The sequence below is a fragment of the Corella eumyota genome, chromosome 1 (assembly GCF_963082875.1).
Source record: "Corella eumyota chromosome 1, kaCorEumy4.1, whole genome shotgun sequence".
Lineage (NCBI taxonomy): Eukaryota > Metazoa > Chordata > Ascidiacea > Phlebobranchia > Corellidae > Corella > Corella eumyota.
Genome location: NC_137490.1, coordinates 1,593,934 through 1,736,444, shown reverse-complemented (window position 1 = coordinate 1,736,444; position 142,511 = coordinate 1,593,934). Strand labels below are relative to the sequence as shown.

General features: G+C 27.1%; 15 protein-coding genes across 26 annotated transcripts; 12 read left to right on the top strand and 3 right to left on the bottom strand.

Moving 5' to 3' along the window:
* Window positions 1–4,979: 4,979 nt before the first annotated feature.
* Window positions 4,980–10,681, bottom strand: LOC145763337 (syndecan-2-B-like). Of its 2 annotated transcripts, XM_082574765.1 has the most exons (7): window positions 10,471–10,681; window positions 9,997–10,150; window positions 9,342–9,449; window positions 8,783–8,811; window positions 8,357–8,416; window positions 6,829–6,937; window positions 4,980–5,923 (listed from the first exon to the last, which is right to left on the bottom strand). In XM_082574765.1, the coding sequence occupies exons 1-7, from the start codon at window positions 10,513–10,515 to the stop codon at window positions 5,760–5,762; spliced, it is 669 nt and encodes a 222-aa protein (XP_082430891.1). In that variant the 5' UTR covers window positions 10,516–10,681; the 3' UTR covers window positions 4,980–5,759. The 2 variants fall into 2 exon arrangements, with proteins under 2 accessions (XP_082430891.1, XP_082430892.1); XM_082574766.1 differs by lacking the exon at window positions 9,342–9,449.
* Window positions 10,682–17,464: 6,783 nt separating this feature from the next.
* Window positions 17,465–20,154, top strand: LOC145763517 (uncharacterized). Its single transcript, XM_082574977.1, has 4 exons — window positions 17,465–17,610; window positions 18,337–18,399; window positions 19,028–19,141; window positions 19,802–20,154. Exons 1-4 carry the CDS (start codon window positions 17,488–17,490, stop codon window positions 19,853–19,855), a joined length of 354 nt encoding a protein of 117 aa, XP_082431103.1. The 5' UTR covers window positions 17,465–17,487; the 3' UTR covers window positions 19,856–20,154.
* Window positions 20,155–28,047: 7,893 nt separating this feature from the next.
* Window positions 28,048–33,541, top strand: LOC145746679 (uncharacterized). The gene is made up of 5 exons (XM_082564826.1): window positions 28,048–28,150; window positions 29,070–29,162; window positions 29,332–30,300; window positions 30,479–30,865; window positions 31,160–33,541. Exons 3-5 carry the CDS (start codon window positions 29,332–29,334, stop codon window positions 32,378–32,380), a joined length of 2,577 nt encoding a protein of 858 aa, XP_082420952.1. The 5' UTR covers window positions 28,048–28,150; window positions 29,070–29,162; the 3' UTR covers window positions 32,381–33,541.
* A 2,625-nt stretch (window positions 33,542–36,166) lies between these two features.
* Window positions 36,167–56,282, top strand: LOC145763535 (putative phospholipid-transporting ATPase IA). Of its 7 annotated transcripts, XM_082575000.1 has the most exons (31): window positions 36,167–36,282; window positions 37,259–37,346; window positions 37,564–37,663; window positions 38,150–38,248; window positions 38,596–38,682; window positions 39,495–39,638; window positions 40,025–40,158; window positions 40,472–40,640; window positions 41,109–41,217; window positions 41,480–41,607; window positions 43,250–43,416; window positions 43,733–43,808; window positions 44,154–44,302; window positions 45,236–45,338; window positions 45,742–45,907; window positions 46,327–46,418; window positions 47,113–47,202; window positions 47,623–47,826; window positions 48,358–48,570; window positions 49,142–49,288; window positions 49,818–49,928; window positions 50,277–50,351; window positions 51,065–51,266; window positions 51,966–52,027; window positions 52,322–52,378; window positions 52,875–53,071; window positions 53,571–53,672; window positions 54,045–54,083; window positions 54,354–54,381; window positions 54,812–54,886; window positions 55,560–55,697. In XM_082575000.1, exons 1-30 carry the CDS (start codon window positions 36,243–36,245, stop codon window positions 54,836–54,838), a joined length of 3,405 nt encoding a protein of 1,134 aa, XP_082431126.1. In that variant the 5' UTR covers window positions 36,167–36,242; the 3' UTR covers window positions 54,839–54,886; window positions 55,560–55,697. The 7 variants fall into 7 exon arrangements, with proteins under 7 accessions (XP_082431126.1, XP_082431130.1, XP_082431125.1 ...); XM_082575004.1 differs by lacking the exon at window positions 54,045–54,083; XM_082574999.1 differs by lacking the exon at window positions 54,354–54,381.
* Window positions 56,283–57,277: 995 nt separating this feature from the next.
* LOC145750827 (sialin-like) lies at window positions 57,278–63,196 on the top strand. The gene is made up of 11 exons (XM_082566904.1): window positions 57,278–57,403; window positions 58,118–58,308; window positions 58,492–58,595; window positions 58,870–58,999; window positions 59,222–59,405; window positions 59,677–59,795; window positions 60,091–60,246; window positions 60,563–60,695; window positions 61,485–61,632; window positions 62,291–62,384; window positions 62,654–63,196. The coding sequence occupies exons 1-11, from the start codon at window positions 57,307–57,309 to the stop codon at window positions 62,843–62,845; spliced, it is 1,548 nt and encodes a 515-aa protein (XP_082423030.1). The 5' UTR covers window positions 57,278–57,306; the 3' UTR covers window positions 62,846–63,196.
* Window positions 63,197–63,514: 318 nt separating this feature from the next.
* On the top strand, window positions 63,515–65,551 carry LOC145759792 (transmembrane protein 216-like). Its single transcript, XM_082573644.1, has 5 exons — window positions 63,515–63,577; window positions 63,646–63,749; window positions 64,190–64,283; window positions 64,367–64,568; window positions 64,729–65,551. Exons 1-5 carry the CDS (start codon window positions 63,571–63,573, stop codon window positions 64,742–64,744), a joined length of 423 nt encoding a protein of 140 aa, XP_082429770.1. The 5' UTR covers window positions 63,515–63,570; the 3' UTR covers window positions 64,745–65,551.
* A 2,433-nt stretch (window positions 65,552–67,984) lies between these two features.
* LOC145757523 (uncharacterized) lies at window positions 67,985–70,548 on the top strand. Its single transcript, XM_082572447.1, has 2 exons — window positions 67,985–68,649; window positions 69,001–70,548. Exons 1-2 carry the CDS (start codon window positions 68,027–68,029, stop codon window positions 70,166–70,168), a joined length of 1,791 nt encoding a protein of 596 aa, XP_082428573.1. The 5' UTR covers window positions 67,985–68,026; the 3' UTR covers window positions 70,169–70,548.
* Window positions 70,549–71,216: 668 nt separating this feature from the next.
* LOC145745806 (proteasomal ubiquitin receptor ADRM1-B-like) lies at window positions 71,217–73,844 on the bottom strand. The gene is made up of 9 exons (XM_082563969.1): window positions 73,660–73,844; window positions 73,263–73,392; window positions 73,058–73,155; window positions 72,851–72,985; window positions 72,503–72,711; window positions 72,225–72,316; window positions 72,043–72,104; window positions 71,656–71,857; window positions 71,217–71,382 (listed from the first exon to the last, which is right to left on the bottom strand). Exons 1-9 carry the CDS (start codon window positions 73,735–73,737, stop codon window positions 71,312–71,314), a joined length of 1,077 nt encoding a protein of 358 aa, XP_082420095.1. The 5' UTR covers window positions 73,738–73,844; the 3' UTR covers window positions 71,217–71,311.
* Window positions 73,845–74,246: 402 nt separating this feature from the next.
* LOC145747327 (26S proteasome non-ATPase regulatory subunit 13-like) lies at window positions 74,247–78,220 on the top strand. Its single transcript, XM_082564875.1, has 11 exons — window positions 74,247–74,440; window positions 74,523–74,583; window positions 74,689–74,800; window positions 75,091–75,221; window positions 75,524–75,695; window positions 76,179–76,258; window positions 76,614–76,739; window positions 76,941–77,003; window positions 77,123–77,263; window positions 77,639–77,695; window positions 77,985–78,220. Exons 1-11 carry the CDS (start codon window positions 74,343–74,345, stop codon window positions 78,078–78,080), a joined length of 1,137 nt encoding a protein of 378 aa, XP_082421001.1. The 5' UTR covers window positions 74,247–74,342; the 3' UTR covers window positions 78,081–78,220.
* Window positions 78,221–78,555: 335 nt separating this feature from the next.
* LOC145763950 (carbohydrate sulfotransferase 1-like) lies at window positions 78,556–82,022 on the top strand. The gene is made up of 5 exons (XM_082575505.1): window positions 78,556–78,770; window positions 78,941–79,204; window positions 80,368–80,536; window positions 80,696–80,838; window positions 81,593–82,022. The coding sequence occupies exons 1-5, from the start codon at window positions 78,631–78,633 to the stop codon at window positions 82,005–82,007; spliced, it is 1,131 nt and encodes a 376-aa protein (XP_082431631.1). The 5' UTR covers window positions 78,556–78,630; the 3' UTR covers window positions 82,008–82,022.
* LOC145763951 (solute carrier family 22 member 15-like) lies at window positions 79,354–87,805 on the top strand. The gene is made up of 2 exons (XM_082575506.1): window positions 79,354–79,366; window positions 85,873–87,805. The coding sequence occupies exon 2, from the start codon at window positions 85,875–85,877 to the stop codon at window positions 87,336–87,338; it is 1,464 nt and encodes a 487-aa protein (XP_082431632.1). The 5' UTR covers window positions 79,354–79,366; window positions 85,873–85,874; the 3' UTR covers window positions 87,339–87,805.
* Window positions 82,577–85,542, top strand: LOC145763949 (carbohydrate sulfotransferase 1-like). Its single transcript, XM_082575504.1, has 5 exons — window positions 82,577–82,733; window positions 82,902–83,165; window positions 83,806–83,974; window positions 84,131–84,273; window positions 84,620–85,542. The coding sequence occupies exons 1-5, from the start codon at window positions 82,594–82,596 to the stop codon at window positions 85,038–85,040; spliced, it is 1,137 nt and encodes a 378-aa protein (XP_082431630.1). The 5' UTR covers window positions 82,577–82,593; the 3' UTR covers window positions 85,041–85,542.
* Window positions 87,806–88,359: 554 nt separating the features above from the next.
* LOC145748299 (pre-rRNA 2'-O-ribose RNA methyltransferase FTSJ3-like) lies at window positions 88,360–90,924 on the bottom strand. Its single transcript, XM_082564951.1, has one exon. It carries the CDS (start codon window positions 90,889–90,891, stop codon window positions 88,720–88,722), a length of 2,172 nt encoding a protein of 723 aa, XP_082421077.1. The 5' UTR covers window positions 90,892–90,924; the 3' UTR covers window positions 88,360–88,719.
* Window positions 90,925–91,607: 683 nt separating this feature from the next.
* Window positions 91,608–94,062, top strand: LOC145764068 (octanoyl-[acyl-carrier-protein]:protein N-octanoyltransferase LIPT2, mitochondrial-like). The gene is made up of 6 exons (XM_082575639.1): window positions 91,608–91,715; window positions 92,010–92,112; window positions 92,541–92,627; window positions 92,808–92,934; window positions 93,227–93,297; window positions 93,616–94,062. The coding sequence occupies exons 1-6, from the start codon at window positions 91,665–91,667 to the stop codon at window positions 93,903–93,905; spliced, it is 729 nt and encodes a 242-aa protein (XP_082431765.1). The 5' UTR covers window positions 91,608–91,664; the 3' UTR covers window positions 93,906–94,062.
* A 37-nt stretch (window positions 94,063–94,099) lies between these two features.
* LOC145764066 (EF-hand calcium-binding domain-containing protein 6-like) lies at window positions 94,100–114,850 on the top strand. Of its 5 annotated transcripts, none has more exons than XM_082575637.1 (35): window positions 94,131–94,148; window positions 95,539–95,797; window positions 96,170–96,327; window positions 97,090–97,242; window positions 97,640–97,820; window positions 98,299–98,470; window positions 98,965–99,107; window positions 99,459–99,607; window positions 99,917–100,065; window positions 101,296–101,407; window positions 101,727–101,846; window positions 102,274–102,410; window positions 102,739–102,892; window positions 103,276–103,391; window positions 103,808–103,975; window positions 104,479–104,650; window positions 104,794–104,934; window positions 105,283–105,390; window positions 105,603–105,705; window positions 105,937–106,069; window positions 106,476–106,643; window positions 107,044–107,177; window positions 107,704–107,857; window positions 108,586–108,721; window positions 109,048–109,275; window positions 109,581–109,790; window positions 110,190–110,299; window positions 110,546–110,663; window positions 112,310–112,447; window positions 112,647–112,724; window positions 112,952–113,138; window positions 113,512–113,699; window positions 113,915–114,064; window positions 114,209–114,367; window positions 114,737–114,850. In XM_082575637.1, the coding sequence occupies exons 2-34, from the start codon at window positions 95,686–95,688 to the stop codon at window positions 114,329–114,331; spliced, it is 4,803 nt and encodes a 1,600-aa protein (XP_082431763.1). In that variant the 5' UTR covers window positions 94,131–94,148; window positions 95,539–95,685; the 3' UTR covers window positions 114,332–114,367; window positions 114,737–114,850. The 5 variants fall into 5 exon arrangements, with proteins under 5 accessions (XP_082431764.1, XP_082431763.1, XP_082431762.1 ...); XM_082575636.1 differs by having other exon boundaries at window positions 114,613–114,844; XM_082575635.1 differs by having other exon boundaries at window positions 114,610–114,844.
* The last annotated feature ends 27,661 nt before the right edge of the window (window positions 114,851–142,511 follow it).

Sequence of the window (142,511 nt, the reverse complement as noted above, 5' to 3'; positions counted from 1 at the left end):
CGTGTTTACAAAATATTTTTCGAAAATAATAATATTCATAAAAGTTATGAAACTTTTATTAAAAATTTATGAAATCTCAAAACCTAAAATTTTGTATTTTATTAGACGCGCATTGGCCTACTTACAGTCAAGATAAAACATTTCGCAAAAATTTTCAGTAAAACAAAAGTTTGAGGTAATTTTTATTTTGGGTTTAATTAGGTCACGTGATATTTTTGGCCAATGATATTGCATACAAATTTTTTGAATAAAAATAAAAGATTTTAAATCAAAAAATAATTTTTGTGTTAAAACCGCACAGGTCCAATTACCGTGTTTACAAAATATTTTTCGAAAATATTAATATTTATTAAAGTTATGAAACTTTTATTAAAAATTTATGAAATCTTAAAACCTAAAATTTTGTATTTTATTAGACGCGCATTGGCCTAACTAACATTCAAGATAAAACATTTCGCTAAAATTTTCAGTAAAACAAAAGTTTGAGGTAATTTTTATTTTGGGTTTAATTAGGTCACGTGATATTTTTGGCCAATGATAATGCATACAAATTTTTTTTTTAAATAAAAAATTTTAAATTGAAAAATAATTGTTCTGTTAGAACCGCACAGGTCCAATTACCGTGTTTACAAAATATTTTTCGAAAATATTAATATTTGTAAGTTATCACACTTTTATTAAAATTGTACGAAACCTTAAAATCAAAATTACATATTTTTTTAGACACGCATTGGCCTAACTAACATTCAAAATTTTCGTAAACGAGTATTCTATTACAAGTCACGTGATGTCTGACGTCAGCAAAAATGCAAAATAAAACAAATCAAATTTTTTTAAAGACATACGTACTGGGAATCGAACTAGGATAATGCCTTCAGTAGTTGATCACCCAACACACGAAGCCACGGATGCGGATTTGAAACAATGTTAACGAACATATCATTGCAAATATCGTTACAAGTAAAAAAAATTTAAATCTCTTTATAAAAAATTTTCAAATTAAAATTTTGTTTAAAGTTAGAATGGTATTTTAATTTTTATTAAAACTGCAAAAATTTAACTTTTTTTTCAAAAAATATTTTAAATTTCAAATCAAAATTTTGCTTCAATATCAGAAAGGTATAAGACTAGTGAACATATATTTGAAATATTTTAATAAACAAGTAATATTTAAAAAAGTTATGACAATTTTACTAAAAATTTGGTAAATTCGAAAACCTTAATTTAAACATTTTATTAAAACTGCGTTGCTTAAATTAAAATTCAAGTTCAAGAAGTTTGTAAAAATACTCAATAGAGCAAAAGTAATGAGACTTTTACAACTTGCATGTTGGCCTACTCGGTTTATCTTATCAGTATCCTAACACCTAATTATGTGACGTCATAGCCAGCATGGTTTTGTAAATACTTTTTATTTGTAACCTGCACGTTGGTCGGATTAATTTATCTTATCAGTGCCTAATTACGTAGTTGTGTGACGTCATATGACTTAGAATTTGCACACGCGTTTTTTTAAAGAAATTGGAGATTTTAAATCAAAATTTAGCCAATAGTAAAAGTTAACGTTTATTTAGCATATAATAAATAAAAGGTTAACTTTTAAATAAGTAAAATTTCTGGTAAAATTTTGTCATACAATTTGAAATTTTTATGCAACAACTAAAAACCAAACATAATATATATTTCGTTATCTCTACCTTTATCAAAATACATTATGATATCATAGTCCAGTCAGTCACGTAAACAAACAGCTTTTATCACGTACAGAACACACAATTTAATCTAGTCCTTAGGCAAATTACGAATAATTGACATGAAATTTACTCCTACCCATTTATCATTATCATGTATAAGTATGACTAACATATATAACATATATTGGCTCGGTAAAAAATATTTATTTTATTAAACTTTTTTTTAAAAGTTGGGTATTTTAAAATTATTTATTTATTTTTTTTGTTTAGTTTTTTTTGCGCATTTTTTAAGGAAAAAGATATACAATAAATATTACATTATTGCAACGGAAAAAATGACAAAATTAATTTGTGATCATGTCATAACATATGTAAAATCTTTGTGTAAACATTAATACTTTGGGCATGTTTTAAATCATTAAATTGATTTTGTAATTTTTTCCCGTCGCATTGTTGTAATATTAATTGTATATCGTATTTATTATTTATTTTTATCAATGTGTGAAAAAACAAAATAAAAAAAAACTTGATGATGTAAAACATGCCATAACTAATAATGTTTACACAAATACTTTAAAGTATATTAAAGCATGATCACCGAACCTATTAAAACATGAAATTTATTTTAAAAATAGTCATAAACATTTTCATTATATAAAAATACCCTTTGTGTAAAAATAAATAGCTGGTTAACCTTGAATAAATATTGTACTTAAATAGAAAAAATTTCTAGTTACAGTTTCGGGGGCAAAACAGTAAACCAGTTTCAGGGTTTCCCAGTAGTTCAAAGTGCAATAACCTGTGTAGGTGTTAATGAATTACAAACCAAATATTTCTGTCCGAATCACAGACCATATTGTGACGTCATTTTCCGCTAATAAATAACCTCGTAGGTTTCCTTTTACGGTATAATTACGTAACAATAAGGTTAGGAGAAACGCGCGCAAACTCGAACGATGGAGTCGAACCATAAAGAATATGACATCATAAGGGTAGTAAGTTAATATTGACAGAAAACAAATGATAAAAAATCGAAAAATTTAAGCAGCAGGTTTTAAGTAATCAATAAAAATACTAAAATCTATTTTTAAAAACAAAAAACCAATATTTAATAACCCTCCCAAGCTTACAAAAATCAATATTGTAAATCTCCAATTTTTTACAAGTCCTACTTAACGAGATGACATATTTACGATACGTAATAATGGTTCTCTATGACGTAGAACATTATTTCAATAAAAGTTTGCTTTAAATATAAATTAATATGCGTCAACTTAATTTAATTTTAGCCATTTTCTACATTAAGTTTTAAACCTGTTTATTCTATGGTTTATAAAACCAATATTACATTTCACTGAGTTGTGGAATTTACATAAACGCCAAACCCAATTTTAACATGGATTTAACATTATTATCCCTTTTCTAAAACAAGGATTTATTTCGAGAAATTTTATAGAGTTTGTATATTTGAAAATGTAAAATTAAATTAACTTTTAGATTTAAATTAAAATAAATACCATATTTTTTGGCGGTTTCGCGCATTAATGACAGTAAATAATAAGATATATATTTAATATTACAATAATGCGTCGGAAAAAATGACAAAATCAATTTAATGATTTAAAACATGCCAAAAGTATTAATGTTTACATAAAGATTTTAAGTATATTATAGCATGGTGACCAAACCCATGTTTTAAATTAAGGTTTTATATAAAAAGTTGGTTGAAATAAACGTTTTGAAGAGGAATGGTAATTAATTCTCACCTTAGCTTAACTCGATTTCGAAATGATTCTTGAACGCCGCAGGCGTCTTTTCACACCGCCCTGATAAAAAAACGCGATTCTGACAAATAACGTTTGTGACGTCAGACAAGCCTTTAACGCGAAAACAAACGACGCGTGAAACTGAACCACGAAATTACCAACTGTTATTCACTCCTTTCCGAATACGAAGAAACACTGAAAATGGAGTTAGTCGTGTGGAAAAAAAGAAACTCTGTAGAGCGTGTTAAAGTCGCCGCATTCCGACCAATTTCGAAAAAAACAATTTCAAACTCCCATGTAATGTTGGCTCGTATTTAATGTAAGTTGTGGCCTAGTATTTCAAGCAAATAAGGAAATATTTTCATGTTTACCAATTGAAGAAACAACATTTTAAAATACCTTTAATTTTATTTTTTTTTCGCGCATTGATAAAAGTAAATAATAAATACGATATACGATTAATATTACAACAATGTGACGGGAAAAAATGACCAAAATCAATTTAATGATTTAAAACATGCCAAAAGTATTAATGTTTATACAAGGATTTTATAGTATATTATGGCATGGTCACCCAAACGCAATATACATTATGCTGGCTCTAAAACCATTTCTAATAACCCAAAAAATATTTTTTTGCTATAATTTACCAAATTGTTTATACCAACTTAATAACCGTAACAAATTTTTGAAATGCAAAAAATGCCGGATATTTGAAAAAATCTTAAAAAAGTTGTCAGTAAAAACCCAAGAATTTAAAAATTACAGTTTCATATTTTAACCGAACTGCTTGCCAAGTTTTCACGCCACATATTTTCCCTATCACCTTCACACAAGTGATAAAAATTTACAACTTGACAAATTCTTGATTTTAAATTCGCACCAATTATATCGAAATTTGCTACCCCAATTAAATTTAACAACATGATATATTAACTTAATTTCAGTTCAAATAGTTTAAAATATTTTTATTTTTCGAATATAATATGAATACAATGTTATTTTGTATCTTTTTAACCCAGTAGTTACAAAAGTTTATACCATAAACAAGACAAAGCCAAATTTCAAGTAACTTAATGCCGAAAATTTCGAAGGCTTTGTAATTTAGGACGCTGGAATTAGTTTTATTCTGTCTGGATATCCCGCAGCGTGGTATCAAGCCATTCATTATCGTCTTGGTTAAGTACATCTCAACAAACAGAAACTCAATACTTACACAATAAGCATTTCGTGATTTAGTTAAGTCGAAAAAAACAGATCGTTTTTTTCCCATAGAACAAAACCAAAAATCGACAACTGAGCTAATTAAAAATCAATATAACTCTATGAGACTTCACGTTTAAGTACTATATAAATAGACATGTAAATATTTGTAAACAGAATATAGATTTTATTTAAATGAATTTTTTTATGGAAATACTAATTTTTCTGAAACAAAATTGAACACAATTTTTGATGGGAATTTATAAGCGATTACCCTTCTTTAAAACCTGTCTTTTTCAATTTAAAACTAGGGATAAATTGTTGTAAAAAATGTATTTGTACATAGCATAATATAAGTTCATTAAAATAAGAATAATTTGGATTATTATTGTTTAGCAATTGTATAAGAGAAAGTGCTTACTATCTAACTGATGAAGTAAAAAATTAAACTTTTAAATTGGCAAGTAACTTTTTTGAAACAAGTTTTTGTAACTATTATCTTGTTGTTCAGTAGGCTTTCAATTTCATTTTAAAAGGGGCTTAATTAGGAATGATCGAACAAATTAATGAAAAAAAATAATTACCTTAATAAAAAAAGGTAGGACTTAAAAAGTTCAGTGAAAAAAAAATAAACAAAAAAACAAAAGCTATAAAATACAATGATGCCATTAAGCACCGCTTACAGAAAATATATGAACCGTTTTAAAACAAACTAACCACCTAAAGCTTAAAGATTAAGATCTTTGTTGGCAGTTCTTAGTTTGACCTGTGTTAATTTACAATGAGAGCACTGTAATATAAATAGCTTAAAACAGCCCCGAAAAAATTTTTACAACACAATAATTGGATAAAAAAAGCTTTGTTACATAAGGATAAAATTTGCCACTTGTAGCTCATGTTTTTGAGTGTAAAAAGCGTTTATATCGATGTCTAGGCTCATATGCTATAAAGCAAGGTATATATTTTACAAGCTTAAATATGCAGAACCTTGATGCTGGGGTTTGAGGTGATATAAACTGCTAAAAAGAATCTAATCGAATATTGGATAACTTGTATTTACACTTGGGAGATTTGTGACTGTTCATAATAAATTGTTTTAGGCAAAGTATTCCTGGCCTTGTGTGTATTGGTATCCAGATGATGGTTTCTTCTGTTCGTCAAGAGCGTAACTCCCTTCGTCCTTTTTCCTCATGCGGTATGCAAGTAACATTATCGCGCATATCGCGAATAGTAAACCAACGCAACCTCCAACGATTAAAGCTGAAACAATCAAATTAAAACAATTTTTTTATAAAATAATTTTTAGGCTAAAATATACCTTTTTAAATTAAATAAAACGCAATAAAAGTTAAAGTTAAGTTTAAGAAACTGTAAAAAAAATGTAAAAAGAAAGTTAAACTGCAGTTTTTTAAGAAATTTAAATAGCCTACAATTTATTTAAAAAATAATTTTTATTTAACAAATTATAAACAATTTGTTTATGTTTGTAAATTTTTAAAGCGTTTTAATTTGTTTTTTTACTGAAAGTTGAAGACCCAAACCTAAACCTGGCAAAGCTATGTTGTGAAGTTTGTTATTCTTAATGTTTTGTTCAAACTGGTATTTTAATTAAAAATGTACCAATACAAATTATAAAAAACATACAATGGCATTTAACCTCAATATCCAAATCAAATATAAACAAATCTTATACAAGGTTAACTTTAAATTAGAAACACGCCTTAAAGTTAGCACTCATACTAACCCATACCTAAATCTATTAAGTGACTATAAATATAACAAAGAGAGCTTTAATTTAACCTGATTTAATAAAGGAAGTTACTACACTGATTTTAAAGCCATGGCTATAGCATTACATTTTAAATAAATACAACACAACCTTTCTCAAATAATAAACCAAAGCCAATTCTCAAATGATAAACAAAATCCGAAATAGTTTAAATCTTAATATATGTTCATATATTTATACACCAAAAGAAGGCTTAACGAATTCTATTAATCAATATATTTTACCATGTTTTTAAATACAAACAAAAAAAGACATTTTTTAATAACCATATATAAAAAGCATAATCTACTGAAAGCTTAACCAATTAATTATAGCAACAACACAACCAGCTTTAAATATATAACTTGGCAACAGTTTAAAGAAAAAGCCAACTTACCAGCCATGAAATGAGTGGAAGAAAGGAATGAAGCAGTTCCAACAGGAACAACTTCGTCCGGTTCATTTTCCTGCAAATCTGTCTCTACACTGGGCTCTTCAGTTTCATCCTAAGTAACAAAAGTAAAACTTATTTTTAAAGAAATAAAATATTTTTAATTAGGAGGTAATGATATTTTATGTAACAAAAAAGAATATTTTTTGCTAATATATCAGATTTTAAAAGAAATTTTTTAAATTTAAAATGGGTTATAGGACTTAAGATATACTTAATGGTAGAAAAATTGTAAGACTTGTTAATTGTAAGAACTGTATAACATTTCAGTTAAAGATTATGGCTTTTAAAATTACAACAGAGTTATATTTTGTGGTGTTGGAATTAAAAATTGACAGCATAAGAATAAAGCAACTCAAATTATAACAATGCCACGGTCTTTTTAAAGATAAAATTCTTTGAAATTTTAAAATGACAATAATTATAAATTTTCTGGTACAACTACCAAGCTAAAATTGGCCCAATTAAATATTACGCGAGCAAAGATAATTATAGTTTAACATATTTCTGTAAAATGAAAAGGTTTTAATGAAACCACATGACAATTTTTGTGAATGTCAAATTATCGGTCTTAAAATTTTTCAAGATAGATCAAATAATTATACTCTTAAGATAAGTCAGTTAACATATGACTTTTGACATAAGTTTTTGTGGTGGCTTTAAATAATAAAAATAAAAACAATAAAGTTAAACTTTTATAAAATGACCTATTTTATAAAAATGTGTTAAAATTTTATTTTTTTTTAAATTTAAAAATAAAAAAAAGTAAAAAAGTAACATAAGATACCTATTAATTTAAACACTGTTTATTTTAGAGTGGACAAAGTAAAAAGTAATTGGAAATGAAATATTTAATTAAAAAAACTCATGTCCCAATTAAGCATCTGTTATCACCAATCAAAAAATTAAAAAAGAATTGTAAAGAAAAATAGGTCTGTCAAAATTAAGTTGTTCATATGTAAATATAACTATGACAATTTTATAGAAAAAAATATTTAAGAGCAATTCCTTTTAGTATATCTTTTTACTGTAAGTACAAAGTCCATTGATATTTATTACAACAGCCATTAAGTTGTTTAAAACTTATGATGCAATAAAGCTACCCTTTGTTAAAACAAGTTGGCCTTGAATTAAAATTAAATTAATTTTTTGTTGAAATGATAAGATTTTCTTAAAAACATTTTGATATTAAAGTAAAATAACTACATGTTACAAAATAATGTCCTAACCAATTCAATATTTGATTAGTTGTATTAAAATCTAATATATTGGCCAATATTGCCACTACAGGAAATATTAGGTTGTATTAGGAAATAATTAATAAATTTAGAGTAGCAGGTAAACCTACTAGCATGCTTATACTGACTAATACAATCTTGTTTATTTGCGATAAAATCAATAACTTACTATAAAAGTAAGTTAAATAAAGGGAAAAATAAAGTATAATAATTAACAAAGTAGTAGTAATACTTACGTTATCAAACTTTCCGGGATTTACACCAAAGGGTACAACTACTGGTTTTTTAGTTGGTTCCTAAAATTAAAGTTAAACAATTAAATTCAATTTTAAAGCAAATTTAAAAAATAAATAAATTAATAATTAAATAAGAAACTGTGAAGCAATTTTTACCTAGAATTTTTTTTATATTTAAATTAATCGATATATATATATAGCAATGTTTAATTAAATAAGGGATATTTAAAATTAAAAGTAAATAGGGTTTAGTTTAACGAATAGGTTTTAAACAGGCATAACATTAGTTTCCCACAAACAAAGTAAACAAGGTTTTACCAGTGAATCATTAAACCAAATATTGACAGTTCAATTTAGTTCGACCCAGCTCTTAACAACAAGTTTTAAAACCTACAACATAACTTGAAAACAAGACTTTTCACTTACCATATCTACAGTGTTTTCTGGATCTTCACCTAAAAATAAAATACTTTGTTAAATAAAATTAAGGGTAAAAGCAATTTTTTAAGATAACAACATAAACAAAATGCCGTACAACAATAAAAACGCCTAAATTTTGCCATATTTTCAATTTATTTGCAATTTCTATGGCACAAACTGATCATGCTTTTAATTAAATTAAGTAATAGAAAGCGTGCGTTAAGCAAAGTAAGTGGAAACTTGAAATAGAGAAGATTATCAAGGTTTAAGTTAAGAAGATTAGCTTTTCTTATTTCTAAATTAACAGAAAAAGGATTTAATAATTTATTAAACAAAAACTTAAATCTAAAATACTTTTATAAACTTACTTTATATTAACAAAATTAGGCTAGATGTTAAACTTAATTGCAAAAACGCAAAACACAATAAAAAACACTAGCTATAAAAATTGCAACACAGCAAAATTTATTAATTTTCACTATTTATACTGCTTTGACATTACAACAAAACATTACAAACCATGCCATAAAACCATGCAACACACAAAGAAAGTTAGACAAAGCACCTGTAGTAGGCATTATTGGTTGGACAGTTGTGGTAATTAAAATAGAAGTTTTGTTAATTACAAGGTTTAGTTCGTCATCATATTGGGCGTCATCATTTTTCCAATTACCTTTTGTTAGTAAATTGTTATTAGAGGAGTTATATTGAAAGTGTTTATAGTCCAATTTGTGATGGATTTTGTAAAAACAAAATTATAATTGGGGAGTCAAAGTAGAAACTTATCTAGGTATACAGTTAACAATTAAAACATAATCATGGATTTTTATTAATTTGGAATTAAATTTTTTTTTTATTAAATTTTTAATATTAATTTAAATAATATTTTGAGATAAAAAAACAAGGTAATGAAAATTTTAGTTATGTAATACTAATTAACATAAGAAAGGGTGAAAAGTTAAGTTGTAAGTAAACTACTGTTAGAAACTAAACAATCATTAACAAAAAACAAATGTAAAGTCAAATTTGGTAAATTGGTAAATTCTACAACAAATTAAAAAAAAAAAGTTAAAAATTAAATAACAAATTATGTAAAAGTTACTGAAAACCAAAAAATATGAAACCCAGAAAATTTTATGAAGTCAATATTAATTAAACCAAATAAATGTTTTTTTTATTATTTATATTCGCTAACTAAAAAAACTTCAAAAAAAATTTACCTGATCCTGAACCTCCGTCAACATCACCCTCAGTTGGGGTAAACAGTTCCGAATCATCATCATCTGTTAAAATCTCATCCACCATAGCTCCGGATCCTTCTTCCAGTTCATCCAGTTCTTCTAGTTCTTCCTTGAACTCCTGACAGTTTATACTCTGTTGGCAAAAATAAAAAAATTTTATGAAAAATGTTATACATCATAAATATTACATTTTACACACAAAGGAATAACTTTAACGAAATATTCTGAGACATAAAATAGGCTTAAACCCAATTTTTTTTTGTATGTATGTACATTAAAAAAATGTATTTAACCACTTAACTGCTTTTTAAGCACTATTAAATACTAATACTATAATTATATTTAGTGTAAAAAATATAAAGTTTCCCATTTTTCAAGTAAGAACATTTTATTGTCCGACATCCCAACAATAAAAATGTAAAAATAAAAATCCAACAATAAAAAAATATTTACCTGAACAAAAAAGAGGGCAAGTAACGTTACAATTATTATTTTCATCTTGAAGGTAATTACACAATGTAATTTGAAGTTGTATCGTATTTTTCTTTAATAAATCCACAAATTAAAATATAAATTCCAATACTTATGTATCCAATGATATAGCAGTCACGTTAAAAACAACACAAAAACTCAACAAAATAAAATCAGTTTTTTTTTTCTTGATGTATCTGAAATAAAATAAATTGTAGATTTTTAGAACATTGTCTTAAATCTTTAAACTACTGTCTGGATGTCTTTTAACTAATTTTAATAAATAATTAATAGAAAAAGAGAAAATTATTTTACGTTCTGTCTGATTTGATTCTGACATTAATTAACATTTAGAAAGTGACTTTTTGAAGTTTAACTGTCTTTTTAAAAAGGCTTACACTAACTGAATATTATATAAAATAAATTCCTAAAAACCCATCTTCTTAAATGTTTAAACTTTCAAAAAGTTGTTTCTATAAATACAAAAAAACTTTCTAAAATAGTTTCTGTTTTTATAGAATTTCCAATAACAACTAACATTTTACCTTCACTTAAAAATACCCCGTTGTTATCCACATTCTGTCCCTGGGAATTCCAGTCCCGTAGTTCCTGTAATAAACTAATTTGTTCTGTTTATTCTTTATAAACCAAACAGGAAACTGTCTAGAGCGAAACTTGAAAACAGAAAATCGATTTCTCCGATGTTATACCAGGTCACATGACCTATGACATCATATTTAGTCTAAAAACAGCCGCCTTTGTTTTTTATTTTTTTTAGCTCAATAACGCCAACTGCCGACAGACAGTTGACAGTTAAAAATATTAAAATTAAAAATTGAAGTTTATTTACACCATTTTAAATAACTTTAAGAACGGTTAACAATATATTGCAATACACAAATTAAACAAAAAACGCAAAAATTACAGAAATAAATATAAAAGTTAATAAAAAACACGTAAAAGTGTTTATAAATTTATCCACATTGAGGCAGAAGTATTTGTAATAATAGCTAGATTTAATTCTTGAAATATTTTATGAACTAAAGTCTTGTCACGTGACGTAATTTCAGCAAAACCTGCACATTCTGGCCAGTTACTAATCATCTGGTAAACATCATGAGCAAATACGATCGGGCATTTTGAATCAGTTTTATCTTTGGAAAGTTGTTTTCTAATGACTTCATGAGTACGTAAGAATCCTACGTCATATATTCGAGAAGAGTTTTCGTGAACCATTCTTGCATTTCTTTTGTCCTTAAAGATAAAAAAGTTTTTTAAATTAATGACAAAATGACAACGTCACGAATGAACAGTGCCATAAGGTAAATAGCATCTCAAACTGGTTCGACCCAAGACTTAAACAGTTTAAAACAATATAAACCAGGTGATATTGTTTGTTGACTAACCCTGCTGAGCTTAGCAGGAGAAAAGTAAAGGACAGTTCTCCGTTAAAGTTAACACATTACTTGAAGTCTCAATATCCAACTGCGAAAATCAAGCGTGGGAGAATAGGTTGTTATGTAAATTAGCAGATATGAGCTATTTTTACTCTGCAGAAAGTTGGTTTTGTTGGCGCCTTATACAAAAACACCACAGTTTTTTTTGTATTTATTTATTTTTAATGTGGAATAGACAACTTCACGAACTAAACAAAGAGTAACTTTTGTAACCCCGACCCAGTCTCGAATTGCCTTTGGCAGTTTTGGCTATTAATAATTATAATTGCTTAATGACTAAGCTGCTAAATGGCTTTTGACTCAAAAAAAGTTACCTTAAGACGCTATTAAATAGAAGCAGTGGGAATTTGACCCAGGATCTCATGTAGTTAAACAATCTGTCCAATCAACTACTTTATAAACACTTTTTTACTTACCACGTGTGTGCCAACTAGAAATATAGGCGGGCATTGACTTCTATTACGATTTCGTTTCTTTGATTTAAAAAGCCGACAACACAAAGAAGGCTTCACATTTTCATCTTCATTATTTTCGTTATTATCCTCCTCGTGAATTCTTAAAAACTGTTTTCTGATATTTTTCACAACATCCAATGTTGAGGAATCAAGTACGTTATAAGTTAAGATTAATCCATCGCAGCAACGGAGGCAGGTTTCATGTCGAACCATTGAACTCACACTTGCTAGAGATGAGTTGCGATGTCGACCGGTAGGCACTTTAAGTCTAAAAATATAAAAGTGTTTACGACGTTTATAGATTGTTGAAAACTTAAATAAGTTACATTGCACGAATCTGTAGTTTATCATATTACCCATGCTATACTACCTAGTACAAAGAACACGTTTTTTAAAGGTAAAATCTAAAAAAATTAAAATTTATGATTCATAACATAATGTAGTAATTTAACGAGTTATCAAATCCTTAATACATCAACTATCTGGTTAAATTTTTAAACCTTTAAAAAATAAGTTACGAACTAGTTTTCAAATTTATGATTAATATCATGCTTTAGCAATTTAACAGAGCCGTTAAATTCTTAATATAACGACCAGCTGGTTAAAAATTTAAATCCAATGCATTAAAAATCAAATTTACCTGTCTTTTTGTTCATTTGGATCAAAATGATATCTGTTTCTATGTTTATTTGAAAAAGAAATTCGATCGAAAAATGTTGGTTTAGTTTGCTCTTTGCATATGTCCGGGTCAAATCTATTTAAAAAAAAAATAACTTAGTATTTAAAATTTAACGTGACAAAAATAATCGTAAAAATTTTAAAATAGAAAAATTATGCTACAATCAGTGTTTACTACGAATTTTTGTGGTAAAGCAATATATAAAAAGTGTCTACCACAAAAATACCATATTAAAAAGTACCTACCCAGCAGTATCGGTAATTTCAAGCGAAAATTGAAGTTGAGCGGTTAATGGAAGATCGTCTTCTTTTCTCTCCATCACGCTTTCTGATACTCTCCTTACCCAACTCTGTGACGTCATTATTCATTATTATATTATCATATAACACATTTGAAGTCCAATAACAATAATTTTGACCGACAGCACAACACTTGTCTTCACTACATGAGGTCCTAGGTTCGATCACAAATGCTCTCATGCCGTAACGCTCTCAAGTAAGGCGCTATAAACAATATAAAATCCTTCTGAACCATAACTTTATCAGCAGCCTAATGATTGGGCAATTATAATTAATAATATCCCAAACTGCCAAAAGCAACTTAAGACTGGGTCGGGGTAGTTAATGTTGCTCTATGTTTAGGCTTTGAAGTCGACCTTTCCACATCAAGAATAATTAAATATAATAAAAAAAAATTGGTAGCCCATTAAAAAAGGCAGTTTAGTATGGCTTAAAGTAATATTATCATTTAAATTATAAAGGGTTTCAACGAACTAACTTGTTTAGCTTGCTGCTTTTTTTCGTTCCACTTCTCCATTAGTTTCTCAATACTTCGAAGTTCGCTTATTTTAACAACCAACTCCTTGCGAAAAACGTCCTCGATTAGCGTAGGCGCTCTATTAAAATCAAAAATGCACTTAAATTCGTATTCGTCAGGTTTTGCTTAAAGTAAAAATGTTTTTTTTTTAATTTTTCCTTTAAATATTTTTTATTTTAATTTTTTGGTAACCACTTTTTGTTCATTATAAAAAACCAGACAGCGTGGCGAGTCACTAAGAAACTATTTAACAAAACATAGTGTGGTGTTCATTAAATTAATCTTTATAATTTATATTCATTTGTGTTTTTCTTCATACACTAAAACGTTGAGTTAAAATTCTTTAATTGTACGTTTCCAATTTTCCAATTAATGACGTCAAACGCATCACAGGTGCTTCAAGTAATAAAGCGCTAATTTCTGAACCAAACACGTTTCTCTCATTTCTCTGTTGTAGAACTTTCAGTAAAGTTGATATTTTTTTTTATTTACCGTTTTAACTAACTACTTATCAAGGTGATAGGTTTTATATTTTTTTGGGGGGAAGGGTGTGCTGTTATGACGTGTTTTGAGCTATCCGTGAACGCCGGGCTCAAGGGCGAATAGTGTGACGTTGGTGCGGCTCGAACCCGAAACCTTTCGGATCATAGTCCGCTGCCATAACCGGTTCATAACACTACCGGACTCTGTTGTAGAACTTGCAGTAAAGTTAATGTTGTTTTCTTTATTTAACGTTTTAACTAACTACTTATCATTTAACGATTCTATTTAAATAAGCATAAGGCAATAAATTTGACAAACAAATTGTGTGTAATTATTGGCATCCCTACTAGGCTTTTGGTTTGATTCCATTGCTTCTATGTTCTAGTGACATTTAGTTGCCTACAGCTGATAACAGAAGTTATACGCCGGCTAGACTTATGAAGGTAATGTACAACCTATATTCTTAAACGACAATTCACCACAAATAGCAAACAATAATTTACCACAAATAGCAACACAAGCCTGGGCCGAGTTATAGCGAGTCACCTTGACTATTAAAGCTATAAAGTAGACTTTTTACAAATGTAATTTTTTACGTATACACTTACGGGCTAACAACTTCATCAGTAACATATTGTAAAGCTAAACTAGTTTTCCCGGCAGATGGCGCACCCATAATAGCGATTCGAAGCGGCCTTGACCCTTTGAACTTATGATGACTTGAGTATTTCATTTTATTTAATAAAAATAAAACCAAAATTTTAAAATATTTATAATTGTTTAATTATTTCTAAAAAAATTATTTTTTTTGTTATATTATATTAATTACTTTATTAAAACTAAATAAAGTGACTCGAACCTTCAGTTTTTATTAAAAAAAAAAACTACAAATAATGGAGTTTTTGTAAAGTACCGTAGGAAAAATATTAAAAAAAACATTTTAATTTATTAATTAATTTTTATGTTACTATTTTAGCACTTATAAATAATGTTTTAATTTAAAATATACCCATTTAAACAGTTAGTTAGTTAACGTTTTTAAACTCTTGCCCTTAAAATATACCTAAAAATAATACCTAAAGTTAAAAATAAAATTATTATTGTTAGGTTAATTCCTGTCTAATACAGATCTTATTTTTAAACTCAGACAACGGTATGAAAAAAATGACTTAAATTTTAATTGTTTTAATAAAAGTTTAAACGGATATGACGTCATATTTTAATTAATAATAAGTTCGGCGTGGTATGAGTAAAATAAAATGTTGTTATCATGCTATGGTGTTTATATCTATTGTATATCACGCAACATTGTTACGTTATTTATAGTACTATTGTTAAGTCACAGTAAATATTGAGTCATTTTTTAAAAATCAATGTTATCATTCAACATTGACTTAAAATGTTTTTTTTTTTACTTTCACAAACATTTTTAAAATTTACTTTTATTAAAAAATATATCCTCAACGATTTTGCATCATTCTATTTTTTGCTTAGTCATTAAATTTAGGTCATTTTAACTTTCTTTATTTAAGTATATTTATTTATATATACCACTAAATGAAAACAATATATATTTTTTTCAATGTATCTCAAAAAATAAAAAGCTACATTTTTTTTGGGGTATATATCTTTATCCTCGATGTGGGAAAGTCGAATGCGCGACTTAAACATAGAGTAACATAAGTAACTCCGGCCCAGTTTCGAGTTGCCTGTGGCAGTTTGGGTTATTATAGACACTATAATTGGGGATTGAACCCACCACCTCATGTGTGGTGTAGCAAGAGTTCCTACCACTACACCACGCTGCCATTAATCAAATTCTTAAAAACTTGCACATTTTAAGAATTTAAAATGTTTTTCTTTTCCAATATATCTATTATTTTTAATTTAAATTTAAAATTCCTATTTCTATATCTGTTGTTTCTGCACAACTTAATTAAGTGTGGTAACTATACTAAAGTAATATAATATATAAGTGATTTCTGTAGAAAAAAAGCACGCGGCATGTTGTTATTACACGTTCCATACTAATTATAACAATTTGTTAAATAAAAATAACATTCAGCAACTTCTTATGAAAATTAAAATTTTCTATGGAAATATTTAAGTTCTAAATGTTAATTTAAATTCGTGAAATCGAAAAATTTTTGCAATATTTAAATTAAAATCGAAAGTTAATATTAGTATCTCGTGACTCTTTAAAATATTCTTATTTTATTAAATCATTGTTTTTAATATTTTAATTAGGTTATTTATAATAATATCTATAGATCAACTTTTTAAACATGGCCTCATTTAATCTTAAATCAGTTCAATTACAACATTCTTTGCAAATATTTTTGGTAAATGTTCGAATTAGGGTTCAAAATATTAAAATTTGTAACATTGTAGTTAATTAAGTTTTAATTTCGGACAACTTTTGTTAAATTATTATTTTTTTATAGTATTTTGGTGTATCGTTATATACAGAAATTTATAATCTAAATTCTTAAATTAATTTTACAATATTGCAATGTTGTCACACTATAAAATATTGTTTATACCTAATACTTTGGCATGTTTTAAATCATAAATTTAATTTTGTCATTCATTCTCTACATTAAAGTAATATTTATTTATAGTTATCCTATTTGCCTTTTTCTAATTTAAAAAAAAATTAAAACTGCAGGTTTTTAAAATTGAATTTTACTCAAATTTAAAAACTAAAAAAAAAATATAATTTTACTAAAAATGTAAAATTATTTAAATCAAGCAATAATAAAAAGCATCTGTTGATTAAGTGCTGGCTCAGCAGGGGTCTATATCGTTTACAGCGCTTCACTCAAAGACGCTACAGCATAAGAGCAGTGCGGATTGAACCCATGACCTCATAGCGTTGAAGCAGTTGTACTTACTCGCTTTTTTTATCTTTTTTACATAAAAAAATGTTTTTAAATTATTTCTGTATTATATTTATATTATATTGTTTTTTTGCCAGTTTAATTGTAAGTTTTTTTTGTATTGTAGATTTAAGAAATTTGACAACTTTGGTTTCGCGCCACTGATTTTAGTTTTGTTTTGATAAAGTTGTATTCATGAAATAAAAAACAAAAATTATCGCACCAGCAAAATGTCAACTTATTTACCAAAATTTGCACCAAAAACCATAAATTCAAACTGGTTTGGAGACAACAAAACAATTGTAGAGGGTGATGCTATGTTGAAAAAAAAGGAAAATCACTGTTTAAAAATGGTACATCAATTTAATCAGTTAAAATAAACGTTGACTTACAGACTTCCTTAAAATTTAAGTAATTTTTTTAATATTTTAATTTTTTGTTATCTTTATTCCTTGATGTGGAAAGCCAACGCCCTAACATAAACATGGCAGCGTGGTGTAATGGTAAGAACACTTGCTACACCACCGTCCTTGAGGTCGTGGGTTCAATCCCCACTGCTGTAGCACCTTGAATAAGATGCCATAAACGGTATGAACTCTTCCTGGGACCTGAACCAGTACTCATTCAGCAGCATGTTTACCGGGCAGTTATAATCTATAATATCCCAAACTGCCACGGGCAACTCGAGACTGGATCGGAATAACTAATGTTACTCTATGTTTAGGTCACATATTGACTTTCCCACATCTAGGGTTAAGATATATACAAAAAAAAACAGATAGAGTACCATTTGTTTACCTGACAGCCTGACCAAGTATTAAGTTGACTTTGGCAGTTTGATAATTATGCTTTTTGGTTTTTGCTGAGGAGAAGTTTGGATTTTACAGCGCTATACTGATATTTTCATAGGTGTTATGACATGGATGCAGTGGGAACTAATCTAACGACCTTAATTATACAAAAGTCAAGTTGCTAATTAAATAATTTTAGCTAATTGGTCATTTTGGCAGGCTTAGCTACTGTTAACATTTCATTCATCATTTCTTAAGCTAAGGATAAATCACAAAATTTAATTTTAGTTTCTTGGTGTTATCGAAAAAGACAAAGATATATTTTATATTGGAAAAGATCAAAAAGAATCGGTAATTTAAGTTTATAACACTCTATTAATATTATTTATTTAACAATCGCATTAATATTTGAATGCTTAAAATAACTTGTACGAAAAAATGTATTTTATTTATTTTTTTTTTTGGTTTTTCGCACATTGATAAAAGTAAATAATAAATACGATATACAATTAATATTACAACAATGCAACGGGAAAAAATGACAAAATCAATTTAATGATTAAATGATTTTATTAAACTAACTTTGTATTGTCAGTCAATGTTTTAAAAATCAAGATTCCAAAACTATATCAATTTGGTATCTATAATGTAATCTATTTGACATTCGTTTAAATGTACATACGATCTATTTAGCCCATTTGATAACTTTTTGATATACATTTGAGTTATTTCATATAATTCGATTCCGTATATTTTATAAGTACCCTTCACTATAATCTTTATCTAACCTTTTTATAGTAAAAACTAATTCTGCTTAATAGTTATACTACAATCACACATTTTAGATATCAGCAATTATTAGAAATAAAATTTAATAATTTATTTAAATTGAATTTAGTTTTAAATTCCTGGTCTAACATTGATTTTACTCTGTTTTTTGAAAGTGAAATACTAGCTAGTTTTTTTTTATTCTTTTTAGTCATCCGTAGATGTGATTAAAACAACTGAAGAGGAGTCACAGGAGAGCGAGGATGATGAAGAAATGAACGAATTTCCGGAAGCGGAGTTTACTGAAGAACAAAATAACGAGGCAGTAAGATTGTTGTTGTTGGCATTGAGAATAAAATTTGTTTAATTAAAATATAATTAAACTAAAAAAAAAAAAATTACTCAAACAAATTTTTAAAAACATTTCATTTATTATATTTAATTTATTTAAATAAACATATTTAAAATTGTAAACATATTTAAATTTAAAATAAACTTGTTCAAGTTAAAGTTGTTAGCATTCAGAATAAAATTTGTTTAATTAAATATGTTAAAAGTAAAAATTTAAACCCTTTTTTACTACCTTCATTTGTTCCTTTTTTTACCTTTTTTTACCCATTTAATTGGTGATAATAACCACATGCATGTCACTATTTAGCTAACATGACTCTTTCAGTGATTTTTTGTTTATAACAATGACCGCATGGTTATGCCAGAGAGTCGTTTAATTTTATAACGTCATCAAAAAAAGATCGGTAGTGTGGCGAACCGGTCTTGGCATCAGATTATGAGCCGAAAGGTTTCTGGTTCAAGCCGCACCAAGGTCACACTATTCGCCTTTGAGCCCGGCGTTTACGGATAGCTCGATCACGTCATAACAGTACACCCTTCCCCAATAAAAAAATTATGAAATCCATCACCTTAGGGAGATATGAAAAAAAAAATTTTAAAACGAATAAAAAATGAATAAATTAATTGTTTTTAGGCTGAGTTTAACACAACAGAAGGAATGGGAACTACATGGAATATGTCAACTTAATATTTATTTTAGATAATGTAGTACACAGCAATTTAAATGTGTTTCTTTTTGTGGAGTTATCGTTTTATATTTGAAATCGGGTTATTGGCTTGAAGAGAAAGCAAAATTTAGCTGATTTTAAAAACTAAAACTTGGTTATTTACTATAGAAAAACACTCTCAACAATTCATTTAAACAAATACGTTCAATTTTGAGTTAAAATTCTTAAATTTAAATACATTTATTTTAGATTTAATTGCCTTTTTTATTTTTTTATTTATGCTTCTATTTAAATTATACAAAAATAAAATATTTTTCTATGCACCCTTTTTTAAAACTTATTTTTATTTGATGCAACGCCAAAAACAATAATCTCAGTAATTGGCCACGATATTATTATTTTGTTTACTGAAAACAAGGTAAGGAGAAAGGTAAAAAGCCCACACAAAATACCCAACGTTTATGTTAATGGCAAGTGGGCATCACGTGAAAAAATAACTATTTTAAGCCGTGACGGTAAAGAAGTAAGGCTAACGTATTTGGATATTTACAAAAGTAGTTTGGCGCAATTTTTTTGTAAAAAATTTTAGGTCACATAAATTTTTATTTAATGCCTTAAAAAAGTTTACACATTATGTTAAAATCAAAAAAAAATTCCCTTTTTAAGAAATTGGCGATATGGTCCTAACTAATATTATTCAATATTCATGGATATATATATTTGGCAATGATTTGATTTACATGTAATTGAAGTTATATTAATGCAATCAATGTTTAAGCTTTAAAATAAATACTTGCTTGCGTATTTTTTTATATAAAGCTGTTAATATCGTATTAGTGAAATCCTTGTCAGTTTTTAAAATATGTTTACAAATGTGACATCTTGCAAACATGCAATCGGAAATATTAAATCTAAGTGATGATACATTTTTAATCAATAAAATAATTTTAAATATAAAGATGGTATTGGATTTAGTGGTATAATGTATAGTGGAAATGGTTTGGGATATTATAAGGCATATTGAAAAGATCAGCGACTAATCTTAAACACGTGATTTAAAAAATAAGCTTATGCTTTAAACCTTACTACTTGAAACCTGTCAAAAAATAATGAATTTTGACTATTTGAAATATATTTGCGTTTTACCAAAACCTAGCATTTAAGAAATTATATATATCTAAATTAGTAGGGTTTTGTGACTATGCCATAATATACTTATACAATTTTTATTTAAAAATGATTATTTCTGGCATTTTTTAAATCATAAATTGATTTTGTCAGTTTTTGTCGCATTAATGTAATATTGATTGTACTTTATTACTTTTATTTATGCGCAAAAAATCTAAAAAACTAAAAAAAATTAAAAAATACATATTTTGTATAAAATTTAGGTTAATTTTAAATTCATATATCTGTTTTAAAAATATTTTATTTTTGTAACTTAAAAATGTTTTTTAATGTATTTAATATCCGTCTAACATAAGTGTTAAAAAACAATTATTTTTTGTAAATCACGTAAATTATTTTTGTGCATAATAATTCTTATCTATATAAGCTTATCTCAAAATTTTAATAATTCACGGTTTTTACAATATAAATATTGCATTTCTGTTTTTATTACTGATTACATTTTAAGTACAGGTCAACTTTTAAGTTAAGCTCTTTTGTATTTGTATTTTTAAAATGACATTTCTAAAATTTGTAAAAGTATTTTTAAAATATATTTTAAATGCTAACTAGACATTTTAGCTAAAAAATTTTGTTACTGATTAAAATACATTTTAGGGGTGTAAAAATAGGTAAAATATAACCAATTTGGATAAAAAAAATAACGTTTTATATGGTATTATATTTATAAGTAATTTAAAATAAAAAAACTTTTGTTATTTTCAATTGTGTTCTGCTTAAAATGTTGGTCATCACTTTGTTATTCATTGACCATGGACATCTTCTATGACGTCATAGTAATAATGAATGTCCAGATTATGACTAAACGGAAAGTTTTCAATTAACGTTGCCTGCAGCAAATTAAACTTTAAAGAGAAAATTTAATATTTTTTAAACAAAAATTATTTTAAATTGAAATTTTAACAACTTTTTTTGACATTTTAATACACAAACTTTGGCGCCGAAGGCAGCACTTAAATATACAAAACTTTATAAAATATAATCTTAATTTACCCAATGTCTTTAACTATTTTTGGTATTTTTAATACACAAATACAAAATGTTATTTAATAGATTAATTTTGGCTTATTTAAATACACTTTTTTTAAATTATTGGAACAAAGTTAAGGCTTTCAATTCAAACAATTTTTTTCTTTAGATTTGACAAAAATCTATAAATTTAAAAAAGAGCAAACAAATATATTATTAGGCATATATTAATTACAAAATAATTAATAAATTTAAACTTAAATAAAAAGACTTTTACAAAACGTTAGGAAAAAATTAAAAAAAATCTAAAACTAAAAAATTTAATTTTATGCAAGTCAGTCAAATAAGTTTACTCAATTTTTGGTATTTTGTGGTAAATTGATAATTTAAAAACCTAGTTTTGAAGTTAAATGGGTTCAGATTCAAAATTTGGTTGGGTTTTGTATTTTGTTATGAAATTTACAAATTATGGTTTTCAAGATTGTAAAGTTAAATCTTCTATCTGTATTCTACATCGCTTATGTGGTAATAATGGGTAAAGTGGTTGAGATTAAATATTTGTTATGGCATTTTAATTTTTTGGTGTTTGGTAATTCTTCTATTTAATTCTACCAAAATTTTTATCCTATTTTCTTAATGTGACAATGCAATTTTGAATTTCATTTAGTTTAAATTTTAACGTCGTTTAAAATTTATAATTTTTGTTTAAATTTAACTTTTTTGTGAGTATATGTTTACACAAAATCCATTTTATTATTTTTTCAAATACATGGTTGACCAAACTTATTTTTTAAAATTTAGAGGGTGTTGTTTTAAAAAATATTATTTCGAGCAGCTACATTTTAAGCCTGTTTACGCAATATCACCTGCCCTTGGGCACCGAACGCGTAAAACACAAAAAATGATCAATATCAGCGATTTGTTGAGCGTAACCCACGATTATGTGTTGAATTTTCGGAGAAGGTCGATTTTATTTAACCTTCTACATCGTCATAGTTTGGACTATCCATCTGATAACGTTCGGTTATTTATTGCTAGGTCTTTCGACCATCTAAACACACTGCGGTCAACTAAAAAGCTTAATTATTTCCGGTTAGTTAAGGGCATAACTTACAAAATTGTAAACATTGCTTTATATTCATGAGCGTATCACTACACTATATCCATTTGTAAAGGAATAAAACACAACCAATGTATTTAAGGGAAGGGCGTTGGTAACAATTGTATTTCTAAATAGTAAAAGTTCTTATATTCAGTACTTTTATGATTAATGATATATTTAATTACCAATTTAACTGCTGTTTATTAATAACCTAGTAACCTTGTGTATTAAATGGCATTTAATTCTTGTATGTAAATGTGCGGTTAGTAGTAGTTTTGGGTCGTGAAATTCATGTTTTTATGCGCAAAGGTTCGCGGTGTATTTGGTAAAAAAATATCTTTCAAAAATCCACACAAGCATTTAAGCATGACCACTTTTTGAAGCCTCGCTGCTTCTGCATGTAAAGGGTAAGAATATATTGAGGTTAACTTTAACCACAAAATAATACGATTCAATATGTTATTTGGTTTGATCAATTTAGCTGAAATTTAGAATTTATTTTTGTACAGTTATAGAAAATTCAAAAAACTATAAATGAAAAAAAATGTTAAAAAATTTGATATTTTTTTTATTAATTTTATTATTTTGGTAACATTTTTAATATAAATATTTAGTATGCTGTTTTATATTTGATTTGTAATGGCAAACCTTTTAAATTTGAGTGTGCAATTAATCGTAAAAGAGCGTTGTAATAAATGAACAACGGAAGGGGCACGTTGTCATGTATTGTCGTCAGCCATCAAAAAAGTAATGCCTAGTTATTTAGGGTTTTATATTGATTTAAGCAAAAATAACAAAACTAGCCAACGCACAATAAACATGCGGTTATATGTCCAATTGAGTTGAGCTCTTAAACAGGCGCTGTTATTACAGAGAAAATGTCTTTCTCTCTTTGCTAAGGCTAGAGAGAGGCTTGCTGGTCAACGTCGAATAAACACCGTCGGCCACCTCATAAAAATACAGGAATGTTCAGCATTTATGCGTTTCCTGAGTTGAGGCCTGCAGCCTACAGCGAATTACGAGTACCACTCGCCCAGTTTTTCAGTGCTTATTCGGGTGTAGCATAAGCGTACAGGCTACTTTAGTTAACTGGTCATTTCAAGTACCTCATTATACAGTTTGGGCGCCTTCATGGCCATGCGTATGAGTGGATATTTCAATCGGACAGGCTACTTGTCAGCTAATTAATGTACTTTTAGCTTTTTTTGTGTTTTATACGAAAGTGTCAGCTCAGTGTATATTGCGTTTTTTGTTTTCGCATTTTTCAGGGCCAAAATCGGAAAAGTGATATTAAGCAAATGTAGTAAACTAATCAAAAAGAAAAACGCTTAAATTTAAAAGAAAACAGTTTCATTTACTTCTTATTCATTATTAACAAATTTTATTCATGTATACATTAATTGTAAGACGCAATTTAAATTGTATTAAAGTTTTTTTTTTGGTATTTTTTATGTGAAAGCTGATTAACTGTTGTGCAGTAAGGTAAGAAAATAATTAACTTTTAAAAACAGCTAATTAAAACATTTATGTGCGTCAACCTTTAAAAATGTTGCAACGGTATTCAGAATTGATATAAGCTGATAAGTTGTGCTTAAACAAATTTCCTAAGCAAATAGAAAATGTGTAATGGCTTTGCTGTAATTGGTAACCGCTAGAGACTTCATAAAAGTAATGGCCGCTTATAACTGGGTCACTTGTGACATTTAAACCGTGTTTTAAATTGAAATTACACTCAGGAATTTACAAGTACAATTTTCGTGTATTAAAGCTTAATTGTACTGTTTTTTAAACCGATTAACGGATCAAAATTTGTTTTTTAAATGAATTTGTAAAATACTAAAAGAAAGATAGGCTGTGAATTATCTAATAAATTTAAGGCTTTTTCGGTGTGATTGTTAAACAACAATATATTATAATACCAAATTGTTTTTGGGTTTGTTATTCACATGTATATTTGTGACGTAACAAGGTGTTGTTGTTTTGGAAGGTTACTCGGAAACCGCAGTTTTTTAGGTACTTTTTCTGTGGTTTTTAATAGACAAAAACAATCTCCAAATCCAATTTATTTTTGGAAATATTGTAGATTGTAATTGCCAGTTTAACTTATATATTTAAGTAGCTTATTTTGGAACAGTTATTTAGAGAAAATGACGCTAAAATTGATAAACTTATAAACGCTTGATTTCTTATCATTTTTTTTTTGAATTTTTTATTTTAAATAAGATGTAATATCAATGGTCAATATATGAATACAGTGTATTATGAAAGGCTTTAACGTTTCGTCGGTTTTCTTTTGAATTTTTATTTTTAAATATGCGTTTGAAACCGTAATAGCCATTCATATAAAACCACAACCACATATTTGAAAATACCCAAAATTTAGACCTGAAATTGTATAGATTATTTTATGTAAGTATATTTTGAAAGCATTTAAAACACATAATATTTACTTATAATATATACGATTTTTTTATTAAAATAAAGAAATATAACCTAAAGTATTTTATACATCTAAATAAATCCTTTAAAACAAAGGAAAAATATATTTTTTTAAAGGATATATTCTATTATATAAAACCCTATTTTTTTATAAAACAACCCTATAAATATTTATGTGATGAGTCAGCAAAATTTGTTTATCTGAATAATCGTCTACCCAACGATATAATTACAGTACACGTTAAAAGACGAAGGTAAATTCATTATTTTAACATAGAAGTTCTGACTATTTGAAGGTGGGATTTTGGGTTAAATTTGCAACTTTTGTATATTTTTTTATACGTCATTGTATGAATGATTCACAATTACTCATCATAATAAATTTGTTATTTACCTTCGCGGTCGAAAAATTAGATTTTTGTTGTTTATTTTTTAAGGGGCACAAAACTTGGGTTAGGTTAAATTTTTTGAAATTTTTGTAGTTTTGTCTTAAATAAAAAAATGTACAAAATCCAGTGGTTTCCTATAACATGTTGAATAGCGATACGGTTGAGCAAATTGTGTTCATTCAAGTTATAATCAGGCCTCATGTCAGTCGTCGATTTTCTTTGAATAAAACCGAACCACGCTAACGCTGCCTCAGGGGCCTTCAAACAAACTCAACGGTCAGTTAATATCAGCACGGTGTATTGAAATATGTGCTCGCGTGACTGCTAGTATTTTGCTATGCCTGGGCGCTTGAAAAAGTATAAACAAACTGACCTGCGAGTTCTCTCTTTGGTGCTCCTTTTTCGCTGCTGCGAAGTGTAACGAAATGAATTGGCGATTTCTAAAGCAACGAACGGGTATCTAAACGGTAATATTACACATACACTTGGCGTTGTTTTTGCGAGCGTTATCGTATATCTTCAAGTTCGTTGATAACTACTACAGCAAGTGCTTTAAACTTGCACCTGTTTATATGAAATAAGTTTTGAGCGGAGATTAGTGTTTGTTTAATAAAACACTTTTTCTCTTTATGTTAAACTTGTATGTATAGTAAGCAAGATTTAGGTATGCAGTATTCATTGTAAGATTTTGGTTCAAGTTGTCCACATACATATATATACTTGACCTAGTTTATTGAAGCTGTTATTAAATGTGTGTAACTTTCCTAGAAGTGGTATTTATTGCAGTTGAAGATAGGTTGTTATTAATTAGGCAGTGTAGCTGAATCGCTAATACATTATCGTATATATATAACATAATACTTTATCTGAAATTAGAATTAGGTAAAGTTTAGAAATTTTAACAAAAAATACAAATTTTTACGTTTTTAAAATTAGTTAACAAGTTTTTTTAAGGTATGTAAAATCTAGGTATAACGTTCTTTCGTTTTGGAATACGATAACTTTAATATTAAGGTTAACAAAATGAATACAAAGCGTAAAAAATGTTTTTATAGATGGTTATATCTAAAAGAAGGCCGTAGAAAAATACAAAACATACGAAATTTATATTTGTTTTTAGACAATATAAAAAACGGTCGACCTACCTTTACAAATTTCTATAGTTTTTAATGTATTTTTATTTATTTTACTTTTCATAAATTTTTATTTGAAACGGTATTTTTAATTAGAATTTATAAATTTTTGACCGCTAGAGTGTCATCTTTAATTAAGGCTACAAAATTTACTGATATTTAAATATAACTACGAAAAAAAATAGATTTTTTGAAGTGTTTCTAATGTTAGAATCGTTTAACTTAATGTACTCGTTTTTAAAATGGTTAAAATGTAATAAAGTTGTAGTTAAGCAGGAGTTTAAATGTGTACTAACATTTCTTCACGGTCAACCAGGTCCAGTCATTGGTTTCCTTTAAATTTTCACCTCCTTTGACTATTTGCAAAGACTGAGTTAACTTTGCTTCAACTTTTTATGTTTAAATTACTGGTGTAAAAATTTTATGAGGGCCACCACTATAGAAATTGGAATTTATAATACTGTTAAATTTTTAAAAGCAGTTTTCGGGTAAATTTTGGTATTGACAAGCATTGGGCATTAATAGGTTAAATTTACTTGCGTTTTTTTGTAAATCAAGTCGTTTTCACTTTTTTAAACGTAGTTATTTCATATTATATATATTTTATCATGTTTTAAATATATTAACTTACAGCATATTACAAGATAATAGCACTGGGAATTAATAATTATCGATTTTTTTCGCCTAAAGTTTTTAAAAATAATAATAATGTGTTAACAATTAATTTGTATACTTAGTAAAGTGTATATTTCGACAATCGACCAGCGAGAAGTATTCGTTAGTGTATTTAGATTGTGATGTCATAATTTGCATTCTGACACGCCTCTTTCGTGTTATGTTGATTGTTTTGAGATAATAGCGATTTGCGAAAAACCCAAGGTTAAAAATAATTGATACCTTCTTCAGGTCAACTTTAAAACAAGCTTGTTTTGCAACTAATTGTCAGTTTTTAATTTAAACTATTTTAATTATAATTCCATTTTTTTTTTCACAGACTTTCGTTTTTGTAAATTTTGATGTAAATTTAATTTAAGATATAGAAACATGGCTGCATTCATTTTTTAAGTTTCGAAAAAAGACGAACCAAAATAAAACGTAAGTAGATTTGTTAATTAAAAACGATTTTTTAATATACTATCTAATTTAGCTTATATCGGTAACGGATATATCTAAAAAAAATATGATAAATTAAGAATTGTCATTTACCTATAAGCTAAACAACTAAGCAATATTCAATTTAGATGTATTTCCGAATTGTAAAAAAAAGATTAATTGTTGTTTACTACCATTATATAAATGTTGTTTATTTTTTAAAAGTCGTTTTCTAATTTAATAAACTAACGTAACATAGCACACTGTATAATATATCACAACTACTTAGTTATGTTTATAAGGTGGAGATTTCTAACCTACATTTTAAACACTTTCTAATAGGATTTAACTTACCAAGTTGTAAATTGTTGTTTTAGAGATATTGTTTATGTGATTTAAACCTTGAACTTAGTACTGAGCGTTATAAACAAACACTAATAACGTTAGAACTCGCTTGTAAATCAAAATAAATTTAGGAAGTAGTTTTCTGTTGTATGTTAATTGGGTTTTAAACTCAAATAATTTTTCATAAATCAACATCTCATGTTTTTCTAAACTTTAAAATTAGATGTCGCTTGTATGTTTTTATAATTAGCTTTTAACAATATAATAAACATTTTTTATAGTTTACTAGATTTGCGTGTTTTAATATAATATCTATAAGTGAAGTTTAAATAAAATAATAAAGAAACTTTTAAATACATATTTTTTTTTTTTATAAACGATTCGCATACAATGTTTTAAATGTTTAAAGCGCTTGTAGGTTTATACTACATATAAAATGACAAATCGTTTCAAATATTAATTTAAAAAATATTAGTTAATATTAAAAGTACATATAAACCAAAATAACGTTTTTTATTAGGGTTTAAATAAAATACCAATATACGAACAATTTATATTTATTTTTTTATTTTCACAGGTGTTGGTGTAAATTACGTTTATCCTCGTTTAAATTTCTACCTCATTTTTCTCCGAATTTTTCGGGAATTAAATTTTTTGTTAACTTGAATGGGTAAGTAAAATACTTGTTTGTTTGATCAATTGTTTATTTATTATTATTTGAATTTAATATAGTTAAAGCAAATAAATTCAATAAATATTTTTAAACATATTAAATAATTTATTAGACACTTTTATTTCTTGTATTTTTAAACAATTAACTTGATTTTTTTAACATTTAGATGGCTGCATTTGGTGAAGAAACAAACTCGAATTTGTGGCTAAATATGCATCAAGAAAATAGCCAAAAACCTGGCGATTTCGCCAAAAATAACTTATTCACAAGTTTGGCTGATCCAAATAATATAAACAATCCATTTTTACGACAACGTTTAGAACTTCTCTGGTCACAGGCGTTGCAGTATCAACAAAATAAAACATTATCATCTACTGAAAATAATGATACGCAAAAGAATCATAATTTTCAGGACGGTAAAGCGCAAGAAGTCATGCAGAAACTTCTTGCTAATCAGGCAAATTCTACCTCTGCTTCTAATCACATACCCTGGCCTAGTTTAGCCACTTTAGCGAGCAATACCCAGCTTAAAAACAACGCATCTACCTATCTTAACACCCAGAGAATATCCGGAATTAACCAGGAGCTAGGCAACCTCTTGCCTCCCCCTCCTTTACTTTCCATATCACCAGAACAACATGCTATCTCTACTGTAAATGCAACTACCTCAAAACCGAACGCGATAGACCTCACTTTGTCAGTTACCTCTCACAACAATAAAGACGCGGAAAAGAACCAACCGTTGGACCTGACAACCTCTAATAAAAGACCAAGCTCTCAAGAACAAATTGATAACATCTCAAAGCCTGTAATGCACAGCACACCGCTAAAACAACCCGAGTCACTCAACAACAATAATTTTCAACCGTTTTCGAACGTTTTCGCGCCATTTCAGCAATCCTTAGCCAACCAATCAGCGCTGTCCAGCCTAACGCCCCAGCAACTGACAGCACTTGCCCCGTTTCTGCAAAACAGCGCAGCAGCAAGTAGGCTTCCATCTAGTATGTACAACCAGAATATGATGCAGCCTTTAAGTCCTGAGTACTTGCAAAAATGGATCCAAATGGCACAAAGCCGGCAACAGTTACAACAGCAAGTTCGCATGCAACAACCACAAAGAAAAAGGCAAAAATTGGTAAGTTTAAAATATATTTCAAAACTAAATTTTAAAGTTTTATTTAAAAAAAGTAAAAATATTTAATGGTTTAATTCTCGAATGCCTTTTTTAGTGTTTTTTTCATAATTTCGGAACATATTAAATTTAATTATGACGTACATAATAATCATAACATTATTTATATTGTTATGAATAGAGCGAGTACAATGGAATCTCGAACGTCAACCACCGAGCCTCTTTTAACTCGATGAACATTCCTCAAAACGATAAATTTCACTTCGTCAACAACAATCAACGTTCTGTGACGTCACAGAACCGTAACAAGCCAAACGTTTCACCGAATTCACAAACAGCATCTCAACAGCAGAATTCGTCGGGAAAAAGATACAAAAGATACGCGAAGCCTCCTTATTCTTACGTCTCTCTGATAACTTTGTCTATTTTATCGTCGCCGGAAAAGAAGTTGCGACTCTCGCAGATTCTGAAGCGGATTTCTGAGATGTTTCCGTTTTTTAATGGTTCGTACCAAGGTTGGAGGGACTCGGTTCGCCATAATCTTTCACAAAACGAATGCTTTGTTAAGGTAAATAAAGTTTTTAATTAATTTTGTGTCTAGATAATGAAAGTAAAAGTATTTTCGTTTTTTTGTTATTAAATTATTTTAATTTTTTGTTGTCCTTGTTTATATAGATTATACATACAATATTTCACTATCTATTTAGCGTGATTGTATTTAATAATACTTAAAGCCCGTTATTTTTTATTTCACTTAGGCATGTGTACTTAAACTTGAAATTAATATTATTTTGAAAGCAGACCTTTTAATTTTACCCAAAATGTTGTTTATTACTCTTTTAACGCCTAAATATTTTACCAGGTTCTTAAAAACCCGTTCAGACCGACAGCGAAGGGAAATTATTGGACAGTCAACATCACAACTATACCACATGAACTTCTACTTCGACAAAACACTTTAGTATCAAGATATGCACAGGATTCAGGTTACAGATACCGTAAAGACCTGACCGAAGTGTTTGACTTAATGAATGGCCAAGTTAAGATTAACATACCCCGTCATTTGTTCAACGGAGTTCGACTTATTGAGGACCCTGCAGCTGTTATGGAGGCTTTACTATTAGAAGAGAAATTAGATGATAACTGTGTTATGACTCAGGGTCCTGATAATATAGGAACTATATCGCTTCATGATATGTTCAATCAAGATGACTTTATAGAGGAAGATATGTTACGTCAGCATCAAAGCGGTAACGTTGGCAACCGATGGAACAAATCGAAATCACGTGCCCAGCAGCAAGCAGCACAAGATAAGTTTGCAACTCCAACCCTTACTACACAACCCAACGTGTTATCGAATCCTTATTATCATCAATACGTGAATAACTTGGCTCCCCAAACCCTAGCTATGCAAATGTTACAACAAACTCAATCTAATCCAATCAACACCAACTCGGAGCTGCAAAATAACTTGATTTCAAGAGCCTTGGCCTTGCAGACATCTGTGGTTAACAGTTTGCCGGTGCTGCAGAATTATTATAGTCAAACTAACGGTATAAAAGTCGAGACTGATAATGAGGTTGAACGTAGTGTTGCCACGACTAATTCTACCTTCTCATTGGCTCAAAAATCGCCACAAGAAGTCGTCGACATAACAACAGAGTTGAAAACAGAAGAGCATTGTGATGAAGGGGATGTAAACGGATCGTGGGAGCAATTGGAGAAGAGGAGCAGAAGAAAGGGGATCCATCCAATAAGGAGACAGCTTAGCGGGGAGGGCTCAAACCAAGTTAAATTAGAGCGGGATACGCCGATCAGCCCACCAACAAGCGCTGTAGATAGTGGTATAGTGGGTTCATTATCGCCCCATTCACCGACTAGGTCGTTCTCATCAAGCGAAGAGCAAGAACTGAGCTCAAATCTCGCTATAGACCAATCATCACCAGTTCGATCTAGATCTTCTGACGTTTCAACAACTGACACAGTCACCTCAGAAGAAATACTTAGCCCCGCTAGTAAATTTGTGATGCCGTTTTCGATCTTCAATAACGCGCTGCCGCTCGAAACAAGCAAGTTAGCGTAAACTTGGTGCGATTTTCTTTGTACTCAGGGATTTAATATCAGGGTGCTTATATAATGTAGTGAGTTATTTTGCCAAACAATTTGATGTTATTTCCCTGTCATTTACTAACACTTATTAATCTTTAATGTTTTGTGAAGTCCACTACTTTGCCAATTTAAAACTGAAATTACACGAACTTTGAACTTGCCAAGAACAATTATTGCCAAACATAGTTTCTTATTTAACTAAGTTCATAAACTTTTATGTTTTGACCAGATATGTATATAGTTGTTATATTGTTGTTGTATATAGCCTGCATTGTATATTAACTAATAGACTAACATCTATGCCTACGTTGTTTTTGTCAGGGATTCTTATTATTTGTAGTATATAGCTGCCAACTGGTCCTATCGACAATCGATCTTCAACTTAAGACCAGCTTCGTCATACCTCAAATGACGTCATTAACGATGACGTCATGTTTGTATCACGTTATTTGTGTACCAAACCAAAAAAAACTTTATTTTTTTGTTGAACTAATAATCTATTGCGTGTTGTACAAAAATTTATTAAATTGTTTTTTTCTTTAATATTATTAACAATATAATGTCCTATATTATTATTATTATTTTTTTTTGTCGTTGTTATGCCAACTTAATTCTATAATCTCTCTATAATGTGTATCTTAACTTTCTAATACAATCTATGTAGTAACATTTTGCCGCAGAAAAAATTTAAAAAATTTGAAAAAAATCATAAATATCTTTTTTTGGGGCAAACTTTTGTTTTTGTTTAAAATATCAATTTTTTATGGAAACTAAAATTATTTTTTTTTATAAAAAATTAAAATATTGAACCTATTTTTTCCAATCTTTGCTTTTTGGGAGGTTAACAGTTAATATTTTGTAATTTTACATTTTTGAGGGGGCTAAAAATTGATTTTTTTCTGTATTTGGTGTCTACACGTTGTTCTGTATCAAAAACCAAATTACCTCAATTTGTTTGATCACATTTTTGTCACAAGCCTCGTTATAACAGATATTTTGTTTAATACCTCATTTATATTACCTACGTTTGCTTGTTTTTCTCATGATAGGCTTTTTTGTTTACCTACGGTTCTGGAAAATTATTTTTCTTTTCTGAATGGCCATTTTTGTGAAATTAAATAATAAAGTAACATTTAAAAAATTTAATTTGTGTTTTTGGATTTGATACAAATAATTTTCGTTACTTGGACACAAATTAAAACTTAGAAAAAATGATAAAGTATATAAGTATATATATTTAACTTTACTTACTTTATAAAAATTGTTTAAATAATTTAATGTGATTGAAAATAAGCGTAAAACTGAAAAAAAGCTTAAAATTCTTATAACTTGTCCATTAAAATACGATTTTAATATATATATACACAAAATTTTACAACATTACTTACAAAATATTACTTACATATTTTCAAAGGTTTATTTTATATGAAAGTGTGAATTTTTTGTTAATTATAACACCTTATATATTAGAAATTAGTTTAAAAGATATATTGCTTTTTAAATACGACTTTGAAATATAGATACGCAAACTTTTTGCAATAATTTTAATTTATTATGTAGTTACCAACTAATAAAACTGTTAGTAAGTTTTTTAACAAAATTAAATTAATTTATGACCTCTATTACTATGTAATATATTTAATCATTTAAATGACAACGAACTCGTATGACACAACAATAATATATTAATTTACTCTATGACGTCATATAAAGTCATTCATGCTTATTTTACGAATGAGTGATGGTGGTCAGTTGGTATTTTTTCTAATTTGTGATTTTAACTAAGGTTAAAAGTCATTAATTTTAGCGAATTAATTCTTTTTTTGATTTTTCCAACTCGCCCGGCGGCCTATTATCACATTTCAATTATTATCTTTTGTTAAAAACAATTTACATAAACTTTATACTATTGTTGTGTACCAATTACATTTTAAAAAGTTAAAATTTAGGGATTTTTGTAAAATAAAATCGTTAAGAAAAACATTTTTTTACAAAAATTGATTTACATATATTTGAACAATTTGTGGTTATCAAGATACAATTTTTAAATAAAAGTATTTTAACAACTATTTTATTAATATTTTTAAATCAACTAAACATTAAAAAAAATAGAAATTATTAAAATCATTAAAAAATGTTAATTTTATTTGTATATAGTAAATTCAAATTCAACGCTTAATGTATTTTCAATGAACAAAAATATTTTTTACAAATTACTAAACTTGTTTTTCTACTAAGTTTACATATATATATAAGTAACATGAGTATTTTGGTTACACATAACTAACTTTCAATAAGGAAATTTTGTTATAGTCTCTATTGTTGTTCGTTATTTAAGCATAAAACAAACATTTTAAGTTTATTGAACCATGGCTTTTGTAAAAATTTATTTTGTAAATAAAAATTTATTTATAAAAAAGTAATTTTAATTTTATTATCGGTAATTTAAATAATGTGGTATTAGTGTGGCTCGAACATTTTCGTATTTTTTTGTAATAGTATGTATAGATTTTGTTATGTGTTTAAGCTATCTGTAAACACTGGGCTCAAGGGCGACTGGTGTGGTTTTGGTGCGACTTGAGCTCTAAGCCTTTTAGATCTGCCATGACCTGTAAGAAAATTATTTTTACAAAAATGTAAGGCTGCTCCATGCTGCAACCTATCGGATAGAATCTGCTTTTGCATGTTACAAACTAAAATTAAAATGTGATTAATAAAATATAACCAGTACAAATTTTAAATATCGTATCATAATTCACAAATTATAAACGTAGAAACTTTTATACCAACTTTTTTAATTATCTAATTTGGATTATGTTAGTTGGTTAATTAACATTATTATTTATTACTTTTATCTTTGTTTAGTATCGGGCAATTATAATTAGTATTATCCAAAAAAGCTAAAACCTATTTAAAGGTAGATCGTATAACAATTTTTACTCTATGTTTAGGTTGAGAAGTTAAATTTCTTACATCGAGGATAAACAAACGACAAAATAACTTACGGCAGAAAATTTAAATAATTTAAAATTAATTTCCGCGAGGTGGGGCTTTTGAGCTCTAAATAAAAATGGGCGAGCGCAATTTTTTGTTTTTAAATCAATAAACTGGTGTTGGGTGTCTAACGTCAACACTTCACCCTTAAATGGTAAAACACGTGGCAATGTTTTGGTATAGGAAAGGTAAACAAAGTTATACCGATATAGTAAGTCAATAAACTTAGTTTTTGTTTATTGGGACTGGTTATTTACAGGCAGGCTGACGTAAAATCTTTCAGACAACAGACAATTTTTTTGTCTTTCGTGTTATTAATTAGTTGGATTGTAATTAAAATGACCAAATGATAATTTCACATTATTTTTAAAAGTCTAAAAATGAATAAACAGGTTCATGTATTTGTTTAATGATTAATTTAAATATATAAGATAATAAAAAATAGCCAAATAGTAGGACTGTAAGATAATCTGATAATAGGCATTCAGTTGTAAAGGCATAATCGAATAATTGTTTGTGGATGGTATAGTAACAGGAAATTAACAACATTTACACTAAATATAACGAAAACTTGTCATGAGATGTGTGATGTCATTTGACTTGGTGATTAATAGTGTTTCGGTTTTCAATTTTTGGAAATGCAGAAAGTATTAGAAATGCGTATAAAATATTTTATAAACAGATAAATGTGAGTTCGTTTAGTTAATAGGTTTACTTTTGTATATAAAACAAATGCTGTTTAATTAATTTGTTTAATTTGTTATCAGGAAAAAATATTAGTTAAACATTAAATAACATTACTGGATTTTATTTAAAAATGTTACTAATCTAAATCTAATTCAATGGATCGTTTAAAGTCTCAATTTAGTGTTTTAACAACAGGTATGTTTAACAATTAATATTAATTAAAAAAATGCTCTATGTAGTATTTTAAATATGCATGTACAATATAATAAATTATTTATATATTCGTGCCTTTTTTTCGAGTTTTCGAAGGTCAATTATAGTTTTAGTTTATTTCAGAAAAATAATGACAGAAATTGAATTAACAGAAATGCCGAGTAGAATAGCTCCTATACCAGGCAAGTTAAAATGTTGTGGTCAGTTTGTGTTGTTTTTTGTATATATGTAAATACAAGTAAATTGTTGTATATATAGTATTTTGTTTAATTTTTTATTAAACAAATTTGATGTTCAAAATTTTTTTTATTTTTTAACGAATATTTACAAAATAAAAACACATTTGATGGTTGTCTATTATTTGTAAACAAAGATACTAGAATAAGGGGAATAGACCATTTATAATTTATACATTTTAAAGTAGAAGAGAGTAATAATAAAAGAGATATTGATTTTATAGTCTTCTTTTAAGGTTCCTTATATTAATAAAGTCAACAAAGAAAATATGATTAAATAAGGAGGCGAAAGGAAGTATTTAGTTTCAGCTAGATTAGAAACTTCCTTGTATTATAAAGTTAATATTCTTATAAGTATAATACCATAAGGTTTTATAAGGGAAGCAGTTTTATTTGCATACCGGCATTGTGCCGAATTTTTAGTACTTACTTATTGTATTTTAATAGCTTTAGTTCAATAAACAGCAAATGTACCATAGTTAAGTTAAAGGTCATAAAACAGATAAGTAAACTAGAACTATAAAGTATCGGTGTAAATAGTAGCAGGTTTATTTTAGTACTGTTTTTCAATAGAAAAAACTTCCCAAAACTTAATATTGTATACTTTTCAATAGATTGTTTGTTAATTTCAATTAGTCAAAACTAGTCACTTTTTTATTGTTTAAGTTTTGGGTTACTTTATAGATGTAATGATTGTATAACAATAATGTATACACTTTTAGCTTCTGATTCCAAACAAGATTTGGGAACTAGAACTATTCAAATTAACAATCCAGACGCTGAACAAAAATTTATTGGGAATTCTATAAGGTTAAATTACATACATATAAATTTTAAACCAAGTTTTGTCTATATATATATATTAATATGGGTATTTTTTAAATTTTTTGTTGTACCATTTAAACCAACTAATTTTGCATTATTTAAGTCCCTTATGGTAGTAAAAAAGCTATAAAATTTAGGACTATTGTGAGATTTGTGTTATATGATTTATGTGGTTTTTAAAATGATTTTGATTTTTTTGCAGCACTGGAAAATATAATTTTTTTTCATTTCTCCCAATTTTCCTGTTCGAACAATTTCGAAAAGCTTTCAATGTATTCTTTCTTTTTATTTGCATTTTACAAGTGAGTACTGAACTGTTTGGTTAAACAACTTTGTTAAAGTAATGTTTATACTGTAAATATGCATTAGACTGAGCATTATACTTTGCTTTAAATAAATATTAGTTTATTTGTAAAAATTTAACATTCAGGTTTTAAACTGCAACACAATATAAAATTTTTGTAGTCATTACAAATTAATTATTGATAAAAACATCCTATATTATATTACCCTGTTATTATTATATTAAAATGAATTATTTATATTCAAACAGGAATTATTTAATATTGGGCAAATTGTAATTTAATTAATGGTATTGTAGCCCTATTATATTATTGTATATTTACCTACACATATTATTAGTTATATATCTTGCTGATTAATTGTAACTTAATTTAAACATGTTGTATTTTATAATGCTTAGGTTTGTTATTTTAGAATACATTTTAATTGCTTTAAATTTTTTATAATTTATTAAACATTTGTCAAATCATCAATTTTTTTGGCAGCAAATTCCTGGTATATCTCCAACAGGGAGATTTACAACAATTGTCCCTTTAGTTTTCATCTTATGTGTAGCTGCTATTAAGGAAATTATTGAAGATTATGTAAGTGATAATCACAATATTGTGTCAAAGGTGTTATTTCTACTTTGTACCTTCTTAATGCCTTTGTCTGAAGTGTGAATGTATCATACATACATACTTAATGAATACACAATATTGTTTTTAAGAGAATAAAAAATACAAATTATTGTTTTTAGTTTTTATGTTATTTAGCATGATACTAAAAAATAACATTCAGATGTGAAATTAAATATCTAGTTTTTTTAATATTAAAAGTAACAAGTGAAATGATGTTGTAATCATTTAAAGCCCTTTTCTTTAAATATTATCTCTAAACTGTTATTTAATATTTTCTTTTACCATTAATCAATGATAATATTTTGTTATAGAAACGGCATAGAGCAGATGACCATGTTAATAACAGAATTGTTCAAGTTTTCAAGGAGGGAAAGTTTGTTAATGTGAAATGGACGCAGGTAATTTTGTAGAATTATTTTTTATTATTAAATATGTATATATATGTAATGTACAGTGTTTTAAAAAAATGGTTACCTTTATTTTACAATCCTAAATTAATATTAACTATATCAACTCACAAATTAAGGCGTTTAAATTTTTTTTTGGTCTGAATGTGTTTTTTAGTGAAAATCTAGATTTTTGATGTAGTAATAAGCAGTTGATAATACCATAAGGCAAAAGGAACTAACCACAAACAAAAAATACCAAAACCACACAATTTTGTGGCAGCAATTTGTATTTTACATGCTTTCAATTAATTTTAATCAGTAAAATATCACAACCCAGAAAATTAGGAATATTTTAACACTATTTTTGGCCAGACTTTCTAGTTGATTGTATATTTTTATACGAAAAAACGTGTTAAGAAGGTTTAAAATTTTGCAGTAAAAACCTATTAATAGCCTGCATTAACTGATAAGACCACTTGTCTTACTTAGAGTTGTTAACATCAGATTTTAGTGGTTTATAGATTTTGTTGATTACAAACCCCTTGCTGATATTGAATTTGTTATCATCTTGTTATCTGTAATCAATATACATTGGGTTGTTGAAGTTTGTTGACGTATTTAACACATGTTTAAAAACGTTATACAAACCACAATATTTTATATCGTTAGTTTTTAGACTTAATATTAGTAAATATGATAAGTTTATAACTTTAAAAAAAAAAATATGTAAAAACCTACTAATTCAAGAGTTGCTATAAAAACCAAGTGGTTTAAGGAACAAATACTTATAACTTATCGCCAACAATTTTAATTTTTCCCAGGTTAATGTTGGAGATATAGTTAAAGTAGTTCGTGGCCACTTCTTTCCAGCTGATTTAGTTTTATTAAGTTCAAGTGAACCTCAAGGTATGTGTTATATTGAGACAGCTAACTTGGACGGGGAAACCAACCTGAAAATAAGAAAGGTAAAAAATAGATTTATCAAGTTTTTATAAATATCCAACTATAAATGTGCTGTTAAAATTTTTAACTTAAAGTAAAGGTGATGTTTCTAAAATCAAACAACCAAATTTTGTGTAGCTTATTTAGTAAGTATTTTATAACAAATACACCTTTGAAAATGCAAAAAATAGAAAAAAATATTTTAAATAATAAAGTAATTATTTATATATATCAACTTAGAAATTAAAAAGTTTAATTCTGTTTTGAATGCTAAAATATTATTGTTTATTAGTAAAAATATATATTTGATTTTATTAAATAAATGTGTAGGAATGAAGAGAAAAAAGTTTAGTTTTTGTAAATTGATTATTTGACCCAGAATTTTAATTTAAAAAACTTTGAATTTCAGGCAATTTCAGCGACAAGTGATTTACAAACAAGTGAAGAGATTTCGATGTTCCACGGATCTCTAGAATGTGAAGGACCAAACCGTCATCTTTATGACTTCACTGGAACTTTGACAATACAGGGAGATTTTGACAGGTTGTTATAACAAAACATTTGTTTAAATATAGAATTTTAATACAGGAAATTTAATTTACTTATTAAGTTAAAACTTTATTTTATTTTAAAGGCTTAAATAATTATTGACTCCATTTATTAATTGCTCTTTTAAATTTTTTAGTTTGTAAACAAAAAACAAATTTTTTTAGTGGGGGATTTAAAAACACTGTTTCCCATAAAAAAATAATAAAAATAATTAATTTAACTTCAAAAATTTTGTTGTATTTTTTTTATTTTAATTTTTATTATAATTATTTTTTTTTATAATTTTTATTGAACTTTTATTTTGCAGACAATTACCACTAGGAGCAGGGCAAATCCTACTAAGAGGAGCCATGTTAAGAAACACACAGTGGATTTATGGGGTAGTTGTATACACTGGTCATGAAAGTAAATTAATGAAGAATGCTAACAGAGCTCCTCTAAAGATGTCTAATGTGGACAGAACCACTAATATGCAGGTATATTTTATCTTGTTTAACATAATATACAACCACATGGATCTTAGGTTTGATTCCCACTTTTTCCATGTCATAAAAACACAGAACCAAATCCTAATAATCTAAGAATGGGGAAGAAATTAGGCAATACATTAAGTAAACAATGTTTGGTATAGAAATGAAATTCTAATTTAGCCTATTTTTTATGTTTTAAACTACTAGTCCATAGTTTGTCCTACTGTCGACATTTTAATTGTTGTAATATTGTCACAACCCTTAACTAATATTTGCCTACAATAATTCACCCCCCCACCACAAATAGCAGTTTTATTTATTTTAATATATACATACATAATTATATGTCGTCCACCAAGCTTTATTATCTGAAGATTTTTGGGGGCTAAATAATACCATAACTAAATAATACCATAACTAAATAATACCATAACTAAATAATACCATAACTAAACCATTTTTTGTTGTTGTTAGATTTGGTTTTTATTTGTGATATTGATCGTAATCTCACTGGCTTCAGCTATTGGAAGTGAATTATGGAAGAAAAAGGATGAATATAGATGGTACTTGAGTGATGGAGATGGTAAGATATTATTTTGTCAAATTTTAGTAATTATTAATTGCCAAAAAATGAAGAAAAAGCAACATACATTATTTTAAAGCATGTAATTTTCTATGTCTATTGAAGCCTGCTTATACTACACTTTTTTGTAATTTTTTATAAGTATTAAAATTTTTAATAATTTTTACAATTTTGGTGGCCAAAATAATTGTTTTAAATGAATTTTTATCTTTATTCAATAAGTTAAACTTAAAAACTGCCTAAAATTGACGATTTTTTTTAGGTCCTGGCCCTCGAGGATTTTTTCTTGAGCTTTTAACTTTTATAATCCTGTACAACAATCTAGTTCCTATATCTTTACTTGTTACATTGGAAGTTGTTAAATTTATTCAAGCCATCTTTATCAATTGTGTAAGTTTTTGACTTTTAAATTTTTTAATTATATTGTTTTAAAATGGTTCATAGCCCACCCTACAAGCTGCATTTTTATCCATTTTTTGTTTGTACTACCGGCAGCGTGGTGTAGTAGTAAGAACATTTGCTACACCACCACGAGGTCGTGGGTTCAATCCCCACTGCTCTCATGCTGTAGCTCCCTTGAGTAAGGCGCTATAAACGCTATAAGCGCTATAAACCAGCACTCAATCAGCAGCATAATTATCGGGCAAATATAATCTATAATATCCCAAACTGCTAAAGTCAATTTGAGACTGGGTCGGGGTAACAGTTGTTACTCTATGTTTAGGTCGTGCATTCAACCTTACCACATCGAGGATAAAGATATGTACAAAAAAAAATCATATGACTATTTACTGGTCAAAATATGGCTGCAATGTAAATAATTATTTGCGCACTGAAAATTGTAGAATTTTGTAAGGCCAATAAATTGGTACTTAAGCACATAATATAGATTAGTTTTTAAGCTTTATTATAGATTTAAAAATGTATTTTCTGAATCCAAAACAACATATTAGTCGAGTTATATAAATTACGCAACTTGAAAACCTTTTTTAGTGTTAACTCTTGAGTAAAAACCCATTTTTCAAATAACTTCTTTCAAAATTTACACAATAAAACATAAAACACACTGTAAATTCCCCATTGTTACGACAATAGTTTAACCATTATCTAAAATATTTGTTCTTGTACCATAAGCTGTAGCATATCATGTTATAAAGAACTCGGTAAGCCAAAGTGTATCATATTGTAAAAATTCTTTAAATTAACATAATTTTGAAGAATAAGTCAAGCAAGGAAAACAACAGTTTCACTTTACTTAAAAGATCGAATCTTATTTTACATATTACATAATATCAAATAGTGATAAATCTTAAAAAAAAAAAAATTTAAAAGTTACATGACACATTTTAATTCTTCAAAATTTTAAAACGAGCAATTTCGCCTTCAGTAATATCAAAATGGTTTACTTGTAGTAAACAACCATCAAAAAATATTAGTTTTCTACTTGAATAAATACCAATCCATGCTTAAACAACTGTAGAAACTACAAAACAATATGGTTATTTATAGGATTGCTGGAAATTTTACGATTTGTTGGTTTTGTGGTTTGGTGCATTTTATGGCTTAGTAAATTTGTATGCATCAACTATTAGTATATAATTTAAAATGTTGCTTTACATTATTATCTTTAGCTTCATTCATACTATTAAATACGCTTGTTTAATTTGTTTTTTACAATATTAAATAATAGTGTTTATAAAAGTTTTGTATTTTTAAATTATATATTTTCAAGCTAGCATTTTTAATGTTACTTTCTTCATGTTAACACAAGGTTGTTAGACAATATTTCAAAAAAAGCATAACAATTTATTCTACAGTACTTGTATAATTATATAACTACAATGCATCTGTTTATTATTTGGTATGATGTAAAAATCAACATAACAGTTCAATTTTTCATAATTTAACATTTTTTTTTTTACAAATGTCTTAAAAATTGGTAATTTCAAATATATTATATGGGTTGTATTAGCTTTGTACACTATATGAGTAACAAAACAACCAAAAGTTAATAAAAGTGATATTTTTACAGGATATATCAATGTATCATCCTGAGACCAATACACCAGCGATGGCACGTACTTCAAATCTTAACGAAGAGTTGGGTCAAGTTAAATATATTTTCTCAGATAAAACTGGAACTTTAACCAGAAATTTAATGGAGTTTAAGAAATGCTCAGTTGCTGGAATTAAATATGGGTAAGCAACTATTTAGTTAATAGCCTGCCCTACAGTTGGAATTTTAATTGTCATAATTTGGTCACAACTTTTAACTTATATTTGCTTGTGATAATTCACATGCGCACCACAAACAGTTTTATTTATTTTATAGGCCTATAAATTAAACATAGTTAACTATAGATAGTAAAAAAACTGTTTTTTGGGGGGTTTTTGTTTTGTTGTTAAAATATTATCTGTTGCCAAAAAAATATTTTTATGTTTAAGTTTCTATTAATTTAAATTAGCTTTTGTAAAAGTGATTAAAAATAATATTTTTCTAAATTAAAATTTTTAGTGAAATTGAGGATGAAAATTGTAGTGAAAATAAATTTTGTGATCAACAATTTATTGATGGAATGAACTCAACAAACGTAAGTTTTAAATTCTCATATTTATCCTTGAATTAAAAAGTTTATGTTTTCAGCCAAACTATTATAAGTTTTTGTAGCCTAGTCTTATGGAATATTGTTAATATGGTTAAATTTTTGAGTAGCATTTATAACATATAAATAAGTTTGTTGTAAGTTTTTGTACAATAGTCTAATTAATCAGTGCCTACCCATTGGGCTGCATTTTAATTGTTGTAATAGAGCATTTTTGCGACTATTCGCCTTTAAGCCCAGCAATTACAGCTAGCTTTAAGTTGTCACAGCTGCAAAACCATTCTTAAAAAATATGGAAAATTTTTTTTTAATTTACAATATAATTAACTTTAGGGGACAAATCACTACATTCGACAATTTGTTACGATGATGTCAGTCTGCCACACGATGGTGCCAGAGCACACCAAAAAGAGGGAAACTCCCCAATTAAATAACAGAGATGAAGATGATATGCAAATTAAGGAATTACCCAGCGAGATTCAGTAAGCTTACAAAATTTTTCCTAAAAATATTTTTAGAATTTTTAAAACTAATTTACTGTTTTTTGTTGGAATTTTAAGTGATTTTTAAGTAGTTTTAAATGAACAATCTAAATAGTATTAATTATCAATATTTTTTAAATTGATTTTACAAAAACTACCTTTTTTATTTTTTTGCTTAATGTTAGGAATATATGTCAAAGGTTTTATTATACACTTCCTAATTCAAAGTCTGTGGTCTCCAATTAAGGAAATATCAAATTTAAGGGAAACTAGACTGACTTGGTTAATGATTTCATTTTATAAAGTGTATACAAAAGCACTATAAAGGGTTTGAACAATATACATACATTTTTTTAGAACTATTTTTCCTTAATTTTGTAGGCAAATATTTCTCAACCAAAATTAAGAGTAGCATTTGTAACTCTAAGTTGACTAAGACAGTTTGTGATATTGTTGATAATAGCTGCTCCATAATTAAATTTCCAATTGACTTTTGCTTAGCTAAAGTTTATACTATTTATAGTGCCTTAATCAAGTGTGATACCACATTAAAAGCAGTAGTGATTAACCTCAAGGCCTGATAAATTCAAGCTAAAGACACCGGGCCTCTGGTTTTTGTCATAGTATATTTGGTATATTTATTAAGAAGTAGAAATGGTATATAGAACCTGATGTTGTTATGCTTCTTAATTACAATTTTACACTGTTTCTGAATCTTTGCAAGTTATACTTAATGTATATCACACCTAATTAATTTGTATTATTTTGTTCTATTATTAATATCCTATAACAACATATAACTGGTAATAGTATGTCAAGATGTATATAGATTAGATAGATAACATTGGTTATTAAACCTAGGACTTCATATGTTTATGTCAAGTGCCTTAACCACTAACATTGTTTGTTAAAACTTTAACTACGTTTATTTAGATACCAATCTTCATCACCTGATGAGAATGCAATAGTTAAAGCTGCTAGTTCACTGGGTTATGTGTTCTGTGAGAGAACTCCTACTAATATTACTATTAATTGTGTAAGTACAAAACTTGGTGGGTTTTATATAAAACAAATTTAATGTAATGTAGTAAATTGGTTATTCATAACATTCTTTTTATTAAGTTTATCAAAAAAAGGTAAATAATTGGAAATTTATTTTTTTATCTTTATTCTCGATGTGGGAAGGTCAACCTTATGACTTAAACATAGAGTAACATCAGTTATCCCAACCCAGTCTTAAGTTGCTTTTGGCAGTTTGGGATATTTTTAATTATAATTGCCCAATATTTAAGCTGCTGATCCAGTACTGGCTCAGCAGAAGTTTATATCATTTACAGTGCACAGCATGAGAGCATTGGGGATCAAACCCAGGACCTCATGTAGTAAGGTGTTACATGCATTTTTTAATTATTTCTCTATTTTATTATTTATTTTTCCAGCTTAATAAATCTGAGAGTTATGAAGTTTTGAATGTATTGGAATTTGATAGCACTCGTAAAAGAATGTCAGTGATCGTACGTTGTCCTAATGGGAAAATATTATTAATGTGTAAAGGGGCAGATAACGTTGTATATGAAAGACTTCATGAAGATTCTAAATTTGTCGGTTAGTCATTTTATTTTTTCAAGTTACTTTTTTTGTAGTTAAACTTTAATTATGTAAAATGTTTGGAAATTCTTACAATACGTTAAAATTTTTTTTTAAATATACCAAACATTGTTGTCTTGAATAATTAAGTTTTCTAAATGCTTAATTATTTAATAGGATAAAGTTTTAAAATTATGTAATTTCTGTTTTCTTCCTACATTGCCTTAATATTCATTTGCACAAGTGTAAATGGATTTAAGGGCCATGCCATAATATACTACAAATCTTTATGTAAATATTACTATTTATAGCATGTTTTAAATTATTAATTTGATTTTGACTTTTTTTCCATAGCATTAATGTATTAATTATTGTATTTTTTTCTGTTACTTTTATAAGTCCAAAATAGCCTTAGTAAAAAAAATTACTAATTTCAGTTGAAACCGAAAGTCATTTAGAAGAGTTTGCTAAGGAAGGATTAAGAACTTTATGTTTTGCACAAACTGAACTTAATGAGAAGGAATATCAGGTAAAATATACGGTATTACATTTAGCATTATATTTAAAACTTTAATTTTTGGGTATCAAAAATTAAAAAGGAAATAGTATTGACCATATTTAGTAAACTTTTTGTACTTTTGCAAATTAAACTCAGTTTTTAAAATGTTAAATTATTTTGGGTAGATTTAATATTTTAGGTTCAATTACGTTTGTCAACATAATATTAAACAAGTTTTACAGATAGTTTTGTGTGTAAATCGCTTCCTACATTAGTATGTCAATATTTAATTTTAAGATTATCTAATCATTTATAAAATTAGGTGCCTTTATGTCTGCTGCATTATTTAATTTTGCAGCATTCATTTTTGCAATGCAATGAATGTATGTATAATACTATGCTTGTTTTTAAAAACATTTTTACCCAAAAAAATTGAATCCATAAATTAATCGTTTAAAAAAGTAGTGGTGAAATTAACATAATATATTCGGGTTATACTTTAGCTAGGCGGTCCAGTATAATTAAAAGCTTACAATATTGAATTTAGAGGTACTAAAAAAAATATAGCTTCTGTATTTAATTTTGCTAGTATAAGTCAATTCTAAAATTTTTATTAAAGTTTGATTCTCTATTTAGCTTTAACAATTAACTTTTATATAACAAACTTAAATTTTTGTTTTTTGTATTATACCGATATACTCTAAACACTATTGTAATATCACAGGATTGGAACACCAAACACTTTTATCCAGCAAGTATTTCATTGGTCAACAGAGACAAACAACTTGCAGATGCTTATGAACTAATTGAAAAGGTTAACAGCGTTTACTTTATATTAGCAAAAAAAAAGGAATTTAAAAAATTTTTTGTTTATTTTTTACAATGAAACTTCAACTTTTATACATCCTAAATTATATTTAGGAATTTTTTTATTAAACTTTCAGTTTACTAGTTTTGCTCAAGTTTACTATTTCTTTAAATATGTTAAATTGATATATTACACTTAACTACAAAATGAATTTACAGAACTTTTATTATAAATATATTTTAAATTAATAATTTATGAAAAAAACTTTCTACATAACATAATCAGTTTCTTTAAATATATTAAATTGATTTTTATAACTTATCTAAAAACTTTGTATAACCTTTAACTCACTCAAATTTTAAAATCATTTTCAATTTTTTAAAATATAAAACCTTTTAAAATTATTATTTAATTTTCTCCCCACAGAATTTATATCTTCTCGGGGCCTCAGCAATCGAGGACAAACTCCAAGATGGAGTCCCGGAGACGATTTCAACTCTTGCAAAAGCTGACATCAAGATCTGGGTGTTAACTGGAGATAAACAGGAAACGGCGATCAACATCGCTTACTCTTGTCATCTTATCACCGAGAATATGTCGCTTATTATTCTTAATCAGGATACTTTAATTGTAAGTTAAATTTAAATATTTCTGGTGTCCTTTTTTATTGTTTTATTTTTTTTATCTATATATATTACCTTAAAGTGATAGGTTTTTTAATTTTTTGGGGTAGAGTTGCAAATTTTGTCTACCAAATTTTATTTTATATATATATCTATATATAATAAAAGTTTGTGTACAATGTATATGAATGTCCAATTTATAGGCTGACATAAAAAAACTGCTGTTTGTGGTCTGTGCGTAAATTATCATGACCAAATAGGTTGGCGATTAGTAAATGTTATGAATTGTTTCTAATTTTATTTACAGACATAACACTTTATTACAAGAAACATTAATATTTATAAAATTTATAACTATAGATCATAAAGACTTATAACCCATAATCATCACTTATAAATTTGAATAACTAAGAACATTGCAGACCATACCTAATATATTTTTGCTTTATTAACATTAGATAAACATTAGACAACAAAAGTAATTTAATCAAATAACCGATATATATATATATATAACTTACAATTCTTATATACTTAGGATACTAAAGACCACATATCAAGAGCAGTAAAGGAGATAGGCCCTGATTTACTTCGTCACGAGAACAACATTGCTCTTATAGTAAATGGATCAACATTAATGCATGCTTTGACAAAGGAGGTTGAAATTATGTTCCTGGACCTTGCACTCTCCTGCAAAGCTGTTGTGTGTTGTAGGGTTTCACCATTACAGAAGGCTGAGATTGTTGAATTGGTGAGTTTGTTTGATTATTATTATTATGTTAACATCTTATAGATTTACATGTATTACTATATTAAATTTTGGACTTACTTTACTGTAAACATAAATCTACTTTATATAAGTTGTAAAAATCACCATATAGACCAAAAACCTCTAATTTTAAATCTTACCTTAAAACCAAGAATTCTAGGGAAAAAATTTTTTTAAACTCTAAATAAAAAATAAAAAATATTAGAATACAGAATAGTTGTATTACCATAGAATTAACATTGTAACACTTTAAATTTTAAGTATAAAACACTTTAGTTACATTGGCAGTGGAGATAATACACATCTATATATAATAATCTTAGTAGATGTTATATATATACATATGCATAAACAATTTATAGGCCTACAAACTATAATAAACTGCCTTTTGTGGTGCACAAGTACATTGTTATCATTGGCAAGAATTAGTTGTTGCGATTATATTAGAAGAATTAAAATACTGACTATGGTGCCGGCTATAGACTAGTGTACACAATAAATATACAAACCCATTTTTTGTAATTTAAAATCTTAAAATTGTTGTTAATATTAGGTGAAAAAACATTGTAATGCAATCACACTAGCTATAGGGGATGGAGCAAATGATGTAAGCATGATCCAAGCTGCTCATGTTGGGGTAGGAATAAGTGGACAAGAGGGACTACAAGCTGCTAACTCATCTGATTACTCTATAGCTCAGGTTAGTGTGATAATATACTTAGGTTAGCCTTATTGTTTGTTCTTGTGGCCAGACATTTAAAACCCCTTAAATTTAAACCCCTTAAATTTAAACCCCTTACATTTAGACTCTTTTAACTAAACCCCTTTATCTAACCCTTACATCTAAACTTCTTCATCTAAACCCCTTACATTTGTACTTCTTACATTTGAACCCCATTATTTAAATCCATTAATTTAATATAACATACAATTTACACAGTTGTAGAAAATAACATTTATATTTGATTAGTTTAACAAAAGCTTTTATAAATTTATCCTGTCAAATTTTACAAAATCCTCCGAAGCTTTTATAGAATATCTGTACTAGATTTGAACCTTTGCTAACTGTTATAAGCCGATTATGGTATTTCATGCACATAATTGCAAAATCCTAAATTAATTTGATTTACCAACATAGCAACCATACTGTGATTTTAAATTTAATTATTTACAATACATTGTTGTTTTTGTTTAAGGTATTGCGGTTAAATTAAATGTTTTTTTTTTAGTTTTGTTTTCTTCAAAAGTTATTGTTAGTCCACGGAGCTTGGAATTATTTCAGATTAGCGAAATGTATTCTCTTTTCATTCTATAAAAATATTTGCTTATATTTAATTGAGGTAAGTGACATTTTATTATTAACTGAAATTTAAACCTAAAATGTTGTGCATTTATCTTATAAGAAAACTATATTAAGTTGGCTTAATAGATAACATCGTATTTATATATATATATATATTTATATGTCTGATTTTTTTACCTTAAAAAAAACTACCCCTTATGGTGTGTGAGTAAATTTTTTGGTAACTGGTCAAAATAAGTAAATATGCAGTCTATAGGTTCAACTTGTAAATATAAAAATAATAAGTTATCTCGTAAAATTAAAAGTATTATGATATTCTTAACCCCTTAAACTGTTTAACTTTTGAATAAATATTACTTTAAATTTAACATTGTTTTTTTTCTAGTTATGGTTTGCTTTCTATAATGGATTTTCGGGCCAAATTTTATTTGATCGGTGGACCATTTCCTTCTACAACTTGGTAAGTTCATAAATTTTCTTATAGTATTAAATATTTAACTTTGTAGTGGTTTATAATGTAAAAAAGGTTGCTTTAATATTTGTAGCTAAAGTTATATAAAACAGAAAGTTTTAAACTGTTTTTAATTTGTTTACTTTTAAAATTTAAGTCTTAATCTTGTTTAAAACTTTTTCCTGCGTTTTGATTTAATTTTGGTTAATTATAAATGCTTGAACAACTTTAAATTGTGAATGTTTTACAACATGTTATTTTGTTAACACCTGTGTAAACATGTTTTAAAATCTTTTACTTTGATGTTGCTAATTCTAAATGTTAGTTTATCAAAATAAACCCCAAATTTTGATTTTTTTTTGTGTATATCTTTATGCTCGATGTGGGAAAGTTGAATGCGCGACTTAAACATAGAGTAACAACTGTTACTCCGACCCAGTCTTGAGTTGCCTTTAGCAGTTTGGGATATTATAGCGCTACAGCATGAGAGCAGTAGGGATTAAATCCACAACTTCATGATGGTGTAGCAGGTGTTCTTACCACTACACCACGCTGCCGGTTTTAAATTTAATCATATGGTTATTATTAGGGTTTTATACATAAGTACAATGAAAATTATTATGGGTTGTTAAAGTACTTTTTAAAAAATATTTAGCAATGTTTAAATTTATATTTTTGATTTTTTGAAAATAACTAAATTTTATTTTATTTTTGATTTTTAGTTTTTTACTTCTCTACCCCCTCTAGCACTTGGTTTATTTGAGCGCACATGTAGTAGTGATAATATGTTAAAATATCCTCAATTATATTCAATCTCACAAAATGCTGTTAAATATAACGCCGCCGTGTTTTGGAAGATGTTTCTCAATGCTACAGTTCATTCCCTAATGTTGTTTTTTATGCCTGCTCTTATGCTGTGGTATGGTAAGTTAAGAATTTTTTAATATTTTATTTTTTTGGTTTTGGAAAGTTTTTTGAAAATCTTTTTTTTTTGGAATCTTTTGGTTTTTTTAAAATCTTTTGGAAAGTTTTTTTAAAAAAAAAATAAAATCTTTTTTTAAAAAAGAAAGTTTTTTTAAAATCTAAAAATAAACATCATTTCAATTGGCTAGTCTTAAGTTAGTTTGAATTTGTATTTTAATTTATTCTTAATATGTTATGGCAAATTATCAGCCTAAACTTAACGTAAAAAATTACCCTAACCCAGTCTTAAGTTACCTTTGTAGTTGAGGTTTTTTTTTTATTTTTGGTTAAAAAAAAATTTTTTAAATTTTACCAACAATAAATATTTATTTGCAATTGCCCAATCTTAGAATATTTTATATTTAAATTTTACTTATTTCTCGGTATATTAAGGTTAAATTTTTTGACTAAGGCTGGGGTAAATAATGTTACCCTTACCCAGTCTTAAGTTCCCTTTGTAGGTTTAGTAATTGATTAGCCTTGTGTAATTATATATTAATAAAGATGCCAAGTTGAATTTTAAATAAGTTATTAAAAATTTGTTAAATATAGGTTAATAAAAATGAACTTTGTATTATTAAACTTAAAAACAAAAGTTTTAAACAACATACCAAAACTATGGAAAATTTCAACTTTTAAAATTATTAAAATTGTTTTTAGATATTGGATTTCAAGATGGGAAGACAGGGGGATATTTATTTCTTGGAAACTTTGTTTATACTGTAAGTTCATAAGGTTGAATTGTACTTTAGTTCTTTATATTTCCTTTTAATAAACTATTGGACTTACATCTATATATATAACGAGCTTGGTGGACAATATGTATGCGCAATCTATAGGCCTATAAAAATTAAAACTGCCAATTGTGGTGCTCAGGTGAATTATCATGGGCAAATATTAGTTTAAAGTTGGGACCATTTTATAACAATCAAAATGTCAAGTGTAGGACAGGCTATCGACTAGCTGTAAATAATTTTTAGTTTGTGATAATTTAATCAATATTAATTTTTTGTTAGTTTGTAGTTGTCACTGTGTGTTTGAAAGCAGCTCTAGAGTCTTCAACTTGGACTAGGGTAAGTTAAATCAATGTTAAATCAATGTTTTGTTATAATATTTTTAGTTTCGATTTTAAAATTTTTCTGGCAGATTTTTTACACAAAAAAATATATTTAATTTTTTTTTGTATATATCTTTATCCTCGATGTGAAAAGTCGAATGCGCAACTTAAACAGAGTAACAACTGTTACTCAAACCCAGTCTTGAGTTGCCTGTGGCAGTTTGGGATACTATGGATTATAATTGCCCGGTAATTATGCTGCTGATTAAGTGCTGGCTCAGCAGGAGTCATACCGTTTATAGTGCTACAGCATGAGCAGTGGGGATTAAACCCACCACCTCATGGTGGTCTAGCAAGTGTTCTTACCACTACACCACGCTGCCGGTTTAAAAGCTTTTTTAACTTAAAACTTTTATATAGCCCTAATCTTTCCAAAAAATAGTGTATTATATATAATGCTATTAATACAGTTTTATTTTACCCCTATAACCCCCAAATTTTCTTTATTTCAGTTCACCCATCTTGCAGTATGGGGCAGCATAGTCCTGTGGTTTGTATTCTTCCTTGTCTACTCCCATATATTCCCTGTTATACCGGTGGGTAGTGAGATGTTGGGGCAAGCTGATAATGTTCTGATAAGTCCTTTGTTCTGGCTTGGTCTTTTGCTTTTCCCTGTTATGGTTTTATTCAGGGATTTACTATGGAAAGTGTGAGTAGTATTTGTTTTTATTTTACAAACCTTTTTCACCAATATTTTTACAAACTTTTTTCACCAATTTTTTTGTAAAAATTGATTTTAAATTGGTAACACTTATAATTTTTAAAGTAATTTTTTATTTAGTATTTAAGTTAAACTGCATAGAAAATGTAATTGAATATTTATGGACACTATTTTTTGTTTTTTAGTGTACAAAGTGTACAACATATTGTATCACTTGTATTTAAATTCTTAAGATTTTTAAAAATACCCAATGGAAAAAATAACATAACCTTAACTTTGTTAAACTGTAACTTTAAATAGTGGGGAGCCCAAAAAGTTAAAAAATGTAATTGTGTATTAGTAATAGTAACATTGTGTCTTTGAGGGGTCTGAATCATTTAAAACATACCCAGAGTAAAAAAAATGTGCTCTTTATTTTATTAATCTATATCTTGAAATATTTAATTAGTTTTTCAAAACTAAACTAACTAAACTTTGAATTTTAAAGTTTTCGGAGGAGATTCCAAATGTCCGTTGTTGAAGAAGTTCAAGCTTTGGAACATGAACACAAAGACCCAGAATATGCCATTATGGCTGCAGCTAAACAGAGGTTAGACTTGTCATTTAAAAGGGGCTCATATAGATTATTATTAAACCGTTTTTTCATGGTTATATTTTACTGAGTTCTTGATAAATGGTCTCACGCATTTTTATAGACTTATTATCTAAAAGAGGCTCATATAGATTATTATTTATACCATTTTTTCATGGTTTTTTTTTGACTAAGTTTTTTGGTTAATGGTTTCACCCATTTTTATAGACTTAAAAATTATAATGGGGTTCATTTTATTTTTTCATGGTTATATTTGACGAATTTCGGTTTATGGTATGATTTTACCTACTTACTCCCATTTTTTAAATGTTTGAATTTTTAACAAAGGATAACCTACATTTAAGATTAAGTCCAAAATATTGTTTATAGGAACTCAGGCTATACAGTAGATCAAGTTTATTATGAAAAGTGGGTAAAATAGAATAATTTGAATGACTTAAACACCTAAAACCATGTGTCCTAGCTTCTTAATTACACTTTGTATGGATTGGTTTAGATATTACCATGTGTTTTTGGTGTTTTTTTTCCAAATTTTTTTCTAAAAAATTTTTTAACATCAACCATTTTTAAAATTTGAAAATTTTTAAAATTTTCATCAAGTCCAACTTTTTTTTTGTTTTTTTTTAATATTTTTAAAACTGTAAAAAGATAAATTTGCCCGGTTGTTTTCACTAACAGAAAGTGTTCAATAAACTGTATGTGGTGTGTAAGTAAAACCATTTCATTTCAAAGACTTTGTTGCAATTGCATGGCTTGTTATCTGGTTTGGTAGCTTCATTTTAAATTGGTTGCAGATTTTAAATTTATCTAGATTTTGTAGTGAATTAAAGAAAAAAGTATTCAAAATTTTGCTAAAAATAAAATGTTTAAAAATGTACCAATTGCAGTGTTTAAATGATAATTAAAATCAATTAAATTCAAATTAGATTAATTAGTTTACAAAAATCAAACTTTTAAAATACATTGTAAAATATCAATATTTTTAACTTAAACCGGAAACCAATTTTTGTAATAATTCTTCAAAATGTTAAAATTCCTTCATTTGCAAAGAATCTTTAACACCATTGCCTTTAATTTGAAACTCATCTTATATAATTTTCATTAAAACTCAGCCCAAAATCTTGGAATATTTTTAGAATCTTAACTTCAGTAATTCCTTATGAGATATTGGAAGCCCCCGAGTTATACAATTCAACTCACTGCTAATATGGGTGAGATCCTTAAATTCTAATAGAGGTGCTTGTGGTTTAAGTAAATAAATGGGGCTGTATTTAGACATTGGTTTGGTAACTAATTATTCTTTATTAAAAAAAATCTTGTTAATATATCAGTAGGTTGCCCAATTTTAAATAAATTATGGCTTTTTAAACTAGTTGTCCTTTTAAATAAAAAACTGACTTCTAAATTTGAAACAAAACCATGCATTCTTTTAAGATTAATACTTTTTCATGCGATAACTAAAAATATTAAATTTAAATAGTTTTATTAAGTGCATTTTAGCATGTATAGTTCAATGCTGTACATTAATATTTGTATGTTGTTGCATGTAATTGTTTGACTATATTAACAGATTGAAAATGTATTCAATTGGTGTTGGGCTTTTATTAATTTATTAATTTTTAATAAGCTGTTTAAAGTCAATTCAAATAAAATTGACATTTTTTTAAAATTATTTTAATTAAATGAATATTCCAACCAAAATTTTTTAAAGGTTTAAAATAAAAAAATATAAAAAACAATAAAACAACAAAATTATAAAACTCTTTCCAACCTTATGTTGTGCATAGTTAAACAAAAATGTAAAACTTGTAAAATTAACAAAAACATTACAACAAAATTAAACTCAAAAAATTTTAAAATTAATTTTAAAATGTTTATTTTTAGTCTTTCAGAAAAAGCTCACCTCCTAAAAAACATGATCGGGATGTCATCTCGTAGCAGCAGTCAAGAAGAACCTTTACCTTTCAACGTCCAGGAGGACACGCGTGAGCGCAGTTCATCTGTGATGTCACTTCATGACGGTAACCGCGGTTACGCCTTCTCTCAAGAAGAAAAAGGCACCGTCTCTCAATCCGAACTGATTAGAAAATATGATACTAGTGGCGATAAGACTGCTTGAAATAGTAAAAAAATCCTTTTCTAAAAATAAATGTATCTCTAAGTTAAAATATACCAAATAGTATTTAAATATTTATAGTATATAACTATGCTTTACCAAAGAATTTGCAGAAATACCAATATTTTAAAACTTAAAATTACAATTTATCATTTTTCAGCTTAAATGACGAACACATAAATTTAGCCATTAAAAACTTTATACACTTATATTTGCAATATCTTATATTACACTAACTGCCTTTTTTTAAGATTAAGGTTTTGATTTGGAGTTAAAATATGTTTTTAAAAACTGTGTAACACTAAATTTAAAATTGAAGTTCAACTTTAATTATTATTCTGTGCTTGACAGTTGTTGCTTATTTTAAACTTAATTTTAATTTATAAAATATGTAGCTGCTTTATGACCTTATTAATCATATTTTTACAACTACAATATTTTTTGAAGTTGTTTGATATATATTTACACCCATTCCTATAATAATAATTTCACCATTCCTAAAAATATTACGCACCATCTTCAGTCTAATTTATTTTTATTTTTTTGAAAAAAAATGAACTTAGAAAATTTCTAATGGTATAAAATGTTTGATTTTTTGATTGTTATAATACTATCTACTGTAACTATCATATAAATATATTTATGAATGTACAAAAATAGTAAACATTTGACTGTTAAATTTGAAGTAATAGCAATATTTATAAAGGCAATTTATTATTATCAATAATGTTTTTGTTCTTTTAAAATCATAAATTTTATAAATTTATGCTTCAGCATTTATGATGAAACTCATTTCATATTTTTATTTCGTTTTTTGTGTACTATTCATTTATTTTAGTTTTTTGATTTTATCGTAATATTTAGATTTAAATAAAAGTTAAATAAAGATAAACATTTAAATTTTTTAATATATTTTAACATAAAGACAATAAAAGTATTTATTTATCTTTTAATGGAGCCTTAGCTTTGAGTTGCCTTTTCTATATTTAAATATTATTAACCTTGTCATATTGCAAAACTACTATTAACATGCTAGTTCCTTTTTACCTCAAAAATAATGTTTTCAAGTTAGTTTACATTAATTTTATTAGTTAGTGCCCAACTAAATATAGCTAATGTAATCAGTGTGGATCAAATTCATGGCATAAAATGTTGTTTAACTACTTTGTTTAGTCGCCTATATATTTATTAATAATATGCTGTTTTAGTATATCTTTAAAAAAATTAATAACTGGAAAAGTTTGATTTAAAATAAGGGTTTTGTATGAGCGATTTAAACACTATTGGAATACAAAAAAATTTTCTTTATTTACTCTCTAGTTGAGTGAATTTCGTTAGAACGATTTTGTTTATTTTGCTAACGTTGTGTTTTAATGAAGAGTTGATTATAAAATTTTGTTATTTACGTTTTAGTTGTAATATTTCTTTTTAAAAAACTCATATTAAAGAATAATTTAAAAATTACCGCATATTATTTATATTATTTAGGATTTTGATTTAATATAATTGTTTATAATGGATCAGAATAGGAATAGTGACGATGAAGAAATAATTATTCAATCTAAACATAAAGCTCAGAATTATGAGAATTTGGAGAAGCCACCGCCTGGAGGTAAGTTACAATAAACCTTTAAAATATTTATTTATTTGAACAGGAGAATTTTTATAGTGTTGGTTAATATCTTCTTTGTTAGTCAGTCTGAAAAGTAGGGCACTGTGCACGCACGAGATTGTTTTCATTAAAAAAATGCATGCCTGGAATTAGCATTTTGCATGCTTCGTTTCTTAAAAAAATGTACACGCGCAGTACTGACATCTAAAACACGCCAACATAAATCACTCGTGCACGCCTAGACCGGAAATTTTAGTACACGTGTACCCGTGTCAAGCATTTTTTCGACAAGTTCACGCACGAAATCTCGTCGAAAACTGCCCTACTTTCCAGACTGGTTTGTTATAAGGTAACCTTATCATCAAAATTAAAAAATAATTTAGAGCTCTTGCTGTCTTGTCCCGCTCAGTTTATGAATGCAGAAAAGGGCAAAATTTTTAACCTTTCTTTATTCTTCTCCTGTAATTCTGCCCTATTTTGCATTTATATTTTATACTAGCTGTTTAAACCAACAGACATCACTAACAGGACTCCAAAAATTTAACATAATTATAAACTATTGATTATGAAGATTAATGCTTTGATATTTTTATGTACCTAATAGAAATAAACTTTGATCCTATTTTAGTAAACAACATTGTATTGCAAAGTGATGCTCTATTTTCTTATCGCTGATTTTTTGGCACTTGTTTAAAAGTTTGATTTTATTTTTAGTTGGTACTTGGATTTCCACAAGATTTGGTCTTGCCTATTTAGCATTCTTTGGTTTTGTTAATGTGTATGCATTAAGGGTTAACCTAAGTGTTGCTATACTATCCATGGTTAACTCCAGTTATTTAATCAACCCAACTTCTAATACAAGTGATCCAATGGCTTGCCCTGCAGGACCACCCCCTTCCCATACTGTAAGTTGAAGCCTAAGAATGAGTATATATAAACAATAAGTTTACATGAGTTTTAAAAAATTATTTGTTTTTAAATAGAATAAAATGCTATGCTACATTTTTGATTTTAAGTGTAAAAATATTATATGTCTTTTTAATTAAATTTGTCATTTTTAACTTTTTTTTTATTTTTAAAAACTTTAGGGGCAGGAATTTAATTGGAATTCAAGTGAAAGGGGGTTAGTGTTGGGGGCTTTCTTTTATGGGTATATTTTAACCCAACTTCCTGGGGGCTATTTGGCTAGCAGGTATGCTATAAACATTAAATTGAATTTAAATTCATCAGATTAAATTTAAAATATTTTACTTCTTAAATTATGTTTATTACCCAGCATCATGGTGTAGTAGTCAGAACACTCGCTACATTACATGAGGCCATGGGTTAGATCCCAACTGCTCTTATACTGTGGGGTGACAGTTGTTACTCTATGTTAAGGTCGTGAAGTCGACCCTGTAACAACAAAGGATGAAGTTATATAAAAAAATATGAACACTTTTTAAAAATGTGGTTTTTCAACTTAGATTTGGAGGTAAGATGTTGTTTGGATGTGGGGTTTTATGCACTTCAGTTCTTACTTTAGTGACTCCAATTGCAGCAAGAACAAGTTTTCCTTTACTTATTGCTGTCAGGGTGGTAGAAGGAATTGGAGAGGTACTTAGACTTTAACTTGTAAAAAAAACGTTAAGATTTCAGTTTTTATTAGATAAGCTGGTAGATGTAATATTGCTTAAAAATGAAAAAAAAAAAAAAAAAAAAAAAAAAAAAATAATATTATTTTTTGTAGGATGAAAAGGCAAAATTTAATGACTAAAATTCCCAATTATTAAACGGTCTAACTTATCAAAAGTGCAATTTTTTATTCTTTTTTTCCAGGGTGTTACATTTCCAGCTATGCATGCATTATGGGGGGTTTGGGCCCCTCCTTTAGAGAGAAGTCGATTGGTTTCTTTAACTTATGCAGGGAGTCAGTTTGGGACAGTATTAGCTCAACCTATTTCTGGGATATTATGTGCTTCTAATTTTCTGGGAGGCTGGCCATCTGTCTTCTATGTTTTTGGTAAGTTATTTACCAATATTCTAATATGTGTGTTTATTTTAATATTCTTTCTGATTCAACTTGTTAAAACATATAATTTTAACTGGTTTTAATAAGTAAAATATTTTTTAATTCCTTACCATGTATATTATCCATTGGCCAAATCAAACACTGTCATTTCTTATATATAAAAAATAACCAAAATATACATAAATATATACATAAGGTATTTTTAACCTATAAAAAAATAACCAAAAAAGTTATTTTAATTTTTGTATATCATTGAATCTAGGTACCCTAGGTATAATATGGTGTTGTGCATGGTTTATTCTTGCTCATAATAAACCTTCAGAACATCCAAGAATATCAAGATTGGAACTTGAATATATTCAAAATACCGTGGAACCGAGGGTAAGTTAAAAAAAGCAATGTTATTTATAATTTACTACCTTTTTTATACTACAATAATTTGTACTTTGTTATATATTTTGGTAAGTTAGATAAAATAGCATACATATATAATTGTATATAGTTTTGCAGTACCTAACTTTTCATGTAAAAAGTCTCATAAAAAATAACAAAACTGTTAAGATAATTTTATGTAATTATTATTTATTGGTATTTAATAATTTTTAGACCTACTATTTAAATTTGCCTTAAAAATGTAGCATGATTTTGCAGTTAAAAATTTTTCTTTTTATTTTAGTCGGGTAAATTAAACGTACCATGGTATGAAATAGCTACTAGTAAAGAAGTATGGGCAATCAGTATCGCCCATTTTGGAAATAATTGGGGGTTTTACACCCTTCTTACAAGTCTACCCACTTATCTAAAAGATGTTTTACATTTTGATATTACTCAGGTAAGATATTGTTGAAAAACTGACATTAGCTACTTTTTGTATACCTTAATTCTCGATGTGGGAAAGTCGAATGCGCAACTTAAACATAGAGTAACATCAGTTACTCCGACCCAGTCTTGAGTTGCCTGTGGCAGTTTGGAATATTATAGATTATAATTGGTTTTTGGCTATACAAGGGTAAATATTGTTTATAATATTTTACTACAGCATAAAAGCAGTGAAAATTAAACCTAATATCTCATAAAGAAAAGCTGTTCTAACTACTACACCATGCTGCTCAAAATAAACACATAAATAAAAATAAAATCATTTTTAGGATGGATTTATTTCTGCCCTTCCCTACTTAGTCATGTGGATTGCCATCAATGTTTGTGGAGTTATTGCAGATAAATTAAGGGAAAGAGGAATTCTAACCACAACTGAAACTAGAAAATCTTTTCAAACTGTTTGTAAGTTGTTGTTTAAGATAATTATGTTAGACTTTAATATATAAATTTTAACATTCACAGTGATAGCATGTGGTTAAAAAAGGACGATTTAGTTTAATGTTAAACATATGTTTAAAATACAGTAAACAGACTAATCTTCATAACATAAGGTTAGGCATATTACCATGAACTAAATATCAAACAAACACAACTTTAAATTTTGTTCGTAATTTTTTAAAATAGTTTCAAAATCAAGAACAATAAGAAGGTAATAAATTATTGTCTGTCCTGTTTTGTTGACTCATATTGCACTTATTGTTGTACGATAATGTGTCCTTTGTTTGCTCATAATGCATGTCACATGCCTAGTTTAAACATTGTATGTCATTGTAAATATTGTTTGCATAAAATTTGGTTTTAAATTGATGTTTAGGTTTTTAAATATTTATTTCATTATCATCTATATATAGTAAACCATAGTGTAAATTATATATGTATGTTTAATTTAAAGGCAAAAAATATGTATTAAACTGCCGCTTGTAGTGCGTGGTTGAATTTTCGCAATTACTGGTTAAAAATTACGGCCATTTTAAGACAATTAAAATGCTGACCAAGGGTCATGCTATCAACTAGTAAATATAAAACAAATTGTTAAGATCTAAATTGTGGTAATTTTCAATCAAATAAATTAAGTATTTAAGTTATAATTTTTCTTTAACAAAATAATACCCACAATTGCTATAAAAATCTAATATTCTACTTTTTTAAAAGCGTTATGCTATTTTTTATTAATTTTTGTTTAACTTACAGCTATGATAGGTCCAGCAGTTTGTCTCATCACAGCAGGATATGTGGGTTGCAATAAAGTTGCCTCGGTGGCGTTTATCTGTCTCGCCACTATGTTTGCAGGAGCTGCTTTTCCAGGTTTCAACTCTAATCACATCGATATCTCACCAAGGTCATTTATTGTTTATTTATATTTTATCGTATTTTTTCATATTTTTAACCTTAGGATTAAATAAGTTTTAGATGTAGTTTTATTTGGTTTTCCTACATAAGGTTCGGGTTTCGATTCCCAGTGCTGTAATACCCTTAAATGTTATAAACTCCTGCTGAGCCAACACTTAATCCGCAGTTTAATTATCGAGCAATTTTAACCAATAATATCCAAAACTGCTATAGGACTGGGTTTGGAAACTAGTTGTAAATGTATGTTAAACCTCCCCACATCAAAGATAAATGAAAATAAAAAATAATTCAATTTACAATATCATATTAAAAGTTTTCAAGGTTATCTTAGTTTGTTTCATATAGGTAAGCAATATTTTGTGATATCGTTGTTTAGTTTGTTTTTAAGAAACGTAAGCTAAAATATTGTGTTCTGTTAATAAGGAAACAAAGTAAGCAATATTTTGTATTGCTTCCTTTTTAATATTTTTGCCAACCTGAACAAAGTTTGTGTATTGAATTTATCTAGCTATTTTGATTGCAAAATTTAATCTTTTGTGATGGTTTTTTTTTGTATTTGTTAATCCCTGATGTTGAAAGGGCAACTTTACATCCCAAACATAGCATAACATTTGGTTAAATTTTTTAACACTTAATTTTTGTTTTAGGTATGCAGGTATATTGATGGGAATAACAAATAGTTGGGCTACAATCCCAGGTTTTGCTTCTCCAGCTGTAGTTGGAGCTTTAACCAAGAATAATGTAAGTTTGTTGGCATATAACTACTTAAGTATAAATATTGTTGTTTATAGCAATATATATTTTAGACAGTATGCTAAAATATTAACTAGTTTTTATCTTAGCTATTACTTTGTTGTAGAATTGTTAAAATTTAAACCTTTAAGTTTATGTGAAATGGTTAATAAAATAGTCTAAGTATGTTTTACTTTATAAGGTTTTTCTGTTAAATAATTTAACTTTTTTAAAAAAAACTTTTTCGATCTCTAAGTTAATTTTTGTTGTATTTTTAGTCTACCCATGCCCAATGGTTAATTGTATTTTACATTGCTGGTGCTATATATGTAGTAAGTGCAATATTATACATTCTGCTTGGTAGTGGGGTTGAACAACCATGGAACAAGGATCCTGAGTTTTATAAAGAAGAAACCCAGGGATTATTACAAAATGGTGACAAGGATCCTTTTGAGGATCAATTGAATTAAAATTTAGTTTAAGATTTTTTTGATTAATTTATTGTTTAAATGAATTTAAGTTCGAATAGTTGAACCTATTAAATCAAGTTGCAATATTACTTTTAAAAATTGCTCATTGTATATCAAGGTAAAATGTGCAATGTTTGGTAGTTCAGTTCAAAAAATATATATCATCTATATGATATTCAAAGCGTTGCATAATTTACCTATTTTATTTTTTTAAATGTCTTTCTCTTTTAAAGGTTTTAAAAATATGGTTTTATTTAATAAGGCTTAGCAAAGTTTTTTTTTCGTTAACTTTACATATATACTTCACTGTATAGTTTTTATGTATAAAAAACTAGTACTGGTTTAATGACATTCCCACTTTTGTTTACCTTTTTTAATTTATTTTAATTTTATGATTATTGTAGATATTTTTTCCTTTTTAGTGTAGGATAATTATTGCATTCTTTCTATTACTTTTTGATTTTATGATTTTTTCAGAAAAAAATATTTAAAAAAAATCATTTTTGTAAATATTTAAATATAAAATAAGATATATATACTTTTTGGTAGTAGGTGTACCAATAATATAATCTTGTAAAGTAAATAAGATAAATTTTATGTTTGGTGCGAGGATAAACTAAAATAAAAATAATCTAAACGTTACTACGCGGTTACCAGGAAATTCACAGCGGTTTCGTTTGTTTTGGAAAACAAAATTCCAATCTAGAAAATTTTAATTTTTCAAAATGCAAGGTGAGTTTTATTCGATAAATAAACACAAAATATCAATATTAGCCTATAAACTTTATGTTGGTTTTTAGGTAAAGCCGTTCTTTCATCGCTTCCTTTGCAAATTGCGTTTAGTTTAAATTCATATTATCTTGCTTTCTTTTTCGTGGCAGAAATTTTACTTTTTGTTTACAAGGTGATTTAATTAACAGTTGTTTTTTAAAACTGTATTTATTGTATATAATGGATATTTAATGTTGTTTTTTTTTTGTTAGTTTTGCAACTGTATATCAGATTTTGTACTGCATACGATTTAATTTTTTTTAAACATATTTTAGGCATATATCTTCTTTTTTTTGTATATATCTTAATCCTCGATGTGGGAAAGTCAAATGCGCGACTTAAACAAAGTAACATCGGTCACTTCGTATAATTGCTCGATAATTATACTGCTGATTAAGTGCTGGCTCAGCAGGAGTTTATACCGTTTATAGTGCCTTACTCAAGGACGCTACAGCATGAGAGCAGTGGGGATTGAACCCACGACCTCCTGGTGGTGTAGCATGTGTTCTTACCATTACACCACGCTGCCAGTCTTTATAGTATTAATATTTTGATAAATTAATGTTTATTTAGGGTGAAGTGTTACCCTTTCCTACAAGTAACTTAGCTGTTGATGTTATTCTTTTATTTATATTAGCTGGAGTTGAAGCATTCAGATTATTTATCGGTAATTTAACATTTAGTTACTCTAAAAAAAATATTATTTAAACAACATATTTACCAAAAAAAAATATATTTTTCCTTAATAAGGTTCAAAGGGAAATTTAACAGAAGATGTTTTATCTCTTGGAATTTCGTTATTACTTCTTTTAGCATCTGCAGCATTGGCTTTTTATTTGTTGTACTTGCAAACATTTGTGCTGAGAGTAGATGTTATATTGTGTGGAATATTGCTGGCATTTCTTGCTTTTGAGCTTCTAATTTCATTAATCGCTCTCTGTACATTTTCAAGGTAACTAAGATGATTTTTTATTATTATAGTAACCTTTTTTGGTATCTATACTGTAAGCATTTATAGCTTAGTCGTGCTATAAATTTGTAATATATTCTTGACCAAAACTATTTAGATTTAACTTTATAAATTAATTTTTATGTATTTTTTGTTTTTAAAGGTCTTCAGCCCTATAATAATATAGCTAACAAACCAATTTTTTCCAACAACTTTTTGGGGGATACAAAAACAGATATTATCACCAACAATAGGTCTCCCAGCTTTAAAATTTGGTTAAAGGTTTTATTATTAAAATCATGTTTTTTAAAATTAGAAAAAAATGCATTTTGCATTTGGTTTATGGTGCTTTTTGATAGTATATATTAAGAAATGGTTTTAAAAAACATCTTGGTTTTTAACCCACTGTATTTTCTAATTTTCCACTCTAAATATTAAAAAACTTTTTATTTTTATAGTTTAATATTCTGTAGTTTATATTTTTGTAGAATAAATATTTTTTCGTATTTATCTAAAATATTGCAAAAACAATTTTACTTAACCTCTATAAACTTGTTTACCTACGTCATAAACAAAGGTCATTGTTATGATGCTGACGCCATAAGAAGCTTATTATGACAACACTAAGTTCAATTCTTAGTTTATTTTTAAAGGAAATCTGTCATTTAAATTTTAAAATTGGGATAGCCTTTTAAACTTTAGCGGTAAATTCATGTAAGATAAGTAAGATAATGGTTTTAACCTAAAATGGGTTTAAAATACATCTTAAAAATAAACTTATCTGATTCTTTTTCTTTGAAAAAATATAAATTTCGATATTTTTCTCTACCCATAACTTGAATGGTTAAATTGATAAGAAAACGAAATAGTTTTTATAAAATTCGGTATTATTACAAATTAGTATCTAAAAATATATATTTTAAGGGATTTTAAAAATATAAATATCAAAAAACATTCCATTACCTCTTTTTTCCATCATGTGTACTTAAACTTTTTGACTTAACGATCCTGGCCAAAATTTTATAACTTTAATGTTTTTTAAATATATTTGTAATTTCTAACTCTATATATAACCGGACTCCACAATCTTTATCTTTAATAGGAGGTTATTATTATTTTATAATCGCGATAACTAGTAGAAAGTTGTTACTTTTACTATTTTCGAATCTCAATATTTTTATGTTTTTATAATTTTTAGAGACTGTAAAGTACACATGATTATTATTAAATCAAAGTTTAAATAAATACTAATTAACAAATAATTAAATCGTTATTAGATAAGTTGTATTTAGAAATAAAATCAAAGAAAAGTTTAAACAAATAAACGTTTAAAAAAATATTCTGTTTCTAAAATTTTTTTTATTTTGACCAAAATTTTGTGATTATTTTTGTTGTAATGTTCGTTATGTAAGCCCAGATTCCTTTCTATTTTGGTTCGTCGTTCGCGATTAAAATCAAATTCGTGTGTCTATGACGTCACAATACCGCAAGTGACATTTAAATGGACGTAAACCTTATAGAGTAATTATAAGTTTTAGGTACCGAAATTTTGAGGTAATATGAACGCTCTATTACTTGTTGTTGTCGTTTTATTTTTAATCTTTGTATATTTACAAAATAAAATTAGTTTAACCATAAAAATGCTGCAAATGCCGATAAAAAACTAAAAAAGGGAACTTTTTTCTTGCAAAAGTCGAGCAGGCTTTTTAAGAAATTGCATTTTCCATTTTTTGAGAGTTAAAAAAATGTTTTAGATTATATTTACATTTAAAATAACCCCCTAATTTGTACAGTTAAAAGTCATATTAGTTGTAGATTGTTTTAGTATAATACCGTTTTAAAGCCTTTCTTTGTATTAGCAAAAAATTTAGTGTAGAAGAAGTCAAAAATATTAAGTTTTAGTTGTTCTATTTTTATAAAAGTTTATTGCATTATACAATTATAAAAGTTTAAATATGTAAACTTATTTTTTTTAAATTTAGTAATGTTTTTTTAGGTATAATTGTCATTTAATTAAATTAAGCGGTTTTTAAAGTTTCAATTAAAAACTTTAATTAATTTTAACGTTTTTTCGATTGTGCGCTAGAAAAGTTAAAAATATTCATCGTTAAAAACCAAGTTTACTTAAAATTTATTAAATGTTAGCAAAAAATAATAATGTTTTTACATTTTTCGTTGAAAATATTTTGTTTTTTGAACTACAATTAAAATTTCTAACATTGTTACCTACAACCACGTGGTCTTGAGTTTAATTATAATACCATGTACGTATATATGCACGTAAGTAACTTAAGTACAAGCATCTTAAACGTTTAATAGGTAGGTAGGTTTTAATCAAAAGGTCAAATCAAACCTTGGAGGCTATATATAGGACTTAATACGAGATTTACTATAGGCTAAGTTGCGTTAGCATATTTAATAAATACAAAACTCATTTTCTAGAATTTTTTCTTCGACTTTGGCATTTTGTGAAAATGTTTGAGCGTAACAATTGCGTTTGATGACGTAAAAATTAACTTGACCTTTAGCTAACAATGTCCTTAGGCTTACGATCTATTACAAGGCTTTGTAATCAGGGCTTATAAGGAATTATTTTCCATATTTTTAAATCATTTGTAAAAGGCTTTGCCTTGCTTATTAGTAGTAATTTTACGGATATTTTAGTTTTATTTATAGTGTTTTGTTATTTGGGGAAAAATTTAAATATGCAAAATTAAATTAAAAAATTTATTTATTAATTAAAAAAAAAATAAATAATTTGTAAAAAACTTAATCTTTAAAAAAAATTTTCTTTGATTTTTAAAAAAAATATGTTTTTGTTTAGAAATCTTAGATTACATTTTTTAACCTTAATCATCATTTCTAATAATAACTTTAACAGTGCTTCGGGCATAAAGAGTTAAATAACTTGTTTATATAAATACTTATCACAATTTAATACGTCAAAGAATACGTAGGGAAACATATAATCACATCTGCGTAAAAACACGCGAAAATTCGATGAATAATCACATGTTCTTCTGTTGTATGGGCATTGTTGAACAATAATTGGCATTGTTTTAATTGGCAAACATCGTTGTGGGAAATTTTGATTGTCTTGAGACAATGCGCTTTGTCAGAGTAATAGTTAACAATATTTTAAGGTTTAGAAACAGGAAATGACGTCAGAAAATGTTGTATCGGATTAAAAATGTTGTAACAACTGATTTAAGGTTTAAATAATTGCGAATTAAAAGATTAAGAAATTATTGTTAAAATCATTTATTTATTAAATAAACGTCAGTTAATTTACTTGTTAAAAAACAGTCAGATTTTAAAGTTTAAAATGTTATATTTGTAGTTATACCAGAAGCATATTTATAGTAAATTTCTTGTTATATAAATAAAATGATTTTTACCGTACTTTTATTTCAGTTTAGTTTGCCAAATAATAGGCTAAAATACTAGTTGAAAAATACAACATGGTTTACTATTCGATTGGAATTCACCTTTTCTTAATTTCGTTCTTACTTGGATTTACTACTGGATGTGATATCACAAAAGCAGGGAATTTTTCACAAGTAAATTGCGCCTATGTGCCTGGCTTAACGGTTGGCAATAGGGAGGCTGAAATGTACTGCTGCAACTTTACGTATACAAACTTTGCGTGTAATTGGGGCAGGGGCAGTTTATATTTATCTTCTTATTTGGAAAGTTTGAAAGGCTGGAATTGCCCACAATTTGCGACTGAATGTAAGGAAAGAACATTTGCGTTTACTGAGTTTTCGACGTTAATGTATGAACGATTTTGCGATTATTCAAGTTTTGAGGAAAGTTGTAACAGTATGGTCCGAGAAACTGTAAGAAACAGCAACTTGAGCACAAGTTTTAGCAACGTTATACAAGAACTAAAGCTTAATCAACTTACAGATGACGAAATAAACATGCCCTGTTTGCAAGTAGCATCTTACGACTTAAAAGGTTACGGCCACTTTCATGAAATTGTCGAGGTTTTTCTACCATTTTGTCCTTTCGTTTGGTGTGGATTCGACGAGGATATTGTACAAGATAGAGGAGTGTCTGCGTGGACCTGTATAGCTAAAGGGTAATTATTTTTCAAAATATGTTTTAAGCAAAAAAGCTATTTTGCTACCTTCTATTCAAACACGATTATTTGTACTTTTGGCATAAGGTTTTAAGAGTATTTTTGCACAGAATTAAATTAAAAAGTTACATTTCCATAGCTCATTTTGTATTGAACTCCTGGTTTAGGCTTAGGTATAAAGCAGTTATTAAAACAGGCAATTGCCATTTTGCATAATTTTGTAATAGCTATTGTTTTTAAAATTGTGGTTCTCTTTAAAATTTAATAGCTTACCTTAATTAAAAAGCTGCACTTTGTGTATTTACTTTTAATTTGTATAAGTAAATACCTAAAAATATTTTAATATTTTAGATGCAGAGTAAATATCGTTGTGATAATGGTGTCCTCTGCAATTCTAGCCGTTGCTGTAATAATTTCCAACTCTACAGTTATTGGAGTGCTTGCATTTACACCTAACATGCGATACAACCAATCTGCCTACCGTATATCACTTGCAATCGCCGATTTAATAGTCGGTGTAATTGTTTTTCCAACTTTTACCAGCACTTTAGTGAAATATTTTATTGTTCAACATGAAATTGGAAAATTAAGCAACGTAACTGGGTATATTGTTGACAATACAACAGGTTTGATGACGCAACAATTACAAACTGTGCAAGTACGTGGACTGGGTGGTAGATTCGGCCACCGTTTTACAGCAAGTTACCTTAACTTAGTTGGATTTTTTACAGTTTTATCCTTAACTGTGTCAGTTTATACGTTAGCAGCTGCAGGTATCGATCGAGTTTGTGCCCTAAAATTCCCAATCTGGTACAAAAAGAAGTCTAAAGTTTCAATTTCGACTATAGTAATTGTACTTATTTGGATTATAGCAATTGGTTTTTCGACTCTGCCATTTTACATCTCTATGTTACAATATGGAATCGTATCAGCAATTCTAGTAGTGTCTTCTGGCAGTACGGTTGTTATTCTCTACATTATAATGTTTCTTATTCCTTTAATAGTAATGTGGTTCGTATCAGGAGCAGCATTTTGTGTTGGCAGGCGCTATACAAAAGAATGGCAGAAAGTTTCGGGCGACCAGCAATTACAAACTCGTGGAATTTCAGAAGCGAAACTGGCCCGTACTTTAGGCGTTATGGTCGGGGTTTTTACCTTAAGTTTATTACCATCTGTGATTATTTTAGTTACAGCTATATTTCTACCTGATGTATATCCAAGTCGGCCTAAATTATTTAACGAAAAAAGTCTAACCATATTAACATCGTCTGAAATTGTGATTATTTTTATCCTAATGGCAAATAGTTTATGGAATTGTTTTATTTATAGCATTCGCGAACAAGAATTTCGTACTGCTGCATCGAAAATGTATATTTCCATGTTCAAAAAAACAGGTTTATGTTTTCTATGGACAAAATGTAAAATGTTGGCGGGAAAACAAACGAATGCACCCACAATACAACAGCCTGAAATTTCAAATGAGACGACTGAAGTCTTGGAAATTGAAGACGAATTGTAAATTGAATTTTCCCTCAATTTAAAGCACTTTCTTGCCATCAGAAATCTATGACATTTGTATTATTACTTTTATACTAACCTACCCTGACAGCTAACAGCCAAATAAGAGCTGTGGCTATTACTCTTTTTGTAAGTTTTTTAATATAAACTTGCGATATAACACATTTAAAGCAAAAAAAAACTTTTTTTGGAATAATTTTTTCGTATGAATTTTTGATAGTAATGCAAGTTAAAAATCAATTAAATCTTTTATTTACTTTCTATGCTTTGTCATTTTTTAATTATTTAAAAAGAAAAAATTAACTCATAATACTTGTAAGTATTATTTTTGTAAATGTATATGCATTATAAAATTAAAATTCTTTTTTTTATATATTTTTGACGACCTAACAAAATAAATATAAAATGTACAAGCATGTTTTTCAATATAAACAACGGAAAGGGCAAAAATTTATATTTTTAGAGCTTTTTATGTAAGACCTATAAATTGATTTTTAGTGTTAAAATTAACGAAAAACGTTTATTAACATATGTAAGTTAAAGGTCACTACACGCCATTAGATCTACTATCACAAACATGGACCACTTAAATAAATATTAAAGAAATAGCAAAATATAAAGAGGCATTTTGATAACATTTATTATATAAATACTATAAACAGGTTTCATTTTAGGCTGTCGTTGATATTTTAAAATTATATTTACACAGGTTAACTTAACAATAGTGGGCGTTTGATTTTATACACGACCTTTACGTTTTCCATTTTGTTTAATATCAACCAATATATCAGATTCATAATCTAGTCAGTACAATACCCATTACTTACCTATTACGTAAACTAAAAGGTTTTGGTTGTAAAGTATAATAACTTATACTGATAGTTATATAAAGCGCATATAGTCAGGTAAGATGGCCCTCTACGACTAACTCTTAAATTCAACTCTTTGTTACAGGCAAAACTTTTACAGAGATCAAATATACTCTTATCATATCAATGTCCTATTGATCAGTTAAACATTACCATTAACGAATTTATTCTTTTTAAAAAAGTAAATTAGTAAATGCCACGGTAATATACATTTGTAAATGGTGTATTTATATATAACACAACAACATGTGAACTTTATTAAGTTTGTATACAAGTTAATCAACCACCATTTCTTCCTCTGTCTTCTTTTCACCCTCTTGCATGGCTTTGGCAAACGCCTCAACATCTGCAACAAAGAATTTTTTAACAACATAATCTAAAATGGTAGCAATTCCTGCTAAGCTTAAACCAATAAGCAGCTTAATTCTCCGTCAACATTTTTAATAATATTCCACACTGGCAAAAGCAACTTTAGACTCGTGGTAACAAATGTTACTCCATGTTTAGGTCGTGAAGTCGACCTTTCCACATCAAGGATAAATAAATATGGCAAAAAAACATATCCATCCTTTTTAAAAAAGTCGCATTAATCAAATATAAAAAGACACAAATGTTTTACCTCCTTTATTGGCAGCCTCCACAGCAGCAGCTGGCAGTCCAAATTGGGTTAACAAAGGACCAAGTTGTCCAGAAGCTAAAGCTGAACTAAATGAAGACATGGCCGACTTGAAATGTGGGGACCTCGCTGTAGCTCTTAGTTCTTCTTCAGTTGAACCCAGTACTTCACCTGCTGGCAGAAATGGCTTCAACCTTTCTTGGACCTGTAAAAAAATCGTTTAATTTATATTATAATATATTTTTTACAAAATAGTTTAGATTACATAAAGCTAAAGTAAAAGAAAAATAAGGTAAATTTACATATAGGCTTAATAGTCATAAGGTTAAAGAAATGTTAATATAAAGTAGCAACATTTTAGCAAAATGTTTAATTAAAAAGAGACTCTACCTTAGGATCAGCAAGTATTGGAATCATTACATCTGGTGTGATAACTTCAGCTAAGTTGATTGCTAAAAATTAAAAAAAAAAGTTTTATTAATTAAAAAAACATTTGGTAAGAATCAAGTTGCTGGTTACAACTAAAATCCTTAAAAGTGTAAATAAATATTTAATATTAGGGAGGTTATTACATTCAGTAGTTTCTTGTTTAGGAACATCCATTTGAGACAAAATATCCTGAAGTTGACTTAGTTGAACTGCGGGTTGTTGAGATGGTGTAGACCTAAATTAATATATTAAACTTAATACATAATAACTCCTCAGAACTAACCCAGAATTGTTCCAGATATTTATAACATTAATAAACTACCAAAGATTGTTTTTGTATTTATATTAATTTCATGCATTTGTTCCTCTTAATTGTCAATATAACTGATGTAGAAATGGTTTAAATAAAACAAGATATTACCCCGTCCCAGTAGTAGCAGGTTGAGATGCAGTCGTTTCTTGAGTCCTAGCTGGAGTTGACCTCGTGTTCTCGCTCCTAGTTGATGCTGGAGCATTCCTTCTTCCTTGCTGCCCTCCTGATGGCATCCTTGCTGGACTTAACAGATTACCAAGTCCTCCACTTGCCATGATTTGGAGTAATTGTTGTTGGTCCATGTTGTTGAACAAGTCCTAAATGTTATAAAATAGTATTAGTATGAATGAGACACAAGGGTTAAACTTTTTAAATTTATAAGTCCAAAATTTTGGAAGCTTTCAACTTTTAGTCATCTAAATTAAATTTTTACAGGAGTTGAACTTAAAATATTACCTGCAAGTTGCCTTGCCCCATTGCATCTAACCCGCTTAAATCAGCCCCAGAGCCCCCTTGTCCAGGCTGAGGTGGGTTGTTCAATGAATCATTTACCTTCTTACATAACTCCTCATCTTTGTCAGTTTTTGCCTCCTAAAAAATTTAACATTTATTAATCAGGTATCCATATATATAACTAAAATGTTTTAATAAATTTTTTTTTACCTGCATCCAAAAGAACATCTTTCTGCTGGAAGACTTAAATTTTAGAACATAAACTCTTCCAGTTGTGCATTGTGCTACTCTTGTCAATTCACAATCATCTTAAATAATAAGAAAATAGTTTAAGATATATTGAAGGCAGATAACACATTGCTAAACTAAGTACAGAAAAAAATGAAGGAAGTAATTAAATTTATAAAAGAATAACCTGGAAAAATAATGAGGTCATCTTCCACAGTTCCAGAAGTTCTGTCTTTCCAACAGAAATGCATGAGAGAGTCCTCAGCCTGATGGATGTAAACTTGTCCCTTTCTCTTATCAGCTGTGACTGTTGTACCCTTAAAAAAATTACATATGTACTATTATATTTAAAAGGGTTGTTATTAGGGGCATTTTACGTGCCCAAGGCTTTAAAAGAGTTGCGTAGAATAAAAATAACAAAAAAGTGAGTTAACGTAAATTAAAATACTTTTATTCAAAAACTAGCTTTTATATTTTGGTGCCCTGTTTAGTCAAAGTATTTATTTACTAACTTTTAGTACGTGTGGAGATAAAAAATAAATATATTTATGTGTTAATTACAAATAATTTCACGTAATATAAACCTTCATGTTCATTTTGCCGGCTTTGAACTCAACAAGATGTTTGCTACTGCTTCTCGCTGCACTTCCGAAAAGAGACATTTTTTAAGTTCAAGAATTAATAAACTGATAAAAAATGCAATACAATAAACACAGTAAAGTATTAGTTACTATAGTTTAAGAAAAAAAATAATAAAAATATCGCAGCAAATTTTTCAAAATTGCTTTGTCATTTAAATTCAGTTATGCGTGAATTTTTTGGTAGCTTTATGGGTTTCCATTTATAAAACATCAAAGTTACAGAAAATAATCTTAAAAATGCTTTTTATAAATTGGTTAAAAATTATTTGTAAATAAAACGTTTTAAAAACATAATTAGGTAATATATTATTATTTAGGCATACTTAGAATAAATATTTAAAAAGTTTAGTTAATTTTTTACCAAAATTTGTTAATTTTATTTGTATTTTTGTGAAAATACTTAATTTAAAATATATTTTAAAGCAAACTTAATGTTTTTTTAATCAATTTAAATAAATTTTATGGTTTTCAGTTTTTTTAATTTAAATTTATTTGGAAACTTCTACATAAAAAAAACGATTTGACAAAAATTTATTTTGAGTGACACGAAATTTTTCAATTCAAACTTCAGTAAAACTAAAACTATTTAAATATTAGTTTCGTGATATTAAACCAAATTAATCAATATGGAAAAAGTAAATGAGTACTTGAAGGAACAACAGGCGGCCAGCTCACCAGAGTTAGCTTCAACATGGTCAAAAATTGAGGAATTATATTCGAAAAAGTAAGTTTTTGTTATGTTTAACGTTAAAGCATTGGACAAGTAAAATCTAAAAATGTTGTTAAACACTTCGTTTATTTTTAAGATTGTGGCATCAACTTACAGTTTTAATTCAAGAATCTGTCAAATCTGAGCCATTCAAGCAGGTACAAATATTTTGTTGTATTTATTTGTATTAAATTGACTTTAAAATGAGGATAACTAAAAAATGTAAAAATTAAAATACTAAAATAAATTTAAATTGTTTTTAGGGAACAGATTTTTTGTCTCTATACAAACACTTTATTGCTGAGTTTGAAAACAAAATAAATCCTCTATCTCTTGTAGAAATTGTCTGCCCTTACATTATTCGACAATTTACAGGTATTATTTTATTACACATAAATAAATTTAGACTTTTTACTAAAGGTATTTTTTTGGAGTTTAATAATCATGCCATAATATACCATTGGATTTTTATAAAAACATTCAATATTCATGGCAAAATTGAAAATAAAATAGATTTTGTCATTTTTCGTTTGCATTAATAAAATATTTGTTTTACATTTACTTTAATTGATGTATGATAAATCTAAATAAAAAATAGGCAATAAAATCATATAAAATAAATTACATATTGCATAATTTAATATATTAATTTTTTTATACCCTAGAACCGAAAGATGCAATTGAATTTCTTGAAAAAATTCGGGAAAAAACCAAAGCATCAAAAGAGGCAACAATTTTATGTTCAACTGCGATTGGAAATATTCATTTACTCGCTAATGACTATCCCGCTACAAAGGTAGTTTTAATAAAGTTTAATTTAAAATTAATTAAAACATAAATAATATTTATTTTTCTAAGTAGATTTCTGTAATGATACACTTTAAATTAATTAAAAATTTGTGGTTTGGAAATAACATTAACATTTAAAAGTTTATCTGTTGCAGATTTTTTTATTTAAATTCTTTTTAGAAATAAATTTAATTTTTATATTACATTTGTTAAATAATAGGTGAAATGTTTATCAACTTTTTTCATAGATGATTTTATTCTTTGTTCATTAATTTCATTAATAATAATCAAGTCGATCTTTTACACTAGGAAATAATGGAGAAAAGTGAAGTGATGTTGGATGAACTACCAGGAGTTACGGTTGTACATAGCAGGTTTTATGAGTTGTGTAGCAACTATCACCAGATTCTATGCAACCATAATGAATATTATAAAGATGCTTTAAGATATTTAGGATGCGTTGAGATGGAATCTATCCCAAGTAAGTATTTTACTAATAGTTTTATTGATTAAATATATATGCACATAGAGTTACTGTCATCATTTAATTAAATTTAACCCAAAACCATATATATACCCCAAAAATGCTATTAATGGCAGTTTCAAAATTTTGGAAATGTCCATTTTGTTGAATAGTTTTCAGTCATATTGGTGAATAACAAATATGTAGATGTATACATTTAAATTAACAAAAGCTTGAACCATCTATACATAATGGAGCTTAGTGGACAATATATATATATAGGTGTGTCATATTTATATGCATACAAAATAAATAAAACTTTCATTTGTGGTGCAAAGGCAAGCTATCACGGTCAAGTATTTGTTAGGGGTTACCACCGCATTGTGACTATTACAATCCCAACTGTGAGGTGGGGTATTGCCTAGTAAAGTCTAATGTTTAAAAAAAAGGAATTTCCTAAGTTGTTGTTGGTAATTTTGAAATTTTCCTTCTTTTTTTTAGTTCCAGAGCAGCAAGAGAGAGCTTTCAACCTGGGTTTAGCTGGTTTAATGGGAGACAAAGTTTTTAATTTTGGGGAACTGGTAAATTGGTTTTAATAATATTTGTGCTTGTGTTGATGGTTTTATTTAATTTTGAGTAAGTAAACAATTGTATTCTTTTATTATCATGTATAATGGAGTTTGGTGGACAATATATATATGTATATAGGTTCAATCTATAAGCCTAATAAATAATTAAAACAGCCTTTTGTGGTGTGCAGGTAAATGTTAGTTGTAAGTTGGGTTTATATTATGAAAAGTACATTGCCATTCGTAGTATGGGCATTAACTAGTTTAGTTAATAAAAGTATATATATATGTCTATTTTTGATGAATCATTACTTAAAAAAAAATAGAAAATTTTAAGGTTTTATAATTTTTTTTCTTAATATTTCAGCTTCAACACCCGATATTAGAGTCTCTCAAAGACACATCCCGACAATGGTTGGTTGATCTTTTGTTTGCTTTCAACAGTGGAGATATCGAGAAAATGACTGAACTTGAATCTCACTGGATTGCACAAGTAAATTTATTGTATTTTTTAATGTAAACTTTTTTAAGTTTTATTTTTCGGTTGATTTTTTGTACGTATATTTTTGATAAATTTTATTGTCCATTTTTCATTTTTTTTTTCGAGTTTTTCTTTTTTTTGTTTCTTATTATTATTATTGCCCATTTAAAAAAAAAACTTTAAACATTTAACAGCAATCATTATTTATTTTAGCCTGATTTGTTGACTAACCAACTTAAACTACGACAAAAAATAATGCTTTTATGCTTAATGGAGGTAAGTCTGTCCTATTATTTATAAATTTCTAATAAAGTCACAAAACTCTAAAATACATTTAACCTAAATTCAAATTTTCTTCTAGACATTTTTTATAAAATTTTTCTGTTTATTCATAGATGACCTTCATTCGACCTTCAAACAATCGACAAATTGCATTTGAAGAAATAGCTACTAAAACCGGGATTCCCCTAAATGAAGTTGAAATTCTAGCAATGAAAGCGATGTCACTTGGGTTGGTGAAGGGAACCATTGACCAGGTTTAAAAGATGAAATAAATTTATCTATTTGGGTTTATTTATAAACTTAAAATATAACTTTGTTTAGTTTTATTTGTATGATCAGCAGTGTGGTGTAGTGGTTATAATACTTAGCTTTACTCCATGAGGTTTCAAGTTTGATCCTTACTGATCTTATGCTGTAGTGCCCTTGAGTAAAGTGCTATAAACGGTGCAAACTCTTGTTGAGCCAAAACCAATTCCTGTCAAACAAAAATATATTATTTTTTTCCTAACTGCCAAATTAACTTAAGGCTGGGTTATAGTAACAAATGGGGCTTTCTGTTAAGGTAAAAAAGTTATTCTTTTAACATTGAAATAAATACAAAAATGTAAAATAAAATGTTGTTGTTTTAGGTGGAACAGAAAGTTCATATGACATGGGTACAACCCCGTGTGTTGGACAAACAACAGGTACATGAATATTGGTATTCAATTCTTATAAGACTGACTTTACAACCTTTAAAATTTTACTTTTTCTGTACTGGTTCAGTTTTAATTTAACTTAGCTAGTTTGAAAGAATATTCTACATAAATGTTGTTGTGTTTTTTATTACTTTTAGTTATCAAGTCATTAATTGCCCTTGCCAGTTTAATATCTTGGCAATATGTTAATAGTGATTTTAAACGTTTGGTACCCATTATTAGTTAGTATAATTAAAAGAAATTGGTGATAATTAAATCTATTTTTGTTGTAAATTAGGTTTCAAAAATGAAGTCAAAACTAGAAACTTGGTGTTATGATGTGTCTTCAATTGAATCAATAATATCACAAAAAGCCAACGATATTTTAACTTGAATACAACAAATTTACTGATATATTGGATATTGTCATTTTTCAAAAGACTACAATTTTTTCACAATTCAATTTTTGTTTAAAGTAACTGTTAATAAAATTAAAGTTCAACTTTCGTTTGAGTATAAAAAATAAAAAAAATTACAAACAAATCTGTTTAGAAATAAGTTTCTAAATGATTCTAACTTAATATTTAGACTGTGCTAAATTATTTGTAAATTTAATTAAAAAAAATACTTTTTAGCGCTCATTTTTGAAACGGAAACCCCAGGATTATTTCGTAACAATTGATATAAGTTGATTAAGTTATAATAATGTCCGGCTTAACCAAAGAAAGTTTCAAAACTAAATGTTAATCCATAATTAAAATAATATACTGATAGTTGAGCGGCGGTTTTTCTAACATGCCCGCAGGCTTTTTAAATACTTGTACTCAGTGTTTAACACAGAAGGTATAGAGTGAAGGGTCATAGAAACACAAGGGGATCATGATCGATAAGTTCAATGGTAGAAACTAGTTGATAGTTTGAGCTGTACAAGTTAAGGACTTTAGATGTATTCTAGGCTTTGTTCTTGGAAAGTTATTTTATGTTTTACCTTGGTTTATTTTATCTATGAATTCAGCTATGTTTTTCATAAAGATGAAATTACTAATATCAAGTTTGGTTATTCAACTCCTGTGAATTTAGAAAGGTAATTACTTGTTTAAATGTTACATATATGCAATGATTAAACATTGTTTTTATTCTGCTGCTATATAGGATTTTAAGTTTATTAGTCATTTTTAAAATTGAACATATTCATTTAACCGTATTTAACTTTAAAATTCTTCAAAACTTTACAATATAATTTCTAATTTTTAGACATATTCCACCAAAAAAGGTTAAAACAGATGCAGTTATATTGTTAACACAAATGCGAAGTGGATCCAGCTTCGTAGGTGAAATATTCAACAGAAATCCTGGAATATCTTACTTTTATGAACCTCTATATCCTTATGGAGTTTGTAATAGAAAACATAAGACTGATGTTGCTGATTATTTTAAGGCAATTTTCAAATACGATTTCGAGAAAGTGAAAGAACTATACAGAAATGCAATTGCTTATTCTGGAGTGCTGAGGAAAACGTAAATTGCAAGTTGTTTGTTTTATTTGTAAAAGTAACATATTAGCACAGTGCTGTGGTGGTTATATATATCACTTGCCTTTACTACCAAGATCGTGGTTTTGATATTCAGCAGTTTTATGCTGTAGCGCACTTGAGTAAAACGCTATAAACAGTAGGCCTATAAACTTTTACAAATTGTTAAGGCGAATTCACACATGTAGCGTTAATAGCGTTTTTTGGATAAAGCGTTTCTTACGTCACTTTCTGTCAAAAGCGTTAAAATTAGCAGAAAAAACGCAGCGATCGAGTTGAAATATTTAACGCTTCGTCGTCATGGTAACAAGGAAACCTAAAGGTTTTTCGGTAGGCTGCAGTAACTTATTTATGTTTAAAGTTATAAACTGTTTAAGGCTATAAACTAGGCATAGGCTAAATTATAATTATATTAATACCAAGAAAGTGCCATTTTTATTTAAAAAAACAGCTATATTTGGACTGTGTGTAACTTTGTTATTAAATAAATCAGCCAGAGCATCAAAAAAGAATTTGCGCAAAAATACATTGAAATTTTGTATGATTTTTTACTATTTATGTGCAGGGGCTATACTGAGTAGCAGTTTAACGAAACATATCTAAAGCGGCAAGCGTTAAAGCTTAGAAAGCGTTTTTAACACTAGCACTGCTAAACCCGCTACTTGAGTGAATCCGCCTTTTAAGTCAACACGAGACTGGGTCGGAGTAACAACTATATGTTTAGGCCGTAAAGTCTACTACATTTAAAATACTATATACAAAAAATACTAAAAGACATGCCATAAATTGTATAGATAATTTTTAAAATACGATGCACAAATATAAACCGGCAGCGTGGTGTAGTGATAAGAACATTGCTACACATACATGAGGTCGTGGGTTCAATCCCCACTGCTTTTATGCTGTAGCGCCCTTGAGTAAGGCGATATAAACGGTATGAACTCCTGTTGAGCCAGAACTTAATCAGCAGCATAATTACCGGGCAATTATAATCTATAATATCCCAAACTGCCACAGGCAACTCGAGACTGGGTCGGAGTAACAGTTGTTACTCTAAACAGTTGTTACTCTATGTTTAAGTCGCGCATTCGACCTTCCCACATCAAGGATAAAGATATATACAAAAAATAATTTACAATTTTTTTTTAGTTGTCTTACTCAAGCAATGTGTTTTATTGGGATGGAAAAATGCGGCAAATTTCTGTCACGCGATTTAAAAATGTGCGTTATTTCGAATGGATTACAAAAATGTCCAAATAAATTGAATTTAACTAAATTAAGTGAAAGAATGAAAACGCAAGACTTATTTGTTTTTAAGGTAAACAATAAATAACATTTTTACACATTTAATTTATTACACTTTTGTGATTTTGTCAATAAAAATCTAGAGCTTATATATTTTCTATTAAACCATTTTGAACACAAATAAAACAACCATAAGCATTTTAATTTTAAGAATTTATAAATTACAATTCAGGTGATTCGATTGTGTGATATTAAGGACATTGAACCAATATTAACTGATCCAAATTTTAATGTGAAAATTGTTCATCTGGTGAGAGATCCTAGAGCTATTCTTAATTCCAGGAACTTGTCAGCTGATACAGCTAAAAACATAAGGTAAAGTAAATCATTTAATGGGGTCGACTGAAAATGAGGGAATGGAAAATGAAGGAACGGAAATTGAAGGAACGGAAAATGAAGGAGCCGGAAAATGAAGGAACGGAAAATGAAGTAACCGGAAAATGAAGGAACTGGAAATGAAGGAACGGAAAATGAAGGAACCGGAAATTGAAGGAACGGAAATTGAAGAAAAGTGAAAAAAGGAGAGGGCGAAATCTTAAAAAAATAAAACGCGGAAATGCCGTTGACTGTTTATTTAGGATTACTGTCATTTATTCGAGAACTGATAAGCGATAATGAGTTAATTTTTATTACCCCAGCATACCCTACCTCTCTTCTATAAAATACCCGTTAATTTCTAAAATAATATTGACTTAAATACAAATAAACAGTCAACGGAATTTTCGCGTTTTATTTTTTTAAGATTCCGCCTTTCCTTTTTTCACTTTCCTTCAATTTCCGTTCCTTCATTTTCCGGTTCCTTCATTTTCCGTTCCTTCATTTTCCGGTTCCTTCATTTTCCGTTCCTTCATTTTCCGGTTCCTTCATTTTCCGTTCCTTCATTTTCCGGTTCCTTCATTTTCCGTTCCTTCATTTTCCGGTTCCTTCATTTTCCGTTCCTTCAATTTCCGTTCCTTTATTTTCCATTCCCTCAAATTCCGCGTCCCCATTTAATGAAGATATGTTAAACTAAAGTATACGTTATTTAACAAGCCTAGATTTTGTTCTACAACTTGTATATTTAATTTAGTGACATGAGCAGCAGTCTTTGCTCACAATTGGAATCTCTAGTCAGTTACAACAACCCCTCAATTTTAAATTCTTCAAACTATTTTCTTGTTCGCCACGAAGATATATCATTACATCCTGTTCAATGGGCTGAAAGAATTTATGATTTTATTGGGTTTTCACTGGATTATAAAGTTAAAAAATGGTTAGAACATGCTACATCGGCAAACAATTCAAATTTGTTAGCCCAAAAACTAAAATACGGAACAACACGAAATTCGAGTGATGTCATTTCGCATTGGCGAAATGAACTGGAATATACTGGGATTGAATATGTTCAAAATCTATGCAAAATATCAATGAAAAAACTTGGGTATTTTAGTTTTAATAATTATAATGATGTTAAGAATCTTACAAACCCAAGTTTCGGGACTTGAAAATTGTTTTAATATGTCGATTATTTACTTCAAATAGGTCAAAATATATATTTGTTTGATTAATTAAAAATAAAACACAAGTACAAAAAAATTTTTGTTTTTCTCATATATTTATCCTCGATGTTGGAAAGATGATATTACAGTTAAAACATTAAGTAACATTTGTTACTTACCTATTCACAATTAATAGTTTTTAATAATATCAGTAATAACTGCCAGTCTTGCCAATGCTTACAGGAGTTCTTGCTGTTTATAGCATTTAACTAAATGACTACGACATAAGAGCAGTGGGAATCGAACACAGGACCTTTTGTAATAAGGCCAAATATTCTATTCGCTGCGCCATTGCGGTTTATGCTTAATTTTCCTAAGCAATTATTTAAATAACGCGCGTACTCACTACAACGTGTTTTTGCTTTATATATCAACACTTTTTTACCCACAATTAAACCAATTTAACGTAATTCACATCCTCGGGCACTTGTTTTAAACTGCCTTAGGTCTTATTAACGTTTTGCACTTAAACTTTAGCACATAAAAAAGTAATTTTGGTAAAATTAGTAGAAATATAATCTAAGGACTTAAGATGTATTTTAGTAACTATTTCTGCAAAGTGGTTTTATGCTTTGCGTTAGTTTTTATGGTTTCTGAATTCTGTTATATTTTTCAAAGAGAGGATATTATTTTTAACAAATTTAGTTATCCTAGACCAATTATATCAGAAAGGTAAACAACTGCTTATTTATTGAATACAGGCTAATAAAACATTGGTGTTTTGTCAGATTTTATTTAACAATCTAATTTATGAATTAGAAATAGCTATGAACTATAACAACTGGCTTAAAATATACATTTATAGTGAATGACATTACAAAATCACTCTTTAATTTTTAGACATATTCCACCAATAAAGGTTAAAACAGATGCAGTTATATTGTTAACACAAATGAGAAGTGGCTCCAGCTTCGTAGGTGAAATATTCAACAGAAACCCTGGAATATCTTACTTTTATGAACCTCTATATCCTTATGGCGATTGTGATGAAAAACATAAGACTGATTATACCGATTATTTCAAAGCCGTTTTTAATTACGATTTTGAAAAGATTAAGATATTGTATAAAACTGCAATTGAGTTCACTGGTGTGCCAAAAAGAACGTAAGCTATAAGGATATTGTTTTTACTTCATCACATGTTCGTGTAACACTTGGCTTTATTGTATGATGTGTTCGATCACCATTGCTTCCATGCTGTTGCACCTTTAAGTAATGCACTTAAATCGCTGTAAACTTTTGCTAAGTCTAAAATTAAAGGCAGAATTAATATTTGAGCCTAATGATCAACTTAATAACTAAACTGACAAAGTCAGCTCGAGACTAAAAAAGGGCAACAAATGACTCTAAAATTTGAAACCAGTATTTTTACTTTTTTTTGTATATATCTTTATTCTCGATGTGGGAAAGTCGAATGCGCGACTTAAACATAGAGTAACAACTGTTACCCCGACCCAGTCTCGAGTTGCCTGTGGCAGTTTCGGATATTATATAGATTATAATTTCCCGGTAATTCTGCTGCTGATTAAGTGCTGGCTTAGCAGGAGTTCATATCGTTTATAGCGCCTTACTCAAGGCCGCTACAATTTGAGAGCAGTGGGGATTGAACCCACGATAGCCTTCTTACCACTACACTTTGCTGTCGGACTTTGGGAAAAATAAAAAAACATTGAATTCAAACAATAGTTATTGTTAACACAGGTATTGCCAATTTTTTAAAGTTAAAATTTAGAAATCTTTTTTAGTTGTCTTACTCAAGCAATGTGTTTCGTTGGGCAAGAAAAGTGCAGCAAATTCCTATCCCGGGATTTAAAAATGTGTCTAAGTTTTAATGGAGTACAAACCTGTCCAAATAAAATGAATTTAACTAAATTGACTGAAAGAATGAGAGCCCAAAACTTAACTGTTTTTAAAGTAAATAATATACAACATTATATGTTATTTCACTTCATTTTTTTAGACTTTTTTACTAAAAAGCTATCCCATTATATAAGCTTAGAGTAACTTTTTGACACACTTTCTAAAAGTTTTTACATTTTACTTGTAATAATTTTATAAATTATTTTATAGGTGAATCGAGTTTGTGATATTAAAGACATTGAACCAATATTAACCGACCCAAATATCAATGTGAAAGTTGTTCATCTGGTAAGAGATCCTAGAGCTATTCTCAATTCCAGGAATTTTACAATGACTAACGCTACAAATATTAGGTAAAATAAGCGAATTTTAATTTTTAAAATCAACGGTAGCGTAGTGTAATCTTTAAAGCACTTGTCTGTACAAAGGTCCTGGGCTCGATTTTTTTATGCTGTAGCGCCCTTGAGAAAGGCGCTATAAACGGTATGAACTCCTGCTAAGTCAACACTGAATAAGCAGCTCATATTTGTTAAGCAATTATAATCTATAATATCCCAAACTGCCAAAGGCAACACGAGACTAGGTTGGGGTAACTAATGTTACTCTATGTTTAGGTCGTGAATTCGATCTTTCCATATCGAAAGCGTATAAATGTGAAAAAAGGTGTTTCTTGTTTATCAACTTTCATCTTAAATTTAGGGAGAAGAGTAGCAGCCTTTGCTCACAATTAGAATCTCTAGTCAGTTACAACAACCCCTCAATTTTAAATTCTTTAAACTATTTTCTTGTTCGCCACGAAGATATATCATTACATCCTGTTCAATGGGCTGAAAGAATTTATGATTTTATTGGCTTTTCGCTGGATTATAAAGTTAAAAAATGGTTAGAACATGCTACATCGGTGAACAATTCAAATTTGTTAGCCCAAAAACTAAGATACGAAACTATACGAAATTCGAGTGATGTAATTTTACGTTGGCGCAATGAGTTAAAATTTACTGGGGTTATTAATGTTCAAAATCTATGCAAAATATCAATGAAAAAACTTGGTTATTTAAATTTTTATAATTATTATGATGTTAGGAATCTTACGAAGCCAAGTTATAAAAAGTTATTTTAGGTTTTTTATTATGTCCAAATTTTTATTGTGCTTATGAGTTACTTTAAAAATTCTAAGTTTTTTACACACTTATTAGACTATTTAAGAAATTATATTTTTGATATTTTAAACATTTATTTATATCACGCGCCACGAAGTGTGTTTATTCATGCATTGTTTGAAAAATCGCTTTATCCTCGCTATTCATTAACCAGCTGATACACGTAACTGAGTGATCGTGTTAGTTTATTATTAATTGTAGCTTCCGGGTATAAAGTTATAGTCAGTACACAAGGACAACATCACAAATAGCAATATATTTACTCAAAAAGTTAAGGTAATATGTTAAATTTGTAATATACAGCTGTATTTATGCTCGCTAGTAATTGTGATTTAACCATTCATTATCTAACTAATTGCCCATACTGCCATACAACAATAATATTAGCATACAATATCAGTTTTTGCTTTTTGTTTTACGGAAATTTAAAATTTAATTAGTTTAATTTAAGGTTAATATGGTAAATAATTTGTAATCAGCCTTTTATCACCATTTTAATGTTTATGTTCCTTTAATGTTTATGTTTTTTTAATGTTTATTTAAATTTTTTTTTTATTTTGGTTTTTCGCGCATTAATGACAGTGAATAATAATATATACAATAAATATAACAATAATGCGACGGGAAAAATGACAAAATCAATTCAATGATTTAAAACATGCCAAAAGTATTGGTATTTACATAAAGATTTTAAGTATGTTATGGCATAGTCACCAAACGCAAAATTCTATATTTTATGCTTGTATTTAATTTTTATTTTCTATTCAGAAATTAGGTTTAAATTTATTATTTAAATGGATGTTGATGACAGTTACACAAAAGTCGTCGGGACCTTTGGTCGATACCAATTACTGGTTTACCTAGTTTTTTCAATTTTCATGTTTGGAACCCCATCTATTACATTAATAGTTGTTTTTATTGGGTCATCACCTGTACAATTAAAAGAATTTAACCCAAAAGTTGAGAATGATAGCTCTATTATAGCAGAATGGGATTTATATAGCAGTAAATGGGTCAGTGATCTTATACAATCATTATTTTTTGTTGGATTTTTATTTGGGGTTGTAATATTTGGCCAAGTGTCCGATAAGTTTGGTAGAAAAATAGCTCTGATTGTTGGATTTCATATACTGGCCCCAGTGACTTTATTAACATCGTATTCCTGGTCCTGGGAGGTATTTGCAGCTTGTCGTTTTCTTTCTGGCTTTTTTACCGGAGGAGTTGGACTCGTGGCATTTGTTTACTTGCAAGAAATTATAGGAAGATCATGGTGGGCTATTTCGGGTTCTTACAATAATAATCTTTTCTCGGTTGGGATTGTTTTAATGGCAGTTATGGCTTACTTCATTCCATCCTGGCGACTTTATATGAGAATTTTATTTGTTATCATGGCTGTACCATTACCTTTTTTATGGACTATTCCAGAATCCCCAAGGTGGTTGTACTCAAAATCTAGACTTCTAGACGCAGAAGCAGCATTGGTATATATTGCAAAGAAAAATGGAGTCAAACAGCCGAGCATTTCACTTGTAAAACGATCGGAATCGAAGCCCAACAAAACCTACACCTTATACGATATAATAAAGAATGCTGTGACTTTAAAAAGGGCTCTGGTAATGGCTTTTCTATGGTTTGTAGCCAGTTTAGTTTACTATGCACTTACTATGGCAGCTGGTGAGCTAGCAAAAAATATTTACTTAAGTGAAGCATTTTCTGGATTAGTGGAAATACCTTCTACATTATTAAATGCAATTCTACTGAACAGAGTTTGGTGTGGTAGAAAACGGTCGTCGTTCCTTGGGTTTTTTATCAGCGGTATTTGTTGTTTTGGTTTGATGGCTTACAGTGCAGACAGTGATTCTGTATTTAAGCTAATTCTTGGACTCGGTGGAAAATTTTTTATCAGTTTTTCATTCAACACTTTATATATTTATACACCAGAGTTATTTCCGACATGTGTTAGAAATTTATCTATGGGAACTTTATCAATGGTAGCAAGGATTGGAGGAATACTAGCCTCGTTTGCAAAGAGTTTTATTGAAACAAACGGTATTGCTGGGTACCTTATGTTTGCTATATGTGGGATTTCAGCAAGTTTTCTAACTTTTATGTTGCCTGAGACCTTGGGTTTGAAACCACCTGACTCATTTGATGACCTATTGATTAATCAAAAAGGAATTAAAATGAAGAAATATTTAAAAGAAAGTGATGAGAACGAAGATACAGAATACCTTATAGAAAGGAATGATGGAATTTAAATTATAAACACCTAAAATGTTGCATATCTGTAAGATTAGAAGCTTTAATAAAAATTTGGTTAGAAATTAAAACTGATTTTTTTTTACAATACTAATTTTTTTCTATGCTTCAAGTTAATATAACTTGTTTTTACTTAGTTTATGTTTTATTGCAAACCCCTTAATATTACACAAATTGAAATCACCTAAAATGTTGCATATCTATAATTTTATAAGCTTTAAAAAAAGTTGGTTAGAAATTAAAACTTCTTTTATAATGCTAATTTTTTTCTATGCTTTAAGTTAATATAATATATAACTTGTTTTTACTTAGTTTATGTTTTATTGCAAACCCCTTAATATTACACAAATAAAAATCATATAGTTATCATTTTTACTTTTCCTATGGCAATATTTTAATAATCTTAAAATTACAAGTTTCTGTCTTATTTATATTTTATTTTTTACAGTTTACCTACAGTAACTAAACGACTAGTTATTGAATGATTTTTATTTTAACACAATTTTATGTCAAAACTTTTTTATTTTAAATTAATATTTTATTTTACCTTCACAATATATTAACAACAAAATGCATGATATCTTAAATTAACCCTTATTTATTATTATGGTATTATACTTAATATTGCAGTTAATTTTGTGTTAATATTATAAAATCAAATAAGTTTCAAGCCTTGGGGCTTCACATTATATAGTATTAATATTCTAATTGTTTAAATTTTTTTTAAAATGCCAAAAATTAGATTTAAAGTTTGCGTTGTCTTATGTATTTAGAAGGTGTGTCATTTTATTTTAAACTGCTTAAAAAATTGTTGCAAATGACAATTTAGGTTATATTGTTGTGAATATTGCATTGTTTAAAGTTGACATAATATAACTTGCACTTTTAGTAAAAATCGTCCTCTTATTTTCCTTGTACTGGTAGGATTTTAAAATTATTTAGCACTATTATGTCTATATGCAATATGCTTGCCCTAAGTGGTATTATATTATGAGTGTATTAAATATTTTTCGAAGCAAGACAACTAATTTTATTTCTATCATTGTTTATTGTTTATATTTTTTTGGGTGAAAATGGTACATATCGGAAAATAAATACATTATAGAGTATTGAACTGTTGTAGTTAGTTTAACTTTTATAGTAGTTAGAAAAATGTATTATTGTTTATAATGTCACTTAATCTATTATGTCACAAATTGCATTTAGTAAAAAACATGCAACATTTTAATTAAAGACTTTGCATCGAAATTAGGTCGTTACTATTATTTTTACCATGTACATTAACTTTAAAAATTCAAATTTTTGTGTTTAATTATATATATATAATCAGTTTTTCAAAAATTTGTAATATTCTTATAATAACTGTTTTTTACAATGTTTTTACTTTCTTCTTTTTTTCTCTCCTTTTAGATCCTTTTTCATTCTCTTGTCAACAATTTTAATTTTTCCGCTGACACCTGGAGGTCTTCGTACTCTTTTACCTGCTCCCTTTTTCGCAAAAACATAAGTTGTATTCTCTTTCTTTTTCTTGAGCAAACCTGCCTTCTTATAAATCCCCTTAATATGCACAGCTTTCTCTTTGTTGGACATATCAGTCGACTCAGAAATTCCCTCGGCTTGCTTGTGAACTTTTTCCAATTTTTTCATAGATTTTCTCTTTTTTCTTGCCTTTGCTTCGGTTACTTTCTTGATAGTTCGAGCATTGATATCCATTTTCTTTGCCTTGTAAAAACTGATAAGATCCGATGATATAAATGGGTTAAGGTTGTTTCTATGGATACGTCTTTTCTCATCTTCAATAAACCAATCTGGTAAATTACAGTCTTCGTCATTAAAAGTATATCTGTTGTATGACGCATCAATTATTTCACGTTTCTGTTTATTAGATGTTGCAATAACAGTACCAAGTGCAAGATCTTCTGGATCAAGATGATTTTTTGGATTAATTCCTTTTGGTTCGGATTTCTTTTCTTGCAAACCCCTTTCGTTTTCATAATCACTATCAGAGTCTGAATCACTATTATACGCGTCGATTTTCTTCTGAATTTCACTTCTGTCATCTTCTTCGATAGTTGGAGTTTTGACATCTTTTTTGTTCTTGTAAAACTCTTCTGCATTCTTTACTTCTTTATTTTCATCATCATCTTCTATGTTTTTGAAGATATCTTTGTCAAACCATAAGTTTTCTTGTTTGTAAATCTCCTTGCCCACGATCAAAGCATCTGTATCTTCAATCTCTTGATCCTCTTCCATGTTGTCTTCTTCATCAGAAGAGTTTTCATCCGAATCCTCACTTTCAGAGTCCTGTTCATCATCCTCCAAAACAATTTCTTCAACTTGAATTTTTTTGCGAGCATTTGCGATTTTATCTAGTGCAAATAACTCCATGTCTTCTTGTGCGTTGGTGGATTGTGCCATGTTGCTCATCCTTTCCCTTAACTTACTTCTTTCCTTCATCACTGCCTTCTTCTTTTTCTTCAACATCCTGCTCTCATTTTCTTGGATTTCTTCCAATTTTCTCTCAATTTCTTCTTCGCTGTCTAAATCCGATTCCTCCTCATCAACATCTTCAACTTTAGTGGATTGAAGTTTAGCTTTGTTAACTTTCTTGTGCCATTTTAACAAAGCTTTTATTTCCTTTTTACCGCAACTTCGAATATCTTTAGTAAGTTCAATTAATTCATCCGTCACAAATTTATTTTCCTTTTGTTCCTCCTTATCAAACACAAGTTCATTTATTTCACTTAACATCGTAAGTGGGCTGGTTGAGCTTAGAAATTCAGACACTTTTACTTTTTTATACAACAAATCAGTTTCCTCTGTATAACCCTTTGCTTTTTTTTTCTTTTTTGGTTCGAAATCCAGGATATTAACATCTCGTGTTTTGGCCTCAACTTCTTGAAAGACCGACTTTGGATCAAAGAATTTCTTGTCGATTTTATCAGGAGCTACAAACCCTTGACAAACAACAAAAATCTCAGCAGAAACATTTCTAGAAGCTTGTGGTTTTGTGGCATGAACTTTCTCAAACAATTGGTTGAACACCCACAGCAGTGCTTGGTAATCTTTTGACCTGAACACCTTCGTTACAAACCATCCACCCTTGCGTAGAAACTCGCATGATAGTTTAAGTGAATATAAGGTAAGAACTGATTGTGAATATGCATCATGGAGCCAATTTTTACCGACATTAGGTGCACCATCGTGCAGAAAGCAATCCACCTTCCATTTATGTAACTCGTTTTTAATCTGAGTTCGACAGCTTTCTTTTGTGATGTCATCTTGGAAAGTTATGCATCGTGGGATTGGTCGAATTGGAACTAAATCAACTCCTAGAATGATGCTCGACATTGGCATGTGTTCAGACGCCACTTGTAGCCAACCACCGGGCGCAGCACAGAGATCGACTAAAACTTGCGAATTTTGAAGAAAATTAAACTTTTTGTTGAGTTGAAGTAACTTGAAAGCGGATCTGGCACGGTATCCAGTTTCTTTGGCTAAGTGATAATATTTATCCTTACGTGCCTTTGCTGTGGTCTTCTTTTTACCCATTTTGTTAGTTTAATTTTAAACCTAATCCTTGAAAAAATCTGTTATATAAAAGGGGGTTAGTCTGTTAGTTGGTCTCATTTTATCATAGTTACCTAACATCCCGCCGTTTATTACTCTAAATTTAGTCTAGGCAGCTTATAAAACATGGGCGCGCATAGCATCAAGGCCCAAACAATTAACTCAATCGTTTACTGTTATTATTTAAATTACTAAATTAAAACGTTTAATAATTATTTAAAAGCATGATCAAATGATAAACAAATTAAATTATAATATATACGTCTTCAAGGGAAAAAATTTATAAACAGTAACAGAGTAAATTAGACCGAATCTTGTATAAAGAACCCCAGAAAAGAAATAAATTAACGAACTTAATTTGCTCAAATAATTTGCCACGTGCTTGTTGTAAACATGGCAACAAAAGTTGTTACCGATTTAAAACATGAGTCAGATTTTTTATTAAATATTTAAAACGCGATAAAAAATATTAACCAAATATTTTTTCAATTTTTAGTTTATGCATTTTTAGTTCGGTAGTAAATAAAAAGGCATATTTAATGTGATATTAAAAGTTGTTAGGTTATTTTAAGAAAGTGCAATTTTTAACAAAAATGTCAAAGGTCATAAATATGTTGGGACTTTCCCTTAAACCACTTGAATTTAAAAATTTAACTTCGTGAAGTGTTAAACCTTTAGACTAATTTTATTTCATATTCAGATCACTAAATAAGCTAATGTACATTTAAATTTATGTTGGAGAAAATGAATAAACAATGAATCAAGTTTTAAGATGTTTTTATCTTGGAAAAATAAAATATTTGGAGGTAAAACATAAAAAAATATTTAACACCATCTAATTTAGTTTTTCATTTATATTATTTAATTATTAAGTGTTTAGTTAAATGAAGCATTAATTTTATTGTAAAAGTTAAGTCTTAAGCTATGAACTGTTTTTGGCAAGTTTGTTATGAATAGTCTTCTCAAATTGAGGATAAATATTTGTTATCTATTTAATTAAACAAGAAATAAAATTTTTTGTGTTTATTTCTAACTTTTGTAAATTTTAAAAAGTGGTGTATAGCTGATTTTAATTTAGATATATATTATTTTTGTTTAAGGCCTTTAAATTACAAGAAGCATTAGTAAAATGGAATCATTTGAAACCTGAAGAATCTAAACCAACTTTATTGCTTCTTCAGCATGATCCTGTATATACTGTGGGTAAGTTGGATAGGAGTTAGCCTGTTTCTAGTTCAAAAATAATTATTTTAATTATTGTAACTTTATTTTATTTTGTATATTTTTTCAAGTTAACATACTTATGTTTCTTTGACTTTTCTGTTTTTTTTTTATTTATTTATAATGTTATGACCTTATGTTCATGGCCTAAACATGAGGTCACATCATATCAGTTATCTCGACCCAGTCTCAAGATGACTTTGACAGTCTTAGAAGTTATTGATTATAATTGGCTGATAATTAATCTGTTGATTAGTTTTTGGCTCAGCAGAAGTTTATTTTGTTTACTCAAGGGTGCACAACATGAAATCTGTGGTGATCGAATCCGAGACCTCACATAGTAAAAACAAGTGTTCTAACCATTACACCATGCTGCCTGTAGTTTTTTTATTATTTTTCCTTAATGTTAGGTTTAAGATCAAAAATGTACAGCAAGGAAGAGGAACAAAGATTGACTTCGACTTTAGGAGCAGATTTTGTTCGAACTAATAGAGGAGGTAGGTTAGGAAAAAGGATGCATTTACCTAATTTTCTTAATTTTTTCTATATTATAAATAAAAAACACCAAAAAATATAGATGTAGTGTTTGTACAATTTTTAAAACTTGGTCATATTATTATTCATAAAAAAATAAAGTTTTTTAATAAGAATTTGAAGTTGAAATAATTATTTTTTAGGTTTAATAACTTTCCATGGACCTGGTCAGCTTGTAGCTTACCCCATATTAAACTTGAAAGATTTGAAGATTGGAGTTAGGAAATATGTTTGTGACTTGGAAACAGTGATCATAAGACTATGTGCAAAGTAAGTTTATTATATATTTTAAAGTAAATTGTCATCTATAAATTTAGGAGCTTGGTAAACATTATAAATGTATAATTCTATAGAAAAAAAAGTAAAACTTTCATTTGTGGTGTGTGTGTAAATTATTACAGACAAAGATTAGTTAAGAGTTGCAACCATATTTAATGAATATTTAATTAGATTCTAAAGTTTATTTAATTATGTATTTTAACTATTTTATGTATGCTTTTTTAAACTTACAATTTTAATTATTAAGCACCTTTTTAAACCTGTTAATTTGATTTAAATTAAGATACAAGTTAGAAGCTTCTAGATCTCCACATACAGGAGTCTGGATTGGAAACAACAAAATTTGTGCAATGGGTAAAAATAATTTTTTTTAATATAAAAAAAGAAAACTTTAAATTAGAAATAAAAAAAAAATAACTATAAGTTTTTAGCTCTTGGTCTTATACCATATAAAGATGTTTGGGTTTGTTTTATTTAATTTTGTTTACTTGTTAATAAACCCTACAGTCAGTATTTTAATTGTCATAATATGGTAGCAGATCTAATAATTTTCTCAATAATTTACCCACGCACCGCAAACTATTTTTGCGCCTTTAAATTGGACATTCATATATATATCATCCACCAGGCTTCATTATAAATAGATGTAATAACGACATTTATTTATTTCAGGTATTAACACTAAAAAGTCTATCACATCTCATGGCCTTGCTTTAAATTGCAACACAAATCTAGAATGGTACAACCACATTGTCCCTTGTGGTATCCATGGTAAGGGGGTGACGTCATTAACAGAGTGCTTACATCATCAGGTTACCGTTGATGATATATTACCCCATTTTATGGAACAATTTCAGCAAGTTTTTAAGTTTGAGAAATTAAAGTTCTGTCATATATCAGATGATAATCATAATGTTCATGAACTAATAAAGGGTATAACTGGTAATGCTTTGTTATCCTAAGATTTTTAAGTTATTTTTAATAGGTATAACAAAAAAACATGCTAACTAAAATATCATATTTAAAAAGGAATGCAAAATATTATTTTACAAAAATTCTTTGTGTATTTTAGTTACCTTATATTATATTTTATTTTACACAAATGTACAAGTTTTTGCAATAAATACTCCAAGTTAAATTTTGTTTTTTTTATGCAGAGTGAATAGAAAGAGTGTCGTCAATTAGGAAAATTTGCAATTTAAAATGTAAGTTTAGTAATTGTTTTTATTTTCAAATAACACAATAATAATAAAACACAATAAGTAAGAAATTAGATTAAAAATACTTAAACATATTGGCGCTTTAAGATAGAACGATTGCGTGATTACAAATTTTGTCTCCCGCTAGTTGGCGCAAGAGCACCCGGTAACGAACATCAAATTTTTTCACGATTTTTTTAACTTAAAACTTAAGAAAATAACGCCCCTTATAAAATGTAATTTTTTTAAAGTAAGTTATAAATATTTGAAATTGTTTTTACGCTAAATGTTAGGTTTTAAGCGAAAAAATCGTTTTTTGGGGGTAAATCATTAAAAAAAACACAACATTGACGTACAAAATGTAAATCAATATTTTATTGTAAGTTTTAAATTAAAAAAAAATCGGCAAGTCATTTTTCATTGAATTTAACTTAATTAAATTTTCAATTGTTAATATTTATTTAACAAACCATTATTCACTTAACAATGGACTGAATTAAATGGTTTTGTTGTTAAGAGCGTTCGCTCTTGAAGCGCCACGCTTCGATGCCTGTCTAGTTGCTATCGGTAACAGTAGCGCGTTCTTTGATTGTTACAGAACAATATCAATCCACTTTTTCGAAGTTTAATTGTAGTGTCACAGTAAGAAGACAATGAAATTTCTTAAGTGATTATTTTAAAGTATTTTTACAGACAATTAAAGGACAGCAAAATGATTTAGTTTTTAAAGAGCAGTGTAGCTTTTTGTACAGAGGTCGAATTTATATTAAATCTATTTAATTTGTTAATTAATTAAAGAAAATTACAAAAAAAGATTTTATAAGAAAAAAAATTAAGATTTTTTTGAACTATAAATATCTATGATGTCATAGTAACTATGTAAAAAACTCGTTTCTAAGCATTTTAATGTAATAAAATAATAAGATAAATTAAAAAGGAAATAAAAAATAGCAAAATTTTTGAATTTTTAAATATAAAAACTAAAAGTTAGAATTTTTTTAAATATGGAATTTCAGGTGAGAGTAAAAAGGTTAAAATAAAATATTCGTTCTAAACAGTGTTATATTTAGTTTAATTATATATAGAAAATAAATTTATTTAGTTTATATAGCAACTTGTAAATACAAACTAATATTTAAACAGTCTGTGTAAATATATTTATTAACAAAAGTCAATCAATAGTCAGTACATTAATATTAGTAGTGTATTTATATTTATAGAAACTGTAAAAAAATATAATAAAAAAAACAAATAAATGGGTTAAATTAAGAAAGATTAAATTTAAAAGTGAAAAAAAATATTTAAAAAATTACAACAAACTTAATGTGAATAAATATTTAAAATTAAATTCTACATGATAAAATTAAAAAAAAAAAAAATTTTTAACTTTTTTTAGAAGATAAATTTACCTTTAAAATGGCGGACTAAAAACTACAAACCAGCCCCTTTAACTGGATACATTCTCCCACCTTTACCGAAAATAAAAAATTTAAACCCAAAATATTTAAAAAATTTATTGCCACCAATACTAACTGTGAATAATATGGCAACTACACAGGCTATAAGCAAAGTAGAAGTTCCTATAACAGAGTTTACTGCTCTAAGACCTTCTTCTAGAGGAGTTATCTTTTCACCTAGGAGATCTGTTAGCATGGGTGAATATATATGTTAATTTTAATTTATAATCTAACACAAAATTTTTACACTAACATGATGAAATGCTTTAGAATTTAAAAAAATATTACTTAAGAATTTTTTTGAATAAGCTAAGCTTAGAAAACAGTAGAGTTCTTTGATAATTAATAAACCATTTTATTGATTTATGAAGTTTATGTATTTTATATTTTAAAATTAAATGTTTTGACTTAAAATTGAAATTGAACATATACAATATAGAAATCAAAGAAAAAACTTAACAATATATAATTAATTTTTTCAAGTAAACAATAAAAAACATATTCATATAAATGTATATAAGAATTGCATTTAAAAACGTTATCTTTAACATTAAATATTCCTTATTTCAGGGCGATATCCACGAACCCAGCGCAACAGTTTGCCCCCAAGTTTGAATCACTCTTATTCAGGACGTCAACCTGCTTCATCTCATGGTTCATCCACCACTGTGATGTTAATGGCAAATCCCAAACTTACCTCTATTGAAGTGGAATCCATTATTAGACAGGTACAAAGTTTTATTTTATTGCGTTGCTTTTTTGTGTATGTTTGAACCTGCAGTGTGGCGTAGTAGTCAAAACACTTGTCTTAACTACATAAGGTTCTGAGTTAGAATCTTTTCCCGTCGCATTGTTGTAATGTTAATTGTATATCGTATTTATTATTTACTTTTATCAATGCGCAAAAACCAAAATAAAAAATAATAAAAATCTCACTGCTCTCAAGTTATAATGCTCTTCAGTGAGGCTTATATAGAATAACCTTTTTTACTATTTCCTGGCCTAAAGTTGTTTTTAACAGTTTTGGATATTGATGTTGAGATAAATTACTGTCTTTTAATTAAAGACCATTTAACCTAATAGACATTTATTTAAAAACTATTTTACTAAATAGACATTTGATCGAACACCATATGCTTAAAAATACATTTTTAATTAGACTTTCACTGTTAACCCTTAATTACCCTAAAACTCTTTTGGTAAATTGCTTTCAATTTCTAAAAAAATTGTTAACCTAAATGTCAAGAAAATTGTTGTTTATTAAAATTTTGTTTTTTGAACGAATGTCTATTGGATCAAATACCTGCTAGTATTGTCTTATCATTGGCATGATTATTGAGTATTTAATAATAGCATCTTACTTATTGGGGGAGGTATGGCATGGCAGCAGTGGGTATAAAACCCAAAATTTTGTGTAGCAACATTAATTGCAATGATTTTTGCCCAATTTATGTTTTTTTTATATTAATCAAAAAAAATTTTTAATTTAGAAAATTGGTGAATCATTTGACCAACTGCGACGAGCTTTTAAAGTCTACGACAGCGAACGTTCAACAAATGTTACAAAAGGAGAATTTAGAAGAGTTTTGGAGAATTATTGTTTACCTTTAACTACTGATCAATTCAACTGTTTGTTAACTAAAGTAAGTAAAAAATATAAAACTATCTTCTTTAATTTGTAAGACTACATTTCAACATTTAGATGTTTGGTAAAAATACTAAGATGAAAGTGTATAAATTTAACTTTAATATTTTGTTATTTTAGGGAAATATTATTTTAAGTTTGTGTATTTGTTAATCCATATATAATGGGGCTTAGTGGACAATATATATATATTTTTAAATTTAATTTATGGCCATGAAAAATAAATAAAACTGCCACTTGTGGTGCATGGGTAAATTATCGGAGGCAAATATTATTTAAGAGTTACGACTATTAAAATTCAATCATGGGATGTGTTATTGGCTAGTTAAAGTAAATACTGGTTGGCTAAACACTAATATCACTGATAGTCTAACAATTTTTATATTTATTTACAGATTGGTTCCAATCCTAATGGAACAATATCATACCAAAAATTTTTGCATAGGTTCAATGGAAGACAAAATCTTGCAAGTCTGCCAATCAACAAATCAAATTCTGCTATTGGTTTTGGTAGGGGTGAGGTCAACGAACTCAAATTACAAAAGTTCACCGTTAGTGACAACTCTCAAGAAATGGGTTAGAACAATTTACTTGTGATTTTATGCATGCTAATTCTACTTACGTTTCATAGATCAGATGAGCATTTTTTTAATAGTTTTTGTTTATTTTTTGGGCAGTTTTTGATAACACCTGTTGATGTTACAACCATTTTTTTATATTATTCATTCTTGATGTGAAAAAACTGCTTTATAGCTTAAACATAGAGTAACATTTGTTAGTCCAACCCAGTCTGATGTGGTCTCAGACAGTTTTCGATATTAAATATTATAATTGTCTGATGCTTAAACTGCTGATTAATCTAAAGCAAGAAAGCCCTTACAGCATGGGCCTTTTAGCTGTAGACCCCAACACCTTATGTTTGTACCTGAAAAAAGGCATTGAAATTATTATTTTAAAAGGCAATTGTTATTTTAAAACCATATGTGCCTTTCAATGATTTTACTGTTCAAAAACTTTTACAGCACAGTATATCAAACCTCTTAATATTTTCCAGGCATTGACACTATTGAAAGAACTTTACAACACAAGATAGCCTCAAACCTTAAGCATGTAGTTAAAGCCTTTCAGTTATTTGATTATAACAGAGACGGGCAGGTTCAAAGGCATGAGTTGAGACGAGTGATTGACAGTTGGTGCTTAAAGATTACTGATTCTCAGTTTGATAAGTAAGTTATATTTGTTAAAGAAAATTATTACTTTTTTTTAGTTTTGTTTAAATTTTTGTTCAAAATTGTTTTTGTGTATTTTGTTAGCCCCTCTGTAATCATATCATGTAATTTCAGGTTTAAAACATAAAAATATAAATTATTAATTTTTTTTTTTGGTGTGGAATATCTAACTTTATAACCTTAACATAAAGTAGCACTCGTTACCCTGACCCAGTTATCAGTTTGCCAGTTAGGATAATACTGAATATGATTGCTTGATATTTAAACCGTCAGTTGGTATTTGGCTCAGCTGAATTATACCTTTACTTTATAGTGCTATAGCAAAAAAGTAGTGGGGATCAAACCAAGGACCTCATGTAATAGTGTTCTAATCAATACACCACTTTGCTGGCAATCATAATATATTTTAATCAGAGTGTTAAGTAAAGACTGATACTATTTTTATATACATTCAAATTTGTAAATATGTATCTGTATATTTTCTACCTAAGGTTATGGTCTAGATACGACCAACAACATGTAGGTACAATTGATTATCGAGAATTCCTGAGAAAATTGGGAGTTAATGCTGCATCTGCTGATAAACAACTTCTAGATAAAGATAATGTGAATATGGCAGGAGACCTGGCTGATGGTAAATTAAATATTATGAATTATACTAAAACATTATTTTATTGTTGTTTTTCTGTCACTCTTAGAGTTATTTTTTTTTCTGTTAGATTAGTTAATGGTAAATATAGTGCAAATACATAAATTTTTATTAGTAAAATAAACTTTAGTTAAATTAAATTTTGGTAATGTTAATCTGATAATTTTGTATTTTTTTAAATTAATTGTTAGATGGTAAATTTGCAGTATGAATATATTACTTATTAGTTTAAAAATAAGGCATTTTCAATACATCTTTACAATACATGGCTTCTTGTTATTGCAAATAGTTTGTACATAAGAATATTATGTAAACTTAAATTTAATCATGTCACAGCGCCTTGGGATGCTAAAAAGAAAAGATTGGAGAGAGAAAAAGATGTTACAGACCTGGTTCTTAAAAGAAACAAAAATAAAACTTTAAAGAAAAGTCGAAAATTTGAGGGTGTCTCTTTTGCTCTGGTTGAAAAAGAGTTTCGGAAAAAGGTGATTTTGTGTTATTTCTCATAACAAAAAAGTTAAATAAATATTTTTATTTACTTTTACATTTGTATGAATATTTTCTAAACAATAAAAGATGTTATTTTTTAACCATACAATATATTTTTACTGTTCATAAAGGTTAGTGTTATGCAAAAAAAAATTATTATTAGAACTACTTTTTTTCCATTTTTTTTTTATTTTTTGTATTTAATCTAACTGTCTAAATTTAACATTTCCTTGTTTAAATACTACTTTACTGTTACCAGTTTAGTTCTTTTACGTATTTTTATCAATGATAATATTTTTGCTTAGATGGTCACTAATTTTGAGAATATCAAGCGAGCTTTGAAGACTTTTGATTTAAACAACGATGGATTTATCGAGATAGATGACTTAAAAGCTGTTATTGATAACTTTGTGATTTCAACAAATGATGAAATATTTCAACATCTTATGTACAGGTGGCTTATTTAATATTTGTTTTACATATCAAGTGAAAAGGTTCATGTGACAATCTAACAGGGTAACTTTTAAGAGTGACATGGCAACTTTAAAGGGTTACAGGGTAACTTTAAAGGGTAACAGGGTAATTTTTTGGGTATCAGGGTAACTTTTAAGGGTAACAGGGTTACTTTAAAGGGTAACAGGGTAATTTTTTGGGTATCAGAGTAACTTTTAATGGTAACAGGGTATTTTTATGGGTATCAGGGTAACTTTTAAGGGTAACAGGGTAATTTTTATGGGTATCAGGGTAACTTTTAATGGTAACGGGGTAATTTTTTGAGAATAGCAGGGTAAATTTTTAAGGGTAACAGGGTAACTTTAAAGGGTGACAGGATAACTTTAAAGTGTAACAGGGTAATTTTTTGGGTATCAGAGTAACTTTTAATGGTAACAGGGTATTTTTATGGGTATCAGAGTAACTTTTAATGGTAACAGGGTATTTTTATGGGTATCAGAGTAATTTTTAATGGTAACGGGGTAATTTTTATGGGTTTCAGAGTAACTTTTAATGGTAACAGGGTATTTTTATGGGTATCAGGATAACTTTTATGGGTAACAGGGTATTTTTATGGGTATCAGGATAACTTTTATGGGTAACAGGGTAATTTTTATGGGTATCGGGGTAACTTTTATGGGTATCAGGATAACTTTTATGGGTATCAGGATAACTTTTATGGGTATCAGGATAACTTTTATGGGTATCAGGATAACTTTTATGGGTAATGGGATAACTTTTATGGGTAACAGGGTATTTTTATGGGTATCAGGATAACTTTTATGGGTAACAGGGTAATTTTTATGGGTATCGGGGTAACTTTTATGGGTATCAGGATAACTTTTATGGGTATCAGGATAACTTTTATGGGTATCAGGATAACTTTTATGGGTATCAGGATAACTTTTATGGGTAATGGGATAACTTTTTTACTTTAGCTCAGGCTTAAGTGACTTTTGCCAGTTTTTTAATGATATCAATCAAGTGGTTCCACCTATTTATTCTTATGCTTTGCTGCTTGTTTTTTTAGGCTAAGCAGGACTTAACATAATTAATTCCTTACTTGCTGCTTCTACAACATGGAAGCCTTGAGAATCAAACCCAGGCCCTTATGTAATGATGTTTTGTTCCCTGACTATTTTATTATACTGCAGATATACAATATCTTTTATTTTTTCTTATTTTTATGTAGATTTGAAGTAAGGGGAACTGGTAAAATATCCTGGGAACAATTTCTCAGCAAATTTCAGGATCCACAATCGAATGGTAATGGTCAAACCATTCCTATTGGTCAGAACCACAAGGCACATACTTTATTTTGTTTTTTATTTACCTTGGTTGTTCGAGTTAAAATTTGGTTTTAAATAACTGTTGTTTAATTCTTGTTTAGTTTCCCAAACCTAATTTTTTTAATTTGTAGTTACTTTAATATTTTAATTTTAGATTTTATTATTTTTTACATGTAATTGCAACCTGAAACTTACTCAATATTTTGTGTTTAAAAACTACTGCATGCACTTTAGTTTAGTGATAATAGGTTATTCGACTAGTGAAATTAGGCATAGTAATTCAACTTTTAAATTGCGTAGTCAAGCATGATAATCTATTTTTTGAATTTCAAAGGTGAACCCAACACGCCAGGCATTTGAAGCAGCTTCTACTTCAGAGTTAATTCAAAAACTTAAGAAGCATGTCATCAACAACTTTGCTAGCCTCAAACAAGCCTTTCTTGCTTTTGATGAGGTAATTATAAGTAAAAACTTTTTATTACTCAAACTTAAACTGTGCCAAGTTTAAATTAGTAAAAATAAAAATTGGTTAATATAATGATTTAAACGGAGTATTCTTTTTATATTGGAACCTTTGGCGTGACTACATAAGGTTTTTGGTTTGATTCCTACTGCTCTTATGCTGTAGCAACCTTCAGTAAGACGCTATATATGGTATAAACTTCTGCAAAGCTAATATTTAATCAACAGCTTACAATTTTTGGGCAATTACAAACTATAATATTTAAAACTGCCAAAAGCAACTCTAGACTGGGTTGGCGTAACTGATGTTACTCTATGTTTAGGTTGTAAAGTCAGGTTTTTTACATTAGGAATAAATAAAAAAATAAAAAAATCTTTACTGTGTTTTGTTATTGTCCATTTTATTAATATTTTGACAGAAACGCAAAGGGGTGATAACTCGTGCTGACATGCGCAGAATAGTTGAAGCGTTTACCTTAAAACTAACTGAAGAAAACTTTAAAGATTTGATGATTTATTTGGATCCCCAACATACTGGCTTGATCAGATATCACAAGTAAAACTTTATTTTATTAAAGAGTTTATTTAAAATAATAACACTTTCATTTAATTTTGCAACATTTCTGTTTTGTTGCTTATGTTACTTTAAAATCAACTTTTTTTTTTAAATGAAGTTTTTTTAAATGTATTAATTTAGGAATTCCATAAAAACTGTTGCATTTGATGTAGTTTTTTTCAACTGCATTTCTTTAATTACCGATAGATATTTTACTAAATTTTTAATACTTCCTATAGCCTATTTTACTTTTGGTAATTTTAAATTTTTTTTGTTTGTACTTAGTCTATTTTACTTTTGGTTAGTTTAAAATTGCCTTTTGTTTTAGTTTTCTCGAGTTATTCGAGACCAAGGAATCAGTTTCTGCTCACAAGTGGTTGAACTCAACTCACAAGTTTAATCAGAACCAAGCTCCAGCTATACTTGCTTGGGAAACAGTAGAAGAGATTATTAGAGTCAAACTTTCAGAGAATTATAAAATGGTGCGTAAATTATTGAGCTTTTTGAAAAGGATCTACCTACCCTATAAAACAACCCTCTACCTATATTGAAAAAAATGTCATAACTTTCTATAATTATAGGTATATTAATTAGTAATATTCCAAACTGCTACAGGCAACTTGAGACTGGGTTGGGGTAACTTATGTTACTCTATGTTTAAGTCGCGCAATCGACATTCCTATATCAAGGATAAAGATTTAAAACTAGTGTAAAAATACTTAACCATGTAACTCTTTAAACCAAAAAGTTGGTATTTTTCCATTATATTAATATAGTGTTCTAATGTTGCTGTCACTGGCATGTAAAGTCTTTTTTAAGTAGCCCAAATAAAAAAAAAATGACTGTTGATTAAACGCTGTTACAGGTAGCAGATGAATATGTAGCATTAGACACAGTAGAAGATGGAACAATTAATAAATTAAATTTGAGAAAGTTATTGGACAGATATGCTCTTCCAACATCTGAGGATCACTTTAAAAAGTAAAAACTATTAAAATTTAGTATGATGCTTATTAATACTATTTCATTAAGCCTTCGTAGCAAACATCATTATGTCAATAATGTTATTGTAAGTTGCTAAATACTGTCTATAACAGTAAAGCTCTACAAAATTGATTATATTTAGAACATTAAAAAAAATTAGGAACAAACTTTGAAGATGCATATCTTTCTCAAGGTTTATGTACTTATTCAAAAAAATTTAAATTTTTAATACCTGATTATTATTAGTAAATAGGAATAATGTATTTGTGTTTTACTGTTCACATGTATTGGTGCGTTTGGCCTTGCCTTTGCTAACTTTGTTTTACATAGTTAACTACTGCCTAAAAATAAATGCTTACAATTACTCAAAATATCAGCAATCGCTTGAGTTTTATATTTATCATTTTCTACAGATTATGGGAATCTTGTAAGGATCATGATAAAGGCCGAATCAGTTTTTCAGAGTTTCTCACCAACCTAGGAATAGATGTTCAACCTGGTGACTTGGATGGACCAAGTACAAGGATTTATAACGAGAGTAATTTAAGGGAAAGTAGGAGAAGAATTGATCAGAAAGACAGGTTGGTGAAAATAAAAGAATTTCGTGAGGTTCTGGTTAATCAATTTTTTTAGTTTTTATTACAATGTTTGTTATGATATAGTTGCAACTAATGTATAATTTTTTACATATTCTAGAGGCTCATTTTTATATATTTTTTATATGTTCTATAACATGGATGCACATAAATATTATCCAATATATATATATTTCTTCCTATTTTTTTAACAACCTGTATTTAATTTTATGACTTCAATATTTTATTTAATTTAAATTGTTTTTTATGTAATCAGTAACTAAGTTTTTCTTGCATTCTAATCAATTAATAAACAATTAAGCCAAAAAAATTAACAAAGGGGGAATATATCTGGCCAAAAGAAATATAAAAATATAGCTAAGGCAATTTGGGGCTAAATGACAAGAGTTAGTTTAAGTATATGTTGTAAATTCACCCTTTATGTGAAGTATATAAATATTGAAGTAATTTGGACAATACATTTTTTAAAATTAATTTTAACTTTCCAGAATTGTGGAAATAGATAAAATTGACCAACGCCACACAAACAACTTTACAGCACAGGAAGTGATGATTAAGTTAAAAGATCGGATGGCTCAACATGATTTTGCAATCAGGAAAACTTTTCTGAGATATTCAAGGTCAGGGAGAGGTCGAGTAACTAAAAGGGATCTGAGAAAGGTAATTAGCAATTTTTTTTTAAATTTAAAAGAAATTCTAAAAATTCTAAAAAAATTTTAAATTTAAAAAACTAAAAATTAATTTCAAAATTAAAAAAAAATTAAATAAATTTTATTATATTTTAACTTTTTTGATTACTACAGATGTTGGAAGACATGGGTTTTAGAATGGAGAATGCTCAGTTTAATGAATTTACAGAAAAGTTAAAATTTAAAGGAAGAGGGTTGGAATATTCTGATTTTATTGCTGGGTTCCAGGACTTAAGAACTGATGGAATGGCACAAGTAATTTTTTAATTTATTTTTAATCATTATTTTTTGCAACCTTTATATTAAGTACATTGGGTGAATTTAATTCCAATTGCTACCATAGTCTTTACCATATTCCTTTAATAAAAATATCAATGGTATTGCATCCGCTAAAAACAAAACAACAAGAAGTTTGTATAATAAGGTGCTATAAACGATATTAACTTTTAAAGCTCAAACTGTCAAAGTCAATTTAAGACTGGGTTGGCAACTAATGATACGCTTTGTTTAGGCTGTGAAGTTAACCTTCTGACATTTATGTTAATACTGTTAATATTTTATGTTGTTGATTTGTTTTAGATACAGTTTTTGTTTTATTAACAGGAACTGCAAAGAAAAGGCAACCATATTGTAAACCCAACTAATGTTAAATACATGACAGCTAGGGAGTGCTTTGATAAGTTGCTGGACAGAATGAGACAAAATTTTGGGGTAAAGAAAATTACTGTTTGCAATATTGATTACTATACATATTTGTGTTTTAACAAAAAAAAAAAAATTTACTGGAAAGTTAAAAAAAAGGTTTAATAATAAGTTTAAATAAAAGAAGTTAAATTTACAATTTTTACAATTTAACAAGTCCTAAAAATTTTTTTTTTTTGTCAATATTGAATATAAATAACAAAAAATTTTTAATTACTTAGAGTGTTCGGTCAGCTTTCTACAAAGTAGATGATGACCATGATGGGATCTTAACAATGCATGAGTTCAGGAGATTGTTGGATAATTTCATGTTTATAATTACTGGTGAGTCAGTTATTCAAATCTTAAAATTCTTTATATTTTATAAGAAGTTATTTCAAGAATGATGGATTTAATATATGATTTAATAAATTGTTTTTAACCTCTGAAGTTACTTTAAAATTGTGATCAAACATTTAAGAGTTGACTTAACATTTATATTGACTTTCTTAGATTTCTAAATTTTCAATTACAAAAATTGTTTGTTTAAAATTTATATTTTTACTTTTTAATCAGATGAGACTTTCCATGAGTTGCTCCAAATGCTAAAACTTACAAAAAAGTCAAATTTAAGTTACCATGATTTCTTGGAAAAGTTTGAAGTTGTGGACAGGGAGGAAGGGCATCCTTGGTTGAATTCTGAACATCGGTAAAATTTTATTTTAATTTTAAACTGTTCAAAAATGTTAAGCTGTTTAAAATATGCTGTTTTCTGCTGCCTTTATGTTTTAGCAGCTTAGACAGTTGCTTAAGCTGAAAACTAATTAACTTATTTGGACAATAACACAATGTAAAAAAGGTGAGTTTGGTGCCCATCTCATAACATACTATAAAATCTTAATGCAAACATTAATATTTATGGCATGTTTTAAATTATTAAGTTGATTTTGTCATTTTTCCTGTCTTATTAATGTAATATTTTTTGTACGCATTGTTATTCAGTTTATTAATGCAAGAAAAATCTAAATAATAATTAATAAAATATCATAAACCAAAAAATTTTACATTATTATTTTTGTTTACTTTAAACCAATACTTTAACTTTTTTTCAACAGATTCAACCAAGTGAAAACAGCAAGTGATTTAATGGCAGAGCAAGTTCACAAATGTCTGGTTTACAAAGCTGTACAAGCTTGGTCAGATCTTGCAAAAGCTTTCCAAAACTTTGATGTGGACGGAAATGGGATTATCACAAAGAAAGAACTAAGATCTGTTTTGTACAGGTAAAAACATGTTTTTTTAAACTGATTTTTAATTTTAAAATATTGGGTTTAATTACTATTGCTTTACTTGGTTAGGCACTTTAGTGAGGCACTTTAAACAAACTCCCAGATATCTAAAGCAATTAAATGACCTTATCATCAAGGAATTCTGTTTAATATTATTAAAACCGAGTTTAAAAAAATAAATGTTACCCAATGTTTAGGCTCTAGAAGGGGCTTCTTCCTAATGCCATTAAATTGTCATTGAATTACTTTTATACCAGTTCAATGTTGTATGCTATCTTTTAAGCTATCTTACTGTATAATCATTAAGTCACTTTTATGTCAATCTTATGTTGTATACTAATTACTTAACACTATATTTAAAGCCACAGTTTTTATATTCAACTTTTTTATGTAGGTTTATTCTACCAATGAACCCTCAGGAGTTTGAGAAGTTATGGAGTAGATATGATGAGGACGGAAAAGGGTTTATTTCCCATCAAGATTTTCTCACTAAATTGGGGGTGGGATTTACCCCAGGAGACAACAAAGGTAAAAAATATCAGTTTGTATTTAGTATATCCAGTGTTTTACTTTTAAAAGAAGTATTGATTATGTATGAATTTATACTGTATAAAACCATATGTAATAAAGAAGTATAGCATATATTAAACCATGAAACTGATTTTTTAATTTCAAACTCAAACTAAAAATGTGTCATTTGTTTGGTTGGTTTTGTCATTATAAACTAATCTTTTATAGAACCATGCATAAAAAAAGGACTACGGCATGGTGTAAACCATGAAACTTGTTTTGCCATTACTCTATAGCATCAATATTTATTGCAATACTATATTTGGTCTTGTCTTTTATATATAAAAACTTTAAAAAACAAAAAATCATATTCATTAAATTTATGTTGAATTTACTTTTAACTATTTAACCACTATGATTTTACTATACTCCTATTGCATTGTTATTAATTGCAATGTTAAAATTGTTACTGTCCCTGATATGTGAAAACTTTAACACAAACAAAAAATCATATTCATTAAATTTATTTTGAATTTACTTTTAGGTTTACAAGGAACCAGTAGAAAAATGTTGGATGAGAATTACGAAAACGTTCTTGCACATCATGAACTTCAGCAAGCTAAACATGATGAAATATCGATGAACCAGATCAAATATTCTCAACATTTATCAGCAGAAACTGTAGAGAAAGAACTCAAGTAAAATTAAGAAATAATGAGATTTAATTTGTTGCAAAAACAACTTTGATAAGCTAGGAAAGTAATACAAAATATGTGTTTTAAAATTAAGACACTCACTTTTTTTATTTTGGTTTTTCGCACATTGATAAAAGTAAATAATAAATACGATATACAATTAATATTACAACAATGCGACGGGAAAAAATGACAAAATTAATTTAATGATTTAAAACATGCCAAAAGTATTAATGTTTACATAAAGATTTTAAGTATGTTATGGCATGGTCACCAAACCCACTTTTAAAGATAGTGTTTCAGTCCTTTAAATAACTATATTCAAACTAAAGCTGAAGTACTGGATTTATATTACCGAAAGATTTTTAATTAATTTAATCTAAAATTTAAGCTATATTCATATTTAAGACATTGAGTATTTGCCCTGCATTAGATATTTTATACCTTAAACATAACATTCATTACACATAACAGGGGACAAAAAGTTGCTAATATTAAACATACTTTAATGTCATGAATTATTTGGTAAATAACATAAAAATCGCTTCTATGTGGCATAATTTTATTATTACTTTTATGATATATTTTATTACAGTTCATAACTTTTTATGAGTTTAAGTTATCATAAACCATATTTTTTTAAATGCTTGGTCATGATTAAAATAGTAAATATGTAAATTTTAAAAAAGCATGAAATGATATTTATTTTCCAACTAAATTTTTTTTCACAGGGACAGATTTCGTGAATATTATTCAGATTTTGACAAAGCATTTAGAAGACTGGATAAGAATAAAGATGGTTATGTTACATTGGGTGATTTACAAAGAATTTTAGTTCAACTTAACTACTTTCTTGATGATAGTCAGGTATTAAATATTGGTGTTTTTATTTGAAATTATTCTTACATTATTTAGTCTTTAAGAAAGCCCTTACAGGCCATTTAAAATATAATCTTTTTAAGTCTTGTGTTATGACAGTACATATAAATGTATATGGTTAACCTGATAAAGACTTGGTTGGTGACATTTTGAAAAATCAAATCTTAAATTGAAAATAATTTGAACACAAGTCTAACAAAAGATTTGTTTATTCCAACTTTGGTGATCTATAAAAAACATTTTTTAAATGTTTAAACTTTTGTTTTTAATTGTTTAATTTAAATTTGTTTTTTCATTTCTTAAATTTTTTGTAGTTTGTCGCTCTGTTAACCCGACTCGGTCTTCCCACGAACAAAACTCGTTTGTCGTATTTTGACTTTCTACGAGCTATCGACGATGGCCGAGCATCAAAGTTTGGGCGAAGGCGCTCGATTGGTCGAGAGCAGGTCACATGGTCACAGAGTTACGAATATCTACCAATAGAGAAAGCGATGACTAAGTTAAAAGACAAGATCACTGTAAACTATGACAGTTTGAACTCTGTAAGTTAATTTTTTTATAAATTTAGTTGTTTAGAAATTTTTTTATAAATTTTGAATGGCCACATAACTGAAAGAAATCTGTATTTTTACTCTGTATATTATTTAGAATACAGACATTATAAATTTAATGTGATTTTGCATTTTAATAAACAAGAATTAAAATATAATTAAAAAAAAAAAACTGTCAAATTTAATTAAAAACTAATATATTTATTTCCTAAATCATTTTTAATTATTTTATGTGCCAATTTTGTAAAAGATTCAAGTTTAAGGGTTGTTTCTTTTAATTATAATAATATTTTTAGGCATTTAGAGCTTTCGATCGAGGACAAACTGGTTTAATAAAAGTTTCCGATTTCCGGCGATTATTAGACAACTTCTGTTTTTGTTTATCTGATAAACAATTCAAAGCAGTTTTATTCAAATGCCGAATAACAGGAGAAGGTCTTAGTACTAGTAACAAGAATATAAACTGGGTTGTGTTTCTACAAGACTTCTCATTGATAAAAGATGTGGTAAGTTAATAAATTACCAATGTTTTTTTTACATATCATGACCACACTATAGGGTAAACTTTTACTCACTTGGCCAGTTACTAAATTGCTTGTTGTAAAATGGTTGCAACTAATAAATAGTCTCATAAATTGTCCCTGCATAACAAGCAGCATTTTTATAGTTTAAAAGGTTTTAAATCAGATAGGCCTACATAAAATATTATTAACCCCTTTACAAATTTGTGTATGCCCTAAGGTAAACAAATAGTGTTATATATTGGATATTTAACGCAAAATTTTCATTTGTAAGTTGATTGCTTAAATTTACTAAACTGTCATAATAAAAAATACCATATACTTTATGTTTAATTTGTTATTAAACTACTAAACTCTACACTTTAAATTATTCTTATATTCTAGAAACTGAAGGAATGGACGGATTATGTTGGAAAAGCTGCTCCACCTCAATCCCCATTAGAATTAAACCAAGCTCAAGTAGAAGACAGGATAACAGAAGTTGTGACAGCTAGGTAGGTTTTTAAAAAAAAAATGTCATAATTGTGTTACAGGAGTGTGTGATGTAAGCCAATGCACTAGTGTATAATTTTATGCTTTTATGTTTAATCATCCCAAAGTAATACCAACAATTTTTCTTTATGCTAAAGCTAACTAAGGTAGGCTATATTACCTGGTCATTCTTGTACCAAAAAGGCAATCGGAAAAGTTTAATTAAGGCCAAAATGAATAAAAATTTAATAAATTATTGTGAATATTAGGTACCAGGCTGTGTCCAATGCATTTGCTGAAGCGGATTATGCAAAGATTTATGTTGTTTCTATGGAGGATTTCAGGGAAATTATTCATGAACATATCATGAGATTGACTAATGATCAGGTAAGTGTAAAATTATTAGCATGTAATAGTATTTCTTATAAGGTTAAGTTACTCTTTGTGTCATATGAAGGTTTTTTTTTCCTTTTTTTGCGCATTGATTAAAGTTAATAAAAAGATATACAAAAAATATGACAATAATGCAAAGGAAAAAATGACAAAATTAATATATAATCTAAAGCATGCCATAAATATTAATGTTCACATAAAGATTCTAAAGTATGTTATGGCATGGTCACTAAACCCAGAAAAAATCTTTTTTAAAGTAATTTTAAGTTATTAGATTTAGCTTTTAATCTTGTTTAAGTTAGGTTTTACTCTAAAAATGTTGTCTAGACACATTAACATTTCACACCACAAAGTAAAATCCTACCAATCAAGATTTAAACTCAAGTTTTTAAAGTATCTCATTAGCAAGTCTAGCTTAGTTGAGGGCTATTTACTTGTGTAAACTTTGGTTTGAAATCTCAGGAAATCTTGACAATGATTTATATGGGTTCTTTGTTATAGAAATCCTTAAAACTTTCCAAAAATAGATTTTTTGTTTAATTGAACTCCCAAAGTGAATAAAAGAAAAGTTTTATCTGTTAATTATCCTTTTTTAGGCTTTGAAGTATAATTGTAGAAATAGAGTGTAATGAATATGGTTTAAAACTGAAGTAATAGCAAATACCGGTAGCATTAACATTTGAAGTTTAATTACCAAATATAGGGTTTATATATATTTTTTAATTTTCCATTAAATTTGAAAACTGAAGTAATAGCAAATATTGGTAGGATTAACATTTGTAGTTTAAGTACTAAATATAAGGTTTATATAATTTTTTTTAAATTTTTTATTAAATTTGAAAACAGAAGTATTAGCAAATATTGGTAGTGTTAACATATGGAGCTTAAGTATATTGTTGAGTATTAATAAATATCATTTTAAGTTGTCATGGTAACAATAACCTTGTATAAACATAGACATTTGGTTTTATGAATTGTAAAGAAAAGTGCTAAGATTAAAAACTCTTTCAATTAGATTAAAATATAAATAGGTGAATTTGTAAAGCAAAATGTTCCTGATAATGTTGATAAAGTTATTATTATGTAAGCTTTAAAGATTTGGTGTAATATTACTACTTGAATTGTGAAAGTATTGTTCTTAAAACAACAATAATTTTCACTTTCGGTAAAATTATATTTCAGTTTTGGGCATATTTATAAAACAGCAGCTTTTGAATAAAAAATTTTTTGGTTCTAGTTTCAGAAAAATTAAAAAAATTTAAAATGTAAAGATTTATTTAAGCAAATATGGATTATGGTTTTACTGATAGTATAACTCGTTACGATGTTAAACGAATGTGTCCTAGTGGAAAAGCAATTATAAGAAAACTAACAGATCAACAATTAGATGTAATTTAATCAAAAACTAATTCAAAATTTAAGTTTAGCAATTTTAGTTGTTTAAATGATTTCTGATTCGGTATTTTTGATAATTTCAACTCTATATTATTAATTTTATTTGGATGTACTATATGTAGATTGTTGTAAAATATTACTAAAATGTGTATGCATCCTTTTAATATATATATTTTTTATTTATTGTATCTATGACATTCTTTATATTTAAATCAAATATACCTTGAGTTTTTTATTTTTTTTAGTTTGATCGTTTATGGAACAAACAGGCAGTAAATGAGTTTAATAATGTGGAATATCGAGAGTTCTTAAAGAAGTACAACAGACCTAATAATCAACTAAGTTCTAGTTCTAAGGAGATAACTATTGGGGAAATTACCAAGGTTTGATAAAGTTTTAGAAATTGGATTTTAATAATAATGTTTAAATTTAGATAAAATAGTTATACCAGTACCTTACAATACTGTTTTGTATTTTGTTTTTATACCTACTATAATTTTTATACTAAACAATGTTAACTTTTTGCATAGAGGGTTATGTTATATTTTAACTTGGCTTTATACTAAAAATGCTTTTATATAGGAAGCCACTGTCACTGAGAATCCAGTAAATGTAGGATCACAAAATGAACTTACAACAAGACCAATACTAAGTAGACCTGTAAGTAATATTATAAAAATTGTAATATTTGTTTTAAAGATAATTTATTACTTTTAAGTTCATTGTTAAAAAAATGTTTTTTATGTTGTTTGTTTTTATATTTAAAAATATGTTGTTTCTTTTAAACTACTTTTGTGCTGCTACTCTAAATATAATTATGCTCTTTAATATAACAGTTAAATTAATATGGTCGTTTAAACTTTTATTGTTTAACTCTTTGACATTAGAGCACAGCAGACAGCTATTGTCTAACCCGCAACAACAAAAACAGGCCAACCACTCCATTAGTTAGCGCAGAAAGTGCTGAAAATAAGTTAAAAGCCATGGTGTTCAAATACTGGCAAGATATTCAGAAGGAATGTAAGAAGTTGGACTTTGATGGGAGTGGAACCGTTTTACCTGATGAGTTTGTTGGTAAGTAAAACTTGGTTTTACATTGTCATATTTTTAAATCTGTTATTTGTTTGTCTACAATAAAATATAACTTCCAAGACTATACCAATAATACCCTAAACTGGCAGAGTCATAAAGACTGAATTTCAAAAAGGTTTGGATGGACTAAAAACCACTGAACAAATGAATTTTTCATATGTTACCCTATAATAAATGATACTCTAATTTTCTTTAGCATATATTATAAATTAAGTTTACCATGCTCAGCTGCTATTTTTGTTGTAAGATACTTTTAGTTATCTAAAACTTGCCTAACCTTTTAAAGTATGAGCTTGCTAAAATTTAACATTCATGTTTTTGTTATGTATTAATTTAAATTATTACATATCATCAGGAATCTTGGACCACTTTGGTGTGATGTTATCTTTGGAAGATGCTCGCCAACTTATGATCAAGTACGAGCTTGGGGATCGAACCGGAAAGTTCTCATATCGTGATTTTCTTCGACATTTTATCCTCACTTTAAAACCGCAGGAGGATGGGTTGTTAAAAAGAAGAAAACTTCATGCAGCTAAATTGCCTGTAAGTTCCGGTTTTATTTAGTTTATTTTTTTGTTTTGTGGCTATTTTGCTTTAAAGCTTTAGAGCAATTTAAATGGTAGAGTTGTATGTTTTTAATAAAACAGTTGTTTCTGGGTATTTTTTCAAAGGTGGTATTGGTACTTATTTTTGATACCAGCTATCTATCTGGCTTAACTTAACTCTCATAATTTTTACATTTTTACCACTTCTATTAGGTTGATACTGGCAAAGAAAGTGTGAACTTTATTGAAGCAATGGTTGGTTTAAGAGAAAGAATGATTAATAGCTGGAAAGAGATGAGAAGGAATTTTAGATTGTTAGATCCGAAAGCTGAAGGTTTTGTTACCCCCGCTGTGTTCAGACAGGTAAGTTGTTCTTTTAACTTAATATTGTTTATTTTTAAATAGACCAATATGGCACTGTATTTTACATAATTTAATAAAAATTCAAATTAACTTTAAGTAGTTTGTAACGGTTCAAATTTTGACATTTTTTTAAAACTTTTTCAGGTATTGCGTCAATTTGCTATCAACCTAAACGAAGAAGATTTTTTTCATTTACTCTCATTTTATGACCCCAAAATGAAAGGTCAAATCTCTTACAACGACTTCATTCGAGCTTTTCTTCAATGACGTCACTAACTCTGATCTGTGGCTTCACACACCACGGTATAAAACTCAACTTTTGCATAATATTTTTATTCATCTGTTTGTTGGGTTGTATGATATTTTCAGCTAAGCTTAATTGCAACATAAACATTTTTTTTAAATAACATTTTTAAATTAATAGTGACTGTTCTGAAACAACAGCGAAGTCATAAACAACCTTTAACAATTTTTAAAAATATTCTATAAGTTATAAAACTTCCACTCAGAAAACAAAAACTAAACAGTTAAATTAACTAATTCAGTAGATGCGCTTATGTCTGGCTTCCATTTAAAGATAAAATATTTTGGGAAAATATTCAGCAAGACAAGAGCTCAAGCGAATTCATATTTGAGTTTAAGTACTTTTGATAAACATTGTATGTTTTTTAGATTTCTGTACGAAACATTTATATGGGCGTAACTTCTCTACAATAAACACATTATTGTCGATATATGTTAATATTTTTTGTATATGTATTCGCTTTAAATTGTAAAATAAAATAGACAATATTAAAACTAATACAGTGTTATTTATGATGAAGAACTATTAATTTTAGCGATTCTAAGTAAGTTTTGTTATGACTTCGTAAAAATATGTTTCGGGTTTTTTAGATTTCATAAAAAGATGCATTGAAAATACTGGTTTACATTTCTTACGTAACGAAAAATGGACCTAAGTAAACGTTTGCCCTAATTCCAGTAATCAACGTAAAGTTTTTTTTTATTGATTTGATTTGGTTCATTTGTGTTACTTACTTTAAGTCAGTAACTTGAACCAAATTAAAACATTAGAGACGTTAAAAACTGATTAAAACAAAGAACTTTAAAATTTTGAGGAAATATTTTTTTAAATATCAATATTCATATAAGTTAAAAGTTTGAGCTAATTTATATTTTAGGTATCAATAGGTCACGTGATATTTTTCTGGTCAATAATATTATACACAAAATTTTTGAAAAAAATGTTAAATTTTAAATCGAAAAATTTTTGTTTTGTTAGAACCGCACAGGTCTAATTAACGTAAATACAAAATGTTTTTTTTCAACGTAATTAAAATATATTTTTAAAAAATATTAATAAATGTAAAAGATATGACACTTTCATTGAAAAATGTTAAAATTTTAGAACCAGAATTGATGTATTTTTTACAAACGTATTGGTTCAAATAGCATTCAAGATAAAGACATTTTCAAATAAACATTAAAGAAAAAATTATACAAACGTACGATAGTAATTTTTTAATGTTTAAATATAAGTTTTTTTAATAATTTTTGTTTACACATTTTATTTTTTTTCTATAATTTATTTTAAAAGAATGATGTGGCCACATTTAAGCAATGCTCGGTCATGCGGCGTCGTGGCTTTGCGGTTAGTACCCTGGTGTATCGATCCAATTCTTAAGATTCAAATCCCGCAAAAAAATTATGTTTAAAAAATTAAAATTTGTAAAAATAAAAGGTCCAATAACCGTGTTTACAAAATATGTTTTAAAAATATTAATATTCATAAAAGTTATGAAACTTTTATTCAAAATTTTTGAAATCTCAAAACCTAAAATTCTGTATTTTATTAGACGCGCATTGGCCTAACTAACATTCAAGATAAAACATTTCGCGAAAATTTTCAGTAAAACAAAAGTTTGAGGTAATTTTTATTTTGGGTTTAATTAGGTCACGTGATATTTTTGGCCAATGATATTGCATACAAATTTTTGAAAAAAAATAAAAAATTTTAAATAGAAAAATAAGTGTTGTGTTAGAACCGCACAGGTCCAATTACCGTGTTTACAAAATATTTTTCGAAAATATTAATATTCATAAAAGTTATGAAACTTTTATTAAAAATTTATGAAATCTCAAAACCTAAAATTTTGTATTTTATTAGACGCGCATTGGCCTAACTAACATTCAAGATAAAACATTTCGCGAAAATTTTCAGTAAAACAAAAGTTTGAGATAATTTTTATTTTGGGTTTAATTAGGTCACGTTATATTTTTGGCCATGATATTGCATACAAATTTTTTGAAAAAAAATAATAAATTTTAAATCGAAAAATAAGTGTTGTGTTAGAACCGCACAGGTCCAATTACCGTGTTTACAAAATATTTTTCGAAAATATTAATATTCATAAAAGTTATGAAACTTTTATTAAAAATTTATGAAATCTCAAAACCTAAAATTTTGTATTTTATTAGACGCGCATTGGCCTAACTAACATTCAAGATAAAACATTTCGCGAAAATTTTCAGTAAAACAAAAGTTTGAGGTAATTTTTATTTTGGGTTTAATTAGGTCACGTGATATTTTTGGCCAATGATATTGCATACAAATTTTTTGAAAAAAATAAAAAATTTTAAATCGAAAAATAATTGTTGTGTTAGAACCGCACAGGTCCAATTACCGTGTTTACAAAATATTTTTCGAAAATATTAATATTCATAAAAGTTATGAAACTTTTATTAAAAATTTATGAAATCTCAAAACCTAAAATTTTGTATTTTATAAGATGCGCATTGGCCTAACTAACATTCAAGATAAAACATTTCGCGAAAATTTTCAGTAAAACAAAAGTTTGAGGTAATTTTTATTTTGGGTTTAATTAGGTCACGTGATATTTTTGGCCAATAATATTGCATACAAATTTTTTGAAAAAAAATAAAATATTTTAAATCGAAAAATAAGTGTTGTGTTAGAACAGCACAGGTCCAATTACCGTGTTTACAAAATATTTTTCGAAAATATTAATATTCATAAAAGTTATGAAACTTTTATTAAAAATTTATGAAATCTCAAAACCTAAAATTTTGTATTTTATTAGACGCGCATTGGCTTAACTAACATTCAAGATAAAACATTTCGCGAAAATTTTCAGTAAAACAAAAGTTTGAGGTAATTTTTATTTTGGGTTTAATTAGGTCACGTGATATTTTTGGCCAATGATATTGCATACAAATTTTTGAAAAAAAATAAAAAATTTTAAATAGAAAAATAAGTGTTGTGTTAGAACCGCACAGGTCCAATTACCGTGTTTACAAAATATTTTTCGAAAATATTAATATTCATAAAAGTTATGAAACTTTTATTAAAAATTTATGAAATCTCAAAACCTAAAATTTTGTATTTTATTAGACGCGCATTGGCCTAACTAACATTTAAGATAAAACATTTCGCGAAAATTTTCAGTAAAACAAAAGTTTGAGATAATTTTTATTTTGGGTTTAATTAGGTCACGTTATATTTTTGGCCATGATATTGCATACAAATTTTTTGAAAAAAAATAATAAATTTTAAATCGAAAAATAAGTGTTGTGTTAGAACCGCACAGGTCCAATTACCGTGTTTACAAAATATTTTTCGAAAATATTAATATTCATAAAAGTTATGAAACTTTTATTAAAAATTTATGAAATCTCAAAACCTAAAATTTTGTATTTTATTAGACGCGCATTGGCCTAACTAACATTCAAGATAAAACATTTCGCGAAAATTTTCAGTAAAACAAAAGTTTGAGGTAATTTTTATTTTGGGTTTAATTAGGTCACGTGATATTTTTGGCCAATGATATTGCATACAAATTTTTTGAAAAAAATAAAAAATTTTAAATCGAAAAATAATTGTTGTGTTAGAACCGCACAGGTCCAATTACCGTGTTTACAAAATATTTTTCGAAAATATTAATATTCATAAAAGTTATGAAACTTTTATTAAAAATTTATGAAATCTCAAAACCTAAAATTTTGTATTTTATAAGATGCGCATTGGCCTAACTAACATTCAAGATAAAACATTTCGCGAAAATTTTCAGTAAAACAAAAGTTTGAGGTAATTTTTATTTTGGGTTTAATTAGGTCACGTGATATTTTTGGCCAATAATATTGCATACAAATTTTTTGAAAAAAAATAAAATACTTTAAATCGAAAAATAAGTGTTGTGTTAGAACAGCACAGGTCCAATTACCGTGTTTACAAAATATTTTTCGAAAATATTAATATTCATAAAAGTTATGAAACTTTTATTAAAAATTTATGAAATCTCAAAACCTAAAATTTTGTATTTTATTAGACGCGCATTGGCTTAACTAACATTCAAGATAAAACATTTCGCGAAAATTTTCAGTAAAACAAAAGTTTGAGGTAATTTTTATTTTGGGTTTAATTAGGTCACGTGATATTTTTGGCCAATGATATTGCATACAAATTTTTGAAAAAAAATAAAAAATTTTAAATAGAAAAATAAGTGTTGTGTTAGAACCGCACAGGTCCAATTACCGTGTTTACAAAATATTTTTCGAAAATATTAATATTCATAAAAGTTATGAAACTTTTATTAAAAATTTATGAAATCTCAAAACCTAAAATTTTGTATTTTATTAGACGCGCATTGGCCTAACTAACATTCAAGATAAAACATTTCGCGAAAATTTTCAGTAAAACAAAAGTTTGAGGTAATTTTTATTTTGGGTTTAATTAGGTCACGTGATATTTTTGGCCAATGATATTGCATACAAATTTTTGAAAAAAAATAAAAAATTTTAAATAGAAAAATAAGTGTTGTGTTAGAACCGCACAGGTCCAATTACCGTGTTTACAAAATATTTTTCGAAAATATTAATATTCATAAAAGTTATGAAACTTTTATTAAAAATTTATGAAATCTCAAAACTTAAAATTTTGTATTTTATTAGACGCGCATTGGCCTAACTAACATTCAAGATAAAACATTTCGCGAAAATTTTCAGTAAAACAAAAGTTTGAGATAATTTTTATTTTGGGTTTAATTAGGTCACGTTATATTTTTGGCCAATAATATTGCATACAAATTTTTTGAAAAAAAATAATAAATTTTAAATCGAAAAATAAGTGTTGTGTTAGAACCGCACAGGTCCAATTACCGTGTTTACAAAATATTTTTCGAAAATATTAATATTCATAAAAGTTATGAAACTTTTATTAAAAATTTATGAAATCTCAAAACCTAAAATTTTGTATTTTATTAGACGCGCATTGGCCTAACTAACATTCAAGATAAAACATTTCGCGAAAATTTTCAGTAAAACAAAAGTTTGAGGTAATTTTTATTTTGGGTTTAATTAGGTCACGTGATATTTTTGGCCAATGATATTGCATACAAATTTTTTGAAAAATATAAAAAATTTTAAATCGAAAAATAATTGTTGTGTTAGAACCGCACAGGTCCAATTACCGTGTTTACAAAATATTTTTCGAAAATATTAATATTCATAAAAGTTATGAAACTTTTATTAAAAATTTATGAAATCTCAAAACCTAAAATTTTGTATTTTATAAGATGCGCATTGGCCTAACTAACATTCAAGATAAAACATTTCGCGAAAATTTTCAGTAAAACAAAAGTTTGAGGTAATTTTTATTTTGGGTTTAATTAGGTCACGTGATATTTTTGGCCAATAATATTGCATACAAATTTTTTGAAAAAAAATAAAATATTTTAAATCGAAAAATAAGTGTTGTGTTAGAACAGCACAGGTCCAATTACCGTGTTTACAAAATATTTTTCGAAAATATTAATATTCATAAAAGTTATGAAACTTTTATTAAAAATTTATGAAATCTCAAAACCTAAAATTTTGTATTTTATTAGACGCGCATTGGCTTAACTAACATTCAAGATAAAACATTTCGCGAAAATTTTCAGTAAAACAAAAGTTTGAGGTAATTTTTATTTTGGGTTTAATTAGGTCACGTGATATTTTTGGCCAATGATATTGCATACAAATTTTTGAAAAAAAATAAAAAATTTTAAATAGAAAAATAAGTGCTGTGTTAGAACCGCACAGGTCCAATTACCGTGTTTACAAAATATTTTTCGAAAATATTAATATTCATAAAAGTTATGTAACTTTTATTAAAAATTTATGAAATCTCAAAACCTAAAATTTTGTATTTTATTAGACGCGCATTGGCCTAACTAACATTCAAGATAAAACATTTCGCGAAAATTTTCAGTAAAACAAAAGTTTGAGATAATTTTTATTTTGGGTTTAATTAGGTCACGTTATATTTTTGGCCATGATATTGCATACAAATTTTTTGAAAAAAAATAATAAATTTTAAATCGAAAAATAAGTGTTGTGTTAGAACCGCACAGGTCCAATTACCGTGTTTACAAAATATTTTTCGAAAATATTAATATTCATAAAAGTTATGAAACTTTTATTAAAAATTTATGAAATCTCAAAACCTAAAATTTTGTATTTTATTAGACGCGCATTGGCCTAACTAACATTCAAGATAAAACATTTCGCGAAAATTTTCAGTAAAACAAAAGTTTGAGGTAATTTTTATTTTGGGTTTAATTAGGTCACGTGATATTTTTGGCCAATGATATTGCATACAAATTTTTTGAAAAAAATAAAAAATTTTAAATCGAAAAATAATTGTTGTGTTAGAACCGCACAGGTCCAATTACCGTGTTTACAAAATATTTTTCGAAAATATTAATATTCATAAAAGTTATGAAACTTTTATTAAAAATTTATGAAATCTCAAAACCTAAAATTTTGTATTTTATAAGATGCGCATTGGCCTAACTAACATTCAAGATAAAACATTTCGCGAAAATTTTCAGTAAAACAAAAGTTTGAGGTAATTTTTATTTTGGGTTTAATTAGGTCACGTGATATTTTTGGCCAATAATATTGCATACAAATTTTTTGAAAAAAAATAAAATATTTTAAATCGAAAAATAAGTGTTGTGTTAGAACAGCACAGGTCCAATTACCGTGTTTACAAAATATTTTTCGAAAATATTAATATTCATAAAAGTTATGAAACTTTTATTAAAAATTTATAAAATCTCAAAACCTAAAATTTTGTATTTTATTAGACGCGCATTGGCTTAACTAACATTCAAGATAAAACATTTCGCGAAAATTTTCAGTAAAACAAAAGTTTGAGGTAATTTTTATTTTGGGTTTAATTAGGTCACGTGATATTTTTGGCCAATGATATTGCATACAAATTTTTGAAAAAAAATAAAAAATTTTAAATAGAAAAATAAGTGTTGTGTTAGAACCGCACAGGTCCAATTACCGTGTTTACAAAATATTTTTCGAAAATATTAATATTCATAAAAGTTATGAAACTTTTATTAAAAATTTATGAAATCTCAAAACCTAAAATTTTGTATTTTATTAGACGCGCATTGGCCTAACTAACATTCAAGATAAAACATTTCGCGAAAATTTTCAGTAAAACAAAAGTTTGAGGTAATTTTTATTTTGGGTTTAATTAGGTCACGTGATATTTTTGGCCAATGATATTGCATACAAATTTTTGAAAAAAAATAAAAAATTTTAAATAGAAAAATAAGTGTTGTGTTAGAACCGCACAGGTCCAATTACCGTGTTTACAAAATATTTTTCAAAAATATTAATATTCATAAAAGTTATGAAACTTTTATTAAAAATTTATGAAATCTCAAAACCTAAAATTTTGTATTTTATTAGACGCGCATTGGCCTAACTAACATTCAAGATAAAACATTTCGCGAAAATTTTCAGTAAAACAAAAGTTTGAGATAATTTTTATTTTGGGTTTAATTAGGTCACGTTATATTTTTGGCCATGATATTGCATACAAATTTTTTGAAAAAAAATAATAAATTTTAAATCGAAAAATAAGTGTTGTGTTAGAACCGCACAGGTCCAATTACCGTGTTTACAAAATATTTTTCAAAAATATTAATATTCATAAAAGTTATGAAACTTTTATTAAAAATTTATGAAATCTCAAAACATAAAATTTTGTATTTTATTAGACGCGCATTGGCCTAACTAACATTCAAGATAAAACATTTCGCGAAAATTTTCAGTAAAACAAAAGTTTGAGGTAATTTTTATTTTGGGTTTAATTAGGTCACGTGATATTTTTGGCCAATGATATTGCATACAAATTTTTTGAAAAAAATAAAAAATTTTAAATCGAAAAATAATTGTTGTGTTAGAACCGCACAGGTCCAATTACCGTGTTTACAAAATATTTTTCGAAAATATTAATATTCATAAAAGTTATGAAACTTTTATTAAAAATTTATGAAATCTCAAAACCTAAAATTTTGTATTTTATAAGATGCGCATTGGCCTAACTAACATTCAAGATAAAACATTTCGCGAAAATTTTCAGTAAAACAAAAGTTTGAGGTAATTTTTATTTTGGGTTTAATTAGGTCACGTGATATTTTTGGCCAATAATATTGCATACAAATTTTTTGAAAAAAAATAAAATATTTTAAATCGAAAAATAAGTGTTGTGTTAGAACAGCACAGGTCCAATTACCGTGTTTACAAAATATTTTTCGAAAATATTAATATTCATAAAAGTTATGAAACTTTTATTAAAAATTTATGAAATCTCAAAACCTAAAATTTTGTATTTTATTAGACGCGCATTGGCTTAACTAACATTCAAGATAAAACATTTCGCGAAAATTTTCAGTAAAACAAAAGTTTGAGGTAATTTTTATTTTGGGTTTAATTAGGTCACGTGATATTTTTGGCCAATGATATTGCATACAAATTTTTGAAAAAAAATAAAAAATTTTAAATAGAAAAATAAGTGCTGTGTTAGAACCGCACAGGTCCAATTACCGTGTTTACAAAATATTTTTCGAAAATATTAATATTCATAAAAGTTATGTAACTTTTATTAAAAATTTATGAAATCTCAAAACCTAAAATTTTGTATTTTATTAGACGCGCATTGGCCTAACTAACATTCAAGATAAAACATTTCGCGAAAATTTTCAGTAAAACAAAAGTTTGAGATAATTTTTATTTTGGGTTTAATTAGGTCACGTTATATTTTTGGCCATGATATTGCATACAAATTTTTTGAAAAAAAATAATAAATTTTAAATCGAAAAATAAGTGTTGTGTTAGAACCGCACAGGTCCAATTACCGTGTTTACAAAATATTTTTCGAAAATATTAATATTCATAAAAGTTATGAAACTTTTATTAAAAATTTATGAAATCTCAAAACCTAAAATTTTGTATTTTATTAGACGCGCATTGGCCTAACTAACATTCAAGATAAAACATTTCGCGAAAATTTTCAGTAAAACAAAAGTTTGAGGTAATTTTTATTTTGGGTTTAATTAGGTCACGTGATATTTTTGGCCAATGATATTGCATACAAATTTTTTGAAAAAAATAAAAAATTTTAAATCGAAAAATAATTGTTGTGTTAGAACCGCACAGGTCCAATTACCGTGTTTACAAAATATTTTTCGAAAATATTAATATTCATAAAAGTTATGAAACTTTTATTAAAAATTTATGAAATCTCAAAACCTAAAATTTTGTATTTTATAAGATGCGCATTGGCCTAACTAACATTCAAGATAAAACATTTCGCGAAAATTTTCAGTAAAACAAAAGTTTGAGGTAATTTTTATTTTGGGTTTAATTAGGTCACGTGATATTTTTGGCCAATAATATTGCATACAAATTTTTTGAAAAAAAATAAAATATTTTAAATCGAAAAATAAGTGTTGTGTTAGAACAGCACAGGTCCAATTACCGTGTTTACAAAATATTTTTCGAAAATATTAATATTCATAAAAGTTATGAAACTTTTATTAAAAATTTATAAAATCTCAAAACCTAAAATTTTGTATTTTATTAGACGCGCATTGGCTTAACTAACATTCAAGATAAAACATTTCGCGAAAATTTTCAGTAAAACAAAAGTTTGAGGTAATTTTTATTTTGGGTTTAATTAGGTCACGTGATATTTTTGGCCAATGATATTGCATACAAATTTTTGAAAAAAAATAAAAAATTTTAAATAGAAAAATAAGTGTTGTGTTAGAACCGCACAGGTCCAATTACCGTGTTTACAAAATATTTTTCGAAAATATTAATATTCATAAAAGTTATGAAACTTTTATTAAAAATTTATGAAATCTCAAAACCTAAAATTTTGTATTTTATTAGACGCGCATTGGCCTAACTAACATTCAAGATAAAACATTTCGCGAAAATTTTCAGTAAAACAAAAGTTTGAGGTAATTTTTATTTTGGGTTTAATTAGGTCACGTGATATTTTTGGCCAATGATATTGCATACAAATTTTTGAAAAAAAATAAAAAATTTTAAATAGAAAAATAAGTGTTGTGTTAGAACCGCACAGGTCCAATTACCGTGTTTACAAAATATTTTTCAAAAATATTAATATTCATAAAAGTTATGAAACTTTTATTAAAAATTTATGAAATCTCAAAACCTAAAATTTTGTATTTTATTAGACGCGCATTGGCCTAACTAACATTCAAGATAAAACATTTCGCGAAAATTTTCAGTAAAACAAAAGTTTGAGATAATTTTTATTTTGGGTTTAATTAGGTCACGTTATATTTTTGGCCATGATATTGCATACAAATTTTTTGAAAAAAAATAATAAATTTTAAATCGAAAAATAAGTGTTGTGTTAGAACCGCACAGGTCCAATTACCGTGTTTACAAAATATTTTTCAAAAATATTAATATTCATAAAAGTTATGAAACTTTTATTAAAAATTTATGAAATCTCAAAACATAAAATTTTGTATTTTATTAGACGCGCATTGGCCTAACTAACATTCAAGATAAAACATTTCGCGAAAATTTTCAGTAAAACAAAAGTTTGAGGTAATTTTTATTTTGGGTTTAATTAGGTCACGTGATATTTTTGGCCAATGATATTGCATACAAATTTTTTGAAAAAAATAAAAAATTTTAAATCGAAAAATAATTGTTGTGTTAGAACCGCACAGGTCCAATTACCGTGTTTACAAAATATTTTTCGAAAATATTAATATTCATAAAAGTTATGAAACTTTTATTAAAAATTTATGAAATCTCAAAACCTAAAATTTTGTATTTTATAAGATGCGCATTGGCCTAACTAACATTCAAGATAAAACATTTCGCGAAAATTTTCAGTAAAACAAAAGTTTGAGGTAATTTTTATTTTGGGTTTAATTAGGTCACGTGATATTTTTGGCCAATAATATTGCATACAAATTTTTTGAAAAAAAATAAAATATTTTAAATCGAAAAATAAGTGTTGTGTTAGAACAGCACAGGTCCAATTACCGTGTTTACAAAATATTTTTCGAAAATATTAATATTCATAAAAGTTATGAAACTTTTATTAAAAATTTATGAAATCTCAAAACCTAAAATTTTGTATTTTATTAGACGCGCATTGGCTTAACTAACATTCAAGATAAAACATTTCGCGAAAATTTTCAGTAAAACAAAAGTTTGAGGTAATTTTTATTTTGGGTTTAATTAGGTCACGTGATATTTTTGGCCAATGATATTGCATACAAATTTTTTGAAAAAAAATAAAAAAATTTAAATCGAAAAATAAGGGTTGTGTTAGAACCGCACAGGTCCAATTACCGTGTTTACAAAATATTTTTCGAAAATATTAATATTCATAAAAGTTATGCAACTTTTATTAAAAATTTATGAAATCTCAAAACCTAAAATTTTGGATTTTATTAGACGCGCATTGGCCTAACTAACATTCAAGATAAAACATTTCGCGAAAATTTTCAGTAAAACAAAAGTTTGAGGTAATTTTTATTTTGGGTTTAATTAGGTCACGTGATATTTTTGGCCAATGATATTGCATACAAATTTTTTGAAAAAAAATAATAAATTTTAAATCGAAAAATAAGTGTTGTGTTAGAACCGCACAGGTCGAATTACCGTGTTTACAAAATATTTTTCAAAAATATTAATATTCATAAAAGTTATGAAACTTTTATTAAAAATTTATGAAATCTCAAAACCTAAAATTTTGTATTTTATTAGACGCGCATTGGCCTAACTAACATTCAAGATAAAACATTTCGCGAAAATTTTCAGTAAAACAAAAGTTTGAGGTAATTTTTATTTTGGGTTTAATTAGGTCACGTGATATTTTTGGCCAATGATATTGCATACAAATTTTTTGAAAAAAATAAAAAATTTTAAATCGAAAAATAATTGTTGTGTTAGAACCGCACAGGTCCAATTACCGTGTTTACAAAATATTTTTCGAAAATATTAATATTCATAAAAGTTATGAAACTTTTATTAAAAATTTATGAAATCTCAAAACCTAAAATTTTGTATTTTATAAGATGCGCATTGGCCTAACTAACATTCAAGATAAAACATTTCGCGAAAATTTTCAGTAAAACAAAAGTTTGAGGTAATTTTTATTTTGGGTTTAATTAGGTCACGTGATATTTTTGGCCAATAATATTGCATACAAATTTTTTGAAAAAAAATAAAATATTTTAAATCGAAAAATAAGTGTTGTGTTAGAACAGCACAGGTCCAATTACCGTGTTTACAAAATATTTTTCGAAAATATTAATATTCATAAAAGTTATGAAACTTTTATTAAAAATTTATGAAATCTCAAAACCTAAAATTTTGTATTTTATTAGACGCGCATTGGCTTAACTAACATTCAAGATAAAACATTTCGCGAAAATTTTCAGTAAAACAAAAGTTTGAGGTAATTTTTATTTTGGGTTTAATTAGGTCACGTGATATTTTTGGCCAATGATATTGCATACAAATTTTTTGAAAAAAAATAAAAAAATTTAAATCGAAAAATAAGGGTTGTGTTAGAACCGCACAGGTCCAATTACCGTGTTTACAAAATATTTTTCGAAAATATTAATATTCATAAAAGTTATGCAACTTTTATTAAAAATTTATGAAATCTCAAAACCTAAAATTTTGGATTTTATTAGACGCGCATTGGCCTAACTAACATTCAAGATAAAACATTTCGCGAAAATTTTCAGTAAAACAAAAGTTTGAGGTAATTTTTATTTTGGGTTTAATTAGGTCACGTGATATTTTTGGCCAATGATATTGCATACAAATTTTTTGAAAAAAAATAAAAAATTTTAAATCGAAAAATAAGGGTTGTGTTGGAACCGCACAGGTCCAATTACCGTGTTTACAAAATATTTTTCGAAAATATTAATATTCATAAAAGTTATGAAACTTTTATTAAAAATTTATGAAATCTCAAAACCTAAAATTTTGTATTTTATTAGACGCGCATTGGCCTAACTAACATTCAAGATAAAACATTTCGCGAAAATTTTCAGTAAAACAAAAGTTTGAGGTAATTTTTATTTTGGGTTTAATTAGGTCACGTGATATTTTTGGCCAATAATATTGCATACAAATTTTTTGAAAAAAAATAAAATATTTTAAATTGAAAAATAAGTGTTGTGTTAGAACAGCACAGGTCCAATTACCGTGTTTACAAAATATTTTTCGAAAATATTAATATTCATAAAAGTTATGAAACTTTTATTAAAAATTTATGAAATCTCAAAACCTAAAATTTTGTATTTTATTAGACGCGCATTGGCTTAACTAACATTCAAGATAAAACATTTCGCGAAAATTTTCAGTAAAACAAAAGTTTGAGGTAATTTTTATTTTGGGTTTAATTAGGTCACGTGATATTTTTGGCCAATGATATTGCATACAAATTTTTTGAAAAAAAATAAAAAAATTTAAATCGAAAAATAAGTGTTGTGTTAGAAACGCACAGGTCCAATTACCGTGTTTACAAAATATTTTTCGAAAATATTAATATTCATAAAAGTTATGAAACTTTTATTAAAAATTTATGAAATCTCAAAACCTAAAATTTTGTACTTTATTAGACGCGCATTGGCCTAACTAACAATCAAGATAAAACATTTCGCGAAAATTTTCAGTAAAACAAAAGTTTGAGGTAATTTTTATTTTGGGTTTAATTAGGTCACGTGATATTTTTGGCCAATGATATTGCATACAAATTTTTGGAAAAAAAATAAAAAATTTTAAATCAAAAAATATGTGTTGTGTTAGAACCGCACAGGTCCAATTACCGTGTTTACAAAATAATTTGCAAAAATATTAATATTCATAAAAGTTATGAAACTTTTATTAAAAATTTATGAAATCTCAAAACCTAAAATTTTGTATTTTATTAGACGCGCATTGGCCTAACTAACATTCAAGATAAAACATTTCGCGAAAATTTTCAGTAAAACAAAAGTTTGAGGTAATTTTTATTTTGGGTTTAATTAGGTCACGTGATATTTTTGGCCAATGATATTGCATACAAATTTTTTGAAAAAAAATAAAAAATTTTAAATCGAAAAATAAGGGTTGTGTTGGAACCGCACAGGTCCAATTACCGTGTTTACAAAATATTTTTCGAAAATATTAATATTCATAAAAGTTATGAAACTTTTATTAAAAATTTATGAAATCTCAAAACCTAAAATTTTGTATTTTATTAGACGCGCATTGGCCTAACTAACATTCAAGATAAAACATTTCGCGAAAATTTTCAGTAAAACAAAAGTTTGAGGTAATTTTTATTTTGGGTTTAATTAGGTCACGTGATATTTTTGGCCAATAATATTGCATACAAATTTTTTGAAAAAAAATAAAATATTTTAAATTGAAAAATAAGTGTTGTGTTAGAACAGCACAGGTCCAATTACCGTGTTTACAAAATATTTTTCGAAAATATTAATATTCATAAAAGTTATGAAACTTTTATTAAAAATTTATGAAATCTCAAAACCTAAAATTTTGTATTTTATTAGACGCGCATTGGCTTAACTAACATTCAAGATAAAACATTTCGCGAAAATTTTCAGTAAAACAAAAGTTTGAGGTAATTTTTATTTTGGGTTTAATTAGGTCACGTGATATTTTTGGCCAATGATATTGCATACAAATTTTTTGAAAAAAAATAAAAAAATTTAAATCGAAAAATAAGTGTTGTGTTAGAAACGCACAGGTCCAATTACCGTGTTTACAAAATATTTTTCGAAAATATTAATATTCATAAAAGTTATGAAACTTTTATTAAAAATTTATGAAATCTCAAAACCTAAAATTTTGTACTTTATTAGACGCGCATTGGCCTAACTAACAATCAAGATAAAACATTTCGCGAAAATTTTCAGTAAAACAAAAGTTTGAGGTAATTTTTATTTTGGGTTTAATTAGGTCACGTGATATTTTTGGCCAATGATATTGCATACAAATTTTTGGAAAAAAAATAAAAAATTTTAAATCAAAAAATATGTGTTGTGTTAGAACCGCACAGGTCCAATTACCGTGTTTACAAAATAATTTGCAAAAATATTAATATTCATAAAAGTTATGAAACTTTTATTAAAAATTTATGAAATCTCAAAACCTAAAATTTTGTATTTTATTAGACGCGCATTGGCTTAACTAACATTCAAGACAAAACATTTCGCGAAAATTTTCAGTAAAACAAAAGTTTGAGGTAATTTTTATTTTGGGTTTAATTAGGTCACGTGATATTTTTGGCCAATGATATTGCATACAAATTTTTTGAAAAAAAATAAAAAAATTTAAATCAAAAAATAAGTGTTGTGTTAGAAACGCACAGGTCCAATTACCGTGTTTACAAAATATTTTTCGAAAATATTCATATTCATAAAAGTTATGAAACTTTTATTAAAAATTTATGAAATCTCAAAACCTAAAATTTTGTATTTTATTAGACGCGCATTGGCTTAACTAACATTCAAGATAAAACATTTCGCGAAAATTTTCAGTAAAACAAAAGTTTGAGGTAATTTTTATTTTGGGTTTAATTAGGTCACGTGATATTTTTGGCCAATGATATTGCATACAAATTTTTTGAAAAAAAATAAAAAAATTTAAATCGAAAAATAAGTGTTGTGTTAGAAACGCACAGGTCCAATTACCGTGTTTACAAAATATTTTTCGAAAATATTAATATTCATAAAAGTTATGAAACTTTTATTAAAAATTTATGAAATCTCAAAACCTAAAATTTTGTACTTTATTAGACGCGCATTGGCCTAACTAACAATCAAGATAAAACATTTCGCGAAAATTTTCAGTAAAACAAAAGTTTGAGGTAATTTTTATTTTGGGTTTAATTAGGTCACGTGATATTTTTGGCCAATGATATTGCATACAAATTTTTGGAAAAAAAATAAAAAATTTTAAATCAAAAAATATGTGTTGTGTTAGAACCGCACAGGTCCAATTACCGTGTTTACAAAATAATTTGCAAAAATATTAATATTCATAAAAGTTATGAAACTTTTATTAAAAATTTATGAAATCTCAAAACCTAAAATTTTGTATTTTATTAGACGCGCATTGGCTTAACTAACATTCAAGACAAAACATTTCGCGAAAATTTTCAGTAAAACAAAAGTTTGAGGTAATTTTTATTTTGGGTTTAATTAGGTCACGTGATATTTTTGGCCAATGATATTGCATACAAATTTTTTGAAAAAAAATAAAAAAATTTAAATCAAAAAATAAGTGTTGTGTTAGAAACGCACAGGTCCAATTACCGTGTTTACAAAATATTTTTCGAAAATATTCATATTCATAAAAGTTATGAAACTTTTATTAAAAATTTATGAAATCTCAAAACCTAAAATTTTGTATTTTATTGGACGCGCATTGGCCTAACTAACATTCAAGATAAAACATTTTGCGAAAATTTTCAGTAAAACAAAAGTTTGAGGTAATTTTTATTTTGGGTTTAATTAGGTCACGTGATATTTTTGGCCAATAATATTGCATACAAATTTTTTGAAAAAAAATAAAATATTTTAAATCGAAAAATAAGTGTTGTGTTAGAATAGCACAGGTCCAATTACCGTGTTTACAAAATATTTTTCGAAAATATTAATATTCATAAAAGTTATGAAACTTTTATTAAAAATTTATGAAATCTCAAAACCTAAAATTTTGTATTTTATTAGACGCGCATTGGCTTAACTAACATTCAAGATAAAACATTTCGCGAAAATTTTCAGTAAAACAAAAGTTTGAGGTAATTTTTATTTTGGGTTTAATTAGGTCACGTGATATTTTTGGCCAATGATATTGCATACAAATTTTTGAAAAAAAATAAAAAATTTTAAATCGAAAAATAAGTGTTGTGTTAGAACCGCACAGGTCCAATTACCGTGTTTACAAAATATTTTTCGAAAATATTAATATTCATAAAAGTTATGAAACTTTTATTAAAAATTTATGAAATCTCAAAACCTAAAATTTTGTATTTTATTAGACGCGCATTGGCCTAACTAACATTCAAGATAAAACATTTCGCGAAAATTTTCAGTAAAACAAAAGTTTGAGGTAATTTTTATTTTGGGTTTAATTAGGTCACGTGATATTTTTGGCCAATGATATTGCATACAAATTTTTGAAAAAAAATAAAAAATTTTAAATAGAAAAATAAATGTTGTGTTAGAACCGCACAGGTCCAATTACCGTGTTTACAAAATATTTTTCGAAAATATTAATATTCATAAAAGTTATGAAACTTTTATTAAAAATTTATGAAATCTCAAAACTTAAAATTTTGTATTTTATTAGACGCGCATTGGCCTAACTAACATTCAAGATAAAACATTTCGCGAAAATTTTCAGTAAAACAAAAGTTTGAGATAATTTTTATTTTGGGTTTAATTAGGTCACGTTATATTTTTGGCCATGATATTGCATACAAATTTTTTGAAAAAAAATAATAAATTTTAAATCGAAAAATAAGTGTTGTGTTAGAACCGCACAGGTCCAATTACCGTGTTTACAAAATATTAATATTCATAAAAGTTATGAAACTTTTATTAAAAATTTATGAAATCTCAAAACCTAAAATTTTGTATTTTATTAGACGCGCATTGGCCTAACTAACATTCAAGATAAAACATTTCGCGAAAATTTTCAGTAAAACAAAAGTTTGAGGTAATTTTTATTTTGGGTTTAATTAGGTCACGTGATATTTTTGGCCAATGATATTGCATACAAATTTTTTGAAAAAAATAAAAAATTTTAAATCGAAAAATAATTGTTGTGTTAGAACCGCACAGGTCCAATTACCGTGTTTACAAAATATTTTTCGAAAATATTAATATTCATAAAAGTTATGAAACTTTTATTAAAAATTTATGAAATCTCAAAACCTAAAATTTTGTATTTTATAAGATGCGCATTGGCCTAACTAACATTCAAGATAAAACATTTCGCGAAAATTTTCAGTAAAACAAAAGTTTGAGGTAATTTTTATTTTGGGTTTAATTAGGTCACGTGATATTTTTGGCCAATAATATTGCATACAAATTTTTTGAAAAAAAATAAAATATTTTAAATCGAAAAATAAGTGTTGTGTTAGAACAGCACAGGTCCAATTACCGTGTTTACAAAATATTTTTCGAAAATATTAATATTCATAAAAGTTATGAAACTTTTATTAAAAATTTATAAAATCTCAAAACCTAAAATTTTGTATTTTATTAGACGCGCATTGGCTTAACTAACATTCAAGATAAAACATTTCGCGAAAATTTTCAGTAAAACAAAAGTTTGAGGTAATTTTTATTTTGGGTTTAATTAGGTCACGTGATATTTTTGGCCAATGATATTGCATACAAATTTTTGAAAAAAAGTAAAAAATTTTAAATAGAAAAATAAGTGTTGTGTTAGAACCGCACAGGTCCAATTACCGTGTTTACAAAATATTTTTCGAAAATATTAATATTCATAAAAGTTATGAAACTTTTATTAAAAATTTATGAAATCTCAAAACCTAAAATTTTGTATTTTATTAGACGCGCATTGGCCTAACTAACATTCAAGATAAAACATTTCGCGAAAATTTTCAGTAAAACAAAAGTTTGAGATAATTTTTATTTTGGGTTTAATTAGGTCACGTTATATTTTTGGCCATGATATTGCATACAAATTTTTTGAAAAAAAATAATAAATTTTAAATCGAAAAATAAGTGTTGTGTTAGAACCGCACAGGTCCAATTACCGTGTTTACAAAATATTTTTCAAAAATATTAATATTCATAAAAGTTATGAAACTTTTATTAAAAATTTATGAAATCTCAAAACATAAAATTTTGTATTTTATAAGATGCGCATTGGCCTAACTAACATTCAAGATAAAACATTTCGCGAAAATTTTCAGTAAAACAAAAGTTTGAGGTAATTTTTATTTTGGGTTTAATTAGGTCACGTGATATTTTTGGCCAATGATATTGCATACAAATTTTTTGAAAAAAATAAAAAATTTTAAATCGAAAAATAATTGTTGTGTTAGAACCGCACAGGTCCAATTACCGTGTTTACAAAATATTTTTCGAAAATATTAATATTCATAAAAGTTATGAAACTTTTATTAAAAATTTATGAAATCTCAAAACCTAAAATTTTGTATTTTATAAGATGCGCATTGGCCTAACTAACATTCAAGATAAAACATTTCGCGAAAATTTTCAGTAAAACAAAAGTTTGAGGTAATTTTTATTTTGGGTTTAATTAGGTCACGTGATATTTTTGGCCAATAATATTGCATACAAATTTTTTGAAAAAAAATAAAATATTTTAAATCGAAAAATAAGTGTTGTGTTAGAACAGCACAGGTCCAATTACCGTGTTTACAAAATATTTTTCAAAAATATTAATATTCATAAAAGTTATGAAACTTTTATTAAAAATTTATGAAATCTCAAAACATAAAATTTTGTATTTTATAAGATGCGCATTGGCCTAACTAACATTCAAGATAAAACATTTCGCGAAAATTTTCAGTAAAACAAAAGTTTGAGGTAATTTTTATTTTGGGTTTAATTAGGTCACGTGATATTTTTGGCCAATGATATTGCATACAAATTTTTTGAAAAAAATAAAAAATTTTAAATCGAAAAATAATTGTTGTGTTAGAACCGCACAGGTCCAATTACCGTGTTTACAAAATATTTTTCGAAAATATTAATATTCATAAAAGTTATGAAACTTTTATTAAAAATTTATGAAATCTCAAAACCTAAAATTTTGTATTTTATAAGATGCGCATTGGCCTAACTAACATTCAAGATAAAACATTTCGCGAAAATTTTCAGTAAAACAAAAGTTTGAGGTAATTTTTATTTTGGGTTTAATTAGGTCACGTGATATTTTTGGCCAATAATATTGCATACAAATTTTTTGAAAAAAAATAAAATATTTTAAATCGAAAAATAAGTGTTGTGTTAGAACAGCACAGGTCCAATTACCGTGTTTACAAAATATTTTTCGAAAATATTAATATTCATAAAAGTTATGAAACTTTTATTAAAAATTTATGAAATCTCAAAACCTAAAATTTTGTATTTTATTAGACGCGCATTGGCTTAACTAACATTCAAGATAAAACATTTCGCGAAAATTTTCAGTAAAACAAAAGTTTGAGGTAATTTTTATTTTGGGTTTAATTAGGTCACGTGATATTTTTGGCCAATGATATTGCATACAAATTTTTTGAAAAAAAATAAAAAAATTTAAATCGAAAAATAAGGGTTGTGTTAGAACCGCACAGGTCCAATTACCGTGTTTACAAAATATTTTTCGAAAATATTAATATTCATAAAAGTTATGCAACTTTTATTAAAAATTTATGAAATCTCAAAACCTAAAATTTTGGATTTTATTAGACGCGCATTGGCCTAACTAACATTCAAGATAAAACATTTCGCGAAAATTTTCAGTAAAACAAAAGTTTGAGGTAATTTTTATTTTGGGTTTAATTAGGTCACGTGATATTTTTGGCCAATGATATTGCATACAAATTTTTTGAAAAAAAATAATAAATTTTAAATCGAAAAATAAGTGTTGTGTTAGAACCGCACAGGTCGAATTACCGTGTTTACAAAATATTTTTCAAAAATATTAATATTCATAAAAGTTATGAAACTTTTATTAAAAATTTATGAAATCTCAAAACCTAAAATTTTGTATTTTATTAGACGCGCATTGGCCTAACCAACATTCAAGATAAAACATTTCGCGAAAATTTTCAGTAAAACAAAAGTTTGAGGTAATTTTTATTTTGGGTTTAATTAGGTCACGTGATATTTTTGGCCAATGATATTGCATACAAATTTTTTGAAAAAAATAAAAAATTTTAAATCGAAAAATAATTGTTGTGTTAGAACCGCACAGGTCCAATTACCGTGTTTACAAAATATTTTTCGAAAATATTAATATTCATAAAAGTTATGAAACTTTTATTAAAAATTTATGAAATCTCAAAACCTAAAATTTTGTATTTTATAAGATGCGCATTGGCCTAACTAACATTCAAGATAAAACATTTCGCGAAAATTTTCAGTAAAACAAAAGTTTGAGGTAATTTTTATTTTGGGTTTAATTAGGTCACGTGATATTTTTGGCCAATAATATTGCATACAAATTTTTTGAAAAAAAATAAAATATTTTAAATCGAAAAATAAGTGTTGTGTTAGAACAGCACAGGTCCAATTACCGTGTTTACAAAATATTTTTCGAAAATATTAATATTCATAAAAGTTATGAAACTTTTATTAAAAATTTATGAAATCTCAAAACCTAAAATTTTGTATTTTATTAGACGCGCATTGGCTTAACTAACATTCAAGATAAAACATTTCGCGAAAATTTTCAGTAAAACAAAAGTTTGAGGTAATTTTTATTTTGGGTTTAATTAGGTCACGTGATATTTTTGGCCAATGATATTGCATACAAATTTTTTGAAAAAAAATAAAAAAATTTAAATCGAAAAATAAGGGTTGTGTTAGAACCGCACAGGTCCAATTACCGTGTTTACAAAATATTTTTCGAAAATATTAATATTCATAAAAGTTATGCAACTTTTATTAAAAATTTATGAAATCTCAAAACCTAAAATTTTGGATTTTATTAGACGCGCATTGGCCTAACTAACATTCAAGATAAAACATTTCGCGAAAATTTTCAGTAAAACAAAAGTTTGAGGTAATTTTTATTTTGGGTTTAATTAGGTCACGTGATATTTTTGGCCAATGATATTGCATACAAATTTTTTGAAAAAAAATAAAAAATTTTAAATCGAAAAATAAGGGTTGTGTTGGAACCGCACAGGTCCAATTACCGTGTTTACAAAATATTTTTCGAAAATATTAATATTCATAAAAGTTATGAAACTTTTATTAAAAATTTATGAAATCTCAAAACCTAAAATTTTGTATTTTATTAGACGCGCATTGGCCTAACTAACATTCAAGATAAAACATTTCGCGAAAATTTTCAGTAAAACAAAAGTTTGAGGTAATTTTTATTTTGGGTTTAATTAGGTCACGTGATATTTTTGGCCAATAATATTGCATACAAATTTTTTGAAAAAAAATAAAATATTTTAAATTGAAAAATAAGTGTTGTGTTAGAACAGCACAGGTCCAATTACCGTGTTTACAAAATATTTTTCGAAAATATTAATATTCATAAAAGTTATGAAACTTTTATTAAAAATTTATGAAATCTCAAAACCTAAAATTTTGTATTTTATTAGACGCGCATTGGCTTAACTAACATTCAAGATAAAACATTTCGCGAAAATTTTCAGTAAAACAAAAGTTTGAGGTAATTTTTATTTTGGGTTTAATTAGGTCACGTGATATTTTTGGCCAATGATATTGCATACAAATTTTTTGAAAAAAAATAAAAAAATTTAAATCGAAAAATAAGTGTTGTGTTAGAAACGCACAGGTCCAATTACCGTGTTTACAAAATATTTTTCGAAAATATTAATATTCATAAAAGTTATGAAACTTTTATTAAAAATTTATGAAATCTCAAAACCTAAAATTTTGTACTTTATTAGACGCGCATTGGCCTAACTAACAATCAAGATAAAACATTTCGCGAAAATTTTCAGTAAAACAAAAGTTTGAGGTAATTTTTATTTTGGGTTTAATTAGGTCACGTGATATTTTTGGCCAATGATATTGCATACAAATTTTTGGAAAAAAAATAAAAAATTTTAAATCAAAAAATATGTGTTGTGTTAGAACCGCACAGGTCCAATTACCGTGTTTACAAAATAATTTGCAAAAATATTAATATTCATAAAAGTTATGAAACTTTTATTAAAAATTTATGAAATCTCAAAACCTAAAATTTTGTATTTTATTAGACGCGCATTGGCTTAACTAACATTCAAGACAAAACATTTCGCGAAAATTTTCAGTAAAACAAAAGTTTGAGGTAATTTTTATTTTGGGTTTAATTAGGTCACGTGATATTTTTGGCCAATGATATTGCATACAAATTTTTTGAAAAAAAATAAAAAAATTTAAATCAAAAAATAAGTGTTGTGTTAGAAACGCACAGGTCCAATTACCGTGTTTACAAAATATTTTTCGAAAATATTCATATTCATAAAAGTTATGAAACTTTTATTAAAAATTTATGAAATCTTAAAACCTAAAATTTTGTATTTTATTAGACGCGCATTGGCCTAACTAACATTCAAGATAAAACATTTCGCGAAAATTTTCAGTAAAACAAAAGTTTGAGGTAATTTTTATTTTGGGTTTAATTAGGTCACGTGATATTTTTGGCCAATGATATTGCATACAAATTTTTTGAAAAAAAATAAAAAATTTTAAATCGAAAAATAAGTGTTGTGTTGGAACCGCACAGGTCCAATTACCGTGTTTACAAAATATTTTTCGAAAATATTAATATTCATAAAAGTTATGAAACTTTTATTAAAAATTTATGAAATCTCAAAACCTAAAATTTTGTATTTTATTAGACACGCATTGGCCTAACTAACATTCAAGATAAAACATTTTGCGAAAATTTTCAGTAAAACAAAAGTTTGAGGTAATTTTTATTTTGGGTTTAATTAGGTCACGTGATATTTTTGGCCAATGATATTGCATACAAATTTTTGAAAAAAATAAAAAATTTTAAATCGAAAAATAAGTGTGGTGTTAGAACCGCACAGGTCCAATTACCGTGTTTACAAAATATTTTTCGAAAATATTAATATTCATAAAAGTTATGAAACTTTTATTAAAAATTTATGAAATCTCAAAACCTAAAATTTTGTATTTTATTAGACGCGCATTGGCCTAACTAACATTCAAGATAAAACATTTCGCAAAAATTTTCAGTAAAACAAAAGTTTGAGGTAATTTTTATTTTGGGTTTAATTAGGTCACGTGATATTTTTGGCCAATGATATTGCATACAAATTTTTGGAAAAAAAATAAAAAATTTTAAATCTAAAAATAATTGTTGTGTTAGAACCGCACAGGTCCAATTACCGTGTTTACAAAATATTTTTCGAAAATATTAATATTCATAAAAGTTATGAAACTTTTATTAAAAATTTGTGAAATCTCAAAACCTAAACTTTTGTATTTTATTAGACGCGCATTGGCCTAACTAACATTCAAGATAAAACATTTCGCGAAAATTTTCAGTAAAACAAAAGTTTGAGGTAATTTTTATTTTGGGTTTAATTAGGTCACATGATATTTTTGGCCAATGATATTGCATACAAATTTTTGGAAAAAAAATAAAAAATTTTAAATCTAAAAATAATTGTTGTGTTAGAACCGCACAGGTCCAATTACCGTGTTTACAAAATATTTTTCGAAAATATTAATATTCATAAAAGTTATGAAACTTTTATTAAAAATTTATGAAATCTCAAAACCTAAACTTTTGTATTTTATTAGACGCGCATTGGCCTAACTAACATTCAAGATAAAACATTTCGCGAAAATTTTCAGTAAAACAAAAGTTTGAGGTAATTTTTATTTTGGGTTTAATTAGGTTACGTGATATTTTTGGCCAATGATATTGCATACAAATTTTTTGAAAAAAAATAAAAAATTTTAAATCGAAAAATAAGGGTTGTGTTAGAACCGCACAGGTCCAATTACCGTGTTTACAAAATATTTTTTTTAAATATTAATATTCATAAAAGTTATGAAACTTTTATTAAAAATTTATGAAATCTCAAAACCTAAAATTTTGTATTTTATTGGACGCGCATTGGCCTAACTAACATTCAAGATAAAACATTTTGCGAAAATTTTCAGTAAAACAAAAGTTTGAGGTAATTTTTATTTTGGGTTTAACTAGGTCACGTGATATTTTTGGCCGATGATATTGCATACAAATTTTTGAAAAAAATAAAAAATTTTAAATCGAAAAATAAGTGTGGTGTTAGAACCGCACAGGTCCAATTACCGTGTTTACAAAATATATTTCGAAAATATTAATATTCATAAAAGTTATGAAACTTTTATTAAAAATTTATGAAATCTGAAAACCTAAAATTTTGTATTTTATTAGACGCGCATTGGCCTAACTAACATTCAAGATAAAACATTTCGCGAAAATTTTCAGTAAAACAAAAGTTTGAGGTAATTTTTATTTTTGGTTTAATTAGGTCACGTGATATTTTTGGCCAATGATATTGCATACAAATTTTTGAAAAAAAAATAAAAAATTTTAAATCGAAAAATAATTGTTGTGTTAGAACCGCACAGGTCCAATTACCGTGTTTACAAAATATTTTTCGAAAATATTAATATTCATAAAAGTTTGAAACTTTTATTAAAAATTTATGAAATCTCAAAACCTAAACTTTTGTATTTTATTAGACGTGCATTGGCCTAACTAACATTCAAGATAAAACATTTCGCCAAAATTTTTAGTCAAACAAAAGTTTGAGGTAATTTTTATTTTGGGTTTAATTAGGTCACGTGATATTTTTGGCTAATGATATTGCATACAAATTTTTAAAAAAAAAATAAAAAATTTTAAATCGAAAAATAAGTGTTGTGTTAGAACCGCACAAGTCCAGTTACCGTGTTTACAAAATATTTTTCGAAAATATTAATATTCATAAAAGTTATGAAACTTTTATTAAAAATTTATGAAATCTCAAAACCTAAAATTTTGTACTTTATTAGACGCGCATTGGCCTAACTAACAATCAAGATAAAACATTTCGCGGAAATTTTCAGTAAAACAAAAGTTTGAGGTAATTTTTATTTTGGGTTTAATTAGGTCACGTGATATTTTTGGCCAATGATATTGCATACAAATTTTTGGAAAAGAAATAAAAAATTTTAAATCGAAAAATAAGTGTTGTGTTAGAACCGCACAGGTCCAATTACCGTGTTTACAAAATAATTTTCGAAAATATTAATATTCATAAAAGTTATGAAACTTTTATTAAAAATTTATGAAATCTTAAAACCTAAAATTTTGTATTTTATTAGACGCGCATTGGCCTAACTAACATTCAAGATAAAACATTTCGCGAAAATTTTCAGTAAAACAAAAGTTTGAGGTAATTTTTATTTTGGGTTTAATTAGGTCACGTGATATTTTTGGCCAATGATATTGCATACAAATTTTTGAAAAAAAAATAAAAAATTTTAAATCGAAAAATAATTGTTGTGTTAGAACCGCACAGGTCCAATTACCGTGTTTACAAAATATTTTTCGAAAATATTAATATTCATAAAAGTTATGAAACTTTTATTAAAAATTTATGAAATCTCAAAACCTAAACTTTTGTATTTTATTAGACGTGCATTGGCCTAACTAACATTCAAGATAAAACATTTCGCGAAAATTTTTAGTAAAACAAAAGTTTGAGGTAATTTTTATTTTGGGTTTAATTAGGTCACGTGATATTTTTGGCTAATGATATTGCATACAAATTTTTGAAAAAAAAATAAAAAATTTTAAATCGAAAAATAAGTGTTGTGTTAGAACCGCACAAGTCCAATTACCGTGTTTACAAAATATTTTTCGAAAATATTAATATTCATAAAAGTTATGAAACTTTTATTAAAAATTTATGAAATCTCAAAACCTAAAATTTTGTACTTTATTAGACGCGCATTGGCCTAACTAACAATCAAGATAAAACATTTCGCGAAAATTTTCAGTAAAACAAAAGTTTGAGGTAATTTTTATTTTGGGTTTAATTAGGTCACGTGATATTTTTGGCCAATGATATTGCATACAAATTTTTGGAAAAGAAATAAAAAATTTTAAATCGAAAAATAAGTGTTGTGTTAGAACCGCACAGGTCCAATTACCGTGTTTACAAAATAATTTTTGAAAATATTAATATTCATAAAAGTTATGAAACTTTTATTAAAAATTTATGAAATCTTAAAACCTAAAATTTTGTATTTTATTAGACGCGCATTGGCCTAACTAACATTCAAGATAAAACATTTCGCGAAAATTTTCAGTAAAACAAAAGTTTGAGGTAATTTTTATTTTGGGTTTAATTAGGTCACGTGATATTTTTGGCCAATGATATTGCATACAAATTTTTTTTAAAAAAATAAAAAATTTTAAATCGAAAAATAATTGTTGTGGTAGAACCGCACAGGTCCAATTACCGTGTTTACAAAATATTTTTCAAAAATATTAATATTCATAAAAGTTATGAAACTTTTATTAAAAATTTATGAAATCTCAAAACCTAAAATTTTGTATTTTATTAGACGCGCATTGGCCTAACTAACATTCAAGATAAAACATTTCGCGAAAATTTTCAGTAAAACAAAGTTTGAGGTCATTTTTATTTTAGGTTTAATTGGATCACTTGATATTTTTGGCCTATGATATTGCATACAAATCAAAAAAAAAAATAAAATATTTTAAATCGAAAAATAATTGTTCTGTTAAAACCGCACAGGTTCAATTACCGTGTTTACGAAATATTTTTCGAAAATATTAATATTCTAAAAGTTATGTCATCCCGGCTTTCGGGTTCGAGTCCAACCACTGGCTACTCTACAACACCGAGTAAAGACAAAAAGAAAGTAAATTTTTATAAAATAATTTAATAAAATAAATAAAACATTTTTGTGTTTGTCCCATTTTACTTTTACTTTTACATAAATATTCCCTGTTTTACTATTAAGTACATCATTACATATATAACAATTTTTAATTTATTTGAAATATTTTTCTTTGCGGGATTCGAATCCGAAGAGTTAAATCGATACACGAGGGTACTAACCGTCAAGCCACAAAGCTGCATGTGCGACACTGCATAACTGCGGCTACATCATTCTTGTAAAATAAATTAAAACAAAAAAATAAAATGTGTAAACAAAACTTGATTAGAGAAATTATATTTTACATTTTTTAATGGAAATGTCATAACTTTTACATTTATAAATATTTAAAAAAAATATTTTGTAATAACGTTAATAAGGCCTGTGCGGTTTTAACAAAACAAATA

Excerpts from the sequence above, each read along its gene's own strand:
- LOC145763337 (XM_082574765.1), bottom strand. The coding sequence starts at position 10,515 with ATGAAAATAATAATTGTAACGTTACTTGCCCTCTTTTTTGTTCAG. Across the intron at positions 9,450-9,996 it reads TGACGGAGGTTCAGGATCAG|GTAATTGGAAAAATGATGAC; the intron begins GTAAATTTTTTT and ends TACTAACAAAAG. Across the intron at positions 6,938-8,356 it reads ATCCCGGAAAGTTTGATAAC|GATGAAACTGAAGAGCCCAG; the intron begins GTAAGTATTACT and ends TTTGTTACTTAG.
- LOC145763517 (XM_082574977.1), top strand. The coding sequence starts at position 17,488 with ATGTCAACTTATTTACCAAAATTTGCACCAAAAACCATAAATTCAAAC. Across the intron at positions 18,400-19,027 it reads GAAAAGATCAAAAAGAATCG|TCATCCGTAGATGTGATTAA; the intron begins GTAATTTAAGTT and ends TATTCTTTTTAG. Across the intron at positions 19,142-19,801 it reads AAGAACAAAATAACGAGGCA|GCTGAGTTTAACACAACAGA; the intron begins GTAAGATTGTTG and ends AATTGTTTTTAG.
- LOC145746679 (XM_082564826.1), top strand. The coding sequence starts at position 29,332 with ATGGCTGCATTTGGTGAAGAAACAAACTCGAATTTGTGGCTAAATATG. Across the intron at positions 30,301-30,478 it reads AAAGAAAAAGGCAAAAATTG|AGCGAGTACAATGGAATCTC; the intron begins GTAAGTTTAAAA and ends TGTTATGAATAG. Across the intron at positions 30,866-31,159 it reads AAAACGAATGCTTTGTTAAG|GTTCTTAAAAACCCGTTCAG; the intron begins GTAAATAAAGTT and ends ATATTTTACCAG.
- LOC145763535 (XM_082574997.1), top strand. The coding sequence starts at position 36,243 with ATGGATCGTTTAAAGTCTCAATTTAGTGTTTTAACAACAG. Across the intron at positions 43,417-43,732 it reads GTTGCTGGAATTAAATATGG|TGAAATTGAGGATGAAAATT; the intron begins GTAAGCAACTAT and ends TAAAATTTTTAG. Across the intron at positions 46,419-47,112 it reads TTAATGAGAAGGAATATCAG|GATTGGAACACCAAACACTT; the intron begins GTAAAATATACG and ends GTAATATCACAG.
- LOC145750827 (XM_082566904.1), top strand. The coding sequence starts at position 57,307 with ATGGATCAGAATAGGAATAGTGACGATGAAGAAATAATTATTCAATCT. Across the intron at positions 57,404-58,117 it reads GGAGAAGCCACCGCCTGGAG|TTGGTACTTGGATTTCCACA; the intron begins GTAAGTTACAAT and ends TTTTATTTTTAG. Across the intron at positions 59,796-60,090 it reads AAAATACCGTGGAACCGAGG|TCGGGTAAATTAAACGTACC; the intron begins GTAAGTTAAAAA and ends TTTTTATTTTAG.
- LOC145759792 (XM_082573644.1), top strand. Across the intron at positions 63,750-64,189 it reads TTTTACTTTTTGTTTACAAG|GGTGAAGTGTTACCCTTTCC; the intron begins GTGATTTAATTA and ends ATGTTTATTTAG. Across the intron at positions 64,284-64,366 it reads AGCATTCAGATTATTTATCG|GTTCAAAGGGAAATTTAACA; the intron begins GTAATTTAACAT and ends TTCCTTAATAAG.
- LOC145757523 (XM_082572447.1), top strand. The coding sequence starts at position 68,027 with ATGGTTTACTATTCGATTGGAATTCACCTTTTCTTAATTTCGTTCTTA. Across the intron at positions 68,650-69,000 it reads TGGACCTGTATAGCTAAAGG|ATGCAGAGTAAATATCGTTG; the intron begins GTAATTATTTTT and ends TTAATATTTTAG.
- LOC145745806 (XM_082563969.1), bottom strand. The coding sequence starts at position 73,737 with ATGTCTCTTTTCGGAAGTGCAGCGAGAAGCAGTAGCAAACATCTTGTT. Across the intron at positions 72,317-72,502 it reads CCTGCTACTACTGGGACGGG|GTCTACACCATCTCAACAAC; the intron begins GTAATATCTTGT and ends ATATTAATTTAG. Across the intron at positions 72,105-72,224 it reads TAAACAAGAAACTACTGAAT|CAATCAACTTAGCTGAAGTT; the intron begins GTAATAACCTCC and ends TTTAATTTTTAG.
- LOC145747327 (XM_082564875.1), top strand. The coding sequence starts at position 74,343 with ATGGAAAAAGTAAATGAGTACTTGAAGGAACAACAGGCGGCCAGCTCA. Across the intron at positions 74,441-74,522 it reads GAGGAATTATATTCGAAAAA|ATTGTGGCATCAACTTACAG; the intron begins GTAAGTTTTTGT and ends TTTATTTTTAAG. Across the intron at positions 76,259-76,613 it reads TTTTTAATTTTGGGGAACTG|CTTCAACACCCGATATTAGA; the intron begins GTAAATTGGTTT and ends TTAATATTTCAG.
- LOC145763950 (XM_082575505.1), top strand. The coding sequence starts at position 78,631 with ATGTATTCTAGGCTTTGTTCTTGGAAAGTTATTTTATGTTTTACCTTG. Across the intron at positions 78,771-78,940 it reads ACTCCTGTGAATTTAGAAAG|ACATATTCCACCAAAAAAGG; the intron begins GTAATTACTTGT and ends TCTAATTTTTAG. Across the intron at positions 80,537-80,695 it reads AAGACTTATTTGTTTTTAAG|GTGATTCGATTGTGTGATAT; the intron begins GTAAACAATAAA and ends ATTACAATTCAG.
- LOC145763949 (XM_082575504.1), top strand. The coding sequence starts at position 82,594 with ATGTATTTTAGTAACTATTTCTGCAAAGTGGTTTTATGCTTTGCGTTA. Across the intron at positions 82,734-82,901 it reads AGACCAATTATATCAGAAAG|ACATATTCCACCAATAAAGG; the intron begins GTAAACAACTGC and ends TTTAATTTTTAG. Across the intron at positions 84,274-84,619 it reads ACTAACGCTACAAATATTAG|GGAGAAGAGTAGCAGCCTTT; the intron begins GTAAAATAAGCG and ends TCTTAAATTTAG.
- LOC145763951 (XM_082575506.1), top strand. The coding sequence starts at position 85,875 with ATGGATGTTGATGACAGTTACACAAAAGTCGTCGGGACCTTTGGTCGA.
- LOC145748299 (XM_082564951.1), bottom strand. The coding sequence starts at position 90,891 with ATGGGTAAAAAGAAGACCACAGCAAAGGCACGTAAGGATAAATATTAT.
- LOC145764068 (XM_082575639.1), top strand. The coding sequence starts at position 91,665 with ATGAATCAAGTTTTAAGATGTTTTTATCTTGGAAAAATAAAATATTTG. Across the intron at positions 91,716-92,009 it reads GAAAAATAAAATATTTGGAG|GCCTTTAAATTACAAGAAGC; the intron begins GTAAAACATAAA and ends TTTTTGTTTAAG. Across the intron at positions 93,298-93,615 it reads CAACAAAATTTGTGCAATGG|GTATTAACACTAAAAAGTCT; the intron begins GTAAAAATAATT and ends TATTTATTTCAG.
- LOC145764066 (XM_082575637.1), top strand. The coding sequence starts at position 95,686 with ATGGCAACTACACAGGCTATAAGCAAAGTAGAAGTTCCTATAACAGAG. Across the intron at positions 103,392-103,807 it reads TCTGAGGATCACTTTAAAAA|ATTATGGGAATCTTGTAAGG; the intron begins GTAAAAACTATT and ends CATTTTCTACAG. Across the intron at positions 109,791-110,189 it reads TCTCATTGATAAAAGATGTG|AAACTGAAGGAATGGACGGA; the intron begins GTAAGTTAATAA and ends CTTATATTCTAG.